The sequence below is a fragment of the Geotrypetes seraphini genome, chromosome 7, assembly GCF_902459505.1.
Source record: "Geotrypetes seraphini chromosome 7, aGeoSer1.1, whole genome shotgun sequence".
NCBI lineage: Eukaryota > Metazoa > Chordata > Amphibia > Gymnophiona > Dermophiidae > Geotrypetes > Geotrypetes seraphini.
This window is the reverse complement of record NC_047090.1, coordinates 151,280,937-151,425,115: the sequence shown is the minus strand read 5'-3', so window position 1 is coordinate 151,425,115 and position 144,179 is coordinate 151,280,937.

Here is a 144,179-nt window from a genome sequence, read left to right as displayed (position 1 = left end):
GAAGAGAGAGATAGAGGGTGGACACTGGATGGAAAGAGCACAGAGGGCAGTGAATGGAAGGGGCGAAATAGAGGGTGAACAGTAGATGGAAGGGGTAGAGAGAGGGAAATAGACACTGAATGGAAGTGAGGGGAGAGGAGGGACAGCTGCTGAATGGAAGTGTGAGGGAAAGGGGAAGTAGATGCTGGAAGGAAGTGGGGAGGAGAAAGAAAAAAAGGGCACATGCAGGATTGATGGAAGAGGATAGAGTTAGTTACTGGAAGGGGTGAGGGAAAGAGGTGGCAAGCTATAGGTAGACATAGTGAAAGAGGGAAATTGAGGACTGAATAGTAAAAAAGAATTTAGAAAGAGGCAGAAAATAAATTGAGAAGGAAGACCAGGGAAGAACAGGAGGAAGGGAGCAGAGAGAGAGATGCCAGAGCAGGGGGGAAGGAAAGGAGACAGATACCAGACCAATAGGGGTGAAAGGAGAAATGGAAGGGGGAGGCATACAGTTTCTGGAAGGGGCATAGAAGGAGAGAAGATGCTATATAGGGGCAGAGAGATGGCAGACAGTGGATGGAAGGAAGAGAGTAACAAGAAGATGAGGAAAGCAGAAACCAGAGAAGACAAAGGTAAAACAAAAATTTTCTATTTATTTGTTGCTTTAGGAGACATGTGTCACTGTTTCTGTGGTGTTGCATTATATGCAGAGTCCAGCTTCTTGCTGGTTCAATTTAACCTTTGTCTATGTATTTCTATTTTATCCCACTTTTACAAAACTTTGGAGCATTTTTTAGCGCCAACCGTGGTGGTAGCAGCATTGATGCTCAGAATTCTATGAGCGTCAGAGCTGTTATCTCCATGGCTAAAATCCACACTACAGTTTTGTAAAAGGGGGATGGGTTAGTTTGTGATGACATATTCCATACTAGGTGAAGTTGTTTTCTGTGTTCTGTGTGTTCGAAAGACATGGTTTTCTGTTAGGATTGACTGCAGGATTGATCTGTACTAGTCTGGCTTGTTTAGTTTTACAATGGGTGTATTGCTGTTGTACTGCTCACTGCAGTATGTAAGATGCTGCCTTTTCCTAGGTACTCATGTGTGACGTGTGGCTTGTTACTAAAAATCATGTTTTTCATACAGATGGGGGGTGCCAAAAAATTATGGGCCCCGGGTGTCATACATGCTAGGTACGCCACTGGTCAGCAATGATGTTAATGAAAGCAAGAGGCCAGGAGAACCTAGTATTAGAGATAAGGCATAAGAAGGATTGATTTGACAAATATAGGACTAACCAAATTAACATTGACCCAGTAACCCCAAGTGAAGAGAGAATTTTAACAAAAAGCTGACCAGGGAGAAGTGCAGTCAAGCAGGCCCTGCACTGCTGGCCTAACAGATTTACTGAACCAGCTCCTCAGAATCCAACTTGGAACAGCAGCAAAAAAATATGAACTGCTGCTGAATTAAATATGCTAACAGCTGGGTCTGGTTCTTTATGAGCTACAAACAAGGCTGCTTTCTTGGTTCCAAATAACAATTGTAACAAATTCTTTTAAGAACATAAGCCGTGCCTGAGGTCCATCATGCCCAGCAGTCCACTCAAGCGGCGGCCCATCAGGTCCAGGACCTGTATATTAGCCCTCTCTTTATACCCTTCTATCCCCTTTTCCTTCAGAAAATTGTCCAATCCCTTCTTGAACTCCAATACCGTACCCTGTCCTATCACTCCCTCTGGAAGCACGTTCCAGGTGTTCACCACCAGTGAAGAAGAACTTCCTAGCATTGGTTCTGAATCGGTCTCCTTTTAATTTTTCGGAATGCCCTCTCGTTCTTGTAGTTGTCAAAAGTTTGAAGAATCTGTCCCTCCCCACTTTCTCTATGCCCTTCGTGATCTTATAAGTCTCTATCATATCCCCTCTAAGTCTCTGCTTCTCCAGCGAAAAAAGTCCCAGTCTCTCTAATCTTTCAGCGTATGAAAGGTTTTCCATACCGTTTATCAAACGCGTCGCTCTCTACTGAACCCTCTCGAGTATCGCCATATCCTTCTTTAGGTACGGTGATCAATATTGGACGCAGAACTACAGATGCGGACACACCATCGCCCGATACAACGGCTGGATAACTTCTTTCATTCTGCTGGTAATACCCTTCTTGATTATTCCTAGCATTCTATTTGCTTTCTTAGCAGCCGCTGCGCATTGTGCCGATGGCTTCATTGTCATATCCACTATTACCCCCAAGTCCCTTTCTTGGGAACTCTCAGTCAATAACAGCCCTCCCATTGTGTAGCTGTACTTCGGGTTTCTGTTTCCTACGTGTAAGACTTTGCATTTCTCTACATTGAACTTCATCTGCCATCTCGTCGCCCACTCCTCTAGTTTGTTTACGTCCTTTTGTAAATCTTCGCAGTCCTCTATAGTCCTAGCCATTACATTAAGCTCGTGTTTATAGGGGCTGATAGTCAGTGTGGTTTAAGCAAGTAAGACAGACTCCTGTCCACTTAAACCATGCTGAGTGGACTTTTCACCTATATTCAGTAGCGCTTAATTGGGTGATGCCATTACATATTGGCTTAGACTGCCCTGGCACAATCCAGATAGTGCTGGGGTTGTTGCAGGAGTGAAGTCAGGCATAAAAAACATAAGAACATAGTAATAGCTTTACTGGGTCAGACCAATGGTCCATCTAGCCCAGTAGCCCGTCTTCATGGTAGCCAGTCCAGGTCACTAGCACCTGGCAAAACCTCAAAGAGTAGCAACATTCCATGCTACTAATCCAGGGCAAGCAGTGGCTTCCACCACGTCTGTCTCAATAACGGACTATGGATTTTTCCTCCAGGAACTTGTTCAAGCCTTTCTTAAAACCTACTGGGTTCACCAGTCCGATCTATGCCCAGCTAGGTATACAGGTACCAGCACTGATTACCAGTCTGCAGCTGCATAACTTCCTAATCTGCCAATACATAAGAACATAAAAATTGTCGCTGCTGGGTCAGATCAATAGTACATCATGCCCAGCAGTCCGCTCACACAGCGGCCCTCTGGTCAAAGACCATCGCTCTAACTGAGACTAAGCCTACCCGTTTGCATTCTGGTTCAGCAGGAACTTGTCTAACTTTGTCTTGAATCCCTGGAGGGTGTTTTCCCCTATGACAGACTCTGGAAGAGCTTTTCAGTTTTCTACCCCTATTTATGGGGATTTATTATGTTTATCGAGAGCCTCTATACTGCTACTAATGACTGGGGAGTCAATTCAGAGTGGTTTACATGAGCTTCTGCCGAGTTGTTACCATACAGAGTTACAATACATGGGCTCTATTCTGAAATACATGGAGCTCTGTTATTAATTCCGGCATAATTTTGCCATAATCAATCATCCTACTTATGATACTGGCACATTTATCATCATAGCTCCTCTGCAAGTAAGTTCCAGAGCAGGGGGGCTACTCCTGAGAAAGCTTGTTGACAGTTATCACATTGTATAATTTCCTGTCTTGATTGAGCATCCCCTCTCCCTATAAATAGTAATGTAAGCTGCTTAGACATTTTTATTCGGTAAGCGGAATAATAAGTCCCGAATAAACTTAGAACAGATAGTGATGCTCCTTGAGAGGACCTCAGAGGTCTCAAAGGTATGTAGAGGGATAACTTATTCTTTAAGTACCGTATTCTGGCCCATTTGTCTGAGGGCCTTGAAAATCCAACAGTTTTAAATTTAGCCCTGTAAGGTACTGGTAGCCAGTGTAGTATTTGCAGGAGTGTGATGGGGGCCTCTATCGGTCATGCAGCAGCAGTGGCATAGCAAAGGGTAGAAGGCGCCTGGGGCGGTGGCACCCCTACCACCATACCACACTCATGCCCTCTCTTCCCCCTGTACCTCTTTAAATCTTCACCAATGCAAGCAGCTTCTCTGACCTGCTGCTCATGCCGGCATTGGCTTTCCCTCTGATGTCACTTCCTGGCCCCATGACCAGGAAGTAATTTCAGAGGGGAGTAGGGTTTCCAGATTTCCTCTTTAAAAAAAAAAGGACACTTGGCCCCACCCCAGCCATGCCCTTTCTACCCCGACCCTGCCTCATTCCACCCCGATTCCACCCTGTTCTGCCCCAGCTCCGCCCCATTCCGCTCTTGGTCTTGCCCCCATACGAACTTCGTGTTTCCTTCCCCAAGCACTAGGTCAGGCTCATACGCATCACGTCAACATCTGCACATGCGTGGAGGCCCTCCAGATGCAGACCCGAGCTCGGGGCCTTCCAAAACCCGGACAACTGGCAACAAATATCTTCCTACTTGGGTCAATGACACCAATAACACTTCACAACATTCATTCCTGCCAGAATACCTGGCCCTGGTTACACGTGCAGAACACAGATAAACCCAATGCAAATACAGGACAACACACTAAAAATCCTAATATGCACAAACAAAACCCTAAGATGCCAGGCTCTGCATGCAGTACAACACCAGAAAAATAGAAAGAAATACGTTTCTTCCTGTACAGTGCAAAATATAGACAGCAGATGTAATTCTGAAAACTGACACATTTCAATCACTAAATTGAAAATAAAATCACTTTTCCTACCTTTTGTTGTCTAGACATTTTATTTTTCTATTCATCTTTTCCCAGTTTCTGGTTGCACTTCCTTCTGTCTGTGCTCTTAACTATGTTTCCACTGGGGCCTTCTTATCCATTTGCTGTTTTTCTCTCATTCTTCATTTTGTGCCCTACATCTATCTTAGGCATTAACTTGTAACATTCAACTTTCTTCCATTTTTCTGCTTCCTCCTCAAATCTATTTACTTTTCCATATCTTCCCTTGCCATCTATCCATCTTCTCCCTCTTTCTTCTCCCCTATTCCCATCTATCCATAAACAGCATTTCTTCCATTTTCTTACCTTCCCCACTCCTCCCATCCCTATGCATTATCTCTTCCCTTGCTCTCCTCTTCTCCTTCCCCACCCCTCCATCCCTGTGTACCATCTCTTCCCTCTTTTTTGCTCTCCTGTGGTCTGATATCTGTCTTCCTTCTTTCCCCCTCCTATGATCTGGGATCTTTCTCCTCTCCTTCCCACAGTCTGGCATCTCTCTCCCCTCCTTCCTTCCTCTTTTGTGGTCTGACATTTCTCTTTCCCTTCCCCTCCCCCGCCTTAGTCAGGAATCCCTCCCTCCTCCTTCCTTTCCCTGGTCTGACATCTCTTTCTTATTCGCCACCCCTCCCCCCTTCCCCACCCAGTGGTATGACATCTCTCTCCTTCCCTTCCCCTCCTTCTGTGGTCTGGTATCTCTATTTGCCCCTTCCCTTTCTTCCCCTGAAGGTCTAGGGCATCTTTCCTTCCCATCCCCGCAGTCCAGCATCTTTCTAACTCCCCTCCCCATCCCCTCCCCCCCCAAAAAAAAATAATCTGGTGCTTGCTTATTCGATGCTGCTATAAACTCATCATGCCATCGGCAGCATGAGTGAACTAAACAAAGAGAAAGCTTCCGGGTTGACTAAGGCAGTGTGTTTAGTTCACTTACGCTGCCAACAACACGAAGAGTTACAGCAGTGCCGGCTGAGCAAGCACAGGATCCAGCAGGGTGGGGAGGTGAAGGAGGAGGACTCCAGATAGGTGCGCGGTTGGGAGGGGGTGGACAACTCCAGATAGGTATACGAGTGTAGGATTACAAGATGTCCGATTTCCCCAGACAAAAGTTGTAAATTTTAAAAGCTGTCTGGACTGCTGACAGAGTCCTCAAAAAGAGGACAAGTCTGGGGAAATCCAGGCATCTGGTAACCCTAGAGGGGAGCCAGGCTTGTGCGAGCAGCCGGCTTGAGAAGTTGATTGTGCTGGAAAAGATTTAAAGAGATACAGGGAGGGGGGAGGGAAGGCGCTAGCATGGCATAGGGGCGGAGAGGTGCGCTTGAGATGGTCTGCCCCACCTGCCCCCCTCCTTACTACGCCACTGTGCAGCAGCATTCTGAATTAGTTGTAGCTGACCTAGATATTCAATAATAGTGCCCAGACATCGGCCATGATTGAATATCCAAGTCTTATTTGGCTGGCAGTAGTCTGCACTTAAAGAAACACTGACTGCCACCAGCTATTGGCCTGATAGGAATCATTTTTAACAGGCCATCAAAATTTAAGCAGCAGGACGAGGTGCGCTAAGCGTGAATTCTGTGCACACCTGCATTATACTGTACATAGAATACTAACCTAAGAATTGTCATACTGGGACAGACTTTTGCTGTAGGAAATTAGCCAAACCTTTTTTAAACCCTGCTAAGCTAACAGATTTCACCACATTCTCTGGCAATGAATTCCGGAATTTAATTATACGTTGAGTGAAGAAACATTTTCTCTGGTTTGTTTTAAATCTTCTACTTGGTAGCTTCATCGCATAAGTATGCAATGAATTTATGCGCATAACTTTAAGCACAAGCACATATGTTAGCTTATTGGCTGTTGTAAATAGATCCATCTAACTGTACGCAGTTAGGCGTGTATATGCTAGTATTCTATAACCCCCAACCAAATATCAAAGGAGGAATGGAGGATCGGAGTACACGCTTTCAATGAATGCAAATTACAACTTCTATGCTTCGGTGCTTCAAAATGTACAGTATACTCAATCACAACCATCATCGGCATTCTTCTTTTAGTGTGTAAATATTTTACTCTTTTACAATTTATCTGCATCTTTTAATACTGTAAAGGAGAAACGGGTTAAATAGAGCCTATGGCAGTTGCTTGTTTTATGTAAAAGGGCAAACTTGTAGGGCTCACTCAGAACCCTGAGGCTTTTTCCTTCTTTTTCTTCTCTTGATACATACATACATTGATATATTTTCAAGCATTGAAGCATAGAAGCAGTTGATCGCCAGAGAGTAATTTGCATTCGTTGAAAGAGTATTCTATAACCTCTGACCCTCCTATGTCCCTCCTACGTCCACACCCTCTTGAAGTTTGAGCACTCTGGAATTTGATGGTGCAACCTATAGAACAGTAACCAAGGGCAGTTACACTCATAACTGCTAATTGGTGCCAACTAGTGCCAATTAAGGCCAATTATGTTTAAACCTATTGCTCCTTAACACCAGTTAAGAACATAAGAACATAAGAAGTGCCTCTGCTGGGTCAGACCAGAGGTCCATCGTGCCCAGCAGTCCGCTCGCGCGGTGGCCCATCAGGTCTAGGACCTGTGTAGTAGTCCTCTATCTGTACCCCTCTATCCCTTCAATCCTTTTTTTTTTTAATTATTATTATCCTACCTTATCTATATCCTTCTAACTGTACCCTTTTTCATCCTATATCTTCCCTATCTATATCCTTCAATAACTTCTTCTTTCAAGAATTTATCCAATTTCTCTTTGAAACCCTGTCCTATCATACCCTCCGGAAGCGCATTCCAGGTATCCACCACCCTCTGAGTAAAGAAGTACTTCCTGGCATTGGTTCTAAACCTGTCCCCTTTTAGTTTCTCCGAGTGCCCCCTTGTTCTTGTAGTTCCCCGTAGGCTGAAGAATCTGTCCCTCTCCACATTCTCAATGCCCTTCATGATCTTTTATATCTCTATCATGTCTCCTCTGAGTCTCCGCTTTTCCAGGGAGAAGAGCCCCAGTTTCTCTAGTCTGTCTGAGTATGAATGGTTTTTCCATACCCTTTATCATATGTGTAGCTCTTCTCTGGACCCTCTCAAGTATCGCCATATCCTTCTTCAGGAACGGCGACCAGTACTGAACACAGTAAGAACATAAGAACATAAGTAGTCGCCTCCGCCGGGGCAGACTAGAGGTCCATCCCGCCCAGTGGTCCGCTCACGCGGCGGCCCATCAGGCATATTGCCTGAGCAGCGGTCCCTGACTAATTTTATACCTACCTCTACACTTATCTCTAAACCTTCCACTGCTCTTATCTGTACCCCTCAATCCCTTTGTCCTCCAGGAACCTATCCAGGTCTTCCTTGAAACCCTTTACTGTGCTATTTCCTATCACGGCCTCCGGAAGGGTATTCCATGTGTCCACCACCCTCTGTGTGAAAAAGAATTTCCTTGCGTTTGTTCTAAACCTGTCCCCCTTCAATTTCATCGAGTGTCCCCTTGTTCTTGTGGTTTCTTTTAAATTGAAAAATCTGTCCTTGTCAACCTTTTCGATGCCCCTCAGGATCTTGAAGGTCTCTATCATATCTCCTCTGAGTGTCCGCTTTTCCAGGGAGAACAGCCCCAGCTTCTTCAGTCTGTCAGTGTATGTAAGGTTTTCCTTAATCAGTTTAGTTGCTCTTCTCTGGACTCCCTCAAGCATTGCCATGTCCTTTTTGAGGTACGGTGACCAGTACTGTACACAGTATTCCAGATGCGGGCGCACCATAGCCCGGTACAGTGGCAGGATGACTTCCTTCGTTCTGGTCGAGATACCCTTCTTAATGATACCTAACATTTGGTTTGCTTTCCTCGAGGCTGTGGCGCACTGCCGACGCCTTCAATGTCGTGTCTACCATCACTCCCAGGTCTCTTTCCAGCTTACTGACCCCTAGCATTGATCCCCCCATTTTGTAAGTGAACATCAGGTTCCTTCTCCCTATATGCATGACCTTGCATTTCCCTACATTGAAGCTCATTTGCCACTTTTTCGCCCATTCTTCCAGTGTCGTAAGATCCCTTTGGAGATCCTCGCAATCTACCGTGGTTTCAACCTTGCTGAATAGTTTGGTGTCATCTGCGAATTTGATAACCTCACATTTTGTTCCCGCCTCCAGGTCGTCAATGAATATGTTAAACAGGAGCGGTCCCAGCACTGACCCTTGAGGAACCCCGCTCGTGACCCCTTGCCAGTCCGAGTAGTGGCCCTTTACACCAACCCTCTGCTTCCTGTCTGCCAGCCAGTTTTTGATCCATCGGTGGACCTCCCCTCGCACCCCGTGATTCCATAGCTTCCTGAGCAACCGCTCATGTGGTACCTTATCGAAGGCTTTCTGGAAGTCTAGGTAAATTATGTCTATGGGTTCACCTTTGTCCACCTGGCTATTTACCCCCTCAAAGAAGTACAACAAGTTTGTGAGGCACGACCTACCCTTGCAGAACTCATGCTGGCTCAACCTTAGCTGTCCATTTTTTTTTATATGATCACAGATGCTGTCCTTAATCAGCGCTTCCATCATCTTTCCTGGGACCGATGTGAGGCTCACCGGCCTATAGTTTCCTGGGTCGCCCCTTGAACCCTTCTTGAAGATGGGTGTGACATTAGCTATTTTCCAGTCCTCCGGGATCTCTCCAGTTTTTTAGGGATAGGTTGCATATTTGCTGAAGTGTCTCTGCTATTTCATTCCTTAATTCCTTGAGCACCCTTGGGTGAATGCCGTCCGGACCTGGCGACTTGCCGCTCTTTAGCTTGTCTATCTGCCTGAGGACATCCTCCTGGCTCACCTCTAGTTGGACCAGCTTGCTATCTTGATCTCCATTTTCTATTGCCTCTGGTTCCAGAAAGTACTCCAGATGCGGTCGCACCATCGCTCGATACAGCGGTAAGATAACTTCCTTCGTTCTGGTTGCAATACCCTTCTTGATGATACCCAATATTCTGTTTGCTTTCCTTGAGGCTGCTGCACATTGTGCCGATGGCTTCATTGTGGTGTCCACCAGCACTCCCAAGTTACCAGCTCAATATTAAATTAAGTTTCATGCTCATCCATAGGCAGCGGAACGCTGTTTTGTTTGTGGGTGCCCAGGGGCTCCGACCTAGGCCCCAGCAGAATCCTGCGTCACAACCTCTCACCAGCTCCTGACTCCCCCACCCACCTCCTCCTCATGGCGTTGTACTTTTAAATCTTTGGGCAGCGGCCGTACAGTGTCAACGAACAGGCCTGCCCCGGAAGTAGAATGAAGGTTTCTGCTGACCAACATTGAATATCTAGGGTTTTCTTGGCCAGTGCTAACTTAACTGGCTAAGTGAATATTTGACACTGACCAGTTAAGCTAATAGTGGGAAAAGTTAGGCCTGTTATTCAGTGGTGTCGTAAGGGGGTCGGGGGGGGGGTGGACCGCCCCGTGCACCATCTTGGTAGAGGCGCCGGCACCTCTCTATCCCCCACGCCATGCTCATGTCCCCCCTCCCCCCCCCCCGGTACTTCTTTAAATCTTCTCCAGTGTGAGCATTCTCAGGTCTGCTGCTCGTGCCAGCCTGGCACACCTCTGAAATAACTTCTGGATCATGGGGTCAGGAAGTGACATCAGAGGGAAAAGCCAACCCCGGCACATGCAGCAGGCAAAAGAATCTGCTCCCACTGGTGAAGATTTAAAGAGGTACGGGGGAAGGGAGGGCCCGAATATAGCATGAAGGGTGGGGAAGGAGCAGGTGAGCAGAAAGGAGAGCGCGGTGGGGTGCCACCTCCCACCCACCCACCCTCGCTACGCCACTGCTGCTATTTATGCAGTCTGATTTGCCTGCTAAACGTAGTCGGTCAGCACTGAATACTGACAGTTATCACGTGAGATAGCTGGTTAACTTTTCGGAGGTGGCCATGAATATTCAGTGGAGATAACTGGTTATCTCATGCTGAACATTTATGGTTAGGAGCTGAAGTACTATTTAATCGCTCAGTGGCCGTTTCTAGAAGGTTCATTAGCTTTGAATGCTTAGGGCACTGTGTACTACAAAAAGAAACCAATGTGAAATCTGAGTTAAACAAGAAAATAGAAAGGGAAAACATTATAAATTACAAAACTGCTCTCCGAATGCTTGCCTTTCCAGGTAGGTCTATTAAGGTCGCTCAGGGCTGTGAGGAGCGTGCAATAAAGATGCCTTTTAGGTATCTGCCACACGAAGAAAAAAAATATGTGCTACAGTTAGATGTGTATATTAAAGGCCATACGTTCAGGGGTGGTAATTATGTCCCTTCTCACAGGGTATATTTTTAAACTGGCAAAATTACAGCTTTAAGGCAGCTTCACAGAGGCAGCTCTTTCATTTGTGCTTCTCCACATAATGGATTCCAGCTGCAGCTGGAAAAGAGCATCCATTCAGAGCTCTCCCCTGAACCGTGCATGGCAGGGAAGCATTTCTGTTGCTGATTTCGAGCATATGTGCGCTCCTAGGCTGGAGTGACCACAGCACATCAGTTAGCTTAAAGTCAATTACTCTGGGCCTGTAATATGAGATACAGTGGGAACCTGATTGCCTTGCAAGGCCAGGGATCTGAAACCTTGGGTCAGTGCCCAAATATTGCAAATTCGACCGAAACAATATCAGATCTTAGACGTAAAAAAAAGGAGCTCATGCTAGTGACGTCTGGGCAACATATTGTATTAGCAAGCGCCTGTGTTTTCAAACCTTGTTAAGCATAATAAAGCCAGATCCATCTATATTCTGTGGGGGGGGAAAAAAACAGGTACTTTGCTTAAAAGACAGCCTGTGATTATTGCCTAAAATCGTAAGTACGAGCTGTCATATTAGTGTAATAGTTTCCTATGTCAGTTCCAAGGGGAGCTTTGCTTTTGCCGCTTTCAAATAAATAAATAATCGAGACGCAAAACCTGTACATACCCAGATTTAGAAAAGGGAGCAAAAAGAACCAAACAAAGGACCCGGCATGGATAACAAAGGAAGTCAAGAAGGTGATAGGAGACAAGAAAAAAAATCATTCAAGAAGTGGAAAAAGGATAAAACCGAGGAAAACTGGAAAGAGCACAGGAAGCATCAAAAAGAATGTCACCGTATGGTCAGAACAGCGAAAAAAGAGTATGAGGAGAGACTTGCCAAGGAGGCACGGAATTTTAAACCATTCTTTCGATATGTGAAAGGTAAACAACCGGCGACAGAGGAAGTGGGACCCCTGGATGAGGGAGGCAAGAAAGGAGTGGTAAAGGATGAAAAGGAGGTGGCAGATAGATTAAACACGTTCTTCTCGTCAGTCTTCACGAAAGAGGACACATCCAACGTGCCGAAACCGGAAAAAACCTTCAAGGGGGATCAGGAGGAGAAATTATTATCAATAGAGGTGAGCCTCGAAGACGTACTCAAACAGATAAATAGATTAAAAACTGACAAATCGCCGGGACCAGATGGAATCCACCTGAGAATACTGAAGGAGCTCAGAGACGAAATAGCGGAGTTACTACAGAAGATTTGCAACCTATCCTTGAAAACAGGGGTAATCCCGGAGGACTGGAGGATAGCAAATGTTACACCTATCTTCAAAAAGGGATCCGGAGGCGACCCGGGGAACTACAGACCAGTGAGCTTAACCTCAGTTCCGGGGAAGATGGCCGAATCAATAATCAAGGAATGCAACAATGAGCATATAGAAAGAAATAATCTGATGAGAACCGGCCAGCATGGTTTCTGTAAAGGAAGATCTTGCCAAACGAACCGACTGCACTTCTTCGAGGGGATAAACGAACAATTGGACAAAGGTGACCCCATAGACATCATATATCTGGACTTCCAAAAAGCCTTTGACAAGGTACCCCATGAGCGCCTGCTAAGGAAACTGTGGAACCACGGGGTGGAAGGGGACATGCACAGATGGATCTGTAATTGGCTGGCAGACAGGAAGCAGAGGGTGGGAGTAAAGGGACACTATGACTGGGAAGCAGTCACGAGCGGTGTCCTGCAGGGGTCAGTACTGGGACCACTGCTGTTCAATATATTCATTAATTACTCTCCAGTAGGGTTAGAACTATTTTCATGCAAACATCTGACTGTGTACTGGGAAAAGGTTTGGTATATAATAAGCTCAATATTGCATGTTCAAGAGCCACTATCCTTTAATTTCATTATTTTGAACTCATGCGGTATTCCCTCTTCTCTTGACCCTTCTGAATGTAAACTGTTGTCTATCATGTTATCTCTAGCTATTCAAAATGTGCTATGTTGTTGGAAAGACTTATCTAAAATTGATTACCACACATGGTGGAATAATTTATGTCTGATTAGCAAATATGAAAGAGCACTGGCTGAACGCTCTACTTCCCTTTGCAAATACAACATTGTTTGGTCTCCTTTAATTAGATATTGCTCTGAGTCCGAAGTATTGACTAAATTGTAGTAGTATCTATATTGTTACTTAAGTTTCATGGTACTGTATGCCTATTTCTATATACCTACTGGTAGTCATATGTTTATTGATGAAGCATCACACATGTTCTGTTACTCTCATGAACATACTGTTTAAAAAAAGTGTATCTTTTCTGTTTTCTTTTGTTACTTTCCTTATAAAATTTAATAAAAAATATTTGAACTAAAAAAAAAAAAAGAACTGTTGAGGAATGTAAGGAACTACAAAAGGACCTGAACAAACTGAGTGAATGGGCAAATAAATGGCAAATGTGCTTCAATGTAGAGAAATGCAAAGTCTTGCACATAGGGAAAGGAAACCCAATGTACAACTACAAGATGGGGGGGAATAGTATTGGGGAAAAGCAACCTAGAAAGGGACCTGGGGGTTTTGGTGGACCAAACAATGAAGCCATGGCACAATGCACAGCGGCCTCAAAGAAGACGAACAGAATGTTGGGCATTATCAAAAAAGGAATCACTACCAGAACCAAAGAAGTTATCCTGCCACTATATCAGGCGATGGTGCGCCCGCATCTGGAATACTGCGTTCAATACTGGTCGCCATACCTTAAGAAGGATATGGCGACACTCGAGAGAGTCCAGAGAAGAGCAACAAAGATGATAAAGGGCATGGAAAATGTGCCATATGCTGAGAGGCTGGAGAAACTGGGGCTCTTTTCCCTGGAAAAACGGAGACTTAGAGGGGACATGATAGACACCTAAAAGATCATAAAGGGTATAGAGAAGGTAGAGAGGGACAGATTCTTCAGACTGGTGGGGGAAACAAGAACAAGAGGGCACTCAAGAAAATTGAAGGGAGACAGATTCAGAACAAATGCTAGAAAGTTCTTCTTCACTCAGTGGGTGGTGGATACCTGGAACGCGCTTCCAGAGAAGGTGGTAGAGCACAGTACAATTTTGGGTTTCAAAAAGGGGTTGGATAAGTTCCTGAAGGAAAAGGGGATTGAAGGGTATAGTTAGAGGGGTACTTTACAGGACAAAATGTCTTAAGTAAAGGATCACCTACAGGTCCCTGACCTGGGGGGCCGCCGCGGGAGCGGACTGCTGGGCGCGATGGACCTATGGTCTGACTCGGCAGAGGCGATGCTTATGTTCTTATGTTAACCTACAAAGTAAATTGTAGGAAAACTAAGATGCAAATCAGCGACACCAAAAAGGCAGAAAATCTAGGGGTTAATTAATTAATTAATGCAGTCCTATTCCTGTGCCAACAGTCCTATGCCTGTGCCATTAAAAAAGAAAAAGAAGAAGCATACGGGATGGGGGGGGAATGCTGAAAACTTCTCAGCTCAACCAAGAAGAGAATGACGTGGATATAGTTCAATAATAACTGGAAATCTAGGGGCTCCTTTTACTAAGGTGCACTAGCATTTTTGGCAGGGGCTAACCCCCGCGCTACATGTAAAAACTAATGCCAGCTCAATGGTGGCATTAACGTCTAGCGCACGCGGCAATTTAGCGCACGATAAAACCGCTAGCGCAGCTTCGTAAAAGGAGCCCTATGTGTCTCTTACTTTCACCCCCTCTTTTACAAAGGCGCGCTAAGCGTTTTAGCGCGCACTAAACGCTAACACGTCCACAGGATATAACGGATGTGTTAGCGTTTAGTGCGCGCTAAATCAGCTACCGCACCTTAGTGAAAGGACCCGTTAGTGTCTCTAAATACTGAAATTCTAGTTTTCCCAGTCTTACTTGCCAGCTTATTTCCAGGAAGTTTGTGTTCAGATGCTTTGGACTCCTTCCCCCAAAGAGGTCTCAGATAGTTATCATTTTCCGGGTCATTAACATACTCATTAGCATTCTGGAAAAGGGAGCAGTGAGTGAATTGATCAAAAATATTCAAAGTAAAAACACGAGCAGACTGTGAGGAGCTGCAGGAAGACCCTGCCAGACTGAAGAAATGGGCAAGCAAACGGCAGACGACATTTAATAGCACCACTGTATGTGGAAAGCACTGTTCGGTGGTGACAGATACTCAGGTGCAGTATGTCCCCACCCTAAAAAAAGCTTACGGACGCTCTGCCAGATTCTGTATAACTCGCCCAAGTGGATTCCAGATCTGTGTATAAACTAATTTGTCAATTAGGTGCTAATAATCAATATTTGATGTTATTGAGGATTTGCCCTGATTCTATAAATGACACCTAAACCCCCCTCCCCCCTTTTACAAACCATGAAAGCGTTTTTTAGCGTAGGTCATAGGACTCAACTCGCAACGTGTTTCGGCTAAAACGCCTGCATCAGCATATCCTGATAAAAAAAAAAAAAAAAACAAGCCAATTATGAGTATAAATTTCGTAAGGATGAAGGTATAGAAGGAACAAGAGGTGCGTTGAAACTTCTAGGTTTACCTTCATCTTTATGGAACTGATTCTCATAACTGTCTTGTTTTTTTTATCAGGCTATGAATGGACTCCTGATGCACTAAGGGTTGGATTTATTAATTGGTACAGGAAAAAAACTGGAGCTAAGAGTGATTCCTGCGCCCTATTTTAAGCGCCATAATTACGCCTGCTGAAACCAGGCATAAACGCTGGTTCCCAAGTTAGATGCACAGAGGCAATATTCTATAACTACATGTGCAACTTTTTGGAACACTTTTGGCATGCCTATAGCCACACCCCCTTTTGAGTTACATGCTAGCAGAGTTTGGTGCCATGCCTTGTAGAATAGTGTGTAGCCAGATGCACGTGAAAATTTTAATGAGAGTCAATTAATTTCAATAATTAGTTGTTAGTAGAGAATGACACAGGGACAAATTTTTCCCCATCCCCAGGGGAACTCGTTTTCCTATCCCTGCCCCATTCCTGCAAGCTCCGTCCTCATCTGCACAAGCCTTAAGCACTTTAAAATCATAAGTAGCAACATTCTAGAGCTCAGACTGTGATGTCATAATGCCTCATTCCACCAATGCCTAAGCTCTGTCCTCATCTGCACAAGCCTTAAGCACTTTAAAAACATAAGTAGCAACATTCTAGAGCTCAGACTGTGATGTCATAATGCCTCATTCCACCAATGCCTAAGCTCCGTCCTCATCTGCACAAGCCTCAAACACTTTAAAATCATAAGTAGCAACATTCTAGAGCTCAGACTGTGTCGTCATAATGCCTCATTCCACCAATGCCGAAGCTCTGTCCTCATCTGCACAAGCCTCAAACACTTTAAAATCATAAGTAGCAACATTCTAGAGCTCAGACTGTGATGTCATAATGCCTCATTCCACCAATGCCGAAGCTCTGTCCTCATCTGCACAAGCCTTAAGCACTTTAAAATCATAAGTAGCAACATTCTAGAGCTCAGACTGTGATGTCATAATGCCTCATTCCACCAATGCCTAAGCTCTGTCCTCATCTGCACAAGCCTTAAGCACTTTAAAATCATAAGTAGCAACATTCTAGAGCTCAGACTGTGATGTCATAATGCCTCATTCCACCAATGCCTAAGCTCCGTCCTCATCTGCACAAGCCTCAAACACTTTAAAATCATAAGTAGCAACATTCTAGAGCTCAGACTGTGTCGTCATAATGCCTCATTCCACCAATGCCTAAGCTCTGTCCTCATCTGCACAAGCCTCAAACACTTTAAAATCATAAGTAGCAACATTCTAGAGCTCAGACTGTGATGTCATAATGCCTCATTCCACCAATGCTGAAGCTCTGTCCTCATCTGCACAAGCCTCAAACACTTTAAAATCATAAGTGTTCAAGGCTTGTGCAGTTAAGACAGAGCTTACAGGAACGGGCCAAGGACAACGACAAAACTTATGGGGACGGGACAGGGAAATTGAGTTCCTGCAGGGACGGGGAAAATTTGTCCCTGTGTCATTCTCTACTTGTTAGCACCTAATTATTGATCATTAAGGGCTCATTCATTTGCATATGCATCTTGGGCACATGCACAAATGTTGGCGCGTACCTCTGGGTGCCATATTTAGAATCCAGGGGTAAGCAACTTTGGTGCACACATTATAGATTCACATGTAGCACATACCTGTATAAATACAAATTATCCACTACAATCCAATACAATCAAGCACTAGGCACAGCTTGTAGAACCATGCCTAGCGGTGTCTAAGTGGACTTAGGCTTCACTAGGTGCCATTGAGGTAGGCGCTGGTACATTAGGCCAGGTTTTACCAGTCCTAATCTACCAGCGCCTATCTCATACGCCTAGAGATGCTTAGGTTTGCCATGCCTCTTCCCCGCCCCTAACCATGCCTCCTTTTCATTGGGCATCAGAGGGCGCCTGGACTTAGACGTCGCTAGGCACCAATCTGAGTTCCATGTAGTTAATTTTTTTAAAAAATTTATGTCGATTAACTTCAATGGCACGGTCGATGACCATTTAAGCTGATTAACATAATTTGGGGTTGTGTGCAGATGTTAGGGCTCCTTTTGCAAAGCCGCGCTAGGGCCTTAACGCGCGGAATGGCGCGCGCCAACCTGCCGCACGCGCTCGCCGCTACCGCCTCGTTTTGAGCAGGTGGTAGATTCCCGGCTAGCGTGCACTGTAGTGCACGCTAATACGGTGCGTGCAATGAAACCGCTAGCGCGGCTTTGTAAAAGGAGCCCTTAGTTAAGGCATCGCTAGGCCTCTGCAATCAGGGCACCTAACAATACCTAATGTAGGTGCCGTTTATAGAATTTAGCCTCTGGGGCCTTATTCTATATATGATACCTCAAAAAATTGGTGCCCAAAAGAACAGCGCTTAGCGTGGTTTCATAAAATGCCTCTGCAATTTGGTGCAGTTTATAGAATCATGAGTAGTATTCATACTTGTGACTATCATTTAGGTGCACTCATTCAGGCCAATGAAAATAGGCCCAAATGTCTGCACCTAAGTTCTGTGCGGATCGAGCATATTCTAAAACAGTGCTCCTAACTTTTAGGAATACCCATGCTCCTCCCGAGACCACACCCCCTTATAGAACACGCTTAGAAAGTTGTGCAAGTAAATCCTAATTAGTGCCAATTATTTCTTGTTAATTGCCAGCTATTACCACTGATTTAGCTAGTTAAATAATTAAGTCACGTGTACAAATCGGCAATGTGTACAGATTTGCGCAAGCAGCTTTGGTTGCACTGTACAGAATCAGGCCCTTGACACCTAACATTAGCCCCAAATGACAGCTGCCCCTCGTGGAAACGACGCAGTTGTATTGCTTTTTTAAGGGCCAACAAAACAGATGCTGTGTATGCGCTTTTTGAGACCACACAGGCAGGGCAGAATTAATTCGTTGAGGGCCCCTAGGCACACAAGTACACTGGGCCCCCTGCCCCGCCCCACCCTACCATGCGCCCAGGCGGAAACAGGAAGCTGCATCAGAGGGAAGCTTTGGGCAAGCAGCACCGCTTGCACAATTACAGTTCCCGTTGCCTTTCTTACCTGCGTTGCTTGCTTGGCTTACTTTCCGTCGATGGGGGGGCTGCGTTGCCGATCGGGGTGGGGCCCACGTTGCTGATCGGGGGGGGGGACCCGCATTGCCGATCAATTCTGGAGGGGCCCATTGCTGTTTGGAAAAAACAGTGTTGATGCCCTCCTTCATCGGGCCCTCCTGACCATTTCGGGCCCTAGGCACGTGCCTACTTGGCCTGTTGGTTAATCCTGCCCTGCACACAGGTCCCATCTGGAACTGCACTTATTGGTAGAACGGCTGCCAAATAAATGTGGTTGTAAAAACTGATTCCCAGAGCTACAGTTCCATTAAGGGTGAAATGAGGGTTACCATATTTTTCTCTGGGAAACCCCGGACACATGACCCTGCCCCGTTCTGCCTCCAGCCCCGCCCACACAAAGCTCTCTTCTTCCAGACGAGCTCCTGCCGCGTCTGGAGGGCCTGTAGCTTGCGCGGATGTGTGTTATGGAGCTGGTTGGGGCTTTCCAAAACCCAAACGCCGAGTTTTGAAAAGTCCGTCCAGGGGCCCGGACATCTAAAAAGAGGACATGTCCAGGTTTTCTCCGACGTATGGTAACCCTAGGTGAAATGTAATTGTATTCCCTGTGATGCACACCCTGCAATGTGCAAGAGAACATGGTGCAATGCTGTTAGCAAGTGGTTTGCAATGTATGGACCTGATGAACCAGAGCCAGGACAGCTGAATTCCAATCGGCTATACAGAAGTGCTGTGAGCAGCTGCTGTTGGAAAACACTTAAGTGCTATTCAGTAATAACAAGCGACAAGGTGTATTTTTATGTCCCTCGCTACCATTTAAAGCAGTACTTAGTTCATCAGTTCAAAGGTTAGCTAGGCTGAAGTGCTCCATGTGGCTATATGTGACTTAATCTCATGCAACAGACCATTAGGAGAAGTTAAAAACATGTTTAACGAAAGATTATTTACTTTATAATTGCAAGGATTTTTTTCCGATGGCTATGCTCTCAGGTGCCCTGAAACTCCCAGCTGGGTTTTAAAAGGATGTGCTCCAGGAGTGTCAGGCTTCCATGTAAGCAAAATAAAGGGACATCCAAGGACTCAGGGAAGGGTGAAACAAGAGCCACAAAGAGGGAATCAAACAATTCCTAGGATATGCCAAAGTCATGAATTATGGAGAAAATCCCTTCCCCCTTATTATGAGTATACACTGGAAATTGTTTGTGGTTAAATCAGTTAGCTTAGCGGGGTTTAAAAAAGGTTTGGATCATTTCCTAGAAGAGAAGTCCATAGGCCATTATTGAGATGACTTGGTGAAATCCACTGCTTATTCCTTGGACATGCAGCATAAAATCGGTTTTACAACTTGGGTTTTAGCTAGGTACTTGCTGGGTTACTTACTTGGGTTGGCCACTATTGGAAACAGGATACTGAGCTTGATGGACCTTCGGTCTGTCCCAGTATGGCAATACTTATGTTCTTAAGACAATTTTCAAAACTATGTACTTAAATAAATAGCCATTGTCCTGGTCAAAATGTTTGCAAATTACCTTCCTCTTCCCAGGTAAAAGTGCATGCAGGCTTCCAAAGCACACATGGGGATCTTTTATTAAAGTGTGTAAAGTTTGCACTTACCACACCTTATTAGCAAACCTTAATGTGCAGTAAGTGGAAAGGCAGCATAGCAGCCATTGGAGGGGTTCCCAAGAGAACCAAAAACAAAGAACAAATTCCACATAACGCACAAGAAACAGAAACAACCGTGGATATGACAAAAGATTTAAAGAGTAGTAGGAATTCACAAATTCTTTATTGGGATCTTCTCGGAGCCAACATGGACCGCGTTTCGGCTAAAGTGTCGGAACGTTGTTCAAGACGCCAAGTATTTAATGAACAAACATAGATATAATCATAAACATAATCAAAAAACAGTTTGCATCCACAAAGATTGGTGAACCAGGTTCTTTCACTGCAGTTCTGTTGGACTTTTCGCATGTGCTTGCCTCTCGGCTATAGTGTCTGCATCGCAGGTCTTGATCTTGAATCGTCCAGATGGAATCTACAGGGAACACCTAACAGCCAATTGTAAGGGGCTCCTTTTACGAAGGCGCGTTAGGGCCTTAACGTGCGGAATAGCGTGCGCTAAAATGCCGCGCACACTAGTCGCTACCGCTTACTCTTGAGCAGGCGGTAGTTTGTCGGCTAGCGCGCGCTAATCTGGTGCGTGCGCTAAAAACGCTAGCGCACCTTTGTAAAAGGAGCCCTAAATGAGCACAGTCCTCTCAGGAATACTTATCACATAAATAGCTGAACCTCCAGAGCAGATCCCACTGCTAAGGATCAAAGCATCTGAAAAAAGGATTCTTTGCATAGGTTAAAGCATTTGTATTAATTTTAAAAAAATAAGGTTTAATGTTCATTAGAACTTTTTAACTTGCATAAATTGACTTCCGGCAGACTAATTCACAGGTTAGCATGTGTTCAAATGATTTTGCATACACTAAGAGGGCAATTCATCCAGCAGCATTAGGATTTAATGCACCTTTTATCCACCATAAGGGAATTAGCGTGTGCTAAATTTTAAATCCCATTTTAATCTATAGGCTTTTAGGGCCTGATTCAATAAATGGTGCCTAGCGGCACCCAGATCCAGGTGTAGCAAGGGTAGGAGGTGCTCAGGGCGGTGGCCCCTCTCCCCCCCCCCCCCGTACTCTTCGGCTCCCTACTCCTTCTGCAACAAACCCTCCACGCCCTCTTCTCTGCCCCCCCTCCTTCCGTGTTACACTCGTATCCTCCCTTTCCACCCCATACCTCTTCTCCGGCCTGCTGCTCACAGTGGCTTTCCCTCTGATGTCACTTCCCAGTCCCGCAACACAGAAGTAGTACCTGAAGATTGGAGGGTGGCCAATAATATGCCAGTTTTTAAAAAGGGTTCCAGGAGAGATCTGGGAAATTACAGATCGGTAAGCCTGACTACAGTGCCAGGCAAAATGATGGAAACAATTATAAAAAATAAAATTGTGGAACACGTAGATAAACATGATTTAATGAGACGGAGTCAGCATGGATTCGCCGAGAGAGATCTTGCCTCACCAATTTGCTTGACTTCTTTGAAGTGAATAATAGACATGTGGATAAAGGTGAGTCAATTGATGTAGTGTATCTAGATTTTCAGAAAGCTTTTGATAAAGTTCCTCATGAGAGGCTCCTGAAAAAAATAGAGTCATGGGATAGGTGGCAAAGTTCAGTTGTGGATTAGGAATTGGTTATCGGATAGAAAACAAAGGGTAGGGTTAAATGGTCATTTTTTTCAATGTAGAAGAGTAAACAGTGGAGTGCCACAGGGATCTTTACTGGTACTGGTGCTATTTAACTATTTATAAATGATTTGGAAATTGGAACGATGAGTGAGGTGATTAAATTTGCAGATGACACTGAACTGTTCAAAGTTGTTACAATGCATATAGATTGTGAAAAATTGCAGGCAGACCTTAGGAAATTGGAAGACTGGGCATCCAAGTGGCCTAAAAGTCAACCATGCCTATTCTCCGCCCCTACACATGCCTACTTTTCAAGTAGGTGTCATTAGACATCAGAAGGCACCTCCACTTAGGTGTCGCCAGGCATCCTATAAGTTTGGTAGATGAAATTTAATGCGGACAAATGCACAGTGATGCACATTAGGAAGAATAATCCAAATCACAGTTACCTTTGGGGTCCACCTTTGGGGTTAACACCCAAGAAAAAGATCTGGTTTCATCGTATTGTCATTGTAGACAATACGATGAAACCTTACGCCGAATGTGCGGCAGCAGCCAAGAAAGCAAACAAGATGCTAGGAATTATTTTAAAAGGAATGGTTAACAAGGCTAAGAATGTTATAATGCCCCTGTGTCGCTCCATGGTGCGACCTCATCTTGAGTATTGCGTTCAATTCTGGTCTCCTTATCTCAAGAAAGATATAGTGGCACTAGAAAAGGTTAAAAGAAGAGCGACAAAGATGGTAAAGAGGATGGAACTCCTCTCATATGAGGAAAGACTAAAAAGGTTAGGGCTCTTCAGCTTGGAAAAGAAACGGCTGAGGGGAGATATAATCGAAGTCTACAAAATCCTGAGTGGAGTAGAACGGGTACAAGTGGATCGACTTTTCACTCCTTCAAAAATTAGAAGACTAGGAGACATTCGATGAAGTTACAGGGAAATACTTTTAAAACCAATAGGAGGAAATATTTTTTTCACTCAGAGAACAGTTAAGCTCTGGATTGCAATGCCTTAGGTTGTGGCAAAAGCGGATAGTGTAGCTGGTTTTAAGAAAAGTTTGGACATTTTCCTGGAGGAAACGTCCATAGTCTGTTATTTAAAAAGACATGGGGGAAGCCACTGCTTGCCCTGGATCGGTAGCATGGAATGTTGCTACTATTTGGGTTTTTTGCCAGGTACTAGTGACCTGGATTGACCACCGTGCAAACGGACTACTGGACTTGATGGACCATTGGTCTGGGCCAGTAAGGCTATTCTTATGTTCTTGTATTCACATTTTGGTCCTTTACATGAAAAAGGTTGGAGGCCACTGGTTTAGAGTACACGTCGTGCCACTGGGGCTTGTGTTCATCTGAGAAGCTGAAAGCTATGCCATCGCTTGTTTCACTACCAGCAGCACCTCCCAAGGTGGACGGGTTTCAGCGGAGATGTCAGACTAACGATGTACCACCCATCTGGGCAGCAGCAGATGGGCAGCGTTGGAGGCGGAGGATCGCGTTCAGTGTGACAACGGTGACAACATTGAATTTATACTGCGCAGAAAGGCCTGACATGAAAGCTTGATTATGTTCCTCAAGTTCCTAGGACTCGAACACCAGTCAATTGTAACTAACAAATAATTTTTTTAAAAACCCACAAAAGTAGCTAAGGCATTTGTACATTGGCTATTGCTGTGCACTAAACAGTGTGTTAACTGCCTAAGACACTTTGGTAAAAAGGCTGCTAAATTGTTTAAGGCTTGTTACTAAATCAAATGGACTCCATTTTGTGCACATCCCTAGCCCTCCCTATTCATTTTTCTGTCTGGCTCTACTGTTCTGAAATCAAGCCAATGACTGGAATATAACTGGCTGCTGGTTAGTTTTCCATGTGAGAAGTCAAATTAAATTTGAACCTAAAATGATTATTTCTAATTTTATTACATATTGTAGAGTTGAACGAATTCCAAATGGCTGAGTCCAGCAAGCAAAACAGACGTTGGATCTGACACCAGTCTTTAGATAGGGTACGGTTTTACGTAAAACAACTTTTGGACGTAGTCCTCAGATGAGAGGGACTAGCCCATGCTTCCGAAAGCTCCCAGATACGAAGGGCGCTGTGTTCTATCAGCCAACGTATCTTTTATAAGAGCGAGCTTGCTTTGGGGAAGCATTCATGCACGGGGAATCCAACTTTTCAATCGGCTGCTCTTGCATGACCGCGAGAGGGAACAGAGGCCCTTGTATCTGAAACATGCAATGCGCCGCTGATCAGACAAGGTACGGTGATTCATGCTTTAACCCTTTCAGGACCATAAGGATCGTAGGCCAATTTTTGTGGTTTTGACGACATTTTTATGGTAAAAAGGGCTTGCAGATGCCAAAAAATTGATTTTTTTTGTGAAATATCATTATTTTTATTTTAAAAAAATCACACTTCTGGCTTATGGACAGTGTGGCAAGTGAATCTTCTCGTCAATCTGGCAACGACGCTAATGAATGAATGTCGGAACCAGTTTGTTTACATAAAGGCAGTATCATATGGAATCCGTACATATCAAATTTAGAACTGTAGACTATCCCAATCAAAATTTATAGGACTTTAAAGTTATGGGACAAATATGTCCCTTGGTCCTGAAAGGGCTACTCAGATCAGTCGAGCGTGCAGGGAAGGAGCCTTTTCTCCACATTAGCATTTGCAGATTGCCATCGGCCAGTGAAGCAGTGTGAATGAGAATTCCGAAGGATATGACGACATCCTTCTCTTCTATCACAGTGAAGCCTTAGCCTGGCCCGTACTCCACAAAATAGGAAAAAAACGCCAGTAAGGTGCTATCGGTCAAGTCAAGGAGCTCCTGCCATCTCAGCTGACTGTAGTGAGATGCTCTATATTTATTTATTCACTTTTCTATACCGTTCTCCCACGGGAGCTCAGATCAGTTTACACGAATTTATTCAAGTACTCAAGCATTTTCCCCTGTCTGTCCCGGCCGGCTCACAATCTACCTAATGTACCTGCGGCAATGGAGGGATTAAGTGACTTGCAAAGGGTCACAAGGAGCAGCATGGGTTTGAACCCACAACCTCAGGGTGCTTAGGCTGTAGCTTTAACCACTGAGCCACACTCGCTTTATTTCATACAATTTTTTTTAAAAGGCCCCTCCCCAAAGAATCCCTCCCCCCCAACAGATCACCCAAAAATATTTTGGCCAGATCAGTTTATACTACATCTCAGTAACTGCAAAAACAAACATGAGTGATATTTTCTACCGCAGTCTTAAAGAGTCATTCGGTCTGATATTGAAAAGAAGACGTACATTCATTATGGGCCAGAGTCTTCCAATGTCGCCTAAACATGCCCACATTGTAGGTGCCACTGAGCACAGTTGTCAATCAACCGTTAGGCTCCGCTTATAGAATCCAGCTTAGTGGTGCCTAGGCGTGCTTAAGCGTCACTAGGCATCCTAGAGGTAGGCACCTGTATATTAGGCCAGGTTTTACCGGGCCAAATTTACCAGCACCTAACTCGGACACCTAGCAAGGCCTAAGTCAACCATACCTATTCTCCGCCCCTACACATGCCTGCTTTTCAAGTAGGTGTCATTAGACATCGGAGAGCACCGCCACTTAGGTATCGCTAGGCATCTTAAAAGTTTGGTGCCGAACTCTTAATTGGCAATTTTTTTTTGATTGGCTGAAAACTGGCGTAGTCAATTACCACACCGATTAAGCCAATTTTAAAAAAACGTTGTGCATGAATCCCATAGTTAGACGTCGCTAGGCGGACGTGATTAGGGTGCCTAGTGACATCTAACATATTTATTTCGAAGCTCAGGACGGATTACATAAGGACATTCATAATGAAGACATTTCACAAAAACTAAGGATATGACTGGTTATAAGGTAATGGGGTACAAAGGGGGAGATAATTGCTGAAATTTCACAAAGGCTACTACTACTTATCACTTATATAGTGATGAAAGGCGTACGCAACGCTGTACATTTTGACATTTATAGACAATCCCTGCTCAAAAGAGCTTACAATGTAATGTGGACAGACAGACATGACATAGATGGTAGGGGATGCAGAACCCAAGATGAGAGAAGTTAGGAATCAAAAGAGGAGGGCTTTTAAACGGGCCTTGAACACTGCCAGAGAAGGAGCCTGCTGTAGGAATTCCCAAGCATACGGTGCAGCAAGGCAGAAGGAACGGAGTCTGGAGTTGGCAATTGAAGAGAAGGGCACAGATAGGAGGAATTTACCAGTTGAGCGGAGCTCACGGGGGGGGGGGGGGGGGGGGGGGGGAATCATAGGAGGAGATAAGTAAAGAGAGATAGTGAGGGGCAGCTGAGTGAGTGTTTTTGTAGGTCAGTATGAGGAGTGTAAATCTGCCCATTATGTGTATTGTTAAAACTTATAAGGATAAAATGAGCTGAACATCTGATTGATTAGCCCAATAATTCATATAAGAAGATTCTGTTTCCGAAATTACTTGGATCAGTATTCAGCTGCGTAGCAGCCACCTAAACAGATAGTATCATTGATTATCTATAATAATAAAACGCTAAGCGCGCATGCGTACTCTCACTACGTGCTTCCCTGATCCCTGTTTTGTCGCGCTGTGCTGGCAAGAGTGCGCATGCGCGCCAGACAAACCTCCCTGCTCTCCACCTTGCGCCGCTGCAGTAACGGACCCACAGTTGTGACTGCCTTCGTTCCAGAGCCAGCAAAGAGCTCTCCCCAATCAGAAAAGCTACAGCATAGATCGGAAGGGAGGCTGCGGCGGCCTTCCTATTTCAGTGGCCGCATATGGCGTACGCCATTACCCAGCCGTCCTGGATCGCCATCTCGGAGGCAGCGGCATGGATGGAGGAGCGAGCAAGGCTGGGGAGGTAGAGGGAGTGGCAAACGGAAGGTTCAAATCCGCCCCTTCGCCTCTGAAGTTGATTTCCAGCTGGGGAGGGGGAGGGGATGGTTGGGGCCCTGGCTGTTTGGTCCGTGCGTGGGAAAGGAGATGCCTCTGAAGATGATTTCCACAGGGGGAGGAGAAACGGATGGTCGGGACGGAGGAGAAACAGATGGGCGAACTCCTCCAGGTCCCACATGCCGCTCCACACCGGGCACCGACAGATGGGAATCCCTCCACCTGCACCGGCTGCTTCAACACCCGGCGAAAATTTTTCTCTCTCTCTTGGCGCCTGCAGGCTGCGGAGGCTGTCAGTGCCTGCATGCCGCAGCGCCTTGAGGCGGCTATCGGCGGATAAACGGAGTTAACGGTTGCTGGGTGTGAGAGAAACTGATACCTAGGCACAATGATTGATTGTTCTTTCATCTAGGCAGAAGTTTATGTAGATGAGAAATTGCTCAGGAATTAAAAACAAACAAACATGGTTCTGTGAATGTTAATACAAACGGACTTGGACTCTGGGCAAATACCTAACAAATTCTGGAGAATACTTAGACAAATGCTCAGGTTCTCCGCTGGGACCGGGAAGAGGTGCTGATGGACATGGGGGGGGGGGGAAGAAAAAGGAAGGGAGGCCTACTGCTGGACAGGGGGAGCAAGAAAGTGGGCATGGGGGGAGGTCTACTGCAGGACTGGGGGAGCAGGAAATAGGTGCTGCTGAACAGGGAAAGAGGTGCTGATGGACAGGGGGGAATAAAAAGGAAGGGAGGCCTACTGCTGGACAGGGGGAGCAGAAAAGAGGTGCTGCTGGACAGGGGAAGAGGTGCTGATGGACATGGGGGGGAAGAAAAAGGAAGGGAGGCCTACTGCTGGACAGGGGGAGCAGGAAAGAGGCACTGCTCGACAGGGGGGAGGTAAAACAAAGGGAGAAGGGTTGCTGCAGGATAAGGGGAGCAGTGAAGGGGTGGTGGTGGAGATAAAAGGAAGGGGGAGATAAAAAGGAAGGAAGAATGGACAGGGAGAGCAGGCAAGGGGTGGTGGTGGACAGCCGAGGAAAAAGAAAGACAGAAATACAGAAAGCGGCTAAGGTGAGAGAGAGAGAAAGAAATAAAGACAGACACACGCACATATATTCTAGCACACGTAACGGGCTATAAGACTAGTACTGTACATATAAATCTAAGTGCCTCTGCTAGCAACGAAATTAATAAGGTGACCGAATACCGACCCCTTAGTGTATTAAATAGAGAGGATGGGACTTGTATACTGCTTTTTCTGTGTGGATTACACATCACAGTTGTTTACATATTTTAGACAGAGGCAACAAAGTGTTAAGTGACTTGCCCAGAGTCACAAGGAGCTGCAGAGGGAATCAAACCCACAACTTCAGGGTGCTGAGGCATCTGCTCTAGCCACTAGACCACGCCTCCACTCTGCAGATAAAGATAACGGGCCTGATATTCATGCCTTACGAGTTAGCCAGGTTGGCTCATGCAGTCTGCAGTGAGCCCGGATATTCAATGCTGGGCAATTTCCAGCGGCCAACATTGAATATTCGGTCTAAACTAAAACTAAACTAAACCTTAAGCTTATATACCGCATCTTCTCTATAAGAATAGAGCTCGACACGGTTTACAATAAAATTAATAAAGCATAAGGGAAAGAAAAAATAAACAGTGAAATTCGTAGAGGAAAAGAGGTTTTACAGTTTTGAAAATAACCAAGGGCTCTTTTTACAAAGCCACGCTAGCGGTTTTAACGCACTCACCGAATTAGCGCGCGCTAGCCGAAAATCTACTGCCTGCTCAAAATGGAAGCGGTAGCGGCAGTGGCTAGCATGCATGGCAATTTAGCACACGTTAAGGCCCTAGCGCAGCTTTGTAAAAGGAGCCCCAAGTCTTCAGATGTTTACTGAATAATTGAAAAGTCCCGCAACTGTAAAGGGAAATTATTCCATAGATCAGTTACTTTGAAACATAAAGATTTCCCTAATTTACCAATGAAAGTGATGCCTTTCAGTGAGGGGAAAGATCATTTGAGTTTTTGTGTAGATATAGTTGTGCCAGATCTTTTAGAATTCCATGACAAAGAGATTAGTGAAGGAAAAATGCCATAGAACAGGGATAGGGAACTCCGGTCCTTGAGAGCTGTATTCCAGTCGGGTTTTCAGGATTTCCCCAATGACTATGCATGAGATCTATTTGCATGCACTGCTTTCAATGCATATTCATTGGGGAAATCCTGAAAACCCGACTGGAATACGGCTCTCGAGGACCGGAGTTCCCTACCCCTGCCATAGAAGATCTTAAATGTTAAACAGGCCCATTTGAAGTGTACCCTGGAAATTACTGGAAGCCAATGAAGTTTTAACAAAAGCGGAGATATGTGCTCAAATTTGCTTTTAGTGAAAATTAACCTGGCCATGGTATTTTGGATCAACTGAAGTCTTTGAAGACTTTTTGTGGTCAGGCTTAGGTAGATCGAATTACAGTAGTCCAACTGCGAAAGAATGATCGATTGTACAAGAACAGCAAAATGTTGTTGATGGAAACAAGATCTAACTTTTCTCAGCATGTGAAGGCTGAAGAAGCATTTCTTTTTTTTTTTTTTTTACCAAGGAATTGATATGTTCATTGAATGAAAGTGAAGAATCTATAATAAAGCCCAAAACTTTACTTGAAAACTCAATCTGCAAAGATATCCCTGACAGCAATACAATAGACGAAGGAAGATGATCTTACTTTGGACCAAGCCATAACAATTTTGTTTTGGTCTCCTTTAACTTCATTTGCACGGAAAGGGCCCAAGATTGACGTTTCATTATGCATTCTATTATGTTTGCAGAGAGGTTGGAAATATTCAAATCAACTTCAAGGAGAACGAAGATGTCATCAGCGTAAGTATACAGAGATTCGAGAGGAGATAAGTTTGAAAAGTCTATTTTTGGCGACTAAAATTTAGACAGCTAAATTGATATTAAGGGGGGAAGAGACTTGTATACTGCCTTTTTGTGGTTATATATTCAAGGTGGCACTGGGGCACTGGAGGATTAAGTGACTTACCCAGGGTCACAAGGAGCAGCGCAAGGATTTGATCCCACAGCCTCAAGGTGCTGAGACAGCACTGGGCTACTCTTCACTAGCACTGACTGCCTACGTTTATAGTGGACAGAGACAAACCAGCTATTAAAATGACCCAATTTGGCCGCTAAAATTAGCCAGCTAGTGCTTTAAATTTCACAGATAGCTGGCTAAGGCATAACATTCAGTGAACATCTTGCGCTGGATATTAGCGCTTAGCCAGCTTAGCACTATTTAATTGGCTTTAAACTTGTATCCATCAGCTGTGTAACAGGTCTTTTCAAAGAACTATATATAAATAGAACTTCTCTGGCAATCAATGTTGATTGGAAAAACCTTAATAATCATTATAGTTTGGAGTTTCTGTGTTTTCAGACAGACTTTTTGGGTCACCAGGCCGCCCAGTGGTACAAAGTGTTAAGTGGATTTAATAAAAATAAATTAAAAAATGGTTTAAGAAATATTTGGAGCATTGAGATTAAGCATGAAATTACTGCATCTCAATGGCCACGAATTTGGTCTTGGAGGATGAAATGTACGGTGTCAGCATCTATGAGACAAACTTGGTTTTTTCTGTTGCATAGAGCGTTGTGGACCCCTGTTAGATTACAAAAATTAGATAGTTCTTTGTCTAATAGATGTTGGCATTGTCATTTGGAAGCAGGAACTTTAGATCATTTACTGTTTCATTGCCCATTTATTATGAATTTTTGGAAATCAATTTGGGACCAAATTAATAATTTGTTAGATAATCCGGTGGCATTATCCTATGATACTGTGATATTTGGCATGGAAATGAGAGCAAAAAGTCAGATTTCTGCGAATAATAATAAGTTATTACTTATAATGACTGGTGTTGCCATTCAGCAAATCACATATAATTGGAAGGATTGGAGAAGATTAAATTACAACTTTTGGTGGAACTCTCTATGCCATATATATAAAATGGAAAGATTTATTGCATTACAAAAGAGTTATTTCAAGAAATTTCAGGATGTATGGAAACCATTAACAAAATATTGCATGGAATAGTTAGATTTGTTTCCCTTAATTTTATTAGTATTAATTGGGTAGGGAGGGGATATTTTATTAATACATATTATATTATACTGGATTATATGGTAGGGAGGGAGGGAAGGGGAAGGGATAAGATTTTAAGTAATGTGCAAATGATAGTCTGTAAGTGATATATGTATTGTTAATGTGATTGAATCTATGTAACACTTAATGTAATTTTAAAAATGAATAAAGAGCATTAAAAAAAAAAGAAAATAGGGTACAGCACATACAATTCTCTCCCTTCCCCCCAACCCCCCCCCCTCCAATAATGATGACATTTTGAGCCAGAGCTCAACAATGGGACATGGCCATGTGCTGTTGCAAAATTTCATTTTTTCTTTTTTTTTTTTAGAAAAACTTCTTTCTTTCAAAGAGAGCACATTGGCATTCTCCCCAATTACTCCAGGGCAGCAGAACCAACACTGTGCCAAATATCTAAGTGCTTTTAAAAAATATTGGGCTCCTTATGCATCATCCTATTCACAAATAGATTACTAATGTATGAATCCAAGATTCTACAGCTGGAACCGATGGAACCGATTTCTACAGCTATTCATTAACTGTTAATGTCCCCTTTTCTCGGCACCTGTCTAAATGTTTAAGGCAGAGGAGACACTTCAAGGGATCAAGGTGCGGTGATGTCATTGCAGCAATCACCACATTAAGCCAGAGAACAAAAAGGTTTATGCTTCAGAGAAGGTAAACAAGACATAGCACTGATAAATAGTAGGGCTACCTTTATTCTCTCCCTCATATGACTTCAAAACAACCTCAATAGTTTGCTGGAATAACCTCAAGCTGAGTAAGGGCCATTCATGAAAAAAAAAAAAAAAAACCTCAGAGCTATAAAAAAAACTATTTACAAACTAAAGGCTCCTTTTACAAAGCCACAGCAGTGATTCCCGATGCGGCAAATGTGAGAAAGCCCGTAGGAATTGAGAGGGTTTCATTGAATGTGCCGCACGAGAATCACAACCGGGGCTTTGTAAGAGATGCCCTAATTTCCCAGGTACCAAAGTTACCTGAGTGAACTGGTGACCTGCAAATATAGCGGACTTTTTAGTAAGTTTAAAAAAAAAATGATCTTAGCGCATCTTTACCCAGCTGGAAAATGGCCGGTTTTCCATTTTCTGATTTAAAGGCCATGTGCTAATATTGTCATTAGTGTGCAACCATTAACAGATGTAATTCCCTGGAGAGGGGCACACAAAATATTTATTTGATTGAGGACAAAAGCTGGGACCAACTTATCAGCTGGAATCCCGCAGCAAGCATGCACCAGATGCTCCTTTTACTCCTCCAAATAAGATAGACCACACCAGGATTTAATAATAATAATAATAATTTATTCTTGTATACCGCCATACCCAGCGAGTTCTAGGCGGTTCACATCAATTATTTAAGATCCGCGATGGCACGCGGATTTACAACATTTTATCAGAATTGCAAGTAGCGATGAGGGAGAGAGATCAAGAAGGAAGGAGAAGAGCAGTATGAGGGGGGGGGAGAGGTTTTATTGACTTGTCCACACTCCAAACTTTACAAGTATAGAGAAGGCGGCAAAAATGGTAAAAGGGATGGGATGACTTCCCCATGAGGAAAAGCTAAAGCCTGTAGAAGAGATGGCTCAGGGGTGATTTGATAGAGGTCTATAAAATAATGAGTGGAGTGGAAAAAAAAAATTATCTCTCATCCCTACTCTTGGCCCTGCACTTAGCCAGTTTAATCTAAGTTCCCCTGCTACTCCCTCCTCTACCTCTTTCCCCCCCTGCTGCAGACTCTCACACATCAACCTCCCTGTCCTAATTCTCCACCATGAACCCTTCCTTCTGGATCCTTCTCCTCCTACTCTGCTCACCTCTCTATACCTCCCTCTGTCTGAAACCTCCCTCTCCCAACCTACTCGACCCCGCTCACTCCAATAACATCTGCCCTGGACTCAAAATCCCCACACTGATTCGCACCAGAATTCCCCCTCTCAAGAAAAACCCTCGAAAAGTCAACCAAGATTCTCTAAAACCCCTGCCCCCTGCCAATCTTCCCAACACTGCCTCAGACTCTCTCACCCCAGTCCCGACACTTTATTGCAATGCCAGATCCGTGTGCAATAAGACCCAAATCTTGAAAGACCTTCTAGACGAGCTCGACCCTGGATTCCTATGCATCACTGAATCATGGATCGCCAAAGACGATCTATTCACACAAAACGAACTCCTTCCCCACGGTTACCAAGGCCTCTTCTCCCCCAGACCCAATCGAAAAGGAGGTGGTCTAGCACTCCTCTACAAATCTTTCTTTGACGTCCAGCTCCTTGAGACGGGCACTCACGCTTCCCTAGAATATTTGCTTGCCTCAGTCAATGACGAACTCCGCACCCACCCATTGGGCATCCTGTTACTATACCGCCCACCCACCCCTTGGACCAAATCCTCCAATCTCGTCTTTGAGACCATAACAAATGCCTTCCTTAAATTTCAAAGACTTCTGATCGTTGGTGATATTAATCTCCACCTTGACGACACCAACAGCAAGGACACGACTGAATTCAACAACTTCCTTACCTCTCTAGGCTTCCCCTCACCCACCCCATCTCCAACCCACGAAAAAGGGCACACTCTAGACCTCACCATTTTCCTTGACCTTACCGCCTTCAAAACTTCAACCGACGACACTCGCTGGTAACAAGTCCCTTGGTCCGATCACTTCTTAGGGACTACCTGCCTCCCCATCTTCATGTCCCATCTTGACTCCCCACCCCACCCCTCTCATTCCATAACCTTTCGCAAAAAAACCTCGAGCAATCTATTCTGGTCCAAATTCCTCAACCAACTCTCCTCCAACCCTAGACCTACAGACCCCGAATCCCATTGGCGCAACTGGACCGCCCTCTCCGAGTCCACCTACCACTCCCTTGCTCCAATATCCACTAAAACCATCTCCTACCCCTGAAAGGCCCCCTGGTACTTACCTCTTCACAGAGAACTGAAACAGAAATGTCGCACTCTAGAGCGCAAATGGAAAAAATCTAAATCCCCCTCTGATAGACATACCTGGAGGGTCAATATTAAACTTTACAATTCTACACTAAAAAAAGCCAGGAAGAACTTCTTCGGAGACAAGATCTCTAGATCCAACAATCAGATCAGTGCGCTGTTCAACATCTGGCACTCCCTAACTACAAAAAAAGACCCATCCGTGCTCCCACCGTCTCTATCAGCCGATGCCCTCGCAAATTTCTTTAATGAAAAGGTTACCACCCTAAGATCCTCCTTCCCACCCACAGTCTCCTACAATTCCCTGACCTCTACTGACCTCAACCCTACCTTACCTATATCCACCCCCATTCCCGCCGACAGATCTTGGACCGTCTTCGAGTCTGTTTCCAAATCGCAAGTCTCCAAACTCTGCCTCAAACTAAAAACCTGCAAGTGCACTCTGGATCCTTTCCCCTCCTATCTATTCGAGAATATCCCTACACAGGCCATCGCTTCCCTCACCGAACTCATAAACTCTGCCCTAACATCGGGCCTTTTCTCCCCCAACATGGGACACATTTCATTGACTCCTCTACTGAAAAAGGCCGAACTTGACCCCTCCATGCCATCAAACTACCGCCCTATAGCAAATATCCCTCTCCTAACCAAGTTATTAGAATCCATCATATCCACCCAACTCTCATCCTACCTAGAAAGATTCTCTATTCTCCTACCCCACCAATTCGGCTTCAGACCCAACTTTAGCACCAAATCCCTCTTGGCCTCACTAATCTCTAAGGTGCAACATCTCCATTCTCGCAACAAATTTGCTGTTCTCCTACAATTCGACCTCTCCGCAGCCTTCGATGTCGTCCACCAAGACATCCTAATCTTCCAACTCTCCGAAATAGGCATAAGCTCCACAGTCCTAGATTGGTTCTCGAAATTCTTACGCTTCCGCTCCTACACCGTTAACACAAACGGTACCTCTTCCCCCCCCTGGAAGCCGAAATGTGGAGTCCCGCAAGGCTCACCCCTCTCCCCTATCCTTTTCAACATCTACATGTCCTCTTTGAAACTCCTCCATCTATCCCCCCTAGAAACTCTCTACTCCTACGCTGATGATATCCTCATCCTCCTCGAGACCGACTCGAACCTCTCGAACCTTGCTGATAACATATCCACATGTATAACGAATCTCCAATCCTGGGCCCAATCTGTACAAATGAAACTGAATGAGTCCAAAACAAAACTACTTTGGCTCGGCCCAATTTTAGATCATTTACCCACCTCCATCCCACTACCATCCGGCCCCACTCTTCAGCTTGAGTTTTCAAGCAAAGTCCTAGGCATCGTCATAGACTCCTCTCTCTCCTTCAATGATCACCTCAACTCCTTGGTAAAAAAATGCTTCTTTAGCCTTCATATGCTGAGGAGAGTGAGATCCTGCTTTCATCATTCTCACTTCGCCGTCCTCATTCAATCTATCATCCTCTCTAGACTGGACTACTGTACCTCCATCTACATAAGCCTAACTAAGAAAAACCTCCATAGACTTCAGCTAATTCAGAATGCCGCGGCCAAGCTCATTTTCACAAAAGGCAAGTTCGATCACGTCTCCCCACTCCTCTCCAAGCTTCACTGGCTCCCAGTATACTCCAGAGTCCTCTATAAATGTGCCTGCTTAGCCTTCAAGATCCTACATGGCATCCTCCCTCCCGTTATCCCACTCTTTTGGAACTCCTCAAACCCACACCCCACTAGACCCTCACAAAAACTGAAACTGTCTTTCCCCTCTATAAAAGGTATATCCCGCACAGGAAAACTTGGAACATCCCTCCCCTTTAGAACCACAGAACTCTGGAACAACCTCTCACCCCCGCTCAGAAATTCAAGCTCCTTCCAATCCTTCCGCAAACACTTGAAAACTTGGCTCTTTTCAAAAATCTAATTACCTCCCGTTCTCTAGCATCCGGTCCCTCTCTATCCTTTTAGTCCCTCTCCTTTATCCCTTCATTGTAGTTCCTTTCCTCTTAACTTCTGTAAACCGTGCCGAGCTCTGCGCTTGCGGAGATGGCGCGGTATACAAACCTAAGATTTAGTTTAGTTTAGTTTAGTGGAAAGGGTAGATGTGAATCGCTTGTTCACTCTTTCCAATAATACTAGGACTAGGGGACATGCGATGAAGCTACTAAGTAGAAGATTTAAAACAAACAGGAGAAAATATTTCTTCACATAACATGTAATTAAATTCTAGAATTCATTGCTGGAGAATGTGGTGAAATCAGTTAGCTTAGCGGGGTTTAAAAAAGGTTTGGATTAATTTCCTAAAAGAGAAGGCCATAGGCCATTATTGAAATAGCTTGGAGAAATCCACTGCTTATTCCTAGGATAAGCAGCAGTAAATCTGTTGTACTACTTGGGATCTAACTAGATACCTGGGACCTGGGTTGGCCACTGTTGGAAACAGGATACTAGGCTTGATGGACCTTCAGTCTATCCCAGTATGGCAATTTTTATGTTCTTATGTACTCTTCCAATAGATGTGAAGAAGCATTTTCTTAAACAGTTAACCAACTTTGCTTTATTAACTACAGTATATACAGTCTTTCCCCTTACAACTTCAGTTATGCAGTCCAAGTTTGTAAGCTCTTGTATAAGAATCCTCCGTGCTGGATGGATTTTGATTAGATGGGTGGAGATCACCAAAAGACAAACTTGGCACCATTTTACAGCCTTTAAATCTCTTCTGGAGGTAGGGCTACTTTCAATTAGCCCTCCCCCATCAGAGATTCAAGCACTGGGGCTGGCTTCTTTCCTTCCTGGCTTCTAGAAACTGCTGGAACCCATAAGCTGGGTCTCCAACCGTACTCTGGAGCCAGCAAGTTTGTACACCCTCTGAACTTCTGTTGGCCTTCCTATCCATGCAGGTACAGATATGGTTCCTCAAACAGGTTGATTAGGCTAAGTACTACAGTGAAGGAAAACATCTCAGAACACCACGCTAAGGACCAAGAATTTATCAATGCTTATTTTAACTCTCTTAGACATCCACTTTTATGAAATCTGGCATTTACTACTACTACTATTAATTATTTCTATAGCTGAGTCACAAAGAAGACATTCCCTGCTCGAAGGAGCTTACAATCTAAACAGAAAAACAGGATGTCATGGATACAGTTAAGGAGAACAGTTAATCTGCTGGCTGGGTTGGTGGGTAGAGAGGAGTACAGGACAATCAAGCCATTGTGACATCACCGATGAGGTTGGCTCTTAGGCATTGATAGAATGAGGCATTATGACATCAAAATCTCAGCTCTGCTTCCCAAAGACTGAAACTCTTCATACTACTACTACTACTATGAATTATTTCTATAGTGCTACTAGACTTACGCAGTACTGTATAGAGTCACAAAGAGCTTGCAATCTAAACAGACAAGACAAACAGGATGTCATGGATACAATTAAGGGGAACAGTTGATCTGCTGACTGGATTGGTGAGCAGTGGGGAGTAGGGTTATGAATTGAAAGCTATATCAACAAGGTTGATTTTCAGTCTGCTTTTAAACAAGGAAAGGGAAGGGACTTGGTAGACAAACTCAGGTAATTTATTCCTGGCATAGGGGGCAGCTAGATGAAAGGAACGAAGTCTGGAATGGGCAGTGGAGGAGACGGGTACAGCTAAGAGCAGCTTATCTAAGGAACGGAGTTCTCTGGGCGGTGTATAAGGAGAAAAAAACTTTAACTGTTTGCAATGGCGGATAGGGAGCCAGTGTAAGTAGAGGCATTCACATGCATAAGCTGCAAAATATTTGCTTATATATCTACTGTATGTTCTAACACTTACACAGTGCTGACCCCGAACCAACTGTTCCTCCGGCATCTCCTCTCCATTCTTCAGGCCCAGTTAAAGCAAAGTGTCACAATAAAGTTCTTGCATTTCCTCCTGTCACTAACATATCTAAAAAAAAATAAATAAATAAAATTGTCTTGTGTCCCCATTTTACTGTAGTGGCTATTTTAAATTCCATTTGCATCTTTGCTTTCCTGACTACTTCACCAGCTTCCCTTGGCTTTTCCAAATATAGTTGCTCGTCTTCCTCTTTCTGCAATCTGTTATAATTTAAGTAGTAAAACATGCCCAAAAAAGGCATTTTAGCCTGTCATATAATGGGTGCACTAGATACACTTTATTTTCAGTGATGCCTAATCTTTAAATAAAAGATAAAATGAAATGTTACATGATATATATATATAGATACATATATAATTTGAAAAGTTCAGTATAAAAACAAGTTAAACAAATATTTTTTTTTAATTTGACAAAACCTATTTTTCCAATAGGATGGAGACTTGGGGCTCCTTTTACTAAGGTGCACTAGCGTTTGTAGCGCACGCAGGAAATTACCGCATGCTACGCTTCTAGAATTAATGCCAGCTAATCCGCGCGTTAAAGCCCTAACGCAGTTTAGTAAAAGGAGCCCTTGGACACTCACTGGACTAAGTGTTTAGGCTGCGATGGAGACTATGTTGAGAAATATAACTAGTTTTTAAAAAATATATATTTTCTACTGAACTTTTCAAACCACCCTGTTATTGTTAAGTGCCGTCGACTTGTGCTCGAGTCCTAGCGACTTGATGAATTGTAGATCTAAAAAGAAATCGGTTTTGCGCTAGTCCGGCAAGGTCCTCCAGCGTCATCCCCATGGTTGTTTTCAACAGGTCCAGCCATATGATTGCAGGTCACCCTCTTCGCCTGGTTCCTTCAATCTTTCCAAACATAATGTATACACATACATAATATATATAAGAGTATATATAAATACTAGTCTTTAAGCCCGTTACATTAACGGGTGCTAGAATATATGTCTGTCTGTCTTTCTTTCTTTCTCTCTCTCTCTCTCTCTCTCTCCCGCTGTCTCTCTCTCTCTTGGCTCCCTTTCTCTGTCTGACTTTCTGTCCCTCTCCCTGCCCCTGTGTCTTCCTTTCTGTCTGTCTGTCTCCCTCCCTCCTGATGTCTGTCTGCTCCCTCCTGCTGTCTTTCCCTTCATTTCCCTGTGCAGCAGCATTTCCACCCCACTTCCCTGTGGAGCAGCAACAGCATTTCCCTTCCCCCCCCCCCACTTCCCTGTGCAGCAGCAGCGGTATTTGCCTTCCCCTCCAGGTCCCTGTGCAGCAGTAGCAGCATTTCCTCCTACCCCCCACCCCTTCCCTTCTCTTACCGCGTTCTGGCCTGCTCCGTTCGGACCCTCCCCTGCGTTCTGGCCTGCTGCGATCTGACTGCTCTGTTCGGCTCCTCTCCCTTCCCTTCCTGCGGTCTAGCCTGCTCTATGGCCCCTTCCCTTCCCTTATAGCGTTCCCCATAGGCAGGCAGGCCCAGCTTCTTCCTTGCAGCTCACGGCTAGAGTCCTCTTCTTTGTCGGCCCCCTCTTCCCTTCCCTTCCCGCAGTTTTGTCTGCTCGTGGCAAATTTTTTTTTAAGTTTAAAGGTGCCGCGGCAGCTCTTCTCACAATCAGAGTAGAACCCTTCTCCGACGCTGGTGCAGCTTGTGAGAGGAGGCGACGCCGCGGCTTTTAAACCCTGCAATTGGCACAGCACAGGTGCAGAAGACAGTCCTGGAGACTCGCACATGCGCACTCTGCCGACCACGGACCCTACAGATCAGAGATCAGGGAACACGCCGGTAAGAGTGCGCATGCGTGCTTAGCATTTTATTATAGTAGATACCTGTATTTAGCTTTTACTGGGAAGGAGAAAAGAAGAATTTGCATCATCTGTCAAGGATCAAATACAGTATTTGGGTTGCAAGGCAAAGGAATAGGCTTCCCCAGTGCTTCTTGATTATTAAAATGACACAGTGAAGAAAATGCTCTTTCTTGTGCTCCTCCTCCTCATTTTCTCCTGTCAACAGCAAAGAGAAAGCACTGAGAAAACCAAGAGAGGTTAATTCTCTTCATACAGCTGTCTCCCCACCACTCCAAAGTAAGGAAGCACACTGCTAGATCAATCGTTCTGTATTCTTGCAAATGAGAACTTGCCGAGTGCTTCCACTTTGTAAGAACAAGCCTGCTTTCAAAAGGAAGCACTGCGATTGAAGCTCATGGATATGGTTTATGGCCCAGTCATAGAGTAAAGATTTATTTCTCTGTCTTCCGTTCAGCCCTGAGAATATTCTTAAATAAGTGCCCTCTGTTCAGCGGGCTGCCTGAGGAATACATCGTGTTAACATGCATAGAAGTCACTCTTCACCGTGACATTAAGAGCAGATTACTCTCTGTCATACAGGGAAAAGAGCACATTCCATGTGATACGGTTTGAGAGCAGAATAATCAGATTTTCCTTTCTGTCTCTATATTACATTATTCATTTATCAGCCTCAATATTTGATCTAAGTAATATGCTTTATTTGTATTCTATTTTTACTTTTCATCTCTCTTCTCCACCCCACCCCCATCCACATACAAATTCATTTTCCCAAAATGAATTATTTGCTTATTTCTAGAATATTCCCTGAAGAAGTGTGAATTAAGGTTAATTTTTAAAAGACTTGAAAATTGCTATGGAGGATGGCAACTTAGAGTGGATTGACATATTAAAAGCCTTCAGCTTGTAAACACTGCTATGTAATTTGAGAAGAAAAACATCTCACAGAGGACGAGAAATCACTTCTGCGATATTACACCTGCAAACAGGGTTACAAGGCCGGGGAGTATAAGTGGCTTTTCAATGTCGGCTCGTAACTACCGGCGCCTAAGTTAAGTAACAAACTTGTTTAAAACAGCAAAAAAAAAAAAAAACCAACCATCATTAAAGCGCATATGTAAGCGCTTTAGGCTGCCAAACGCCACTATGGGCAAGGCTAACACCTGAAGTGGTATTAGGCAGCCTAAAATGCCTAAGCAGGTACGATTCACGGCATAGACAGGTGTAGAAAATATAGGCCCGGAAAACCCTGACCGACATTTCCGGCGCCTACCTTTCCTGAGGCGTGATTCTATATAGGGCGCCATCACATGATTGACATGCGATTGGCGGTCCATATTTATTTATTTAAAATTATTTATAACCCGCCTATCCGCAAATCTAATACGGGCCTTTATGCCTTTCTTTGAACATACAGTACTGTTTACTTATATGTTGATTTAATTTAGAATAAGTAAGTATTTATGTTCTACTGTTACCCGTACATTGTACAAAATATATTGTACATTTTTAAAGACATAAATAAATAAATCCATATATCTGGGTATTTTAAGACTTTTCACGATAATAAGCAGTCTTCACCTATTGGTTGTATATATACGAAATTAACCTCCAAATTCTACAAATGCTGCCCAAAATTAGTCATGCAATTTGGCATGGTTTTAAAATAGGGTCAGTTCTGTGTATCACCTAAATGGTAGAAAAGGTAAGAGAAAAACTAGAAAGATGCTTGGGTGCATAGGGAGGGGTATGGCCAGTACGAAAAAGGAGGTATTAATGTCCCTGTATAAGACTCTGGCGAGACCTCATTTAGAATATTGTGAACAAATTGTGATCATACCTTCAAAAGATATAAACAGGATGGAGTCAGTCCAGAGGACGGCTACTAAAATGGTCTGTGGCCTTTGTCACAAAACTTATAGGGACAGTCCTCAAGATCTCGTTATGTATACTTTGGAGGAAAAATGGAAGAGGGGGCGATATGATAGAGATGTTTTAATATAAATACACATGATCCAAAAAGAGGGGTGAGGGGAAGAGACAGCCCAACGGGGACAACCTACCAAAATTTTGGGGGGTAAATGGGAAGTTCTCAGTCTCACAGCCTGCAGTGGAACAAGCCCTAATGCACCAACTGTCACAGTCATACACCCAGAAGGGTATTATCTGTGAAATATCCCCAGGCTAATCCAAGTGTAAATTTAACGTGAAAAACTAGTGCACAAACCTGTGTTCTAAAAGTAGAAATGAATTAAATAAATAGAACACATCAATAGGTAAGTTAAGCTGATCTCTCCCCTCCCCCCACCTAATCCAAGGGTACAGCAACGTCCAAAGTCAGCCAAGCCAGAACGGTCACAAGCTGAACATGAGATATATAGGTACTTAGCTTCTCCGTAGAAATCTGGAGTAAGTAAATGAATAGCCCCGTTGGGCTGTCTCTTCCCCTCACTCCTCTTTTTAGGTCAGGGGAGACTTGTTCTCTTGATATATTTTCAGTACTCCTCTTCTGGGGGGGTTTTTTTTGTTGATAAATATGCAAGAGGCAAGTCTCTTTCAATTGAAAGGAAACTCTAGAACAGGGATCTCAAAGTCCCTCCTTGAGGGCCGCAATCCAGTCGGGTTTTCAGGATTTCCCCAATGAATATGCATTGAAAGCAGTGCATGCACATAGATCTCATGTATGTTTATTGGGGAAATCCTGAAAACCCGACTGGATTGCAGCCCTCAAGGAGGGACTTTGAGACCCCCTGCTCTAGAATGAGGAGGCATAGGATGAAAGTGAAATGGGATAGTCTAAAAATTAATCTCAGAAAATTAAAATGTGTGCAAAGGCCTTCCGATGAGGGCAGATTGAATGAAGATGGTGATATATCTGGCCCATTGTTTCTCAGACTACGTCAGCCATTTTGTCTGCATTTCCAGAAAGATATTAATATTCATTTTGGTACTTAAAATGGAAACCAAGTGCATACAAAAAGATTATGCCTGCTGGAAATCTGCTGTGTTCTACATACTCAAACTTTTTCTTCCAGCAATGCAAATTCAGGATTGTTCACACAGCTTACATCTCCCCCTGAGTTTAGCTGCCTCCAAATCTAGCTAATGAAAGTTGACAGCTGTATTATATTAATTCCCTTTAGCAAATGAGGAGATTCTTTCATGCTTTTCATGCAAGCCATAAAGCAGGGCTTCGAGTGGTGGTGGGGTAGAAATTGCTAGTTTTGAAAACAAAATAAGAACATAACAATTGCCATATTGGAACAGACCGAAGGTTCATCAAGCCCAGTATCCTGTTTCCAGCAATGGCCAACCCAGGTCCCAAGTGTCCATCGAGTGCATGTGCAGTTACTCATCCTATTGCCAGCTAGAAAACTAATGAGGTGAAGAGAAATTCAAAATACAGAATACTGTAAGTAACATGAGTCTCTACCACACTGAGATGAATGTAACCTACACTAGATCTATGGCTGACATAAGGGTGAATCTCTAAGGGGGGAATTCATCAAAGGGTGTTAATCGACTTAGCACGTGCTGTTTAGCTTGCGCTAAACTCTAAGGGCTAGATTCACTAAGCAAACCAATCGTGTACCGATCGGTTTGCGACCCCTTTGCGACTCGATGTCCCTCTGACCCGATTCACTAACCTGTGTCCCAATCATCCTCCGATCCGTGCATGCAAATGAGGGGGGACGGCATTCAAACGATGGCAGGCAGCGATTCACTAACAAAAAACCTGCACCACCGACTGCGCTGGCCGATCACAAACAAGCAACTGCTGAGGGCCAGTCGCTCAGGTTCTTTCTGACTGCCCTGCCTTCTGCCGCCCTACTCTCTGCCCTGTTTTTCTGCTCTCTGCCCCGAACTCCTGCTCTCAGCCCCGATCTCCTGCCTGTCCCGAACTCCCCACCCTTCCCTTCAGTACAAGCCCGTGGTTTTAACCCGCGGGCTTAAAGCAGGTTAAAACCACAGGCTTGGGAAGAAAAAAAAAAAAAATTCCGGTTCTGCTGAGCACAGAGAAGACTGGACGGGTGTATCAATGGCAGAGCTATTTAGAGAACAGGAATTATTAAAGAAAAAGCTTTCCTTGATCACAACATCCAAGTAGAAGCAGCAGCAAAGGACCATTGTATAGATATGTCGGAAACTAGGATAAATAGAATAGATATAAAAGTTTCCTGTTAAACAGAGTATTAACATAAGAATAACATTTCCCTCACAAAGACAAAATTATCCCTCCTGTTGTCAAGGTTTAAAACCAGAGTTGCTTGATGGAGTTGGCAAAGGGGAAGAGGCTGCTGCCACCGGGGATCGCCCTTCCCTGGGACAGCAGGAGAGTCGGGACCCGAAAAAAAACCCCACAACAAAAACACGGACACAAAACGCATGTGCAGACAATCTGCAGGGAAAATAGATGGTCTGACATGCGTCAGGATCGCACACTAGCAATACATGCGGTCGGAGGGGGGGGGGCATTCCTCCGATCGCCCTCATTTTAATTTTTTTGTTTTGTGAATTGGTCGGGCCTGAACGGATCGGGCACGGAAAGGAGGTTAGTGAATCTAGCCCTAAGATGCCCATTATAATTCCTATGGGTGTCTTACATGTGTAGTACACATTAATCGTTAGCATACACTAAATCAGTTTGAGTCCTTTGATGAATTCCCCCTTAAGGATTCACAGGTATTATAGATTAGACTCCTACCTTGGAGGCACCCCATTATAGAACTGCCCTCATAGGGCCTTAATTTATAATTTCCACTGAGACTCTGTATCTACTGTACCTTACATTAACAGCCAAAGTTAAAGCTCATTGAGAGTAAATTTATAACGAATCTTTTCATGTGTAAACCGTTTTTCTGTGCACGAAAGGCCTCTTACAAAATTACCCAATGGATTATGCTAGCCATCATATGCACAGTGAGAAAAAGGTTCTGACTTTTCCAAAACTCATGTGTAGGTTCGTTTAGTAGCCTCGTTTGAGTGGGGCATGGGCAGAGTCACAAAATACACTCGTAAGGGGTCAATATTCAAAAGGCTCCTGCCTGGTTAAACCCTAATGAGCAGGCAGGTTGTCAAAACAGTGTTCCCCCATGAATTCTCGGTTCACAAATCACAGACTCAGTAATTCATAGAATGCTCCGACTGCTTCTTCCTGTACTAAAGTCAAAGCAGCTCCTGATTGGTGTAGCCTGACTTTAGTAACAGGAAGAGGCGGTCGGAGCATACCAGGCATGATTTAGTGCATCCGCCGGCACCCCAGCTGCTCTTTCCTGCTTCTTGACATACTCAAAACTGCATTTGCGGTTTTTCAAAATTTGCAGGGATTCCTAAAACGGAACCCCCGTAAATTTCGGGGGAGTACTTTATTCAGTAGCACTTAACCGGGTAGTGCCTCTGAATATCTCTGCTAACCAGTGGTGCAGTAAGGAGGGGGACAAGGGGGGCAGTCCAGCCTGGGTGCCATGTTCGTGGGGGGCACCGGCATGCCTCCTCCTCTCTGCCCCCGCCTCTTCCCATTCCTCGCCTCCATTCCCCCATTCCTCTAGTTGAAGTTGTTGGTGGCGGTCAACAACATGCTCTTTGTGACCCCATCAGTTCTCCCACTGATGTCATTTTTGGGTGCCGCACCTAGGAAGTGACGTCAGAAGGAGAGCCGATGGGGTCACAAGGAGCATGTTGTTGACCACTGCAAGCAACAACTTCAACTAGAGCAGGGATCTCTAAGTCCTTCCTTGAGGGCTGCAATCCAGTTGGATTTTCAGGATTTCCCCAATGAATATGCATTGAAAGCAGTGCATGCACATAGATCTCATGCATATTCATTGGGGAAATCCTGAAAACCCGACTGGATTATGGCCCTCAAGGAGGGACTTTGAGACCCCTGAACTAGAGGTATAAGAGCAGGGGGTATGCGCGACAGGCAGGATTGGAGATAGAATGGGGGGGGAGCCCACACAGCAGGCAGGAGTGGGGAAGGAGTGGGGGGGTGCATAGATGAGGGTGGGAGAGAGACACCACTGCCTCGGGCGCCTCTCACCCTCACTATGCTACTGCTGATAACCAGTTTACAATTAAAATACACCAGTGGCAATCTTAAGATCCCGTTATATAAAAGAAGTGGTATGATCTTCTGCTAACCAGCCATTCCATAACTGGTTAGACTGGAGATGGTCTAGGAATGGAATTTGGGCAGAGCCACAACTTAGCCAGTTAGCGGTGATATTCAGTTCATGAACTGACTAAGCAAGTGCATAAAGTTAGGCTGTCTTAACTTTATGTATCAACTTAACTGGGTTCTGGCCCTAATATTGACCAATGCCTGGTTAACTTCCAGGTCAGTGCACATACCCAGATATTCATTGTGGGGAGTCACACATACCCCAGTATTGAATATCTGGAGTTAGTTCAGGAGCAGCATTCAAATCATTTACTGCCGGGGGCTGAATATTACCTAGATACATACTTCATCCATGTCCATTTGAACCTGCATTATTGCCGTGATTATATAGGTTTTCTGAAGCCTGCTCATAACACAAAGTTGGAACTAAAATTGGCATAAACCTTTAACAAAAACACTGACTTCTTCCAACCAATCACATGCTGCCACATCATACGTATCAATTGCTTGATTCCAACCCAAAGGCTCAACAGAATTTAGATGATGCATCCAGCGTTGGTCATTTCTTCCACTGTCACTGTCACTGCCTCGTTGACCAAGAACAATTTGGTCTATCACAAATGCTGCAAATATTTCAAATCCATGGCCCGCTGTAGCATAATGTGACACCAAAGGAGATCCTAGTTTCATATTTAGGACAGCTGACCTATGCTTATTACAGGATCTATATATTTCATACACCACATAAGAATTGCCGCTGCTGGGTCAGACCAATGGTCCATCCTGCCCAACAGTCCACTCACGCGGTGGCCCCAAGGTCAAGACCAGTGCTCCAATTGAGTCCAGTCTCACCAGTTTAGTAGGAACTTGTCCAACTTTTTCTTGAATCCCTGGAGGGTGTCTTCATCTATAACAGATTCCGGAAGAGCATTCTAGATTTCTACCACTCTCTGAGTGAAGAAGAACTTCCTTACGTTTGTACGGAATCTATCCCCTTTTAACTTTATAGAGAATGCCCTCTCGTTTTCTCTACCTTGGAGAGGGTGAACAGTTTGACTTTCTGTACTGTCTATTCCCTTCAGTATTTTGAATGTTACTTTACAGCAAATGAAGCAATTTGCAATTAAAATACATAAAAATTTTTAAAGAACTCCATAATACATACAGTTTATTACAATGACATTTCAAAATATATACCACATTATCCCCCTTTATTATCAAGATGCGCCTCCTATTCTATTCTTATGGGTGGCTCGATATGTAGTTTGCACTGCATAGCAGCGCAGCTTGATAAAAGTGTGTGTGGGGGGGTATATGACCTACATGAGGTGAAATTTTTTTTATTTTAAACTTTTGTTGGCCACATGATTTATAAACATCTCACATTCCACCATCATTGTACAGGATTTGCCTGATCCCCACCTAAGATGTCCACTATTACTCTCCTGTAAATCCAGTGGTGATGAGGGCAAAACCATGGGACACGATAATTCTTTAAAATTTTTGTTTCCCATGAAAAAGCTACCCTCAGATTCTGATTCTGAAAAACGGGGTGTATTTTCATTACATCCCAATTGCTAATGGTAAAAGTGGATAGCGTAACTGGTTTTAAGAAAGATTTGGACAAATTCCTGGAGGAAATGTCTATAGCCTGTTATTAAGACATGAGGGAAGCCTCTTCTTGCCCTGGATCGGTAGCTTGGAATGTTACTACTATTTGGGGTTCCGGAATCTTGCGTACTCTGAGATAATGGAATGTTGCTACTCTTTGGGTTTTGGCCAGGTACTAGTGACCTGGATTGGCCACCATGAGAACGGGCTACTGGGCTTGATGAACCATTGGTCTGACCCAGTATGGCTATTCTTATGTGAGCAAAACAAGAAAGGACTTGTAGGCACTCAGTAGAAAGAACTGTAGCCCTCAGATACCTGTGCTGCACAGCGGTCAGATGACTCACTGGAAAGGCAGTTTGCAGGTTTGCACGTTTTCTTTCATCGGGCATACAGATACTAATGATGTTATACTTTATGTTATTTTTTAAGCTTTTTTTATACATGCATTAGTGAAAACAGCAAACAGCATTACAAGAACAAGTGGTGAAACGTGACACTTATCTTATATATTGGCTGGCTGTTTGCTGAACGTTACTTGATATTAGTAACTTAAGCTTGAATAGATGGCCAAATGTGAGCCGAATATAGGACAATCAAGCCATTGTAACATTACTGATGAGGTTGGCTTTGAGGCACTGTGGAATGAAAAATTATGACATCACAGTCTCGGCTCTGAAATGTTGCTCTCATTGGGGTTCCAGAATCTTGCTATTCTTTGAGATACTGGAATGTTACTACTCTTTGGGTTTTGGCCAGGTACTATGGACCTGGATTGGCCATCGTGAGAATGGGCTACTGGGCTTGATGGATCATTGGTCTAACCCAGTATGGCTATTCTTATGTTCTTACGTGAGCCAAGTATAGAACAATCAAGCCATTGTAACATCACTGATGAGGTTGGCTCTGAGGCACTGTGGAATGAGACATTATGACATCACAGTCTCAGCTCTGGAATGTTGCTCTCATTGGGGTTCCAGAATCTTGCTATTCTTTGAGATACTGGAATGTTCCTACTCTTTGGGTTTTGGCCAGGTACTAGGGACCTGGATTGGCCACTGTGAGAACAGGCTACTGGACTTGATGAACCATTGGTCTGACCCAGTAAGGCTATTCTTATGTTCTTTTCACACATACAGGGCTGAGAAACATCATTACGTACTTTCTCATGTAATTCAAATGAAGCATAAAACAGAACAACTTAAGCAAATGAGCAAAAGTCAATGTACAATTATACAATGTTTTTCCATATCTATTCCCCCATTATCCCCTCACCTTCTTTTCAGTGCTGCAAGTAACTCTCTGGATTCCATGAAACTCCCCAAAAGACCTTAAAAAAATCATTGGAGCTAATAATTTTAAAATCCAGCCCCACGCGCAATGTGACACACATTAGTTGTTTAACACTCTGCGGGGCCCTTTTACTAAAGCTTAGCGTGTGCTAATGGATTTTAGAGTGTGCTAAGTGCCATGTGGCCCATCAATATAAAATAGGATGTAATAACTATTTTTTGAGTCTTGCTAACATGTGTGCACCTAACTTTTCCTTCATGGCAGTGAGGAGTCCTCCGTATCAAACAGTATGTAGTACCTATGGCCTAGTTCAGGGGTACAGTGGTGGCCTCGGAGGACTGGGAGGACTGGGTCCCCCCTTTTTGCGCTCAAGCCCCTCTGCTTTAATAACTGTTGGGAATGCCCAAGCTGAAGAGATCTTCTGTGCGAGTCCCCACCCATGGTATCTGAGTAGCGCTTAAGTCATCTGGTGCGTATCAGCCAACGATGCCAGCATTCTCGCACATGCTCAGTTCAACAACTTGAGGAATGCTCTGGCTGGACATGCAGGAGTTTTATTTAAGTTTGCTTGTATTTGTTATAAATCAATCTTTGGCTTGTCACCTGGATACCTTGTTTTGAACCACTCAAACAAGTTCACACGTAGAGTTTGCTTGTTTACATTTCCTTCTGTTAAATTATGTTGTTTTAAAAGATTTTTTGAGAGAACTCTCTCTTTTCAGGCTGCTAAAAGGAATGGTTGGTTTGGAAAAATTATGCTAGGAGCTTCTTCCTATCTTGATTTCAGAAAATTATTGAAGACCCAATTATTTGATAAATTTGTATCCTAATGGTATTCTGTCCTCTTTTTAAAATTTTATGCATTTCTTATGTTTTATTATATGTTAGTATTTCTATTTTAAATTGTATTCTTCTCTGTTTGATCAGTTTTCGTTTGTTGTGAACCGCCTAGAACCATTCCTGGTTAGGCGGCATATAAAAAATATAATTATTATTATTATTATTAGCTCTTCAGCCGCCACTGCTTGGGCATCCCCACCAGCAAAGGTACGTTTCAATGCAGGAAGTAGTGAGGGGGTGAGAATGCACGGCCCCCCTCAGTCCGCCTCCGCCCCTCCCCCTCAAATTGACTTCTGGCAATGGGGCTCAGTTTCAAAGCACTTAGACACAATACTTTTGAAAACGAGCCTCTATATCACTTGCGTAGTCTTGAATGCCAAAAACCAAAAGGTGAGGCCATATAAAAGCAGCACAAGACTGTAAGTCTAGCTGTGTGTTAAAGCACATCCTATAATTGCATTTTTATTTCAGTGGCATTCTGAGTGAGCTCTATCTCCTCCCTTCCTTTTAGGCCTTACCAGCCAGCACCCTTCCTGATGCCTTTTACAGCTTAAACACTAGTTTGATGTCACCTAATTATACTGATCCATCTTCTATTTCTCTCCATAACAATAATTCTTCGGGAACACTGTTATTTGATCTCGAACATGCCTAGTCTTTGCTTACTAGTCCTTTTGCATAGTCAGGTTCCTACATTATAAATAGAGAGAATTATTTCCCAAAGTGTTTCAGTCTATAATTTTACGTGAAAGTTCAACCAAAAGTAAATGGGTTAAAAGTGAAAGGAAAAAAGTTCCATTGAAAGAAAAATTAAGGCTTCGCTACAATGATGTGTCAATGCTGATACTTAGGTGTACTACTTGACTCTGCCTTATCACAAGTCAAAGCGGTGGTGTTAGGTGGTTTGTTTGGTTTTTACCGGCTACGAGTACAGTGAGAGATTAGAGAAACTGGGCCTCTTCTCCTTTGAAAAGAGGAGACTGAGAGGGGACATGATCGAAACATTCAAGAGACTGAAGGGACTTAGTAGATAAAGGCAGATTGTTCACCCTCTCCAAGGTAGGGAGAACAAGAGGACATTCCCTAAATCTGAAAAGGGATAGATTCCGTACAAACATAAAGAAGTTCTTCTTCACCCAGAGAGTGGTGGAAAACTGGAACACTCTTCCGGAGTCTGTCATAGGGGAAAACACCCTCCAGGGAATCAAGACAAAGTTGGACGAGTTCCTGTTGAATCGGAACGTAAGCAGGTAGGGCTGGTCTCAGGGCACTGGTCTTTGACCTGGGGGCCACCGCAGGAGCGGACTGCTGGGCACGATGGACCACTGGTTTGACCCAGCAGCGACAAATTCTTATGTTCTTATAGATTGAGAGATTATCTGTCCAAGGATAATTTTAAAACCACAGCAGTAATGGTGGTGAATCCTGCTTTTGATTATTGTGATGCCTTGGATTTGGGCCTGCCACCATGTGTTTTAAGGCCCATGCAGCTTGCTCAGAACACCGCTGTGCGCATAGTGGCATGTGTGCCTCGGCTTGACACCAATTTTAAAGGAGCCGCACAGGCTGTCCATCAGTGCTCGTATCGAATTTAAGACACTCTGTCTGATATTTAAATTATGTGTAGTCTTTGGTGCACATTTATCAGCCGTCACGGAGTTTACGCTCTAAGGATAAGTCATGTTCTTGATGTGGTTAAACGTTCGAGTTTGCACAAGGTGATGTTTTCCGTGCAAGGCCCCACATGTTGGAATGAGCTTGCTTTGGAGCTCAGGCAAGCCTCTGCGGTGTTACAGTTTAGAAAAAAAAATCTTAAAACTGTTTTGTTTATGTGCACCTTTCCAAATTGAAGCAGTGAGTGATGTGCTAACAGTTGGGTTTTTTTTTCTCAGTCTAGCAAGAGCAGGGCGAGAGAGGTTTTAGGGTGGTTTTCTTTTCTCCTATATTGTTTTATATAACATGATCATTATGTTCATGTTGTAATTTGTAATTTGTATCTTTTACTCGGTGGATGTTTTATTGAACTCCCCATAGGATTGCCAGATATGCGGAATATAAATGTTTAAATAAAATAAATCTGTGAAACCCAATTTGGCATCAATGGTCTAGGTAGGAAAAGGGGCATTCAGGTTAGAGTATTTAAGGTCTGCAGAAGATTTTACACCAGAGTCTTACTTTTTCTTACTGGCCATACATCTCCCTATGCAATCTAGCATCCTTCTAGCTTTCGCCATCACCTTTTCAAGCTGTTTGTCCACCTTAAGATCATCACATACTATTACAGTCCCGCTCTTCTGTTGTGCCCATAAGTTGTTCATCCTCTAAACTGTACCGTTCCTTGGGGTTTTGCAACCCAAATGCATGACCTTGCATTTCTTAGCATTATATTTTAGCTGCCAAATTTCAGACCATTCTTCAAGCTTTACTAGATCTTTCCTCATGTCATTCACACCATCCAGGGTGTCTACTCTATTGCAGATTTTGGTATCATCTGCAAAGAGGCAAATCTTACCTAACAGCCCTTGAGCAATATCGCTTACAAAAATGTTAAAAAGAACAGCCCCAAAAGCAGAACTTTGAGGCACACCATTGGTAACATCCCTTTTCGCAGAGTGATCTCCATTGATCACTGCCCTCTGTCGCCTTCCATTCAACCAGTTCCTGACCCAGCCTGTCACTTTGGGACCCATCCCAAGGGCACTCAGTTTATTTATTAGCTGTCTCTGTGGTATACTGTCAAAGGCTTTGCTAAAATCTAAATACACACCCTCTACCCAATTCTCTGGTCACCCAGTCACAAAAATTGATCAGATTTGTCTGAGAAGACCTACCTCTAGTGAATCCATGTTGCCTCTGGTCCTGTAATCCACAAGATTCCAAAAACTTCACCATTCTCTGTTTTAAAAGCGTTTCCATTAATTTGCTTACCACAGAAGTCAGACTTACTGGCCTGTAATTCCCTACTTCTTCCTTAATTTTTGTATAGAGGGGCCAAATCCTCCCTTCCTCAGTACAGTTAATCAGTTATATTGTTGATAACCAGTAATATTCAGTGCTGACCGGCTAAATTTAGTAGTCAAATCAAACCATGGAAATAGCAGGCCTATTTTTGGCCGCTATTAAATTAACCGGCCAGCGCTGGGTATTGATGTAGCCAATTGAATTAGCACTGGCTAAAAAAAGACATGGATATTCAATGGCAATCACAGGAAATGGCCCAGTGTTGAATATCTGTGGTCAACCCCGACCTCAGGGATTATCTGGGCTGCTTCCCGGTGGCTGAGTATCAGGCTCAATATGACCAGAACTAACCTAATTTATTTTATTCAGAGAACGAGAAATTAAAACATATTTGAAGCTATGATATGGAGAGGTGTCCTAGTGCAGTGGTTCCCAACCCTGTCCTGGAGGACCACCAGGCCAATCGGGTTTTCAGGATAGCCCTAATGCAGTGGTTCCCAACCCTATCCTGGAGGACCACTAGGCCAATCGGGTTTTCAGGCTAGCCCTAATGAATATGCATGAGAGAGATTTGCATATAATGGAAGTGAGAGGCATGCAAATCTGCTTCATGCATGTTCATTAGGGCTATCCTGAAAACCCGATTGGCCTGGTGGTCCTCCAGGACAGGGTTGGGAACCACTGCCCTAATGAATATGCATGGAGCAGATTTGCATGCTTGTCACTTCCATTATATGCAAATCTCTCTCATGCATATAATGAAAATCCAATTGGCCTGGTGGTCCTCCAGGACAGGGTTGGGAACCACTGTCCTAGTGGGTGCAGTTCTGTGTAGAAGACCAGGGACACCAAATCCCACGTGGCCCACTAGGGAAGGGCTACCATTTGAAACAAATGGCGTTCCCCAGTAGGTGGGCTATATACCATGTATCTAGCATACCCCCTAATTCAATAAATTGCGCCCAAAATTTCCTGTTTACCCCGGATTCTTTGTGTAGCGCCTACAGTTGCGTGCTTAACTTTGGGTATGCTTCCAAGATGCACTCGCAATTGGATCATGAGCTCTGAACCATCAATAATTGGTTGCAAGCCACCAGTTATTGAGGTTAAAAATTACATGCGCACCTGGATGTCGGTTATTCTATAAAGCAGGGCTGCCCAAGTCCGGTCCTCGAGATCTACTGGCAGGCCAGGATTTCAGGATATCCACAATGAATATGCATGAGAGAGATTTGCCTGCACTGCCTTCTTGGTATGCAAATCTCTCTCTCATGCATATTTATTGTGGATATCCTGAAAACCTGGCCTGCCAGTAGATCTCGAGGACCAGACTTGGGCAGTCCTGCTATAAAGCATGGCGCCTAACTCTCATGGCACGTACCTCAGAAAGGGGCACGGTCAGGGTATTCCATAAAGTTGCTCGCAGACTCACAGAATATTGCCTAATCGTGCCTAACTTGGGTGCCGGCATTTACACCAAGTTTTAGCAGGTGTATATTGGGTGGTTTAGGATGATTTAGCAGAGCCGATTCAGCGAGGCCAATTAAGCATGGCCATTTCATCTCAGGCAGTTCAGCATGATTGGTTCAGCTTACCAAGGGTTACCTAACATCTGGATTTCCCCAGACAAGTCCTTCTTTTGAGGACATATCCGGGAGTCCGGACCGCTTTTCAAAACCCGGCATTTTGTCCGGGTTTTGAAAAGCCTCATCAAATCACGTCGGGCAGGAAGGAAGGCTGCACATGCTCGGTCTTCCTCCCTGCCCGACAAGTACAGGCAGTGGGGGGCATGGCTAGGGCGGGACTGGGGGTGGAATTAGGACAGGGATGAGCGTAACTAGGCAGGCCTGGGGTGAGTCTAGGGGGTCCGGATTTTCCAATTGGAAAATCTGGCAATCCTAAGCGTACCTAGTTCACCATGGTGGTTAATCACTGCTGTTTCAGCATGTTGGAATATGCAATGCCGCAGTAGTTTCTCTCTCTCCCTGCCACAAGCATAGAAAAGTCTCGATGGCAGCCAGGGGAGGGGGGAATCAAAGCCCCCCACATGAAACATTCAAGTTGTACAATGCCACAATCGTTTCTCCAGGTCTTCATCTCTCTCTCTCTCACTGGTGAGATTCCAGATGTGTCCTGGAGCCGCTGTACTTGGTTTAGTGTGCCACAACTTTGCAACGTTTCTGAGACACTGGTATGAGCCTTGCTACTAGTGGTTCTTTGGCTTCCCAAGACTTTCTTTTTCTCTCAGCCGAGCTTGATTCCTTTGTCTACCTTCTATGATCTCCTCGGTAACCTGGTGTCAGGTTCTGTCCCCTATTGGTCAATTCACCTCACCTCCCTGGCCTTGTGGGTGTTCCTTCTGACACGCTCCTTATCGCAGAAGTACTTGTTCTTCCCTACCTCCCCTAGAACCAAACTTGTCTTTTTACCACACATGCACACCTATAGCACACATATGCACTACTCAGCATTTCAGCTCTGGAACTACTTTAATCTACCTGATGGCTTCCCAGCCTCTACTATAAAACTTCTGTCTCTTCAAAATTCTCATCTTCATTGACTACTCTCTTGTCTTAGGGCAACAAGCTTCTGATAATCTACAAATTGTGAGTAAATTAACCACATTTATTCAACATGGTTTAAGTGGGCAGGAGACCAAAACTAGAGAAAGTCAAAATGCAAGCCAAGAGATAAAACAATTTATGATATGCCCCAAATACCATTCATAAAATAAGGACTGTATTGATCTTTTTTCCAGGAAACCCATCCCAGAGGCTGGATCTTGGCAGGTTTAGGGTCTTTTAAGTTTCTGTGAAATGCTTTTTGCTTTCTCTCAGTGTTCAGTAACTGCTGACAGCAGAAACGACACAGGAGACAACAGATGTTGACAACTGCATTTACAAAGTGACGCCTGGGGAGTTCTATGCTCAGGCTTTGTTCTTTGGTACCGAGATTCACAAAATCAGAGAGCAAGCACTTTATAGTTCTGGTTTAGCTTAGAAAAGAACTGCAGATAGTCATGAAAATGGATCAAGCAGCTTTCTGTACACTAAAGTACGCCTTTCTTTTTCTTCTCCAGACAGGCACTTTTGATGTGTCGCACTGTTGGCCGGTGTTAATGTCATCACCGGCACAAAGGAAGTCTGTATTTCTGATGTAAGTAGTTTACCTTATTCACAAATAGGTTGGAATGAAGTGTAAGTTTGATAGCAATCTTGACAAATTAAAGTTACCCGACCCATCCTAATCTCAGCCCCTTAAAAGTCATTTCAAATAATGAGCGAGGGAAAATAAAACAAAAAATCATTCCCCTTATTTATGTCAGCAATTCAGCTAATGAGGTCTTTATTACAAATTCTGCTTACACATTCTCTGCATTGTATGAAGGGGGAGAATCAAAAACAGATTGCTCCGTTTACAAATGGTCCACCGATCCAGAACAGCTGATCATGGTTGGCATCGTGGTAGCAATCTCCAGACAATATCAATAATGGGAAACCATTAAGGGGCATGTCAATTAACCTATGCTTACTGGTTCTATGGTGGCCTACTGGTTCTACGGTGGCCTTACTGGTTCTATGGTTCTGTGGGGTTGCCATATTTGGAGCCTCACAAACCCAGACGCATGGCCCTGCCCTGTTCTGCGTCCATCCCTGCTTGTTCTGCCTCCAGCCCTGCCCAGTTCTACCTCAAGTCCTGCCCAATTCTGCCCCTAGCCCCACCCCTCAAAGCCTCGTCTTCTTCCCCGACGAGCTACAGCCACATCTGGAGGGCCTCGAGCATATGCGGATGCATGTGACGTCATCCGCACATGCTCAGAGACCCTCCAGATGCGTCTGGAGCTCATCGGGGCTTTCCAAAACCAGGACAAACTGACAGGTTATGGAAAGTCCAGAGGATATGTATGGTTGTTCCCAGACATCTGGTAATCCTACCTTACTGCCTACTTCCTGTTGCCTAGGAAACCTCTGCAAGGCCTAATACCAGTGCAGGACCTGTGAGGGAACACCAGCTCACAGGCCCTGCACTGATTTTCCCTACAGTCGCAGTCACTTCCACTGTCACCAGAAGATCACCGTGAGGATAGCAGGCTGCGTTATGCCTTTCCACACACATTACCTTTACTGATCCATCTTATATTTCTCTGCATAGCAATAATTCTACAGAAACCCTATAATTTGATCTCCCAGCTTTGCACGGTTGTCTTTTTGGTTTCTGTATTATTAAGAGAGAAGACAATTTCCCATTGTATTTCAGCCTATAATTTAAAGTTCAACCAAAGATAATGAGTTAAAAAGAATGAGGAAGAAAAGTTCCACTTAAAAAAAATTTAAGGCTTAATTGGAGATCTAGAAGACAATGTACATGGTATCAGGACACCACAATCTGCCTTCCTATGTAGTAAGAAGAGGAACATTCTGGATCCCTGCTTTAGATTAAAACCAATCAAAATGAAAGACCCAGGGGAAGAATCTGAATCTGTGTCAGCCTTTTCAACAGCAATAAAGTTTGTTTTTATGATGTCACAAGCAGATCTTTTGAAAAATGTCAGTTCAAGTTTCCTGCCTTTCAGACGCTGCCCAGCTCAGCGTGACCAGTAGAAGATAGTGGAATACTATTGTCTGAATGTGTCAGCCTTTTCAACAGCAATAAAGTTTGTTTTTGTTTTTATGATGTCACAAGCAGGTCTGCTGCATGCCCAGAAAGTTGGTTTTCATTATAGACACTTGGACGTCCCTACTAATAGGACGTCCAAGTGCCAACTTAGGCTGATTTAGGCTGATTTATGGACGTTTAAAACTTTTGATTATGAGCCCATTAGTCTTTAAAATTCTTACTCTTACCTTTAAAGTATTTAGGATTTGTCTTTCTCTTTACTTATCATCTCCTTCAATCCCATATTCCCCAGATCTCTCACTCTGTTTTATAAATGACCATCGTCTGGTCTTACTTGGCCCTAAACCATCACAATTAGAATCTACCAGATACCATGCTTTCTTTTTTGTTGTTACTTCCCTGTGGAACTCCTTCCTATTAGAGCTGAATTATCTTTTAAAATATTTGTCTGCTCCAAAAACCTGGCTCTTTCACCAAGTATTTGATGCTGTGCAGGCTTTTTCCAGTTCTTACCACTGTTATTTCTTGCCCTATCCCTTTCCCTTCCCCTATTCCCTAAATAAAATTAACTACAGTAAAACCTTGGTTTGCGAGCATAATTCGTTCCAGAAGCATGCTTGTAATCCAAAGCACTTGTATATCAAAGCAGATTTCTCCCTAGGAAATAATGGAACCTCAGACGATTCGTTCCACAACTCAAAAACTTTAATACAAAATACTATACGTACTTGTATTGCAAGACTTTGCTTGTATATCAAGTTAAAATTTAATAAAATGTTTTGCTTGTCTTGCAAAACACTTGCAAACCAAGTTACTAGCAATCCAAGATTTTGCTGTATTTTCCTTTCTTTTTCCTTTGAACTTGAATGAATGTTTTCTTTCCTGTCAAAATTTTATAGTCCCTTTCTTATTATAATTTTAGAATGGTAAACCACTTTGATCTACATGCTAGCAAAGGCGCTATAGCAAATTTTAATAAACAATAAACTATAAACTATTGATTGAAGCAAACATTTTGCACGGGTTGAAACCTCATAACACCATCATTCCTGGTGATTTTAACCTGCATATATATCATTTTGAAGACAACTTAGTTATTTCTGACTTCTTACAGATTTTGTGAGCTCCAGGCTGAACTCAAATGATATCGGATTCAACACATATTCATGGTCATATTTTAGATCTAAATTGTTGAAAATGGAAAATTTATGAGCAATCTACATGAGGTGCCTTGGACTGATCGTAAACTGATGAAATGTTGTCTAGATATTAATAAGAGTAAAACTGATGTTAAAACAGAAAATATACAACTTATAAATTGGACAAACAAAAAAAGAACCAGTTTACTTCAGTTGATTAAGCTTAGCTCATATCCTGTTTCGGAAGCAACTGAGCTACGGCACTCTGCTTCATCTTCTACCCTTGATCAGATTGCTCCGTTTACAAATTCCCTGATCCGAAGGAATTAAAATTAGAAAAGGACACCAAAAAGTTCAAGGAAGGAATAAAGATGATACTCTTCACAGAACACTTTAGCAAATAAAGAAACATTTAGGGGGAATAGCAACATGAAGGAACTCCCCCCAACTTGGAATACAAAAGGGTGAACTCACAAATAATACAAAGAAAGATGAGTATATGACAATACAGAAACAATAATTATAGATGGTATAAATAGGTAAGATTCACACTACTGAAGCTCATGTATTGTAACACCATTACAGAAGCTCATGCAAACTGCTCAGAATTGACTCCCCAGTCATTAGTAGCGGTATAGTCTTGAATGAAGCTTCCCAAAAAACAAGAATTGAAGCTTCCAAAAAAACAATAAACATTAGTAACAAAGTTCCACGGCACTCTGTGAAATTACATAGCCCAAAGGTTGCTGTACATATCTTAGAGAGAAAGTGGTATAAAAATCTTAGCACTGAATCCAATCTTAGCACTGAAAACCCATTTGTCAGCTTTGGAGGATTATCATAATGCAACTAGTTTGTCAAAAAAAAGAATTCTCTGACAAAAAAATTGAATTGTTTCCTCTAAATCGAAGCAATTGTATCAAAATTGACTTCACCCCATTTTTCTTCCTATGAAAAATGGCCCACCTGTCAACAATTTGCTGTCAGATTTCGACAAAATATGGCTGAGATTGTCGCTACAATACACTCTCTTGCTCTGTCAATTATTGGCTCTGTGTGTGAAGGAACTGACCTACAGGAGAACTTTGCCGAAGGGATATAGAATTAATCAAAGACATAGAGAATATCACTTTGCAAGGGGACACAGTATTGTTAGGGGACTTCAATATGCCTGATGCAGATTGGAACAAACTTTCCGCCACGACCAGCGGCAGCAGAAGGCTATTAACCTCCATAAAGGGAGCGCGCCTCAAACAAATGGTTTTGGAGCCCACTAGGGATCAGGCGATACTGGACCTGGTACTCACCAATGGAGAAAGTGTCACAGAGGTTTCGGTAGGCGATACGTTGGCCTCCAGTGACCACAACACGGTATGGTTCAACCTCAGGAAAGGTTTCACTAGATCAAACACATCAACAAAGGTCCTCAACTTCAAGGGCACTAATTTCAAAAGCATGGGAGATTTTATCCATTGGGCGCTACAAAATCAAGCCGCAACAGATAATGTAGAGGTAATGTGGTCAACTTTGAAATCTACCCTACACGAAGCAACCAATCGCTATATAAAAACAGTAAGTAAACAGCGGAGAAACAATAAACCTCAGTGGTTCTCTGCGGAGATCTTGGACCTTGTAAAAAAGAAGAAAAGAGCATTTATCTCCTGCAAACAATCAGGAAAACGAGAGACTAAGGAGGAATATCTGGCCAAGTCTAAAGCTGTCAAAACAGCAGTCAGAGAGGCCAAACTCCGAATGGAAGAGAATCTTGCAAAGAACATTAAGAAGGGGGATAAATCCTTTTTCAGGTACATTAGTGACAGAAAAAGAAACACAGATGGGATAGTATGGCTTAGGAAACCAGACGGGAATTATGTAGAATCGGATCCTGATAAAGCTGAACTACTAAATGAATACTTCTGCTCAGTCTTTACCTGCGAGGCGCTGGGGTCCGGTCCACAGTTGCAGGCAAGGGAAAGCTCAGAAAACCCATTTTGAAATTTCGAGTTTACGCCCAGCAGCATCTACTTTGAACTATCTAAACTCAAAGTGAACAAAGCCATGGGACTAGACAATCTACACCCAGGGTGCTTAGGGAATTGAGTGATGTACTGGCGGAACCGTTATCCGCGCTCTTCAATCTCTCCCTAAGTACAGGAAGAGTCCCGTTGGACTGGAAAACAGCTAACGTCATTCCACTCCACAAAAAGGGATTCAGGACGGATGCTGAGAATTATAGACTGGTGAGTCTCAACTCGATAGTGAGTAAACTTATGGAAACATTAATCAAACACAAGTTAGATACGATCCTGAACGAGGAGAATCTGCGAGATCCTCATCAATATGGATTTACAAGGGTAAGGTCCTGCCAATCCAATCTAATCAGCTTTTTTGATTGGGTAACAAGAAAGCTGGATATAGGGGGGAGTCCCTGGACGTCGTGTACTTGGACTTCAGTAAAGCTTTTGATAGCGTTCCACACCGCAGGTTATTGAGCAAGATGAGTTTGATGGGATTAGGTGAAACATTAACTGCATGGGTTAAAGACTGGTTTGGAGGTAGACTTCAGAGGGTGGTGGTGAATGGTACCCTCTCCGAAACGTTGGAGGTGATCAGTGAAGTGCCACAGGGCTCAGTCTTGGGCCCGATCCTATTTAACATCTTCGTAAGCGACCTGGCTCAGGGGCTTCGAGGTAAAATTACATTATTCGCCGATGATACCAAACTATGCAACATAGTGGGCGAAAGCACAGTGCCAGATAGTATGACACATAGAAACATAGAAACATAGAAGATGACGGCAGAAAAGGGCTACAGCCCATCAAGTCTGCCCACTCTGCTTACCCACCCCCTGTCTATGCCCTAATGACCCAATTTCCTTATCTAGACCCTTGTAGGGATCCCACATGGGTATCCCATTTATTCTTAAAGTCTGGCACGCTGTCTGCCTCGATCACCTGCACTGGAAGCTTGTTCCAATGATCAACCACTCTCTCTGTGAAGAAATACTTTCTGGTGTCGACATGAAATTTTCCGCCCCTGAGTTTGAGCGGGTGCCCTCCGAGGGTCCCTTGAGAAAGAAAATATCATCTTCCACTTTGACACGTCCCGTGAGGTACTTAAATGTTTCGATCATGTCTCCCCTCTCCCTACGTTCCTCAAGAGTGTAAAGCTGCAATTTGTTCAGTCTCTCTTTGTATGAGAGACCCTTGAGCCCCGAGATCATCCTGGTGGCCGTCCGTTGAACCGATTCAATTCTGCGCACATCTTTACTGTAATGTGGCCTCCAGATGAGGTCTCACCATGGCCCTGTACAATGGCATTATGACTTCAGGCTTTCGGCTGACGAAACTTCTATTGATACAACCCAATATCTGCCTTGCCTTAGATGAAGCCTTCTCCACTTGATTGGCAGTTTTCATGTCTGCACTGATGATTACTCCTAAATCTCGTTCTGCAGGACCTACTCTTACTGGAACATTGGTCCACGACTTGGCAACTAAGTTTCAATGCCAAAAAGTGTAAGGTCATGTACCTTGGCAGCAGAAATCCATGCAGATCTTACACCCTAAATGGTGAGACCTTAGCAAGGACTACAGCAGAATGAGACTTGGGGGTAATCATTAGTGAAGACGGCCAATCAAGTGGAGAAAGCTTCATCCAAGGCTAGACAAATGATGGGCTATATCCGTACAAGTTTCGTCAGCCGGAAGTCATAATGCCATTGTACAGATCCATGGTGAGACCTCATCTGGAATATTGTGTACAGTTCTGGAGGCCACATTATCAAAAAGTTGTGCTGAGAGTTGAGTCGGTTCAGTGAATGGCAACCAGGATGGTCTCAGGACTCAAGAATCTTCCGTATGAGGAACGGCTGGGTAAGTTGCAGCTATACTCACTCGAGGAGCGCAGAGAGAGGGGAGACATGATTGAGACGTTCAAATATGTCACGGGCCATATCAAGGTGGAAGAAGATATCTTTTTTTCTTAAAGGTCCCACGGCAACAAGAGGGCATCCGTTGAAAATTAGGGGTGGGGAAACTTCATGGCGACACCAGGAAGTATTTCTTCACCAAAAGGGTGGTTGATCATTGGGATGATCTTCCACTGCAGGTAATCGAGACCAGCAGCATGCCAGATTTTAAGAAAAAATGGGATAAGGATGTGGGATCTCTTCATGGAAGAAATTAGAGGGGTGGGTCATTAGAGTGGGCAGACTTGGTGGGCCGTGGCCCTTTTCTGCTGTCATTTTCTATGTTTCTATGTTTCTCTTGTTAACAAACTCTCAGAAGTTATTTGTTCACTGAAACATTCTTCCAAGCCAGTGTCTCTCAAACTATGTGCCAAGACACAGTGGTGTACCACAAGAGATTCCTGAATTTTACCTTCATTTTAAAAATTCCCTTCATAAGTGGAATAGATGACATATACGTTGCATACGCAAGAGTCTGTTGATGTTATGAGTGTCTATGTGCATAAGGATACAACTGTCCAGACAAGCATCATTCTTTGACTTGATTGGTCTTTGAAATGGAAAGTAATTTTATTTTTACTTTTATTTTTTATGCAGCAGTTATCTTAACTTGAGCAACAAAGCAATCGGGGCTTTGTTATTGTTTGGATCTTCTTATCTGTGCGAACTCAGATTTTGTTGAGCTCTGACAGAAATTAAATTTAAAAAAAGAGAACTGCAGATGGTGGATGATGAAATGTGTGTTTGCTTGTCGACTACTGAGCCACGTTTTGAGTTAATTTGCACTCTAAAACAAGCACATCCATAGCAATTCTATTCTATCTACTTTTGTTTCACCATTGTTAGATTTACCCATACATAGCTTAAAGAACTTTAAATAACTCTCAAAATGTAATTTTTTGTTGGTTTTGTAATTTTATAATTTCAATTATAATGTGCCACAAAAAACATTTGCTCCATTTAGTGTGCCAGAGCTAAAAAAAAGTTTGAGACACAATTCTAGTCCATTAAACATTTGTTCAACTGCTATTATGAAATCTCTGTATAAAGATATAACTCCCTCTATCACTTTTATTGTGAAGGAATCTTTTCAAGAAGGAGTTGTTTCAGTGTCATTAAAACAAGCAGTAATTTAACCTTTATTTTTTAAAAAGCTCTAAACTGGATCCTTCTATCTGGCCAATTTCCTCATTAAACTTTTTGGTCTAAGTTTTGGAAAAACTAGCCTTCAAGCAATTGTAAAATCTAAATCAACTTGAATTTGGAATCTAGATTTATTTATTTATTTTATTTATTTATTTAAAAAATTATATACCACATAAATACTCGATTCATTGGGGTTTTGTAGGTAGATTTATGGGTATAACTAAATAGTGCTACATAAATAAGTCACGTACATATCTCGTATCTAGGATACACCATAAATACATCCACGGGTTCGGTATTTTGACAGTTTATACTAAGACAGAGACCAAAGCTATATGAAATATTTTATTATAGATATAAAAAATATAATTCACAAGCCAGCAGTTAATAATAACTAATTATTTGTACATAATATATCTGAATACATACATATATCTCAGCACATAATTATCACATAGTATTTACTAAGTAAATGAGTAAATATAACTAATTCTTACACACTAGGTGATTCCTTATAATAATAAGTCCTGATTATAGCAGCAATCTAAAATAGCTTATCACAAAGGGACCTTAACTCTCCTCTCCCGAAACGAATAGAATTTTATCTAGCCCAGCTAATAAAGTAGAAAATTCCTTTTCTCACTCTTTAAGGTTATGCCTCCTTTGATCAGGTAGATGTAATTTGCCCGTTTTCCTCAGCGTAGCAGATGAGAAAATTCCTTAGAGTAAGATAAGGTAGTTTGTCACTGGAGTGAGCTGTAAGATATATCTGCTAAAGTTCCTTATGCGATAGAAACCAGATCTGTTTAACAAGGCAGTTCTGTGTTCTTCACTCTCAGCCGAGTCAGTCACAAGGGGTACTTATCAGTTCTTAATTATTATAGTGGTGTGTAGAGAAACCTACGCGGAGATCCAAGCTTCCTTACATCCCAGCATAGACTAATTATTATTAGACACCTTTCTCCTTAGTTCTCGTCAGATGACCCCTCTAGGACCAGTCGAAAAACAGAACCTGAATCAATAGCTTTTCTGTGTATATTCTTGTACAGGCCTTGAAAGGCGCCTTCCAAAGATAAGAAAAGAAACACACACATCATAGCAGCTCCTACCTCCTCCAGATTTCTCAGGAGCTGAGCCAGTATCCAAGTAGGATGTCCTTGACCAGAAACACATAGTTCTTGTAAACATACCCAGAATGCATCCAGCAGTCAGCAGAGAAGATATCATGCAGAAGATGGTTCATGCTTCTTAACATCAGTGAGAGAGGCCTAACCTTAAGTGTGAGGAAGGAATCACTCCTACAGTTTAACCAATGAATAGAGTTCATGATGGCTACTTTAGATATAAGTGCTGCTTTTGACACTTAGACCTAGATTCTCAAAACTTTTTATTCAAATTTCAAGTTTATTAGGATTTTATATACTGCCTATCAAGGTTATCTAAGCGGTTTTAAAAAGCCCACATAAAGTGCAACAGATTATCAAACAATTAGCACATTAAACAGCACTTAATACAATCAAATGACATAATAAGTACAATCTCCCCGCCCATCACGCCCTCCCACCCACCCACCCTTCCTGGATGTGTGAAACATCTTCTACAGAAATCAAAGGGTAATACTAATGATCAAGTTAAACAAAATTTTGTTAATGGATCCCAAATTTCTTTGAAATTATTATAGTGTCCTAATTGTAGCAAATTCATACGTTCAAACTTATAATGGCACAAGGATTCCCACCAAAAGTTATAGTTTATCCTGTCCCAATTTTTCTAGTTTTTCGTAATAAGCTGCATAGCAGCTCCTTCGTGATAAGCAGTAATCTATTATTATTTGTAGTTATTGGACTTTTGGGCATTAATAATGCTCCAAACAACGCTACATCATATGACAATGAGACTTCCAATATCATATTAATTTGACCCCATATGGATCTCCAAAATTTAAGTATCAAGGGACAATAGAATAGCATATGGTCCAGTGTCCCTATATCAAGATGACAGTGCCAGCATCTATTAGATTTAGAACTATCTAACTTCTGCAAATGAACAGGGGTCCAAAAAATTCTATAGAACAGAAAAAAAAAGGCTGTCTCATAGATGCTGATGCTGTGCATCTCATCCTCCAAGTCCAAATCCGTGGCCATTGAGTAGTAGAAATCTGCTGCTTAGTCTCAATGCTCCAAATGTCTCTTAGACTAGTTTTAGGTTTCTTGTTCAAATATTCAGATATTAATTTATACCACTTGGCTGCCTGATGCCCTAGCAAATCTGTCTGGAAGCATAGGCCCGGCAAGCTTTACTAATTATTTAAATTTCGCCAATCAGGGAACCCCTTCTGAATGGCTTGCTTCAACTGCAACCCTTATATGCTTGAGACTTTTCAGTGCCAAATGATTGTTGCAGTTGTGAAAAATCAAGCATTTTCCCATTTGATAACACATCATCTAAAGTACGTATACCTACCTGCCTGCAACCAATGCTTCTAGAGGATCTTAGACTCGCCAATTTGAATCTTGGAGTTCAACCATAAGGACTGACACGTGGATTGATGAATCTGAATAGGTGTTAGGTTACTGACAAATTTTAATGTATGCCATGTAGAGAATAAAATTCTAGTCCTTATAAATCCGAGGTAACTTGATAATCAAAACATGACACAATCGCAATCGGGACAGGAGTTGCCATTCTAAACTAAGCCAGTCCAGAAGATGCTCCAGGACTTCAGGAAGGATCCAATACATACACTGCCGCATAATAAATGCTTGATGGTATCTATAGAAATCTGGGAAATTTACCCTACCCGCCGCAATTGGTTTTTGCAAAGATACTAAAGCTATTCTAGCAGTTGTACCCAGACAAATACATTTAGGGTTCCTTTTACGAAGCCGCGTTAGCGGTTTAATACGCGTAATAGCGTGCGCTAATTTGCCGGCCGCACTAGCCACTACCATCTTCTTTTGAGCAGGTGGTAGTTTTTCGGCTAGTGCGGGGGTTAACAGGCGCTAAAAATGTGCGTGCGCTTAAGCCGCTAACGCGGCTTCATAAAAGGAACCCTTAGTGAGAATTCCATTCAATTTTTTATAGAAGGACCCTTGAAAATAAACAAGCAACATACTCATTTGGTAACAAACTACAGGTAAAATCATCATTTTTACAGTTTGAGCTCTCCCCCCACCAAGAAAGATGTAATGGGTTCCAATGCTCACACATTTCTTTAACGTTCAGCAATAAAGATTTTTCATTTACTGTCATTGTGTCTTCCAATGTTTTTTGAATCTTGATACCTAAATATTTTATACCCTCTTCCTTCCAAAGAAAAGGGAATGGATCAAATAATCCTTTTACACAATTAACATTTAACGGAAGAACCTCCGATTTGCTCCAATTTATTTTGCATCCAGAACATTTGCCAAATCTATCAATCAATTGCAGTAAATGCGGTATGGTAGATTCAGGATTCTTCAAAATGAAACAAAATATCATCTGCATAAACAAAGATCTTATATTCCCGACCTGCATAAGGAATCCCCTGTATCTCCAAAAAGCAAAGCAGATAAGTGGCACCCTTGTCTAACTCCCCTCTTCAGACAGAAATGCTCAGAAAATGTATTATTAATATATAGCCTGGCAGAAGGGGAACTATACAAGGTTTGAATCATTTGAATAAAACCAGAACCAATTCCAAACCAATCCATTGCATGATACATAAAAGTCCATTCTACACGATCGAAGGCCTTCTCTGCATCCAAAGAAACAGAGAAGGCTAGATCACCCATTGTTTTTGCTAAATTTAACATATATAAAGCCAATCTAGTATTATTTGAAGAATGTCTTTGAGCTCATCAATATTTAAACGAGCACTCCAGGTGATTCTTCATCGTTGATGAGTAATTCTCCAAGTGCAGCGTCAGCATATGGTGACCAAGAATCAACGATTGGTCCAGGGGTGCCGGTTCCGTGCCTACACCGTGAAAAGCGCATCTCTGGTGTGTGTTTTGACTGTGGCTCATGGGGAAAAAAAAAATCAAAATTACAAGATTCACATAAATTATAGTCTTTTTGGGGGGAGGGGGGGCACAAAAGCCCACTTCTTGAACGTGTATACTTCCACAGGAGCCAAAAGTCAGCATGAAAGGGAAACTGCTGTGAAAGTGATGGGTTTTTATCTGTTTTGTACATGAGCGCCCAACTGCTACAGCCGCATGTGCTGTACGGCTATGAGTTGTGCATATATTATGCTCCAATAAGGCACGCAAATATGCGTGCTTACGGGGTTGCTTTTCCCTGCACATGCACACATTTGTGCCTCTTTCCTGGTGTATTCTGCGCATGTGTCTTTCACTATCACCAGCGACTCATCTCATATAAATTTAGAGAGCCTCTGCTAATCTCCGCCAACCTCATTTGCATGCATTTTTTTTTTTTTTTTTTTTTTTAGAATGGCTCACCTTTTTTAAATCGTTACAATAACAGCTGGGACAGCGGCCCTTCGGTTTTTACCGCCAAGTTTTGAGAATCTAGGCCTTAATCACAACCTTCTTTTGATGAGAGTGAGTAATTAGGTCCTTCTAGACCAGGGATAGGCAATTCTAGTCCTCGAGAGCCCTAGGCAGGTCAGGTTTTCAGAATATCCACAATGAATATGTATGAGATGGATTTGCATGCACTGCATCCTTGAGATGCAATTCTATCTCATGCATATTTATTGTGGATATCCTGAAAACCTGACCTGCCTGTGGCTCTCGAGGACCGGAATTGTCTACCCCTGGTTCTAGACAAGTGTTGAGTGGGTTTATCTCATTCTAACATGGTCAGCTTTGCAAATTAGAACAGATTCATATTCTTATTTTTGGGCTTCTATACAATCAGGAGTTCCTCAAGGTTCATTCTGTTCTTCTATATTATTTAATATATACAGTATATTGTTCCAAGGCGTGCAGAAAGAGGTCAAACAGGGTATGAGAAGGGTCTTGAAACCTGGAGCAAGTTATTAATATTTTCTAAACAGAGTGAAGGCAATTATCAGGACACTTATGGATAGTATAATTGTGTACTACTGTAATTTTAGTGACATGTTTCTAGTTTAGTACTGTTAGCTAATCGTGTCAAATGTAGTTGTTAGTAGTTACTAGCGGACATTTGGTTTAGGAAGGGGGTGTGAGCATTTTATTGATCCACTAAAGGGGTGTGGGAACCAAAAACAATCCTTGCTTTATACGACACTGATGTAACCAGATACTGTTCCCTCTGAGTGGGAGTCCTCCATCATTGCTGCCAGTGGGAGGCGATGCCTCAATATTGTGTTTTCAATTGCTAGGGACAGGTAGGTTCCCTAAAAACTGCTTGCCTGTCGCTCAATTTTGGAAATATGATAGCAAAATAGCACACACACACTCACCCCGCTGACAGAACTATAGCTGGAGGACTCCTGCTCAGATTAGAGGCAACAGTGTAATCAGGTATATACACAAAGGTTCGGACAATTTCCTGGATCAAGTTGTTAAAACGCATGCGGATTGTGAAAAATTGCAGGCCGACCTTAGGAAATTGGAAGACTGAGCGTCCAAATGGCAGATGAAATTGAATGTGCACAAATGCAAAGTGATGAACATTGGGAAGAATAACCTGAATCACAGTTACCGGTTGCTAGGGTCCACCAATTTGAATTTTGGCGGGAAAGTCAGTTGGTCAGAAATTTGAGTTTTGTTGTGAAAGTCCATAGAATGGAAAAAGTCTCTGGTAGGTTTAAAGATGTTCTCCCCGTGGAGCTGGGTTAGAGGTTCTCTCAGGGTTTCCACAGTTCGCATTGTGCTTGTTGCAGGTTTAAGGGTCTCGCTGCGTCTTTGTCAGGTAGAAACCAACATTTCAGCCCACCATGCTGTGGCTTTCTTCGGGGTGGGCTCTGAAGTCTGCAGAGCAACTTTGTAAATAGTGGGTTCACTGACCTGATTGGGAACAGTGCAGTCCATCAATTTGAATTTTGTTGTGAAAGTCAGTTGCTCAGAAATTTGAGTTTTGTTGTGAGAGTTTCCGGGTCTCGCTGCATCTTTGTCAGGTAGTAACGTAAGTTTCTACCAGACAAAAATGCAACGAGACCCGGAAACATGCAACAAGCAGTGTATGTACTTTGCTCATCTAATCAAGGGGGGGAGGGGTTGGATTGTATTTTTAAAAGACACATAGGCACCTTCTGGCCCTCTCAATCTTTTTATAAACTTCTGCTCATCGTACGTGGTCATTAGGTGATGCCCATAGACAACAAGAATAAGATTACAATGAGTGGTAGTGACTAAAGCAGAATTTGAACTGTCATTTGGCTTCCCGTTTGCTATTTTAACAAAAAAAAAAGACCACTCACTTCCTTTTGCAGGACTGAGACAGCTTACAAAATGAGAATCTAAAAATTTAGAAAGTCAGAAGCAATATCCCTTGATGTTTAAATTTAGTATTAGCAAGCAGGATCTAGAGGTGGTTTATTTTTTTACATAAATATATAAAAGCAGACAGTGACTATAATTTGTAGCAAAAATGTAACCCAGATTGCACTACTTTTGGCTGCTCTTGTGAATCAGTTGCTGAATTTAAAATCCTGCCCACTTCTTTCAGGCTTGGCATAGAATGCAAAGCAGGGTCGCACAGCAAAGCTTGCAAGCAGTCACGTACAGAATCGCACAGGCTGCAGCTGGCTGGGAGAGACCCCCGTTTTCTGTATTGTAAAGCAACAAGCAAGAAAAAAAATTGGGAATGCAGACAGGGTGCTGGTGTAATCCCAGCCCCCCAGACACACGGCTTGAGAGAGAAAAGGGAGACCTGTGGCTCAGCATTTGAAACGCTACATCATTTATTCAAGAACTTTATAGAAAAATCCAGTGTTCTCCCATGGAATTTTATTGTGGCGCAAAATAAATTTGGAATTTTTGGTGTGATGCACTCGTGGGGGGGAATTCTATGAATGACACTCAAAATCAGCACCCCCAAAAAAATCAGCATGCCTCCTTTATAGAGCCGCGCTTAGGCCTGGATTCTGTAACTGGCGGCTGCCAATTGCGTGTCAATCACGCGACGGCGATGGGTACAGAGACGCGCCTCTGGCAAAGGTAGGTGCCAGAAATGTAGGCCAGGAAAACCTCCCTAGGCGTTTTAAGCTGTCTAATGCCATTTCCAGTGTTAGCTGAGCCCGAAAGCACCTATAGAGGTGCGATTCTGGCGCCAAATTTTTACGCACCAGTAGATACCTTGAAACTCAGTTAAAAACAACATTTCAATGACATTTTTTACTGAGTTTAAACCAGCTAAAATGAAGACAAGAAAAAGGAAATCTAACAAGTCTGCAGTAAAGATGCGAAGAACCAAAGACAAAGAGAAGTACCGCAGACAGATGCACGGGATATAGGCAACGTTTATTTTGAACAGATTGTTGCATAGAAATAGACCACTTTGTACACAATATGGGACCCAACACAGTCCGTGTTTCAATCAACACGTCTTCTCCAGGGCTCCCATAAAATGGTGTATCCAAGTTATGCATGGAAATTGGCCCTAAGGCCCGAATTCTCTCTAGGGCGCTGGTTTTTAGGCAAAGAACCAAGGACAAAGAGAAGTACCGCAGACAGATGCACAGGATATAGGAAAAGTTTATTTTGAACAGATTGTTGCGTACAAATAGACCACTTTGTATACAATATGGGACCCAACACAGTCCGTGTTTCGATCAACACGTCTTCTCCAGGGCTCCCATAAAATGGTGGTATTCAACGGACACGCAACAATAATGCCTGATCTGTAAGCTGTTTATTTTAAGCGATGAAAATGTACTGACCTAGTCCCTTCAGTAGTACATTTTCATCGCTTAAAATAAACAGCTTACAGATCAGGCATTATTGTTGCGTGTCCGTTGAATACCACCATTTTATGGGAGCCCTGGAGAAGACGTGTTGATCGAAACACGGACTGTGTTGGGTCCCATATTGTATACAAAGTGGTCTATTTGTACGCAACAATCTGTTCAAAATAAACTTTGCCTGTATCATGTGCATCTGTCTGCGGTACTTCTCTTTGTCCTTGGTTCTTTGCCTAAAAACCAGCGCCATAGAGAGAATTCGGGCCTTAGTGCCAATTTCCATGCATAACTTTGGCCTGCTGAAACCTGGTATAAATTCTGGATCCAAGTTAGGCACTTAGGCCCTGGTTCTATAAACGGCACCTAGCTCCTAGGTGCGATTGAGCATGGGTGTCAATCACCTGCTAAGCGCCATTTATAGAATCGGACCTAGCGGAGCTGGTAGACATTAAAACCTTAGGCGCACTGCCATTTACACCAGGGTTTTCTTGACCTAAGTGAGTGCGCCTAAGTGAAACCATGCCCAAAATCTTCCTCGAATCTGCCTCCTACCTACACCTATTTGCCGATAGACAACTTGGTAGAAACGCTGCTTCGAAGTGGTACCACCAGCTAAATTAATTTGTTTTGTTTTTTACACTTCCCCCTCCCCATTCGCGGTTTCGGCAATCATGATTTCACATATTCTCTATTTTTGGGGGAGGAGGAAAAAAAGAAAGACTACGGGAACTCACGGCAGCTATTTCCCATTGGCGATCTGCACGGGGCAGGAGCATAGGAAGATCGCTTCTGCCCCAAAAGCCCGCTAGACCACCAGGTAAGGCCGGGATGCCGGGGGGAAGGCGGGAGAAAGGCGGGGGTGGGTCAGAGCCGGACCAGAAGATATTTGCGATATTTCACCATTCGCGGTCCGGCTCTGCACCTATCCCCCGCGAATCCGGAGGGAGAAGTGTAATTGGTTTTTAATGGTGTTTTCAATTATCAGCGCTGGTTAAGCCAATTTAATAAAATTAAGTTAGGCACCTAGATCAGCTAGGCGCGTCGATCTAGGCGCCTAACTTTAGGTATCTTTTATAGAATCAGGGCCATTGAGGCAGTATTCTGTATCTAGGCATTCCAACACAAAGAAAGGGATATACAAATACACAAACAGAACTGGGACCAGAAATTCTTTATTTGATCAACACCTGACACTTAAAGTGTTTTGGCCCACAGCCTAAGCTTAGACGAACACCAGAGGCGAGTACTGGTATCATTTTATATTGGGACAATGTGTTCTAGAAAGATATTGTGCAACAGATAATTCTAAAAGACCCCTGATGCAGATCTTGGGCCGAAACACTGCAGTGTTGGGTCTTGATCAAATAAAGAATGTCTGGTCCCAGTTCTGTAGGCTTGTACACTCTGTTTGTGGTATCTAGGCATACAACAAGAAAATTGATCCTGGTTCCTCCACCGTGTTGGGTCCATATGTTTCCCAGAGATTCAAGCCGTAGACATTTTTATGTGGATTATTTATTTGATTAAATAAAGCCTTCATCTTGGACATCGACTCTCCAGGATTTATTTGTTTCTCCGTATCTAGGCCTGCAACATTTTGGGACACCATTGACATGCCGATAGCCACAACTTCCTTTTGAGTTAAATGCTGGTAGAGTTAGGCACCATGCCCTATAGAACAGCACCCAGCTAAATGCGTGCAATTTTTACGAATCAACAATTTTATTGATGACCTCAAAGACAGTACAACCAAGGAAATAGAAGTACAAAGATATAAAAGGAACAAAGGGTCATCCCAGGTCATAGTACTCCCCCTCAGACACAAGAAAAGGAAACAACCAAGGCAACCAATCATTTATAGCTAATACATGATCATAAACATCTACAAACTCTACAATATTAAGAGAGAAGAAAGGAAATAATGACCACAAAAAAGAAAGATCGCCAATAACACTAAGAGCAAACACCCCTTAAATGTGTGCAAATTTTAATAGATGCAAATTTAACTTCAATAATTGGTTGTTAGCCCTCAAACATTGATGTTAATTGGCTCATTAGTCAACTAGCACACATATCTCGGGAGTGCCCCCCAAATTTTGGCATGCAAATCTAGGCACTATATATAGAATCCAGCAAGTCCATCTCCCTATATTTAACTATGTTCAGAAGTCTTTTTTTCAGAAAACATTGACATTTATAGACGAATCATCTATGCAAAATGATTGACAGACAATGTGTTTAAGCTTCAATTTTTGTACTGCACTATCTGTCTAATGGTTTGTAACTCAAAATGCAAAATCAGATTACATAATCAAAATATGTGCGACGTGTATTCATCAAGAGAAGCAGCACAAAGTGTGAGAACCACAAGTGTATATGTAATCAACTCTATGCAGACAATAAGAGCATCTGTTTCAGCCTTTATGCTGAGAGCAAGTGAATAATTAAATGCACTCGCCAGAATACTTGCAAGCTTTGAGCGAAGCAGAAACCTGCAGTAGCTACTGGTCACAAAACACCTGCTAGATACAGGTGGCTATGCATAATGAAGCAATTCTTGCAGTTATACAGAGGAAAGAAAGTGTACTTTAGAGTAGTGTCTCTCAAATTGTGTGCCACGGCACAGTGGAATGCCCCGAAGAGATTCTGGGTGTGCCACGAGAGATTCCGGAATTTTACTTTATTTTATAAAAATTCCCTTCTGATTGCTCTGAAATGCATTTTGTTGAAATGGCTGGAGGTCGAAGCTCCGGATTATTCCCTGTGGAGATGCCGCATGATTTCTCTCCTGATGTGGGAGAGGAGGGATGTGAAAGATCTATCTTCTCGCCAGGGCCGCTTTTTTCAGAGTACTTGGGAACCTTTTTGGACTACCTTGACCCCTCTGGCTCATAGCCGGATACTTAACTGCTGATTCTTGTTTTGTAACTTTCTTTTTGCTTTATTTAGTGTATTAATTCTCTTTTAATCCTTCGCTACTGTGTATTTGGAAGGAGGACCCGGGGGTGGGAATGTGGGGGGCAGGGGGTTTGGGGGGGGTTCTTTTGGGGACATTTCAAAATTTGTTGAGCTGATTTTGTACTTTGTTGTGTTGTACTGTTGCCTTCTTATTTTCTCAATAAAATATATTTGACTATAAAAATTCCCTTCTAGAATAGATGGCATGCACGTCAAGTACACAAGAATCTGTCAATGTTATGAGCGTCTGTGTGCGTAAGGATACAACCGCCCAGACAAACATCATTCTTTGACGTGATTGGTCTTTGAAAACTAATGGCAAGTGATTTTATTTTTACTTTCATTGCAGTAGTTATCCTAACTGGAGCAACAAAGCAATCAAGACTTTGTTACCATTTAGACCAGGGGTGTCCAACCTTTTGGCTTCCCTGGGCCGCATTGGCCCAAAAAATGTTTCTGGGGCCGCACAAATGCTGCAGCAAGACAGAGGAGGGAGCCGGCAAGATGGTAAACACCCGGGGGCAGCAGAGGAAAACACTGCATCGCCCTCGACCGGGGCCGCACAAAATGCTTCACGGGGCCGCAGGTTGGACACCCCTGATTTAGACCTTCTTATCTTTGTGAACTTGGATTTTCACCTGTCATAGAAATTAAATCGAAAAAAGGAGAACGGCTGCAGATGGAAGATGATGAAATGCGTGTTTGCTTGGCTATTGAGCCGTGTTTTGAGTTAATTTGCACTCGAAAACAAGCACATCCATCGCATTGATTAGCAAGTCTATTCTATCTACTATAGTTTCACCATTGTCACAATGACCCTTACAGATTTATTTAAAGTTTTTTTAAGTTAACTCTCAAATTTAATTTTTTTGTTGTTTTTGCAATTTTATCATTTCAGTTATCGTGCTGCGATGAGCAATTGCTCTGTTTAGTGTGCCAGAGCTTTAAAAGTTTGAGACGCACTGCTGTAGAGAGAAATCTGAAAAATGTTTGCTTCCATCACTGTCAATATCCATTGGGATGCATCATGGTAAGTTTCTGTCGGGAGAAAAAAATGCTTGCATACTCTATCAACAGCACTCATGATGCCAATGTCATTTACCCCTTAGGGGTAAAAATAGAACTTTCAAGAGATTCAGCCACTCTTTCATTTTCAAACTAACTGAGCTCTGGAATGAGTTACTGCTTTCACTTAGAAGTCTAGGCCCCTTCATTTTATTTCAGAAAGCTCGGAAAATTTTCTTGTTTACTAAACACTTTGGAAACTAGCCATTCTAGATTACATTACATTATTATAAACTGAGTCGAGCATCTTTTGGTTGAAGACCCAGTCTATAAAATTAAGTTTTAGGTTTTTTTTTTAGTTTAGATCAAGGTGAACTCAGAGAACTTGGGGACCACAATTCTAAGATACTGTAGTCAAATAACACAGCTAAAGTGCACAGTCTGGGGTAATTTTTATAAATCTTTCTAAACCTATTCTGCCTGTTGTATGTGGAAAAGAGCATTCATGAAATTGCACAATTGTATATACATATAAAAAGTAGACACAAGGGGCTAGATTCAGTAAATGGCACTCAGAAATTGGTGCTGAAAAAATGGCATTGAATGCTAATTTTATAATGGGAATTGATTAGCACTGAGGCCTGGGGAAAAAAGATATTGATGCCCCTGTATAAGACTTTGGTGAGATCTCATGTAGAATATTGTGTACAATTCTGGAGGCCGCACCTTCAACAAGATATAAAAAGGTTGGAGTCGGTCCAGAGGAAGGCTACTAAAATGGTGTATGGTCTTCATCATAAGGCGTATGGGGACAGACTTAAAAATCTCAATCTGTATACTTTGGAGGAAAGGCAGGAAAGGGGAGATATGATGGAGATGTTTAAATCCCAAAATTTAACTACAAAATATTACTCACCAGAGATGGGTTACACTCCCCCGATAACCATTTCACAAACCACTGGAGAAAAAGCCTCAAAACTTTCAATGCAGCAGTAAATAACTTCAATACTGTTTAAAGTCCAAGCTGCTTATGTACTATCACTGGCAAAAAAAAACTCCACCACCACTGAAATGTAATTATCAAAAGGGTAATATACCCATCACTGTGCACAGGAAAAGCAAAAAAAGTTTTACTTAGCTTAGGACCATGGTCTGAAACGCTGTGCGGTGCTGGTAGAAAATGTCTGGCCAGACTGTAGATGAAAACACCACGGCACCATTTAGATGTACAATCCAGAATCCATGCCCAATCCTCCAACAAGTGCCTTGTTTCGCCTTGTTTAAATACCTACGTGATGTAAATGTGCATGAGTCAAGTCTTTTTCATTTGAAAGGAAGCTCTGGAATGAGAGGGCATAGGATCAAGTTAAGAGATGATAGGCTCTGGAGTAATCTAAGGAAATACTTTTTTACAGAAAGTGTGGTAGATGCATGGAACAGTCTCCCAGTAGAGGTGGTGGAGACAGAGTCTGTGTCTGAATTCAAGAAAATCTGCGATAGGCACGTGGGATCTCTCAGAGAGAGGAAGAGATCATGGTTGGGCAGACTGGGTGGGCCATTTGGCCTTTATCTGCCATCATGTTTCTATGTAACAGAGAGACAATACTAGATACAAACGGAAAGTAGGTTGAAATGTTACCATTTTAAATTTATTTTAAAAAAAGGGAAAAGGAAACCTGATGTCTCTGGTTGTCTGCTCACTGCTCTAACCATTGGGCTACTCTTAATAATACAAAATAATATACTATTTCCACTTTTACGACCTTCACCTTATAAAACAGCCTGTTAAAAAAGAAAAAATAAAAAAGGAATCAAGGAATAAACAGCTGAAGTGCTCTGCAGTTTTTAGAATGATCAAGAATCCCTCAGTGGCTCTGCATCAAAGCAAATGCACTCAAAATTAGAAACAAGGAGAAAGTTTGGCAGAATGCAGTCAAACGGAAAATAGTTTCATGTACAGTATTTTTATATCTGTTGCATATGTTTCTATGTCCTATTCTCTAATTACTATCTAATTAGGGGAGAGGCATTCACTAAAGGTCACCCAAAGCTGGGTGTGCAAATTTAGATGCAAATCACAGATCCATGTGTAAACTAATTTACTAATTAGGTATCAACAATCAATCATTTGTATTAACAATCACTTAATTGGCAGGAATTAGGAGTTATGCGCGGATCTGTCCTACACCCCATTCTATAATATGTGCCTAAATTTGTAGCATGCAACTCCAATGGGAGCGTAGCCATTAGAAGGGCATGGGCGGGTCAGAGGTGCTCCTAGAATTTAGGCACAATATCTGCACCTAACTGCGATTAGTTGGGCGTAAAAATTTACATCAGCATTAGACCAGCATAAGTGCTCACGTCCAAAGTTAGGCACTCAGAAACCTCAATTCTCTAAAAGGTAGGCACCTTGCCCGAAGTGCCGACTCTGAAAGTGGGCAAGGTTAGCGGGCGAATCTTGGGCGTGTTTTCGAGCCTCTAAGGCAGGGGTAGGGAACTCCGGTCCTCGAGAGCCGTACTCCAGTCGGGTTTCCAGGATTTCCCCAATGAATATGGATTGAAAGCAGTGCATGCAAATAGATCTCATGCATATTCATTGGGGAAATCCTGAAAACCCGACTGGAATACGGCTCTCGAGGACCGGAGTTCCCTACCCCTGCTCTAAGGGCTCCTTTTACTAAGAAGCGCTAGCGTTTTTAGCGCACGTAGGAAATTACCGCACGCTACACTTCTAGAACTAACGCCAGCTCAGTGCTGGCGTTAAGGTCTAATGCACGTCATTCCTCACGTTAAAGCCCTAACGTGGCGTAGTAAAAGGAGCCCTAAGTGAGTTGGGTGCCTTAAGCTCTAATATCGGGGGCCTAACTTTAGGCAAAGAAAACCGTGGCACAGAGAGAGTGGTTGATCATTGGAACAAGCTTCCAGTGCAGGTGATTGAGGCAGACAGCGTGCCAGACTTTAAGAATAAATGGGATACCCATGTGGGATCCCTTCGAGGGTCAAGATAAGGAAATTGGGTCATTAGGGCATAGACAGGGGGTGGGTAAGCAGAGTGGGCAGACTTGATGGGCTGTAGCCCTTTTCTGCCGTCATCTTCTATGTTTCTATGTTTCTACATGATCTCCACATGTACCTGTTTTCTTTTGCTTAGTATGATTAGGTCCTTCTCCTTTTCTCTGCTTTCTCCCCCTCCCCCTTCCCCCCCTTTATGCCCCCAAACACCCTTTTCCCACTGTAAGTCACCCTGAGCCTGTTTAGGTTTACGCGACATACAAATATTAGATTAGATAAATATGGCATAGGACACTGAGCGCCGCCTAAGCATGGTTCTAGGACGGGTGCCTAAGTTTTGTAAAATCGGTGCCGATATTGGCACCCAACTTTGAGCAGACTTTATAGAATCGAGGGGGACATGTGTTTCTCACAGCTTTAGATGTCTTTGTAATGACAGGGGTTGCCACACAACTTATTTTGAAGAATTGGAAGAACTGGGATAGGTTAAATTACACTTTCTGGTGGGAATCCCCTTTGTTATACTTTTAAAATGGAACGTCTGATGGCTATACAGCAGGGAAGGTACAGGAAATTTATGGATGTTTGGGAGCCGTTGACTAAATTTTATAAAGAATAATAACTGACTATTTTACTGACCTTAAACATACACATCCAGGGTGGGAGGGAGGGATTTGTACTGGAATTATTTTGGGGAATTTTTAGATAGTTTCTTGTGGGTATTTATTTTCTTGATTAATAGGTGAGAGGTTGGGGGAAAATAATTGCTTATTACTATATGTAAGTTTATTGTGCTTTTCTTGTAATATTATATGTACATGAATTATTTGTAATTAGTATATAGGCTTATAACTAAAGTATAATTGTAGAAGAATGTGTACTATGACAACCTAAAGAGAGGGTTTCACTATAACCCTCCCCACGAAATCTTCTATATCCAAACTGCTCAATAAGCTTCCTTCAGGCCCTCAGAGGTGCCACCAGATGCTCAATAATATCTCATAGCAACTGGCTTTACGCCCCCTATCATCATCGGGTCATTAATTTTTAGATTTTTTTGTGCAATGCTATAGTTTGCTCGTGTGTTCATTCAATAAATAGTTAGTAAAATTTGTTACACTTATCTTGGGTGGTTCAGCCAAGAGGGACAGAGTACTGCCAACATGTTTCACCCTATCCGGGTTTCCTCAGGGCACAATCCCTACAATAAAGCATAACTTAAATTAGATACTTCTAAAACCCATTACATCAACCACAAACAACTAATAGTGCAGCTTACCTCAAAACTGTGTAACTCTATACGACGTGGCCACCCGAATAATTGATCCAAGATGGCCGCGGCGTGTACCTCTGAGGGCCTGAAGGAAGCTTATTGAGCAGTTTGGATATAGAAGATTTCGTGGGGAGGGTTATAGTGAAACCCTCTCTTTAGGTTGTCATGAATTATTTGTATGCACAATTGTAGTTGGAAAATTTAATAAAGATTTTAAAAAAGATGTATTTTTCAAAAAGCTCCATATTCAGTGAGCCACTTGTATAATACTCAGCAAATTGTGAATATTTAGGCTAGGATGTCCCTTAGCCAACCTAAAGGACCTATGTAAAATAGCTATGCTCAGCAGCCTGGTTATACTAGCATGCTATCAAAGAAATGATATGCTTAAAACCACTTTGTTATACTACCAGTACTTATCTACTGTTTGTTATAAACACACTTTATTTTGCTACAAGAAGCCTTGTACGTAAAAAGCTGTTAATTAAATTTGATTAACAACTGTTAACATAATACTTCAACAATTAAATCTATTGAAGAAGTGATAATAGTGTCTAATCACAGCTCTGAGTACAATCTGTTCATTCCAATTACTTTTCACCGAATTAAGTCTTTTGGTAATAACTTTCCACCAAATTAACTATTTTAGTAATAAACTCGATATAGAGAGATTTGCAAATAAGGTTATCAGAAGTAGCATAAGAAGTGAATTTTCAGCCTCTGGGCAATGCTTACTGATCCATCAGCATTTTGTATCTGCATGCATAAAGCTGATTTTTCCACGGTTTGTCCACTGAAAATTGCACGTTGCTCTGCCCCATGAACCGTAATTTGCAGATGCACAATATGTGGGGTAGAGAAGGGTGAAGAACACATTGGGAAATCAAAATAAAATCCACTCATATAATCTTTCAGGGACCTGTACCGGCTGCACTTGATGTCACTGGCAGGAAAGACTAGGCCATACAGCCCAGCAGACAAATGGCAGGCTGTGTCCAGGCTTACTTTGGGTGTTAGTAGGTAAACAGGCCAGTGGCTCAAGGAGTGGGATCAGATATGCTGGTTGGACCATGATACTAATGCAATGCCAGGAAAGTTCTAAGGAGGCATACTGTTGGACTGGGAGGGGCAGCATATAAGGTTATCATATTTTGTATTATAAAAGCCCAGATAGATAGATGGCCATGCCCTGTTCTACCCCCATCCCCGCCTTGTTCCATCCCAGCCCATTCTGTCTCCAGTCTTGCTCTGTTCCACCCCCAGCAAGCCTCATCTCTTTAATTCCTGACCTCTGGGCCGTGTCCGAGGGCCTCCGAGCATGCGCGGATGTGTGTGATGTCATCCACGCATGCTCAGAGGCCCTCCAGACACGGCTGGAGCGTTACATAGTAACATAGTAGATGACGGCAGATAAAGACCCGAATGGTCCATCCAGTCTGCCCAACCTGATTCATTTTAAATTTTTTTATTTTTTCTTCTTAGCTATTTCTGGGCAAGAATCCAAAGCTTTACCCTGTACTGTGCTTGGATTCCAACTGCCGAAATCTCTGTTAAGACTTTCTCCAGCCCATCTGCACCCTCCCAGCCATTGAAGCCCTCCCAGACAAACTGCTGGGTTTTGGAAAGTCTGTCCAGGTGCCCGGACAGTCCTCTAAGAAGAGGACGTGGCCTGTTTTTTCTGGACATCTGGTAAGCCTAGCGGCCTGATTCCAGCATGCTATGCAAAGTGATTTACAGGGCCGCCTCAACCTATGGACCAGATGAGGCCCTGGCCCAGAGCACCAGAATCCCAGTCTGGCCATCTCTCCCTCTCTCTTCCCTCCCCCCCTGCAGATGGAAAGGGAGAGATGCCAACTTGAGAGTCAGGATTTTGGCACCCTTTATCACCAGCATTAGGGAGAGGAACCTGGAAAGAAAGAGGAGCTACTAGATAATGGGGGGGGGGGGGACGCCAATGCAAAAGTTAGCTGGCCCTCGTGATATGGGGAAAAGAACCTCAACTTCCTGTGGTGTATACACAGAATCAGGGCCAGCTTTTTCAGCATTACACCCTCTGTCTGTGCTGCTTTGCCCCTCATTTTTGTATTGACGTGTATACCAAGGTAAGTCAGTCAGAATTTTTTGTAGCCTGGTCCAACTTGATGATCTAATTGAAGGTCGGTTTTACTTATAGGCCCTCCCTTGCACAGGCCTCAAAGCCACTTGTGCCTGATGTCCAAGGTAAATGCACAATTGCTTGTTAATTTTGCAATTATCGGCATGGATTAGCTTATTAACTAATTAAGTTGTGCATGCAAATCAGCAGTGTGCACAGATTTGTCCATGCAACCTTAACTACAGAATATAGAATCCAGGGGATAACTTATAACATACTGTAAGTTATGTGTTAAAGTGCAACATTTAAGCAGTTCCATTTACGCTTGCTTTTTTACATGATGTAAATGAGGCACCTAAATGTTGGCATGCAAATGTCGACTTATTTATTTTAATGAAATCTGGGTGCCCAGATGTTGTGATTTAATTCACACTCAGTGCCCCAAATTTAAGAGCCCAAATTTGGGTGACCTTTATAGAATGGTTCCACATACCTACAAACCGTAACCTCACACCTCAGAGTAATAAATAGGCAGTTATTTCTCACGGGCTGATTTGGAGCATAATAGGAAAGCGATTTTATTTAATGGGCTGAGTCCACAGGCCAAAAAGATAATGATAGTAGAGAAAAATCCAGAAGAAAGCCATGATTTTGACAGAAATGTTTTCAAACCACAAATTACTTCGGCAGACTTATTTCTGTCAAAATATCAAATTTAAGGTTGTAAATATAGGTTATATTTCTAAATCAAACTGATGGAATGAGTAAACCCTTATTTTAAAATGAGTCAACTGAAAGAGATTCACCAGTTCAAGTGCGAGCTACGGATAGCCTAAGTGAATGAGTCGCTAGTACTGGCCTAGTTCCAAAAGCTACCACTAAATTATTTATTTATTTGAACAATTTGTATCTCACTGTGATAGCATGGACAGCAACAAGGCACAGAGCCTTCAACTACACACAGGGGAGGGGGGCGGGGGAGCAGTCTGCCCGGGCACCATTTTGGTGAGGGGGCAGGCACCTGTCCTCCTCTCCACCCCTCCTCCCCCACTACCGAATGTAGATGCCACTTTCCTTCCCCTGTACCTCTATAACTTTCTTGGTGAGAGCAGCAACCCCCTAGCGTCGTCTCTTCCTCTGACATCACTTCCTGAAGTGACATTAAAGGAAGAGCCGACTCTGGTGCAACAGCAGCTTGGGGGTTTCTGCTCGCCAGGAACGTTACAGAGGTAGTATGGAAGGCAAGTGGCAGGAGAGGGCGGGGAAGAAGCATATGGAGGTGGGGGTGGAGAAGAGGGTGGGGGTAGGGGAGGGGCACCTCTCACCCTCACTATGCCACTGCCTACACAGCCTTTCATTTTAGCATTGTAAACCGGCCAGGTGCACGGTATATTAAAATTAATTAAACTTAAACTTGAAAGCAAAATTCTTTATTGTCAAATGGAATGTGCCAAGGGTCTGTTCTTATTACAGATCTGGTTTTAAATCAAAATTAAAAACATTCCTATTTAGAGATGCCTTCAATCTCTTATCAAATCGTCCTTCAAACCCCTCTTACAGACTGGTATCTTCCTATTGTACTACCCTTTATTGGCTTCCTGTCTTTTTTTGAAATGTAGTTCTTCCCCTCTTCCCCTTTCGTACCAGTACATCAATGTGTCACAGTCTACGGTATCCCTGATTTTATATTTTTAATGTACACCACATGCGCCTACAAAAAAGGAAGCCATAATTGTGTCTACAATCTGCAAGAGTAGACACCCTTGATGGTAATAATAGCATGAGGAAGGATCTAGAAAAGCTTGAAGAAAGGTCTGAAATGTGGCAGCTAAAATAAACCCTAAGAAATGCAAAGTCATGCATTTGGGCTGCAAAAACTCGAAGGAACAGTACAGTTTAGGGGGTGAAGAACTTATGTGCACGACAGAAGATCGGGACTTGGGTGTGATTGTATGTGATGATTTTAATGTGGCCAAGCAGGTTGAAAAGGTGACAGCAAAAGCTAGAAGGATGCGAGGGTGCAAAGGAAGAGGTAAGGCCAGTAGGAAAAAAGAGGTATTGATGCCCCTGTATAAGACTGGTGAAACCTCATTTATTGTGTACAATTCTAGAGATCGCATCTTCAAAAAGATATATAAAGGATGGAGTTTGTCCAGAGGAAGGCTACTAAAATGGTGCGTGAACTTCGACATAAGGCGTATGGGGACAAACTTAAAGATCTCAATATGTATGCTTTGGAGGAAAGGCGGGAAAGGAGAGATATGATAGAGACTTTTAAATATCTACATGGCATAAATGCACATGAGTCGAGTGTCTTTCATTTGAAAGGAAACTCTGGAATGAGAGGGCATAGGATGAAGTTAAGAGGTGATAGGCTCAGGAGTAATCTAAGAAAATACTTTTTTACAGAAAAAGTGGTGGATGCATGGAATAGTCTCCTGGTAGAGACAAAGACTGTGTCTGAATTCAAGAAAGCTTAGGACAGGCACCTAGGATCTCTAATCAAATCGTGAGAGGAGGAGATAGTGGATGAGCAGTCTGGATGGGCCATTTGGCCTTTATCTGCCATCATGTTTCTATGTTTCTATGGTTTAGGCTGGAAATGACCCTAGGAGCTGCTAGGCGCTTCTTTAGATGTGATTCTCATGAAACATAGGTGCTAGTAATATAGGCCTGCAAAACCCTGGCCTACTTTGCTGGCACGTATCTTCACAAGAATCACACTTACATAGGTGCTTTAAGCCACCTAATGCCATTTCCGGCATTGGCCACGCCTACTTAGGCATTCGGCAGCCTAAAGCACCTATGTAGGCGTGATTCCAATGCCAATTTTTTAAGTGCTGGTATGCACGACGAGTGCCTAGAAAATCGGTACCAGTGCAAGTATCTGGGCCTTTATGTCTAATTTTGGAAAACATCCTCAAAATCCAAGTCTTAGCAATTAAAGTCAATGCTTTAGCAGAATCCTTGTTAGATAATTCCAAAACAGATGAAATATCTTGAGATATAGTATCCTGACTGGCTTGCTGTTGGTTCTGCAGAACTTTCATTGGTAAATTATACACTTGCGAAAATGGAGGGATAGAATCTTCAGGAACACAAAGGATTTCCTTAAAATACCATTTAAGTGTTTCCTTAGATGTTATACTGTGAGCATAATTTTCCAAAGACCCAATTTTCCTTCTCAGGTTTGTAACATCTTTCACCACTGTGTCCTAAGCCCTCCAAGTCTCAACCAAATCTTTTTCGATATTCACTACTCGAGTATTCAGAGTCTCAATTTCAGTTTTCATGACTCAAGTTTCTCTTCACAATTTTTTATTCTAAGATCCACAGTCTGAATTTGTGGGCCCAAGGATTTTCCAAGATTAGCAATTAACATCCACAAAGAATCTAGCGTTACCTCAGATGGCTTGACAAGAAGAAAATCAGGCAAAAGTAGAGCTGGACTTTGTTCCGAGGTCAAAACTTCCTCTGCACTCCTAGAAGCACCTTCCTTCTCCTCCATCATTGATAGAATCTGCGCAGACCTAGCCATCAACAGGGTCTCCTTTAAATCAACCGAATGGTGAACACAAGCCTCGGGTAAAGCAACGTCCACTTGCAATGACATTGCTAACACCCCTAACAGGGAGTTGCTATTCTGTGACTGTGGGGGAGGTGCTCTTACATCTTATCCAGCCCAGGGAATCTTGCTGAATCTCCACTCTGTTCCGGCGGTTCCAGGGGGTTACTCTCCAATGATTTAACAGCTCCTGTCCTCCATACAAAATTGTCAATCAGGCCTACCATGGCTGGCTTTGAATACTGTGAGGCTCTAGCAACATTCTTCCCCCATTACTTTGGCATATTGAAGAAACTGAAAGGTGATAAAATGCCAAGGAATAAGGAGACAAACCAGGTGTCAGGTAAGTGCTCCTTTCTGTATTCTTTTGCTTTTTCTGCTGTAGCCCCACTAGTTTGTAATGGTTGTAATTTTTATGAACATTCAATAAAAAAGTATAAAAATATATTGCCTACATTGCTAGTGGGTAAGTTGAAATTTCCTAGTGTAATGTATCTTTGGTTGCAAATAAAAGAAGTTACATTTTTTTTAAGAAAAGGTGAAGCATCGATGCCAAAATACCAGGTGGGCAATGTACAACCAAGACATGGATTGTAGGTGACTTCAGCAACATCAGATCAAATGAGTTAGTCAAATCCATATCAACAAAAGAGAAGTTGCCAACATTCCTGTAAAATCACAACCCAGCTCCTGCACATCGCATTGTTGAGTTGTGAAAGAACATACTGAAGAAGCCAGGAGCTCCGCCAATTGCAAACATTTCAAACCAAATAGAATTCGTACGACGTAATAAGTCCAGAAGCAGGTATGAGTTATTTCCAGATTCAGACTGTGCAACAGAGGCCCTGTTTTAGTCATTTTTACTCAGGCATTCCAAAAAAAACATTGCTTTGGCTGTGATAGATCCTTCAAAACCATTTGGATATTATTTGGTATTTTATTAAAGACTGCAGTTAAAATCTGGCCTCCATCCCATAAACTGAAGTTAACATCTGTTAGAGAAAAGTATTTATTATTTTTCCTACTGTATCATGCCTCCGTTATAGATGACAGGCTCACAAGAGGCCTCCAGTTCCCTACCAGTGTAACAAACACCTTATTCAGAACACCCTCAAAGCACAAAGACCAGAGGATCATCTCGAGCAGACGTACAACATACAAATATGTACTGAAGGTCACGGGTAGAGTTTAACTGCCCTGTGCATAGGAACAAAGGGGGAAATTCTAAAAACGGTGCTAAAACGTAGGCGCTGGTAGACACCCTACTGGCGGGTTAATTGAGAAACGCAGTTGCAAATGGCAAAAAAAAACCCATTAAAGTTAAAGCACCTAATCGCGCCTACATAAAAGGTGTCGGAATCGTGCCTATGCAGGCGCCGTGCAATAATGCTACTATGGATGGGGCTAACACCGGAAATGGCGTTACACGGGCACGATTCACAACAAAGATAGGCACCGGAAATGTAGGCCTGGAAAACCCTGGCCTACATTTCCAGCGCCTACAAGGCACCGTCGTGTGACTGACACGCAATCGGCAGCTGTTTATAGGCATGCGCCAATATCGGTGCCCTATAGAGAATCCAGGCCAAAATCTATAAAATCCATCACTAGGATGTTCAGCTGGGGCTTCACACTTTTCAAAAAAAATAAAAAGCTGAGCTGCAACACCCCCCCCCCCCTCCTTGAACTGCTTTACTGTCCTGTAGATTTACTCAGTAAACAAAGAAAAGAACTATCCGTGAAGTTTTTAGCAAGAGATACCAAGTGCAAAATTCTGTCTGCGGTCTGAGCTTAGGTCACAGGTTGGTTCCAAATGCAAGATTGAATTTCATGTGATTGAGGGAATGGGGGTATTTGAATGAGCAAACTGTGGGGAAGAAAGACAAAGAGCATGATGAAATCGGCACAATTTGCATCTGGAGCCTGCAATTTTTCTACCTTAACTTCAAAGAACTGTACAGCTGGGAATCACTTTTAAGTCATCATCTTTGTTTCTGCTGACAAGGCTCCCTTTTGTGGACAAAATGACATGAATAGGTCTGAGTATGAAAGGGAAGTTTCCATTCAGGCACCTTGACGTAAACTGTACTTTTTTTTTTTTTTTTTTTTTAAAGCTGCAGCACTTTGTTCCAGTTAATAAATCAGTTTATGCGTCACAGCTGAAGGGACCTTTATGGGCCTGAAAGCTTATACGAGGGGGTGCTGGGCTGAAAAGTTCTCAGCCCAGCTAACCAACTTCCTAAATTCTGAGCGTTATTTGGCCACTGTAGCTGAAAAGGAGTGTTATCTTATTTTGTTAAGTGCCAATTTACAGAAATGAAATTCTGTGCTGGTATCTTAATGCATTCTGCTTCATATTTTCAATTAAGTTCCTTATGTTCAACTTGATGCATTTTATCTGTTCCATGTATTACTTCCTTCCCTGCCATGCCGGTATTTTCTGCATTATAAATGCTTTCCGTCTTTATCGGTTTTTAAGTCCATTATTCTAATTTGTATTTTATCTGTATCCCATGTATTAGCTCACCTTGTTGTGAACCGCCTAGAACTGTTATGGTATGGTGGTATATAAGGATAAAATTATTATTATGTTTTGACATTGTTTCAGATCATTGATTGAACCATATCTACGTCATTCTCGTCCTGGTTGGGCATAGAACATTTCAGGACCCCCCTCATAAGTTACAAAATCTTGGGGATAGTCTCATGCAAAAGAATGCAAAAAAGTATTGAAATACGTCCAAGTTAGAAGAAATTGAATGCCACTGCCCCAGGCGCCTCCTACCGTTACTACACCACTGAGTGGTGGTAAGGGCTCATGTGATAATAGCCACAAGCTAACGGGGAAATTAGCACATAGCTATTAATAGGAAAAATGGAAAATTGGACCATTTTATCACTACCCTAAATGTGACCTTAGCACATGGGAAAGGGCATAGCACTGCTTGGTGAAAAAGCCCTAAAATGATCTCACCACCCCCACACCCCTCCACAAACCTGCTCATTCCACAATTAAATTTGCACACACAATTTTGAGCACCATATATAGAATTAGGTGGAGAAGTATATACAGTATATACTCGAATATAAGATGGAATTATGGGGCCAAAAATATGGTCCCAAAATGGTGATCTTGTCTTATATTCGATTCAGCGTCCACCCACTCCCCCTCCCAAACTTGTTGTAGGCCTCCGCCAGCCTGGTAGGCTGGGACAGGAGGGATCCCTCCTGTCTCCTGTCCCAGTTGACTAACAATTTTTTTTTTTTACCTGCCTCTTGCCTTCCCCCCACCCCCACATACCTTTTTGAATCCCTGGTGGTCCAGCGATGTATCGGGCAGGAGCGAGCTTTCTGCACTCCTGCCCCGCGCTGAGCCCCTCCTTCCCTGAATAGCTGCCCGAGTTCTCGCAGCCCAGTGGTGTACCGGGCAGGAGCGAGCTTTTTGCGCTCCTGCCCGGCCCCGAGCTGCTCCCTGAATGGCTGCCACCAGTTCAGCAGTGAAATGTAGCCACTGAATGAGTAAGATATCTGTGCAAGTGCCAAAGACGAAATAGCAGGTGTATAACTAATAGAATAACAATCCATTTAGGAGGTGATTCTATAGCTCTGCACCTATATTTAGACTCCTGATTGGTACATATTCAATAAAGAAAAGAGTCTACTTTCCCTTATAGAATACTAGCATAGCTGTGTATACACTATGCCTACATGGAAGTATTCAGAAAAATCTCCTCCTAATATCCGTATTATGCACAAGCAGCAGGATTTCATATTCCTGTATTCTTTATTAGTACAGGAAGCTGTGTTTTTCCCTCCAGGAATTTTCCTAATTTGCTTTTAGAGTCTAATAACAGGATCAGACAGAGCGCTGTCCCTTGCCAATTCTTTTGAACAGCTTAAAGCATGAAGTTAATAAAAGAAAAAAAGTCATCATTTCTAGCAATTTATTCTTAAACTTGTTCAGATGTGCAAAGGATCCAACTTTAGAAGAAGACTGGGGACTGAACTCAATACAACGTGCCTACCTGCCCTCCTCCAACAATAACAACACAAAAAAGTCATATTAATCCATTGCTTAGCTATTGAGGAGGTAAGGAAGGAAAGAAACCTTGTAGGGAGGATGGGAAGATGCTGGACGCCATGGGAGAAGGATGAGGAGATGCTAATTGACAGTAATTTGTAGTTAAGCAAAAGCACTTATGCCAGCCATAGAGTGCTATGTGTATATGCCTATATTCCAAAGATACACCCATAACTTGTATAGGGTTGTAGAAATTACACCTGTAACTTTGCATCTCAGCCACACTCTGCCCAGGCCCTGCCCATGTGAACACCCACCTGCAAACTATGCCCTGTGTAAGATATGCACATAGTTATACAAGCTGACACAGAAAGCAAGATCTCCCTAACCAACAAAGATTTTAAAAATTGATAGTTGGAAAAAATTATCCCATTCGAGGGGCCACTGTAAAGTTCTCAGTCCAACCAAGAAGAGAATTGTGTGGAACCGTGAAACAAGTTATTCCACACTTCTCTTGACATTTTTCATTTCAATGAGGCAAATGCATCTAGCAAAGGGGCACAAATATAAAGAAACCAAGCCATTGTGACATCACCGATGAGGTTGGCTCTTAGGCATTGGTGGAATGAGGCATTATGACATCACAATATGAGGGGCCACTGAAAGGTTCTCAGCCCAACCAAGAAGAGAATGATGTGGAGCCACGAAACTTACACGTTATTCTACTTTTCTTGACACTTTTCCTTTCATTTCATATCATTGAAAGAAAAAATGGCAAGAAAAGTGTGGAATAACTTGTAAGTTTCATGGCTCCACATCATTCTCTTCTTGATTGGGATGAGAACTTTCCAGCAACCCCTCTTATGTGCTATATGTTTATAAGAATTTTTTTGACTGTCAGAAGACTTGCCCTGATTAATTTTTTCCTCATTAAGCAACTACCATAATTCCTCCAAGGTCTGATCTATATAATGTTTTACTTAAAGGTTTACATGTTTTCAGTGCTGGCACTTAAAGAGATAATGCTGCTGAAAATACTATGGGGTAATCTTCCACTGCCCCAGGTACATTAGACAGATTGTGAGCCCACAGGGAAAATGCTTGAAGTGCCTTACGTAAACCATTTTGAGTGTGGTTGTAAAACTACAAAAAAGACAGTTTGAAAGTCCCAATCCCTTTCCCTAATATTCAGCCAGCAACGATGAGCATTGGTTTAAATGCTGGCTACTGTTGGCCTCATTGTATCTGGAAATTCAGTGCCGACACCTACCCAAATACCAGCAGTGACCCTCAAATTCTATAAAGTGCGCATAACGTTAGACACATAGCTAATGTAGGTGCCTAACTTAATTGAACAATAGCCTAAATCGTCACCGATAATTGGCACTCAACACATCTTAAATGGGGCTAATTGAAGTTAACTGAAAGGCACATACTGTAACTTGGTAGACGTGCCAAGTGCAAAGCGGCATTATTAAAATTGGGCATAATTAGGGGGCAGATTGTGTGTGTGGGGGGGGGTATTTATTTATTTATTTAAAAGATTTCTTAACCGTCTATAACTAGGCAGTTTTACAAAAAAAAAAAACAATCGTATAAAAAAATAAGAATCACACAGCACATATTATACATCAATAACAATTCCTTCATATCAGCCATATTTTATGGCACTCGACAGCATATCAATACAGAAACATTCATAGCCCAGAAAAAAAACATTTGTTGAAATGCTTCTACAAATAATGTAGTCTTCAGAAGTTTCTTAACCTTCTAAAAATCTACAAGAGCTCTTAGTGTTCAAGTCAACTTATTCCACAGCGTTACTCCCATGAAAGAGATAACGGAGGACCTAGTACTCTCATAGCGCGCTGCTGAGAACCCTGCCAGCGACAATCGTATTGCCCCCTTAGATCGCAATGCTCTGAGTGGCCCATAAAGTGCCATAGCCCTTGACAAATAACATGGGATTCCTTGGTGAATGACCTTGAACACCAATACTATTGTCTTAAAAATACTACGTGATCATACAGGCAGCCAATTAAGTTTTTTCAACCACAGTGTTATATGGTCGAATTTCCTCAGACCACAAATCAACCGCGCAGCAACATTTTGAATCATCTGCAGAGCTTTACATTGTATGGTCGTAATCCCGAGATAAAGGCACCTGTTTTTGAGGTAGGAGCCGCTGGGCACCTAACTTGGGCGTAAGCATTTAGGCCAAGGAAACCCTGGCATAACTAGTGTGCACCTAAATGTTGAAAGCTTACTCCTGCCTAAGCACGCTTAGGCGGTGCTAAGCGTGATTCTGCATAATGGTCACCTAACTTTTAAAGAATTGCTCATGTTGACTATTGTAATTCCTTGCTAATGGGTCTTCCAATGAAATATTTGGGATCTTAACAGACTGCTTAAAACTCTGTGGCCAGGTTAATAACTGGAACTTCTAGATCTGAACACACCGCTCCTGTTCTTAAAGAACTGCACTGGTTGCCAATTGAGTATCGTATTTGTTATAAATGATTGCTACTTGTTTCTAAAACATTGGTTGGCAGGAAATCTCCAGTTTTGATAGACTCCCTTTGTATTTATCGACCAACATGGAACATACGTTCTTTGAACAATAATGTCCTAGTGGTCCATCTGTGAAATTCACCACGAGGAATATATATCCTACATGCGCGGAACAGTTACAAAACCAATTACCTGAGCAACTGCGAGGGCTTGGTGATGTTGACTGTTTCAAGATTCTGTTGAAAACGTTTTTGTGTAGAGAGGTATATCAAGGCTGATTTTCTAGGTGGTTTTTTAAAGTGTTTTGAAGTTGATTAAGTAATTGCTGTTTTAATGTATTTGTCTGTTATAAATGACTTATGTTGGTTGGAATCCGCCTAGAAAAGTTGATAGAGCGGAATATAAATTTTTTAGATAAATAAATGTTGCCACATTAATCGACGCTGATTCCCTACTGGGAATTGTTATGGCACCACTGACATTCAACGGTGGTTTCCAGATAGTTTCCTTTATCTCAGCACAGGCTACTTGCTGTCCCGTGTTAACTGGTTAGTTATTAGGATACCACCAGTGCATGGGTAATGCCTGATGCCACCCTAACTCTACTTTAGCAATAACCAGATAGTGCCAGGGTGATCTTCCTGGATTTTCAATGGCACCAGTCACTAATCTCACACTGAATATCATCGCCTACAAGTTGACATGAATAATACAGGTTTAAATCGCATACTGGCTTCCACAATGTGGTTTCACTCTATCAGCTTCCTCTACTTGGTCTTGGCTTCCTTTAAGTTTCCTCTCCAGCTCCTCATTCTGTCTCTTTTAAAATGTATTTTCTGTTTTCCTTTCTTTAGAATTTATTTTCTTATTCCTCCATGTATGTACACCGGTGTAACTGCATCCTCACATATCTCCCACCAAACTATCTCTCTCCCTTTCAATCTGTTCAAAATTCAATTCAAGTTATCTTCCATTGATTGCTCTTTACATATCACTTCACTGACTTCCCATCCACATTTCTTACTCATCTACAACTGAATTCATTCTGCTACTCCTCATTATCTCTCCCTTCTTGGGTAAGTTCCTCCTCCATCGCCAGCTTAAGATTCCATTTCTTCCACCTTGTTACACTATAAGCCAGCGGCGTACCTCTAAGGTATTTTTGAGTGGGCCAATAGGCGGGCATTTCCTCTCTGCCCAATTCTCCCTGCCCCCTACTCCCCTCCCCCCCTCCATTACCACCAGACTTTAAAAAATGAATACCTTGACTGGTGGAGATCCTCAAGCCCACCAGCTAAAGGCATCCTCAGCCTGAACCCTGACACTGTCGGAAAACCAGGTCAGTCATTGTTAGTGCTTCCAGCTGTTGAGGCCAGCACCCTGTGCCTGCTCAGTTCTCAAGCATGAACTTAGCCTGTGTGGGATGCTAGTTTCTTTGGCTGGGAGCACCACCACTGACTGCCACAGTGTTTTGAGGGTCTGGGGGCTCGGGCTGTGGATGCCTCCAGCTGGCAAAGCTTGGGGATCCCTACCAGCTACATCAGTGGTTCACCCTACTGCTGGATAGGCCTGAGCCAAAAGGGGGGCATCAATGCCTACCTATATCTACCCAGGCTATGTTCCTCTTATAAGCCCAGAAGGCTGTTATTAAATCTTAAGCTCTTGTTCTGTTCATACTCATGCTGTTTTTACCCATATTCCACAGTTCAAATTTATTCAGTTTACTGCAAATAAAAGTAATTTGAGAAGCAGTATACATACAAAGTAAATTGGGGGGGGAGGAACTAGAATGCTAATACCCCATAACACTTCCCGACCACTCCGATCATCCTCCCAAAATCTCCTATCTATCCCCTCTTTGAAAATAGTAGGCACGAGAATACCTGATATGTTCTCCATAATGGGCCTCCAATGGTGGAACTCAGTACCACAATACATTAAAGATAAAAAGGATCTTATCTCTTTTAAAAAATCCTTAAAATCTTATCTTTTTAAAGACGCTTTTAACCTTTAGATTTCAGATAAGATCAATGTTCTCAGGTTTTTTATCTTTTCTGTTCCCCATTGTTTTTTCCTTTTTTTGTTTACTTCCTTTAAGAAAAATGCCTTTCCATCCTAACTCATGTTAGTCTTATTATCAAGAATTATGTTATTTGGTTTGTCTGTTTTGTAACTTACTTCTTTTTTTTAAATTTTGTACAGCGCTTAGTAAATCGAATAAGCGATTCATCAAATATTATTAATAAACTTGAGAAATACATATGGAAGCCTAGTTTACAATATTTGCATTAAAAACAATGAAAGATCTACAATAAAATCATAAAAATGAAAATTTCAAATAATGAATTATACTAAGACATAACAGCAGTGGAGGAGGTAATGGTCATGGAATGCTCTACCTTCCGAGATTCAAGAACTGCAAACATCAAGGGGCTCATTCTCAAAAGAGAAAACCATCCAAAAAATGACATAACGGAGCAGATGGATGGTTTCCTTGCCAAACCCTTCCAATTCACTATTTTCAAAACCTATTGCCTAGATCAGTGGTTCCCAACCTAGGCCAGTTGGGTTTTCAGGATAGCCCTAATGAATATGCATGAGAGAGATCTGCATATAATGAAGGTGCCAGGCATGCAAATCTTCGCCATGCACATTCATTAGGGCGATCCTGAAAACCCGACTGGCCTGGGGATCCTCCAGGACAGGGTTGGGAACCACTGGTCTAGATTGTTATCTATGCTTTTGATCAGTAGTTCAACTAAATCTCAAGGGAGCATTATAGAGGCAGGATGTGAGCAGGATGAGGGTGTCCTTATAACTTGGATGTTTTACTGCCATAATCAAACATTTAAGAATACGTCCAGGGCACAAGTTAGACGTCTGTCACTAGACCTGTTTTAATCACAAGTGTCAAAAAAAATAGCCAAACGGACCAGATAACCCAGTGTATCACAAACTGTCTGCCTCCTGAGATTTCTGGTGTGCCACGGTACACTGGGGAAGAGACATGGTGCCGGCACCGGATGACTGTCTACAGGACGCACCTCTCGAGAAGAGAGGCACATCCTGTAAGCAATCTCCCGACGCCGGCACCTCTTCTCTCTGCTGGCCTTTCTCTCCAGCGCAGGTCTTTCTGTCGACGCAAGGCCCGTTTAAAGTGCCTTTTTGCACTTGCGCTGACGGCGGCGCGCTGATATCACGCATGTGCATGGCATCATCACGCCGATGCCAGCGCACCTCCAGGTGTCTCGAGCCGGGGACATTAGGTGTAGTGTGCCCCGGCTCGAAAAAGTTTGCAGGACACCGAGATAACCACTGGAAGGATTTATGCACGACCTCCCCATACTCCTTTAGTGCTTATTGAAAAAGAGTGCTGAATTTTGACTGCGTCAGCCCAAACTGGAAGAAGAAAAACAATTTCAGTCATCCCGTGCACGTTTGTGAGTCTGTATGGCATTGCTTGATTTTAGTTGCTAGGTTTAGCCTTACCAAGAAGTGTTTTGGGCACTTGGCCCCTGCTTTTCAACCCTTATTCAAATGAGGTCTCACGTGGTGTCACATCTCCCACAATCCCCTCTGCTGGTAGCACTATCCTATAGATCAGGGGTGTCAAAGTCCCTCCTCGATGGCCGCAATCCAGTCAGGTTTTCAGGATTTCCCCAATGAATATGCATGAAATCTATTAGCATACAATGAAAGCAGTGCATACAAATAGATCTCATGCAAATTCATTGGGGAAATCCTGAAAACCCGACTGGATTGCGGCCCTAAAGGAGGGACTTTGACATCCCTGCTATAGATATAGAATGAAAATAGCAGTAGTTTCTTAATAGCTAACTTACTTTTTCACTTGCTTTTTGCCTACTAATGCAAGATATAGAACCAGCAGAGCAGAGTGTTCCCATGGGGGGGGGGGGGGGGGGGTTTGGACAAAAAGACCTTTATGCCCAGGCTGTCTCTATAAAGATATTTCAGGGCTTTGAAAAGGATAAAATACACAGTACATCTGGACCTTGAAAAGATGTTCTCTGAAATGGAAAATCCTTGTAATGTGAGTTCTATTTTTAACATAATACGCCATGCTTGTGCTGCCGATATTATAAGTAACAGGGTGGCATATAGTGGCGTGATAATGAACTTACTATCTTCACTACTAGCTAAGAAGCATCAACCACTAAGGGGTCCTTTTATAAAGCCCCGCTAGCGGGTTTACCGCACGCACCGGATTAGCGCACGCTAGCCGGAAATCTACCGCCTGCTCAAAAGGAGGCGGTAGCGGCTAGCGCGTGCGGAAATTTAGCGCACGCTATTCCGCGCGTTAAGGCCCTAGCGCGGCTTTGTAAAAGGAGCCCTAAGTTACCCTGTTACACCTTCTGTAGGAAATTCTGGTACAAAGTTACTTACCACAAAGTGAAAAAGCAAAATAACAACAGAGGACTTAATGGGTAGGTTGTGTCCATCTGCCTGTCCTCTTCTGACTGCGTTTCAGTGGTTAAATAGGAGGTGCTGTTTCAACCTTTGGACTAGAGAATGACACGGTGACAAAATTCATCACCGTTCCCGTCCCCGCGGATAACCGCGGGAAACCATCTTCATGTCATTCTTTAAGGAGAGAAGGAAGAATCAGAGTATGAATGGCCACAACCACTGCCCCGCAAACTTTGCTTTGAAGAATGCTGGTGTAGAAGGACTGAGGTTGAGATAGACACTACAGAATGGTATCCAGAGCAGATATTGTGATGTCATAATGCCTCATTCCACCAGTGCCTAAGAGCCAATCACATCAGTGATGTTATAATGGCTTCATTATCCTTGGCTCACATAAGAATCAGAGTATGAATGGCCACAGCCACTGACTTGCAAGCTTTGCTTTGAAGAATGCTGGTGTAGAAGGACTGAGGTTGAAATAGACACTAGAAAATGACATGGGATTATCTCCCACGGTTATCCATGGGGGCGGGAACGGTGATGAATTTTGTCACCGTGTCATTCTCTACTTTGGACTTTATGAACTCTTTTCTCACTCAGTTTGATTTTCCTCCATTCTGAGATCATCTCCCAGTGGCTGTAGGGAAAACATAAAACCAACAGTGTGAGATCAGAGGTGGTAGCCAGGGATAGCAGCTAGGGCCGGTCTGAGACATGCTGGGGCCCAGGGCAGAAATGAAGGAGGGGGCCCCCAGTTCCTCTTCTCCCTTTCCCTCCCCCCCCCCCAATTTCCCCACCCACCAAATGGTTTATGGTTATTTATAATCTGCCTTATACACAGGGCAGGATTAATTTGTCGAGGGCCCCTAGGCACCCAAGTACACTGGGCCCCCTGCCCCGCCCCACCCCACCATGCGCCCAGGCGGAAACAGGAAGCTGCGTCAGAGGGAAGCTTTGGGCAAGCAGCACCACTTACACAATTACAGTTCCCATTGCCTTTCTTACCTGCGTTGCTTGCTTGTCTTACTTTCTGTTGATGGGGGGGGGGGCCGCGTTGTCGATCGATGCTGGAGGGGCCCATCGCCATTTGGAAAAAACAATGTTGATGCTCTCCTTCATCGGGCCCCCCTGACCATTTTGGGCCCTAGGCACATGCCTACTTCGCCTATTGGTTAATCCTGCCCTGCTTATACAAGGCGAAGTACAACAGCACACACATAACAGTACTTCACAGACATTTCAGACAAAACAAACCAAAAAACAACAAAATACATCATATTCAGCATAAAATCAAAATAAAATACCAGCCTGACAATAATAGCAATACCAGTCACTTTTCCTATACCAAGAATCAATCTCAAGCAACCTAACAGAACTCAGATTTTCACCTGCCAACATCTCATACTGTGTACTTCATACAAAAAACCAGATGTCTTTTCAACAGTTTCTTAAAGGCATCCAATTTTTTTTTTTTTATGTTTAACGTAAGACGGGCATCTATTGCACTCTTCTGGACCACAACATGAAAATGCCCCCACTCTCACCGCCTGCAGGCTCAGCTCTTTTCATGATGGAATCACCAGGTCATGTTGTGTTGCCAAGCGCAGCTTTTCGAACCCAATGTACAACTACATGATGGGAGGGATCTTATTAAATGAGAGTACCCAAGAAAGGGACTTGGGGGTAATGGTGGACATGACAATGAAGCCGACGGCACAGTGTGCAGCGGCCGCTAAGAGAGCGAATAGAATGCTAGGTATAATCAATGCTAGGTATTACTACCAGAACGAAAGAAGTTATCCTGCCGTTGTATCGGGCAATGGTGCGTCTGCATCTGGAGTACTGCGTCCAATATTGGTCGCCGTACCTTAAGAAGGATATGGCGTTACTTGAGAGGGTTCAGAGGAGAGCGACACGTCTGATAAAAGGGATGGAAAACTTTTCATACGCTGAGAGATTGGAGAAACTGGGACTCTTTTCCCTGGAGAAGAGGAGACTTAGGGGGGATATGATAGAGACTTACAAGATCATGACGGGCAAAGAGAGAGTAGAGAGGGACAGATTATTCAAACTTTCAAATAATAAAAGAACAAGAGGGCATTCGGAAAAGTTGAAAGGGGACAGATTCAAAACGAATGCTAGGAAGTTCTTCTTTACCCAACGTGTGGTGGACACCTGGAATGCGCTTCCAGAGGGCGTAATAGGGCAGAGTACGGTACTGGGGTTCAAGAAAGGATTGGACAATTTCCTGCTGGAAAAGGGGATAGAGGGGTATAGATAGAGGATTACTTCACAGGTCCTGGACCTGTTGGGCCGCCGCGTGAGCGGACTGCTGGGCACGATGGACCTCAGGTCTGACCCAGCGGAGGCATTGCTTATGTTCTTATGTAAAATACTCTGTCCATAAGATATCGCGGGGCACGCCCTTGTATAAGGTAAACCAGTAGTAGTAATTTATGCCCTCTCATGCAGCATCTCTCCCTTCCTCCTCCTTCCTTCCCTCCCTCTCCCGTCCCCAGGTCCACCACATGACTTCCCATCCAGCATACCTCCCTTTACTTAAAAATCAGCTGTTCCAGGGGACCCCTGTGGGCCAGAGTGTCTATCCCTTCATTCTACTCCATTCCAAAGCCCCCCTCATGTTTTAAAATGGAAAGGGTCACTGGCGGCTGACCAAAGCGACCTTTCATATCAAGTTCTGCTTTCTTCTAATTATCTACCCAGCCTATCCTGATCTCTGGCATATTTCTCGAACATGTCCCCTAGTATTTCCAGTAAATAATCACATTTCCTAATCTACGTACCAAAGATACAATATGCACAAACTCACTGACTAATTTCTATAACCTGATAAAACTAAAATTGTTGCATCTTGAAATCAAACTACCCCCCTTTTTTTTTTTTTTTTTTTACAAAATCGTAGCATGGTTTTTAGCACCAGCCGTGGCAGTAACAGCTCCGACGTTCATAGGAATACTATGAGCGTCGGATGTGTTACCACCGCGGTCAGTGCTAAAAACCGTGCACCAGACAGACAGCACTCATGCCCCAACAAGCTACTAGATTGCCAGGGGATGTATGATAGGCCCAGGGGAGCCTATGAGTGGGTCCAAGATAAGAGCTCATTCTGTTCAAGGGTAAGAGGGAGGGAGTAGGGGAGAGAAGAAATAGAGGCTTATTCTTTGCATGGGAAGGAAGGAAGGTGTGTGGGCTTGCTCCATGTTGGCTATGCTGGGCCCTAACAGGCAGTTTTAGTTTTGGCCAAAACCAAACAGCAAATTTCAGCCACGGGTTCAATTTTGGCTATAACTGAAGAAGCCAGTTTTGGTCACTGGCTATTGATAATAGTTCTGCTTCTCAATAGCCAGATCTCTAAATCATTTATTCTAGTGAAATGTGCCGCGAATTCAGAGGCCTTATCATGTACCCCGAAAGGATTAAAATTCTAGCTCTAAGCTGAATGAAATGACACCTGGAGTGGAAGAGGAGGGAAGAATCCCCTCTAAAAATGCAGTCTTTTTCTTCCCCACTACATCATAGATTGCATTCCATCAGATAAGTAGTTTCTCTTGCAACATCCACAGTTTCAAAAATAGCCACAGATGTTGTGCCTGATTTGACTAACAAACCATCCAAACAAGGAAACAAAAAAGGACCAGAGACTCCTATCTAAAAGGGAGAGAGAAAAATCTCAGTGTTGCACGAACGTTTATAGAGGATAATTTTCAACCGCTACTTGTGACAACTCACTTCTGATACATCTATTGTCAGAAGGAGAAAAACACATCACTGGTTAAAAAACAATCCCTTTCTGTTGTCTTTAAATTCAAATAGTTCATAGCATAATCATTAATCACTCTGTTATTATCAAGGAGTGAAGTGTAAATATAAATCCACTTCTCTTAAAGAGACAGGAGTCTTTAATCACATTGTTGTGGCAGAAAAAATGTCTGCAATGGATCCAAACTCTTCAATATGTTTAGAATATCAGACAGGATAGCTGAATGTTGAAGAAAGACATGGGGGAAGCCTCTGCTTGCCCTGGATCAGTAGCATGGAATATTGCTACTCTTTGGGTTTGGGCCAAGTACTAGTGACCTGGATTGGCCACCGTGAGAATGGGCTACTGGGCTTGATGGATCATTGGTCTGACCCAGTATGGCTATTCTTATGTTCTTACGAGAGTCAAGTATAGAACAATCAAGCCATTGTAACATCACTGATGAGGTTGGCTCTGAGGTACTGTGGAATGAGACATTATGACATCACAATCTCAGCTCTGGAATGTTGCTCTCATTGGGGTTCCAGAATGTTGCTATTCTTTGAGATGCTGGAATGTTGCTACTCTTTGGGTTTTGGCCAGGTACTAGGGACCTGGATTGGCCACCGTGAGAATGGGCTACTGGGCTTGATGGATCATTGGTCTGACCCAGTATGGCTATTCTTATGTTCTTACGAGAGTCAAGTATAGAACAATCAAGCCATTGTAACATCACTGATGAGGTTGGCTCTGAGGCACTGTGGAATGAGACATTATGACATCACACTCTCAGCTCTGTAACGTTGCTCTCATTGGGGTTCCAGAATGTTGCTATTCTTTGAGATGCTGGAATGTTGCTACTCTTTGGGTTTTGGCCAGGTACTAGGGACCTGGATTGGTCATCGTGGAAACGGGATACTGGGCTTAATGGACCATTGGTCTGACCCAGTGAGGCTATTCTTATGTTCTTATGTTATGTCTTTAAGAGAAGTGGATTTATACTTCTACTTTAGTTCTTGATAACAGAGTGATTAATGATTATGCTATGAACTATTTGAATTTAAAGACAACAGAAAGGGATTGTTTTTTAACCAGTAATGTGTTTGCTCCTTCTGACAATAGAGGTATCAGAAGTGAGTTGTCACAAGTAGCGGTTGAAAATGATCCTCTATAAACGTTTGTGTAACATTGAGGGGGGGATTTCTTCCTTTTAGATAGGTTTCTTTGTTTCGATGGTTTTTTAGGTAATTTTGACATTTTGACCTCTTTTTGTGTTAAGTGCACCTGATTTAACTGCAGGCTGAATTCATGCAGACAAGTATTTTCAAATCTCCATGCACAGCTCCCCTCCTCTGACTTCAGTACCTTGTGAAAGCTGCTAAATTTAGCCGGGTGTGGAGAAAGATTTTCAGCCCCTACGGCTTTACTCTGGTGAGTCCCTGGTCAGCCATGGATGTAAATTCTCTCTTTATGCAGCAAGCACAAATATTTTGCAGACAGGATAAAGTTCAGTTTGAGAATACTGAGGTTTACATGATGTCACAATTTTGGATCCAATTTACCCAGCACTTTCTTCCATTCTGTGGTTGTGGGAAAACTCTTTCACAAATCTGGCCCTTTGCCCTGTAGTGGGAAACACAGCAAGCACTCACTATGTTTAGGCTAGAAAGAATTCATTTACAAACAGGAAACCAAGGAGAAAAGCTTCTGATGGGGCAAGAGAGCAATTAGCAGGGCCTGGTGCGGCATTTACGATGACTGCAGCCTAACAGGGCTTTGGATCCGTCCAGCTCTTCGGCGGTGCTAATGGACAGAATCAGGGCCAGATTCTGTAACTGGCGCCTACAGTTAGGTGCCAATTGCAGGTCAATCACACTGAGCAGCTTCTAACTTAAAACTTAGGTGCCTGTAACGTAGGCCGGGGTTTCTAAAGGCCTACATTATAGGCATCTTAGTCCTTTAGAACACTGTTTCTCGATTCGTTCCTGGAGTACCCCCTTGCCAGTCAGGTTTTCAGGATATCCACAACGAATATGCATGAAGGTGGAGAGAGACAGATTCTTTAGACTAGCGGGGACAACAAAAACAAGAGGTCATCCAGAAAAATTGAGAAGAGACAGATTCAAAACGAATGCTAGAAGGTTCTTCTTCACTCAGAGGGTGGTGGACACCTGGAATGCACTTCCAGGAGAGGTGATAGGACAAAGTACATTATTGGGGTTCAAAAAGGGACTGGATGGCTTCCTGGAAGAGAAGGGAATAGCAGAGTACAGATAGAGGGTTACTTACAGGACATTAAGTAAATAGGGTATAAACATCTTAGGTAAGGAGCACTTACAGGTCTTGGACCTGGGGGGCCGCCGCGGGAGCGGACTGCTGGGCGCGATGGACCCTTGGACTGACCCGGAAGGGTCAATGCTTATGTTCTTATGAAAGAAATTTGCATATAATGGAGGCAGCGTATGCAAATCAAGTTTATGCAAATTCAATGTTTATATCCTGAAATCCTGACTGGCGAGGGGGTACTCCAGGACCGAGTTGAGAAGCACTGCTTTAGAGAATCGTGCCTAGTCTTTCTCCACCCCCTAAACACGCCTACTTTGGTGTTAGGCACCAATAAGTGCAACGGAATAGGTGCCTATCTTTTGTAGAATCGCGCCTAAGAAGTTAGGTGCCCATCTCCCAATTAAATTTTTACTTTTTTCAATTATGAGCTTATTAAAGTTTATTACCGAATCCAATTTACTAATTAAGTTAAGTTTCAAGTTTATAAAAAAAAATTTAACCCACTTAATCGGGTTTCTAAGCGGTGTACAATATAAAAATTACATAAAAACAGATTAAAAGTTAGGGATACTAAACAATACCAGAATAGGTTAGTGAAACACATTAGACATATGGACCTACTTCAAACAATAGGAAAGAAAGGGAAGAACTACAATCGTGAAAAAAAATAGCACAACAAAAAGGGAAAAGAACAATAGGTTAGGGTAAAAAGTGATAAAACTTGTTTGTTTTTGTCCTTAAGAGGACAGTTATTGTCCAAAGGCATCCTGGAACAAAAATGTTTTTAATTTTGATTTGAATTGTTTTATTACGGATTCACTGCGCAAACGATTGGGCAATAAGTTCCAGAGAGAAGGGGCAGTGACAGCAAAATTATTGGAACGCAACGTGTGGATTCATTTTAATGATGGTATGACAAGAAGATTTTGTGACATTGAACAAAGCGATTTTGAAGGATTATAAGGAATTAAAAGTCTGTCAATGAACTCTGGTTGATTATTTAAACATGTTGTAAAAGTTAAAAGGAAGATTTTATAACTAATTCTATGTTCAACGGGTAACCAATGTGCGCTGACTTTAGAGACGCCTATTTATTTAAGCACCTTTTATGGAATTTCCCCCTCAGTGCAAGAAAGACCTTTCTTTTTGCCAAAGATACTGAATGAACTGACTCCTTGCAAACTGACCCTTTCGAAAACTACTACAGTGGTGCCTCGCATAAAGAACGCCTCGCACAGCGAACGCTGCACACAACGAACTTCATGTCATGATTCATACAACGAACTTCGTTTCACACAACGAAGTCGCCCGAGCTTCCACGATCGCTGCCGATGTATTGCATCCTTCCGCGCAGGCACTGCAAGCAGTCGTTAGTCACTGCGCTTAATGCGTTTCACATAACGAACTTTTCGCATAACAAACTTGCTCCTGGAACGAATTAAGTTCGTTGTGTGAGGCACCACTGTATCTGGATCCTCTCGTCCCTCTATAGTTAGGAAACTTTCTCCTTGTGTGCTTCTATCGGTATCCTCGCTTCCTTTTTCAGTTCTTATGTCCTCTCTTCCTACACTGTGAACGTCCTTATGTAACCCGTTCTGAGCTGTTTGGGAGGACGGGACAGAAATCTAAAGAAAGAAAGAAAAGCAGTCCATAAAGACACTGGATAAGTCTTCAGTATAATCTAGGAGTGTTTGTGGGAGCTGATTGCAAACGGTGGCAGCAGAAAGACCAAGGTAGAGTGAAGCGGGCCTCAATCTGTTTACCAGGCCGGCACACAGTTCGGAGATAATCAGAGAGCTGCCTTATCCAATCTTATCAGCTTCCTCTCTAGGAAAAGCATGGAACTGGTAAATTTGAAAGGAAATGAAAAAGGACAATTAGCTTTGATGAATTTGAAAGATAGGCATAGAGAAGCGCCACAATCAGTGAAAGTCGAGATGGTTTAAACAGGTGCCTTTCAGATGGAATTATCCTAAGCTCAATGAACAGCTCAATGAGGTAAGGCGGGGGAAATGGCATTATTTATTTGTTTTGTTTATTTCTTGGGATTTATTAACTGCCCTTATGAAGGGATCCACATATACAGAACAAGCAAACCAGATATTAAAATAGTCGTGAAGAACAACTACGACAAAAGACCTCTACACTCAATGACACATAAAAACTGTGGAGAAAAAGAGGCCTCAGAAATCATTCACCCCTTATCTTCAGTTCAACATATGTCCTGAGCAGGGGCTATATTTCTTCACATACATCCGTTATGGTACTCACTAGAAATATTAGCTCCCCGATCCTCAGAGGTTCCACCTCGGAAGAAAATATTTTCACTGTCCTTGGATTTATGCACCATCTCCTCTCTGGATCTTAATTACTATCCCTGAGAGAAAGACCACACAGCTAAGTACTTTTAGTACATATTATGTTAAGGGCTCCTTTTACGAAGGCGTGTTAGTGGTTTAACGCCCGTAATAGCGCATGCTAAACTGCCGGCCGCGCAAGCCGCTACCACCTTCTCTTGAGCAGGCGGTAGTTTTCCGGCTAGTGTGGGGGTTATCGCATGATGAAAAGTCACATGTGTTAAACCCACTAACGCGCCTTCGTAAAAGGAGCCCTAAGTTATGTTAAGTATATACTAAGGGCTCCTTTTTACAAAGCTGCGCTAGCGGTTTTAGCGCGCGCACCTGCTCAAAAAGAGATGGTAGCAGCTATTCCGCGCATTAAGGCCTTAGCGCGGCTTTGTAAAAGGAGCCCTAAGATTAAATAATGAAGACCCAGTGAGGAAGTGGTACATAAATCCTAGGACGGTGAAAGTATTTGAGTCCGAGGTGGTAAATCTGAGGATGGGGGAGCTAATATTTGTTGAGAGGATGTACACTTCCCCCTCGGTATTCGTGGGGAATAGGGGCAGAGCCGGACCATGAATGGAGAAAAACCGTGAATAATTTCTGGTCCGGCTTTGACCCACCCCGCCTCCCTCCCGCCTTCCCCCCAGCATCCCAGCCTTACCTGGTGGTCTAGCAGGCTTTCGGGGCAGGAGAGATCTTCCTACGCTCCTGCCCCGGGCAGATCGCCAACAGGAAATGACTGCTGTGAGTTCCCGTAGTCTCTTGAGACTACGGCAAGAGCTCAATCAGCCATTTCCTATTAGCGATCTGCACGGGGCAGGAGCGTAGGAAGATCACTCCTGCCCCGAAAGCCTGCTAGACCACCAGGTAAGGCTGGGATGCCAGGAGGAAGGCTGGAGAGAGGTGGGAACGTGGTAAACTATGGGTTTCCCCCCCAAAAAAATAAAAATTGTGAATATGTTAAACCATGAATGTGGAAACCGCGAATGGGAATGCCCAGCAGCGGCAACTCTTATGTTCTTATGTTCTTCCTCCTTTCACTAATATACCTGAAAAAAATCTTGGCTCCCCCCTTTACATTTCTAGCCATTTGCTCTTCCACTTGTGCTTTCATCCAGGGTTATTTTATTTTTTATTTTATTTCATAAATGCCAACTCTTTTACCTTTATTTTCTCAGCCACTTGTTTGGAGAACCATATTGGTACTCTTGTTTTTATTTATTTTCCTCATGTAAAGGTCAGTAGCCATTTTTATAGCTCCTATCGAGCTCACATGTCTTCTCATCCTATCAGAGGACGCCCCAATTTTATTAAAGTCAGAATGCTTGAAATCCAGGACTTTTGAGTTTTGTGTGGCTGCCCTCCACTTCCAGCTTATATATCAAACCAAACTGTTTGATGATTGCTACTGCCCAAGTGGCCACCCACTCGGACATCAGACTCACTTTCCCCATTGGTGAGCACCAGATCCAATCACTCCCTCCCTCGTGAATTCTGTCACCATTTGTCTGAGCAGAGCACTTTGAAGGGCATCCACGATCTCTGTCCTTCTTTCTGATTCCGCAGCTGGAACTTTCCAATCTGTATCCAGCATGTTGGAATCGCCCAACAACAGCACCTCCCCTTTCTTTCCCAACTTTTGACTATCTACAACCAGATATTTGTTCATTTGCTCTGATTGTGTTGGAGGTCTGTAGACAGAGTGTCCATCTTCTCTTTTCAAGGTGATCCATATCATTTCTTCCTTTCCCCAGGCCCCCCTGTGTTTCAGTTGCTTGGATATTGTTCCTCACATACAGAGCTACTCCTTCGCCTTTTGGGACCATCTTTTAGCCTTCCTAAAAAGATTATAGCCCAGTATGTTTATTTTTCGTCCATGGGAATCACTGAACCATGTCTCTGTGAAAGCAACACTATCTAAGCCTGCCTCTAACATCAGGGCTTGCAGATCATGAACTTTATTGCTTAGACAGCGAGTGTTTGTGGTCAGAGCTTTCCAGCTGCGTTTCTATGGCAGTCTCATTTTCTGTATTTGTTTAGTCTCACAGCCCACTGTGTGACCAAGAGGTAAATCGCTAAGAGTGTTGTTAATATTGCTTTTTTTTTACACTACTGTCACATCTTGTCTTTTGCTGGAGGTGACCACTGGAAGTGATCTGCATCCATATGCCACCCCCACCTTCTACTTTCAATGCCTGGACACATAGACTCATAATAAAAACTTTGAAACGTCCAAAAACCATCCCAAGTCAGCACTTGGACGTCCTAATAGCCGAGTTTACATTCAGGTACTGAAGCATTTTTCCCTTTCTTTCCCAGTGAACTTACATTCTATTTAATGTACCAGGGGCAATGGGGGATTAAGTGATTTGTCCAGGGTCACAAGGAGCAGCATGGGATTTGAACCCATAACCTCAATTGTGATTATGAGCCAATCAGAGCCTTAAGCCCCTCCCACTGCATCCCAAGATGCATTGGGAGAGGGAAGGCCCGTCATTCTGAGCACGTGGTCCTATAGCAGTGTATCACAAACTGTGTACCGTGGCATTCGAGTGTGCTGCGATGAGGAGAGGCACCGGCGCCAGCTGAGCAGATGCTGATGTGATGACATCATGCATGCACATGACATCATCACATCGACATCCACACGTTTCCAGGTGCCCTCCAGCTGTAGCCTGGAATTTACTGTGCCACCGAGTATATGAACATAAGAATAGCCTTACTGGGTCAGACCAATGGTTCATCAAACCCAGTAGCCCATTCTCATGGTGGCCAATCCAGGTCTCTAGTATCTGGCCAAAACACAAGGAGTAGCAACATTCCATGTTCCTGATCGAGGGCAAGCAGCGTCTTCCCCCACATCTTTCTCAATAAATGTAAATGTTTGCGGGACACTGTCCCATAGGCGGGAGAGAGTGGGCTTTCCTCCTGTCAATTTGTCATCTGAAGGTATGGGATTGTCGGGGATGTTGGGGGGTCAAGGAATGTGGGGAGAATGGAGGGGGGGTCTGGGGATGTCAGGGGGTCCGGGGATATTGGGGGGAGGGGTATAGGTCTTACCAGCTCTTTTATATGTGGTTATTTTGGAGGTTTACTGGAGGGGATGGGTGACTGGGAGGGAGGGAGGGAGAAATCTCCCTGCCAGTTCAGCTGATCCTGGCAGGGGGAATCCCCATCAGCTAAGCCGGCAGGAATCCCCGAAACCGGCTCAGCTGAAGGGGATTCCTCTGCCAAGATCAGACAAGGTGGTTGGGTACATTTGCAAAACTTGTTTTTGTGTGTTTTTCATGTGGACGTTTTTATTTTTGAAAATGGCCAAGAAAGATAGACGTACTAAGGACCAAAACGTCTACATAGGTCATTTTCAAAAATAAAAGATAGATGTCTGGTTGTTTTGAAAATGGACATTTTATCTACTGGATTTCTGGAACTTTTTTTTTCTAAAACGTCCAAATTAGACAGACATCCTATCGAAAATGCCCCTCTACATTGTCTGAATTTCTCATCAAGGATTCTTTTTCCTGACATAGTGAAATTCAGTTTATTGTTTCTCCATGTATTGCTCCATCCTCCTTTGTACCTAAAACCTTTACAAAACATTTTTAGCTCTCTGTGCTACAAGTGGAGTATAATTGGTCAGGTCATTTGTTCCCAGATGAATAACAACTTCAGTGCTAGAATCCTTAGTATTTGCCTGGTACTTGAGGATCCCGAAAGGTATTTCACAACCCTTTCCTGGTAGCTGAGGATCCCGAAAGGTATTTCACTACCCTTTCCACCCCTTTATTAGACCAGATATCTGCCTGGCAATCTAAAAGACCTGTTGTGCCAGGCAGATATCTGGTCTAGTAAAGGGGTGGAAAAGGTGGGCTTATTTCGTTGTAACAACTGTACTGTTTGTCCTTTGATCAGTGAAGGAGATCTAGTTCTGATCCCATGGAGAAAACCTTGGAAAATGACAAGTTTGGTTACTTGTGAAACTATGGGTGTAGTATTTGCAATAGTGTGCCCATGTGATCTTTGCTATATAAGGCACACTATGAGAGGTTTAAAAACTAGATTGTTTGAACACCGGTCAAATATTACCCAAAGAAGACAATATGATGTGCTGACTTTTCATTGTGCTGAAAAGGAACACTCGTTTGAGGACTTCAAATGTTTTGTACTTGATCATATTCCATTAACAACACGTAGAGGAGATATAAAAACCAAATTATACCAGAGTGAGCAAAGATCAATTTACTTTTTTAATACAATTTGGCCCAATGGTTTAAATCAAAAAAATAGAATGGTATGCTTTCTATTAAGTTATGAGTCTTTACAGTTTTGTTTTTTCAATAAAGTTCTTTTTGTTGAGTTTCTGGAGGAAGTGACGTCATGATATTGGGAGCTACAAGTCAGGCACCATTGTGGAGCCAGATTGTGGACGGAATAGGAGGGAATTCCCTGAAGCAGCCATTCATTGGTGAAACAAGTGCCTTGTTGGATCTGGACATCGGTTCCTTGTCTTCACTTCAATGCCGGAAATGTGACTGCAGTAAGATTGTTGCGTCTTTGAATCGCGATCCTGGCTTACATCAACAGCTGTGAAGATAAGTGTTACCTTCCTGAAGGTTCTTTTTCCTGTTCCCTGTGCACAGTGGTGAAATATTTTCCTATTTTGAAAGATTTCATTTAGAGGAGTAGTGGAGTTTTTTTTGCCTATGATACAGAATAAGAACGGCTAAAAACTCATATAAATTTAGTTAAGGCTTTTTTCTCCACTTTACTTAAATGGTTTTTCAAAGGATAGTTCCACCACTTGGCTTATAACATTTTTGCAACAATTTTTTTTGCTGCAGTAATTTATTGAAGATTGTTATTGTTAGTATTGTTTCTAGAGAGATGTTCAAATACCTACATGGCAAAAATGTGCATGAGTTGAGTCTCTTTCAATTGAAAGGAAGTTCTGGAATGAGAGGACATAGGATAAAGTTAAGAGGTGATAGGCTCAGGAGTAATCTAAGGAAATACTTTTTTACGGAAAGAGTGATAGATGCGTGGAATAGTCTCCCGGAAGAGGTGGTAGAGACAGAGACTGTATCTGAATTCAAGAAGGCGTAGGATCTCTTAGAGAGAGGAAGAGATAATGGATGGGCAGACCGGATTGGCCATTTGGCCTTTATCTGCCATCATGTTTCTGTGTAACCCTAACCCAGGATCAAATCCCACGGTGTTCCTTGTGGCCTTGGACATGACACTTAACCCTCCATTGGGATGGCCAGGGGTGATGCTACAACTTCACTCCAGATAGGGCCTACCATTAAAACCATCACCTTTGAGGTAGCCCTGTGAATTGCAAGGACAAGAAAGACAGAGGGAGGGAATATTTATTTATTTATTTATTTATTCAAATTTTCTATACCGTTCTCCCAGGGAGCTCAGAACAGTTTACATGAATTTATTCAGATACTCAAGCATTTTTCCCTGTCTGTCCTGGTGGGCTCACAATCAATCTAATGAACCTGGGGCAATGGGATGATTAAGTGACTTGCCCAGGGTCACAAGGGGCAGTATGGGTTTGAACCCACAACCACAGGGTGCTGAGGCTGTAGCTTTAACCACCAGTACACAGCCTTGTTTTGATAATGACCACCAACTTATTAAGACTGAGACACTTAAGTCAGACTGACCTTTTTGTTTTTTAAACAAAAAAAACCCCAACATGTTGTTGCAGAAATGTAAATCATCTCTTATTCAGCCTTTTTAAATAGGTTTCTGAACAAGGAGAGTGAGCAGAAAGAATTGAACTTTTCATCAGGCCTTCTATAATTTATATAGCTCCTTAAAACCTCCTTGTGCACACAAGATTTGTCTCTCTCACAGATCAATGCTTCTGTTCTTCTTAGAGACATTTGCCAACTGTTTTATAATTCCTCTATTATCTGATGCCAGGACTCAATGACCTTTCTAGACTTTAATTAGAGCTGCTTTCATTTTAAACCATCCTCATCATATTCTGCCTTCTTGTGACTTTTTTTCTATTGTTCTGACTACTGAGGGATATAGGGCAGAGACCAAAAAAGTTCTCAATTATTTTTTTTATTTTATTGCACTGATGAATTCATCCCTCACTGCGCTCGAAAAGGGACAAAATGTCTCAAAGTTGACATAGATGGCAGAGTTTTCATTTGTCATTTGCAGTGATACAGCGGTTCATTCTTCCATTAGAGAATGCAGCATGCAAAAGACAGGGAATGCAATATGCAAAGTTCTACTTGACAAACAAGTGATTTTTCATCAAGAAAGCATCTTCATCACACCCCTGTCAAGCAGGGCTCCCTGTAAGGATTGGGCGAGTGCGTGCAGGAAGAGAGAAAGAAAGAAAGGGGGGCAGGGAGAGAAAAAGAAAGAAAGAAAGGATGCACAGTCAGAAGGAAGTACAACCAGAGACTCATGAAATCACCAGACAACAAAAGTAGGAAAAATGATTTTATTTTCAATTTAGTGATCAAAATGTGTCAGTTTTGAGAATTTATATCTGTAGTCTTGGGAGTTCTGATCGACAAGTCAATGAATCCGTCCACACAATGTGCTGCGGTGGTGAAAAGGGCAAACAGAATGCTAGGAATGATAAAGAAGGGGATCGCGAACAGATCAGAGAAGGTCATCATGCCACTGTACCGGGCCATGGTGCGCCCTCACCTGGAGTACTGAATCCAGCACTGGTCACCGTACATGAAGAAGGACATGGTACTGCTTGAAAGGGTCCAGAGAAGAGCGACTAAGATGGTTAAGGGACTGGAGGAGTTGCCGTACAGTGAAAGATTAGAGAAACTGGGCCTCTTCTCCCTCGAACAAAGGAGATTGAGAGGGGACATGATCAAAACATTCAAGGTACTGAAGGGAATAGACTTAGTAGATAAGGACAGGTTGTTCACCCTCTCCAAGGTAGGGAGAACAAGAGGGCACTCTTTAAAGTTGAAAGGGGATAGATTCTATACAAAAATGAAGAAAATTGGAACGCTCTTCCGGAGTCTGTCATAGGGGAAAACACCCTCCAGGGATTCAAGACAAAGTTAGACAAGTTCCTACTGAATCAGAATGTACGCAGGTAGGGCTAGTCTCAGTTAGGGCGCTGGTATTTGACCAGAAGGTTGCCGCGTGAGCGGACTGCTGGGCACGATGGACCACTGGTCTGACTCAGCACTGGTAATTCTTATGTTCTTAGACTATATTTTGCATTATATTTAAAGGGTTCCGGGTTTTTCCAGGGGAGGATCGTGGGGGGAGGGGAAGATCTGGGGGGGTCCGGGGGAGGGTCCAGGAGGAGGGTCCTGTCCTGTTTTGAGGGAAAAAATAAATGGTCACATTAAGCATGCCAGAAGGAGAGGGCTGTGGTGATCGACAGTGCTGCTCATGCTCTGAATCCCTGCAGCCCAGAATGAGGTGCTGCCGTTCCCCGACTTGGCCTCCTCAAGGAGCTGTGAGATGAGCTGTCCTCTCCTCACTGTCTACTGCTGCTGCTACTACCACTACTATTTAACACTTCTATAGCGTTGAAGGTTGAATGTGGCGCTGTACATTTTGACATTAAATAGACAGTCCCTGCTCGGAAGAGCTTACAATCTAACTTGGACAGACAGACAGAGAGTTGGGGATGCAGAACCCAAGGTGAGAAGAGTAAGGATTGGAAAGCAGTCTCAAAGAGGGGAGCTTTTAACTTGGACTTGAACACTGCCAGAGACGGAGCCTGCCGTAGGGATTCGGGCAGTTTGTTCAGATGCTGCTGCTGCATTTTTAACTTCCTAGTTAGCAAAGTAAGATGACTGTTCCAAGGCCACTTTAGAGGGTGCTTGCTGCTTTCTCCCTCCACTCCAGGCAGAGGCCTAGATTGTCTAGTAGGATGGCCGACCTTGGTTGCTTTATTACACTGACTGGCGATTTTGAGGTCATTTGTTACTCCTAGACCTCTTTCATGCTTGATAGTTACTACTTCTTGATCTTCTAATTTATTTATTTATTTTAAGCATTTATATACTGCCTATCAAGGTTATCTAAGCAGTAACAATCAGGTGCTCAAGCATTTTTCCTATCTGCCTCAGTTGGCTCACAATCTATCTATTGTAGCTGGGGCAATGGAGGATTGAGTGGCTTGCCCATGGTCACAAGGAGCAGCATGGGATTTGAACCCACAACCTCAGGGTGCTGAGGCTGTTGCTCTAATCACTATGAAAAGCTTGATGTGATACTTTCTCACACTGAAGCTTATTTCCCAATATTGAATATTTTCCCAGTTTTTCATTTTTCTTTCATTCTACCACTTGTGGTATGTCTGCTCCGTTACAGATTTTATTTGCCAACCAGCCTAGTTTTCCCTTGAGTTCCTTGGCAATATTGCAAATAAAGTTATTGAAAAGCAGCAGAGCCAGTACAAAGCCATGAGGCACCCCACAACAACAATTTATTATTTCTATAGCGCTACCAGGCACACATAGTGCTATACATTGTACCAGCAAGAGACGGTCCCTGCTCAGAAGAGCTTACAATCTAATTACGACAGACACACAGAGGGGGCTAAAAGATGGTACTGTTAATGGAATAACAGACAGATGTATTGGTTTAGTTATTATTTAAATACAGCTTCAAATATGTGGGTTTTTAGACTGACTTTGAATACCGCCTGAGACAGAGCCTGACGTAGCGAGCCAGGCAGGTTGTTCCAAGCATGTGGCGCAGTAAGACAGAAGGGACAGAGACGGGAGTTGGCAGTGGAGGAAAAGGGTACAGAGAGGAGGGACTTGTCTGACGAGCGGAGTTCCCAGAGGGGAGTACAGGGAGTAACAAGAGAGGAGAGATACTGAGGAGCCACAGAGCGAGTACATTTGACCGCCAGTAAGAGGAGTTTGAATCGTATGCGGAGACAGACTGGGAGCCAGTGAAGCAACCTGAGGAGAGGAATAATGTGGGCAGAACAACCCTGGTGGAATATGAGGCCGCGCAGCAGCGTTCTGAACAGATTGAAGTGGAGAGAGATGGCGTAGCGGCAGACCAGTGAGAAGCGCATTGCAGCAATCCAGACGAGAGGTGACGAGGGCGTGGATGAGGGTTTCGACCGCATGTTCAGAAAGAAACGGCAAGTTTTGGCAGTTTGTTGGATATGAGAGGAGAAGGAGCTCGACGAGTCAAAAATGACCCCGAGGTTGCGAGCCGACGAGACAGGGAGGATGTGTCACTGATAATTTTGCTTTCAGCAGCATAGACTCCGTTTACCACCGTTCTCTGTGTCCTGCTGCTCCCTCAGTTTACAACTTTCTGGCTAGCGTCCTCCTCACTTGCCAATCTTCACCCACGCTTTCTTGCCAGCCAGTAAATGCATGCATCCATCTTCAGGTGATAAACCATGGCAGACAGTGACATAGAAACCAGCCTAGCAGCCCTGATGAAAGGAGATTGCCAGGATATTGCTTGTCATAGGTCATCAGGTTCTTTGATTACACTCTAATAGGAAGAAAGCAACATGAAAGGTATTTACTGATTGTAGAGCATAAGTAGAACATTTCTATACAATACGATATATCAGTTCAAATGTAAAAGGCCATTTTTAAATGATTATTTCTAAAGCACAATGGAGTCTTTTTCTTTCGTCGTAGCGGGTCTGGTTTTATGCAAACTGGTGTGAGATGTTCAAAGATGCTTTGGGGGAGAGTGTGGTGCAATGGTTAAAGCTACAGCCTAAACACCCTTGTGACCTTGGCAAGTCACCTATTCCCTCCCTGCCCCAGATACATTAGGTAGGTTGTGAGCCTAGCAGGACAGATAGGGAAAAATGCTTCAATACCTGAATAAATTCATGTAAACCATTCTGAGCTCCCTTGGGAAAACAGCATAGAAAATTGAATAAATAGTGTGAAAAGTTTCAACCTCTGATAACCAGAACTGGTATTGTGACATCATAATGCCTCATTCCACCAATGCCTAAGAGCCACCCTCATCAGTGATGTCACAATGGCTTGATTGTCCTGTACTTGGCTCACTTTTACTACATTTTGATTTCTAGAGTGCAGTGGTTAAAGCTACAGCCTCAGCACCCTGAGGTTGTGGTTCAAACCCACACTGCCCCTTGTGACCCTGGGCAAGTCACTTAATCCCCCATTGCCCCAGGTACATTAGATAGGTTGTGAGCCCACCAGGACAGATAGGAAAAAATGCTTGAGTACCTGAATAAATTCATGTAAACTGTTCTGAGCTCCCCTGGGAGAACAGCATAGAAAATTGAATAAATTTAGTGACTGTGTCTCTAAATGGCACACTCTGGCTATGTGAAATATAAAATAATGTGAGATGCAATTGTGCATGGCACAAATTTATATAATTACTGTTCACTCTAAACTGCATTGCTGCCATGGGGGTTTGGGGGCTCCTATATTGCATTTTCAATTGCTAGGGACAGGCAGGTTCCCTGGGGTCCTGCAGAGCTGGCCTGTCCCTCACTATTGAAAAAGTGATATTGAAACAGCACCCCCCACTGGCAGGGCTTAGGTGGAGGACTCCCGCTCAACTTAGAGGGAAGAGTGCTCTCAATTTGATACTGTACCTGAGCTACAACTGAAAAAGGTACAAGTCATAAATAAATAACCAGACTGTAAATGGACTGACAGTTCTGCAGCCAAATCAGGTTGGGACACTTATCTTGAATCTTGATTATAATCCTTCCTGTGGGTTTGATGGCATTTCTTTCCATCTAATGTGGTCTGTAAACTGTCTTGTCATGTGACTCAGGAAAGGCCTTTGGCATAGGATTACCAGATTTTCCGTTTGGAAAATCCAGACCTCCCCCTAGACCCGCCCCCAGGCCCACCTAGTTCCACCCATTCCTGCCCCGTCATGCCCCAGTCCCGCCCCCAATCCTGCCTCAGTCCCGCCCCACACTGCCTGCTCTCATCAGGCAGGAGGATATCCGTGAATGCGACGCGATGATGGTATGCATACGCGTGACATCATCGCGTGGATTCCATGCATTTGCAGAAAGCTTTTCAAAACCTGGTCAAAGTGCCGTGTTTTGAAAAGCCATCCAGACCCCCGGACATGTCCTCAAAAGGACGTCTGGTAACCCTACTTGGGACTGACCATTGGGTGCCGAAAGATTAGGAGCTCACCACGCAGTAACAGGGCACCTAAAAGGAAGTGCCCACTTAAAGACTTACTACTTTAATGGTTCTTTAGGTGAATTAAACTCCATAACCCAACTCTCAACTTTCCAATGACAGTCCACTCTCCAAGCCCCAGTAACATCAGTAGAACCCCTCTCCCCCTCCCAACCCTCAGTAACAGCTCCCCTTCCAGACCCTGCCTCCTACCCCCCCCCCCCCCCTTCTCCAAGACAACTACTTCGGCAACAGCCCACCAGAATCCCTGCATCAGTCTAGGGTTACCAGATTTCCTCATAAAAAAACAGGACATGTGGCACCCCATCCAGTTCTGTCCCCCAGTCTCGCTCCAGCCCTGCCCTCTTTTATCCCCAGCCCCAACCTTCCACGAGATTCGGGCGGCGTCTGGAGGGTGCTGGGTTTTGGAAATCCATCCGAGCACCCGGACAATCCTATAAAAAAAGGACATGTCCAGATTTTCCCAGACATCTGGTAACCTACACCAGTCCCCCCTCCTCTAAACCTGCTGAATTAGCAACAGACCATCCTGACCGCTGCATCAGCCCCCTTTCTCCCAGCCCTCTGTATTATGAACAGCTCCCCATGCCTCCCTCCCAGTTCCTCGCATAATCAACAACCTCCCTCCTTTTCCCAACCCTGCATCAAATGACCCCTTTGCCTAATACAGCAGCAGGTAACATAGTAACAGCATAAGAACATAAGAATAGCCTTAATGGGTCAGACCAATGGTCCATCAAGCCCAGTAGCCCGTTCTCACAGTGGCTAATCCAGATCACTAGTACCTGGCCATAACCCAAGGTGTAGCAATATTCCATGCTACTGATACAAGGCAAGCAATGGCTTCCCCCGTGTCTTTCTCAATAACAATGAACTTTTCCTCCAGGAACTTGTCCAAACCTTTCTTAAAACCAGCTACGCTATCCGCTCTTACCACAACCTCTGGCAACGTGTTCCAGAGCTTAACTATTCTCTGTGTGAAAAAAAAATTTCCTCCTATTGGTTTTAAAAGTATTCCCCTGTAACTCCATTGAGTGTCGCCTAGTCTTTCTAATTTTTGACAGAGTGAAAAATCGATCCACTTGTACCCGTTCTACTCCACTCAGGATTTTGTAGACTTCAATCATATCTCACCTCAGCCGTCTCTTTTCCAAGCTGAAGAGCCCTAACCTTTATCGTCTTTCCTCATACAAGAGCAGTTCCATCCCCTTTACCATCTTGGTAACTCTTCTTTGAACCTTTTCTAGCACCACTATATCTTTCTTGCGATAAGGAGACCAGAATTGAACGCAGTACCTCAGATGACGGCAGATAAAGACCCGAATGGTCCATCCAGTCTGCTCAACCCTACTTGCTCCCTAATCAATCATTTAATTTAAATGGTCCTTTTTCTTAGATATTTCTGGGCCAGAAACCCAGAGCTCTGCCCAGTAGTGTGCTTAAGTTCTATCTACTGGATACTCCGTCAAAGCTCACTCCAGCCCATCTTAACCAACCCAGCCATCGAAGCCCTCCCCAACCCGTCCTCAATTGAATGTTACTCCCATCACTCTCAGGGGAAGATTCTCAAAAATAAATGTGCCTTTAGCATGCTCGCCAAACCGGTTCCATCCAGTTTAGGGTGCGTGTATTTTAGTGGCTGATTATTAAAACGGCTTTACCACGGCCTTTTCTGAGTTTTCTGGCAGTCTCCGGTACTGCCAGGCAAACAAGGTCATTAATATTAAAATGATCACTCTGAGCAATTCTCTATAATCGCCGAGTGATTCCCTAACCTCGTTGTGCCACATTTGCGGCCAAAATCTGCCGACAGGTCTGAGCTGTCGTAGCCTTACTTTCTGATCAGTGCCTGAGCGCTGATTGGCTGGTGTAAAAAGACTGAGGTTGAGATAGATTAAGCGCAAATCCCCCCCCCCCCCCAACTCTACAATCCTGTGCACATCTTTAGTGAATGCCCTGACGTCCACTCATACTTCTCCCATGACCACACTCCCTTTTCATTTGTGTGCTGAAAGATTTACACACACTTCTGGAGTCTGTCACAGGGGAAAACACCCTCCAGGGATTCAAGACAAAGTTAGACAAGTTCCTGCTGAACAAGAACGTGCGCTGGTAGGCAGGGTAGTATTAATTCTTCGAGGGCCCCTAGGCACACAAGTACACTGGGCCACCCTGGCCCTGCCCCTCCCATGCCCCACCCCCATTTATCTGTTTTCTTATTTATTTCTTTATTTCCACTTGTATTTCTTTCTTTTTTTAAATTCAAAACAAAGATTAGTATACCAGTGCACAGTTTTTCTTCTATGCAACCCCAAAACACTCTGAACAATCCTTCCTTCCTTCCTTCCTTTCCCACCTACTTACCCAGGACTTTAACTCTGAACCCTTTCCATACATATATCGTCAAATATATTTTATTGAGCACCAAGAAAAGCAACAAGAATAAACAAGTACAGAGAAAACCAATAGCTCCAAATTTTAGACAAAAATCCAACAATCCAACAAACTCCACCCCACCAACCCAACCCACAACCCAACCCCCTCCCCCTCCCCACTCTCACTGATGCCAAACAAAAATAAAGAAAACAAAGAAAAAGACAAATCTCAGGGACTTCAACAGTTCAAAATCCGGCTGCGAGCCACCGGAGACAATGTGGTCCAAAAAGGCTCCCAAATTCGTTGAAAGGCCCTTCCAGGCAAGGAAGAAATGTCCTGGACTCCTCTCCGTTCCCAAGAAATAAGGAATAGTCAGGAGCCTCAGATTCCATCCACTTAAGCAAAATACATTTGATAGCTATCACTGCAATCCAACGAAGGAATGTGGAGGCTCTAGGCCGACGGGGATGGAAATGTAAGGAGGCTCCAAATAACACCAAGGCTGATCTCCGAACAGTAATGTTCCAGATATCATCTACAAAAAGGAAAACAGCGTCCCAAAAGGTCTGTATAGATGAACAAGACCAAAACATATGGCCAAGACCTGCATCTGAAGTTCCACAACGCCGGCAGTCAGCAGTTAGGCAGAGCCCCGCCAAAAAAGCTCTCCGAGGAGAAACATATAGACGGAGAGTCAATTTGTAATGTTGTTCCCACATATATAAAAGTGTTCAAATATATTGTAAAGCAGTAATACTATCCAAAATAATGCATAAGTCTATATTAATAACCAAGTTTACAACGCCTCTCAACTGCTTCACTCTACGTCAACCAACTGTAACCCATATGTCTAGATAAACAACCAAATCTGTAACTCCTCTAGTATGTTTCATTGCATGTATGTTAACTTGTAATGAAACAACAAGGCAAGCAGTCCACCAAAGAATCTAACATGAAACAAAAGAAGATCGGCAGAAAATAAGGAGATTCAAATCAGGTTTATTCAAGGTGCTCCCAAGAACCATACTTGATGCATTTCGCCAAATAAGGCTAGTCAATGCTAACAGAAAACCATGTCTTTCATAAACACAGAAACAGATACACCCTCACCCAGTATGGAATAAGTAATCACAAACTAAAAATAGAAATATGTAGATAAAGGTTAAACTGAACCGCCAAGAAGCCAAACTGCAAACAGTGAAACACCACAGAAACAATGACAAATAGCCCCCTAATACTCTGCAAAATATAAATATAGCAGATGTAAATTTGAAGAAACTGACAATCACCACTTTACAAATTAACAAATAGAAATAACACAAAAATTAAAAATAAGAATATACCATTTTATTTGACTAATCCATTTTTCAAAATTAACTTTTAGAGGCCATAGCCTCCTTCAGGTCAATATAGTATACTGCTATTACATTATACTGTCCTGACCTGAGAAAGGGGGTTTTGGTCTCTAAAAGTTAGTAAAAAAAAAATGTATTAAAATTAGTCCAATAAAAATATTACCTTATTTCCTGTTTTAAAAGTTTTATCAATACAACTTCAATACTATTTTATACTAAAGCAACAAAAAAATCTTTTTCTACCTTTTGTCGTTTCTGCTTTAATCATCTTGTCTTCACTCTCTTCTTTCTAGCCAACATCTATCCTCTCCCTGTCTTCCATGCAGCATCAGCCCCTTCCATCCACTGTCTGCCCTCTCTCTCTGCCCCTTTCATCCACTGTCTGCCCTCTCCCCATTCCATATGGTATCTTCCCTGTTTCTATGCTCCTTCCATAAACTGTCTATCCTGTGCCCCTTCTCTCCTTTATACATGATTCATTTCAGCTTCATCCCCTCTCCATTTTTCTGTCTCCACCCTCTCCCCTATGCAATGGCATCTCTCTCTTCTCCTTTCCTTCCTTCCCACTGAACCTCTTGGTCTGGCATCTCTATCTCCTTCCCTTCCCTCCCCCCATGCCCTGGCATCTCTCTACTCTCCTCTTCTTCCAACTCCCCCTCCATTATCTGGCATCTCCTCTCCTTCTTTTCTCTCCCTCACTCCTTCCTTCCTTTCTCCTGGTCTGGCATCTCTCCCTCCCCATGCATGGTCTGGTATCTCCTTTTCTTTCCCTCACTGCCTCGGACTTGGCATCTCTCATTCCTCTCCCTCTTCCTTCTCCCTCCTACCCTCTCTCTCCTCAGTTGGGTGCAGCAGCAGCATTTCTATCCCCCACTTCCCTGTGCAGCAGTAGTATTTCTCCTCCCTCCCTGTGCAGCAGCAGCAGCATTTCTTCCCCTTGCCACTTTCAGTAGCATTTCTCCCCCCTCTCGCTGCAGCAGCAGCATTTCTCCCCCTTCCCCCCTTCCCTGTGCAGCAGCATTAGCATTTCTTCTGTGCCTCCCTCTGGCACGTGCTTTGTTTCTGGCCAGCTCCCTTGCTGCCTGTTCAAAGCCGCAGGTGTCGGCTCCTCTTGCGATCCGCAGCTGCGTCGGAATCCTTCTCTCTGACGTCATGACATCAGAGGGAATGCTTCCGACGCAGCCATAGATCGCAAGAAGAGCCGACGCCCACGGCTTTCAACAGGCAGCAAGGGAGCCGGCCAGAAACGATGCACACGCTGGAGAGAGGCACAGAAGAAAGGAAGGGAGAAGGCCGTGTTTGAGGGAGCACAAGCTGGGCCGCGGGTTGGACACTTGATTTAAAGATTTGCTGCCGCTGCTGCTAGTTAAAAAAAGCAGCAGCACCAGAACAGGGAGGGTGGTTCCGGCGGCAGGCCCCCTGACCATTTCAGACTCTAGGCCCGTGCCTACTTGGCCTACCCTTTAATCCGGCCCTGGTGGTAGGGCAGTTAGGGCACTGGTCTTTGACCAGAGGGCGCCGCATGAGCGGACTGCTGGGCACGATGGACCACTGGTCTGAGCCAGCAGCGGCAATTCGTATGTTCTTATGTTCTCCATAGAACAGCACTTAGCAAGATATGTGTGTAAATCCAAATTGTTGCTAATTAACACCAATGATTGATTAGTGCTCAGTTATTGCTACTTAATGACTCATTCAATTAAACGGCACATGCAAATTGGGCACCATTTCTAGACTGTGGGGGATGATATCTTGTATGCTATGTGGTCAGGCTTTAGATGTTATACTGTAGCACTGAAGCTTTGCTGGCAGCATTGATGTACGAGAAGAATATTTCTGGATGATGGCAGGAAGCCAATATTGGTGTAACTAGACTTCTTGGCTGTATTTGATCTCCCAGATTATGAAATATAATTATTGAGATTCAGCAAATTGGGTCTTACAGGGACTATTTTGTACTGATTTAGGGAAGTTTTGTTTAGTGGGCCAATTAGGGTAAAGATCAATTAAACCAATCATGGACACCAAGATGAAAGGGAGTCTCAGGGCTCCCTGCTCTCTCTGATGCTATTCAGTGTGTTTCTTCGTTCAATCAGAGAGGTTCTGAAGGAACTAAATGCTTTATTTCATTCATACAAGTCTATTGGTTTGGCAATTTATTCTCTGATTGGTTCAAAGAAGAGCGACCAAGATGATAAAAGGGGATGGAACTCCTCTCGTATGAGGAAAAACTATAAAGGGTAAAGCTCTTCAGGTTGGAAAAGAGAAGGCTGAAGGGAGATAGGATTGAAGTCTACAAAATCCTGAGTGGAGTAGAACGGGTACAAGTGGATCAATTGTCCACTCTGTCAAAAATTACAAAGACTAGGGAGCACCTGATGAAACTACAGGGAAATACTTTTAAAACCAATAGGAGGAAATGTTTTTTCACTAAGGGAATAGTTAAACTCTGGAACACGTTGCCAGAGGTTGTGGTAAAAGTGGATAGCATAGCTGGTTTTAAGAAAGGTTTGGACAAATTCCTAAAGGAAAAGTCCATAGTCTTATTAAGACATGGTGGAAGCCATTGCTTGTCCTGGAGCGGTAGCATGAAATGTTCCTACTCCTTAGGATTTGGCCAGGTACTAATGACCTGGATTGGCCACCGTGAGAACGGGCTACTGGGCTTGATGGACCTTTGGGATGACCCAGTAAGGCTATTCTTATGTTCTTATTATAAAAATAGGCAATCTTCCTTAGTTTAGATAGTTTCAATATTCATTTATCACTATTCAGGATCATCGGAGTCTGGCGCAGAAGTCCTTCATTGATTTTTTAAGAAGTATTGCTCAAATCGTCATTGATCCTTTTATTTATTTATATATACTTTTCATAATGTTAATATAAATAATTTTTTTCTTTTACTTTTATTATACTTTAAAACTTTTAAACACTTAGGGGTCCTTTTACTAAGGTGCGGTAGCCGATTTAGCACACGCTAAATACTAATGCGTCCATAGGATATAATGGATGCGTTATCATGCGTTAGCACATATTAGCATTTAATATGAACTAAAAAGGCTAGCACGCCTTAGTAAAAGGACCCCTAACCCCCTCTTCTACGAAACTGCGCTAGTAGTTTCTAGTGCGGGGAGCTGCGCTGAATGACCACACTGCTCCCGACGCTCATAGAGTGCCTATGAGCGTCGGGAGCAGCATGGGTCATTCAGCGCGGCTCTCTGCGCTAGAAATTGCTAGTGCAGTTTCGTAGAAGAGGGGGATAAGTGTTTAAAAGTTTTAAAGTACTGTATAATAAAAGTAAAAGCAAAAAAGTATTTATATTAACATTATGAAAAGTATAAATAAATAAAAGGATCGATGATGATTTGAGTAATATTTCTAAAAAACTCAATGAAGGACTACTGCGCCAGACTCCGATGATCCTGAATAGTGATAAATAAATATTGAAACTATTCTAAACTAAGGAAGATAGCCTATCTAATATAATAAAATCCTAAGCTGCGCATGCGCACTCCCACGTGCGTGCTCCCGTTTTCTGTGAGCTGTAGGGCATCGCAGGTAGGAGTGCGCATGCGTGAGAATCTCTCTCTCTTTCTCTCTTCCCCCCAAGACGGATGTCTGCCACGGCGGCTGTCGGCGGCTGCAGGCCGCGGCAGCTGTAGGCTGCAGTGGCTGTCGGCGGCTGCAGGCCATGGCAGCTGGCGGCGGCTGAGGCTGCGGTGGCCGAGCATGGAGCACGGAGCCACCAGCAGCGGGTGACGGGCAGCCCAAAAAAACCCTGACTTACAGGCCGGGCCGAAGTTTAAAGTACTGAGTGTAGGAGGGGCAGGAGAAGCTAGACTGAGAGAAAAAATGATGATGCACAGGGAAATGGAGAGAGAGGGAATGCTGCGGCTGCTGCACAGGAAAGTAGGGAAGGAGATAGGAAGAAAGACACAGGGACAGGGGCAGGGAGAGAGACAGAAAGACAGACAGACAAAGGGGGCCAGGGAGGGAGAGAGACAGAAAGTAAGACAGTGGGAGGAAGAGAGACAGAAAGAAAAAGACAGGGATAGGGAGAGAAACAGAAAGAAAGACAGACATATATTCTAGCACCAGCGGGAGGAAGGGAGACAGAAAGAAAAGAACAAAGACACAGGGACAGGGAGAGACACAGAAAGACAGACAGAAAGAAAGAGACAGACAGAAAGAAAGACAGCGGGACAGAGAGAGAGACAGAAATAAAGACAGACAGACATATATTCTAGCACCCGTTAATGTAACGGGCTAAAATACTAGTTTTTATGATATTTGTGTTTCATTTCATTCATATACCATAGTGATAGTTTCTTTCCAGAGTTTATTATAGCAGACTTATGTTTTGTTGGGGAAACCTTTCTTTTTTATATATATATTCTTTAATAATTTTCAGAACTACAACAGTGCAATATAACCAATGCAATCTCATAGTAATACAATAAAAGCACATTCATCTTTCTCATGTTCATAATTATCCATTTCCCTCACCCATCCACCCAAACAATTATTATTCCACATAACACAAACATATATTATCATAAATATCCTATCTATTCTGAATATCTTCACACCCATTTCAATTATAAATATTCAAAAGTCAATTTATGACATAAAAAATCCCTCCCCCCCTACCCTGGATATGTACCATAGTAAAGAACAAACTGATTCACAGTCAACAAACAATTACAATGAGGTAACATAAGCTGCCAATGGGCCCCATATTAATCTCAATATATTTCCATGTCCTAAATTTTCAGCATGTATTCTTTCAAATCTATAACTAGAGCAAAGACTTGCCCACAGAACAAAAAATTTAAACAATCGCATTTCTTCCAATTTCGGGGAAATCTTTCTTATTAGTAGAATGTTTACTAGTGCAGTGTACTATTGCAAAGTTGCTTCACAAAAGTATGTTTTGCACAAGCAATAATGCAAAATGCCTGCATTTTGGGGTTTTGGAGGCATTTTGCACTATTTTTCATACAAAGTGCAAATCCCTTTGCATGTCACAACACAGGGCCCAAAGGGTTGTAAGTAGAATCCGATCTGCTCCTCTTCTGCATTCATTGCTTGCTGGAACTTGTAGAGACAAATGTTCAACAGCAGAATATTCACTTGAAGATAACTGGAAAAGTTATCTGATTAACTTCAGGACAGATATTTTTCCAGCTAGGCTAAACCAGTTCATTTTTATTGGACAATGAGGAATACCAGTATTATCTAGTTAAATTAGAACCATTGCTCCCCAAACACACCTTCAATCCACCCAACTCACTATCTGAGCTAAAATTTAAGTGGGCTTTAAAAGTTTCAGATCCTAGGATTATTTGTCCAAAATTACAAGGACAAATCTTTTGAATTGCAATATCCTAATGAATATACATATGAGAGATTTCCATACCTACTACATCCACAGTATGCAAATCTACCTCGTATGTATTCATTAGGGAAAACCTACCCTATTGTCTCCAAGCCCCAGCAACATCTTCTTCTGACATCACTTCCTGGACCCGCACCCAGGAAGTGATATCAGAGGGAAAGCCCACGCAGGCATGACAGCAGGTTGGGGGTTGTTTCTCACACCAGGAATGTTGCAGAAATACAGAGGAAGGGAAGCAGAGCACGTGGCAGTGAGAAGGGTGGGAAAGGAGCATGTGTTGAAGGAGACAAGATGGCGACGGGAGTGGATGCGTGAGTCCAAGCTCCCGCTCTGGCAGTAAACTTTACCTTCGGTAACGATTTCCCCAACAGTTTTTGGATGCTTAAGAGGAGGGGACGGCAGAGGGATATCCCTCATTCCTTGGCCGCGACTTCGACACCGCGTCAAACTGCGATAACATCATTCGCAGTGCCGATGGCGTTGGGCGGATCCGCAGCTGAGTTCCAGGAGCAGCTCAGCATGGACGGCGATGCGTCGCTGAGCCCCTTGGGACCTGATCCTCCTCCTCCCCCGAGCAGCGCAACGGAGCTCTTACTTCCTGTTGAAGGACTTCGGCAGCAGCCGACTCAGGAGATGACCCTGTTGCAGACAAACTCGGAGAAAAGACCAGGAGAGGGAGGAGGAACACTGCAGGCAAGCGGTGGTGAGAGTGGGGGAGGTGAAACCCGGGAAGGAGTGTGGGAACCTGGGTTACCTCAGCTCAAGCCGCTTGTGAAACCGGCGGTGGTTACACTGGACTCACTGTGGGGAGCAATTGAAAATCTACAAACTGTATGTATTGGATTTATTTCCTTGATGGCTGAAGTTTCTACTAAAGTTAATAAATTGGAAATTGTTTCTTGTGATCAAGCAAAACAAGTAGGAGATATTGAAAAATCTATAACTGAGATTAAATCTTTAAATAACCAGAATGCAAAGGACAAAGCTTTTCTTCTTCGCAAAATTGAAAACTTGGAAAATCAAAATAGGAGTTTAAATTTGAGGATTTAAAATTTTCCTATGTCTAAACTTAAAACTCCTAGGGAATTGTTTAAGGATTTCCTGGTTTCCATATTGAAAATTACGGAAATGAATATTCCACCTTTGCAGAAGATTTACTATTTAAAAAGGACAATAAAAGAGTCTGATACAACTACTGAACAAGATTTAACAACTTTCTTGGAATCATCAAATCTCGAATTGTCCGGACGAGCTACACTGATAGTATCCCTGGTATTTTATCAGGATAAAGAAATGATTTTGAAATTGTATTATGGTTTAAAACAAGTTTCTTTTTTGGGAGAAAGAATATATATATATCCGGATGTTTCAAAATGGACCCAGATTAGAAGGAAAGAATTTCTTACATACAGGGACAAAGTTGTATCATTAGGAGCTTCTTTTCAGTTAAGATTCCCTTGTAAATGTTTTGTTGTATATCAAAACAATAGATACATTTTCTATGATTCTCAGCAGTTACGTTTCTTTTTAGAGGGAAAAGGTGTTTCATTTGCACCACAGTGATTTTCGGTATAACTCAAGTCTATTTTTATTAAGCCATCGGTTTTCACTTAATTTCCTGTAAAACTTTAAGTTGTGATCTTTCCTGGAAGAATTTCTCTTTCTTAGTCTCCTTTCTCCCTTATTGAGGACTATGTTTGAATAAAAAGTATGGTTTACTTCTTTTTGTTAAATATATTGATCCAATAATGAAAATGGATTTATTTTGTATCAAGTTTTTGAAATATCATGACTACTAATATTGGATGTATTAATATCGTATATTGCCTGTTATGCACAATTGTTGTTTATTTGAAAATTTAAATAAAGATTAAAAAAAAAAAAAAAAAAAGAAAGGAGCATGTTAGGGTGGGGGGGTGGAGAAGAGGGCTTCCTATAGCACACCGTATTCTATTCAAGATATGTCTACTTACATTTAAAACTCTCCTTTTTCAAACTCCGGCTTTCATCCATAGAGTCTTAATTCCATATTCCACTATTAGAACATTGAGATCACAGGACCAACATTTATTAACCATTCCTTCTTTAAAAATCATCAATACTAGACGTCTTACTATCTTCTCGGTGACAGCTCCTCAATCCTGGAATGATCTTCCAACATATATAAGAGAAGAAAAGAATCTAGATAAATTCAAGAGTAAGCTTAAAAGTTTCCTTTTTAATGATGCTTTTAGCGATTAACGATCTTTTAATATCATATTTTTAATAATTTTCCTCCCCCTATGTTATTACCTTCTTTTTTTTTTTTTTTTTTTTTATTTTGAATTTAATATGCATTGTAACCATTAATGAACTTTCCTTTTGTTTCTAACAATGTCCAATAATCTATTTTTATTTTAATATTGTGATTTGTGTTTGTAACAGTATTTATTTATATAATATTTTACCCATGTTTTATAACTATGTGTTTTATTTTGTACATCGCCTTGAATTTTGATATGGCGATTAATCAAACTATTTAATAAACTTGGAAACTTGGAAACTTGGGACCATCGTCCTGGGTGCCTCTCACCCTCGCTATGCCACTGAAGGCAACACCAGTAATTGAGAAGCAAAGTCAGTACTGGGCAGATTTTTATTTATTTATTTATTTATTTAATTTATTTATTTATTCACTTTTTTATACCGTTCTCCCAGGGGAGCTCAGAATTGTTTACATGAATTTATTCAGGTACTCAAGCATTTCTCCCTGTCTGTCCCAGCAGGCTCACAATCTATCTAATGTACCTGGGGCAATGGGGGGATTAAGTGACTTGCCCAGGGTCACAAGGAACAGCGTAGGTTTGAACCCACAATCCCAGGGTGCTGAGGCTGTAGCTTTAACCACTGTGCCACACACTCCCCTTATATGGCCTGTGCTCTGATCGTGGCTGGACATATTTGGATGGGTGGACAAGTTCAGTAGTTGGAGAACAAGGCCCATGCCAGGCAGACTTGTACATATCAAGATCAAGTATGCAAATGTAGTATTACATCATACTTTATTCTATGAGATTATCTCATTGGGCAGAATGAATGGACAGTACAGGTTTTTATGTGCCATCTTCTACTAAGTTAGGTTACTATGTAAGATTTACCTCCCCAATTAACTCTAATGGAAACAAAATAAACATAATTATGTGTTAACTATGTATTTTGCTTTGTATGATTTTAATGTTTAAATATTGTAGAACAAATTGGGCTCATTTTAGAACTGCTGCATTTAAGAGATGAATATAAATTAATCAAATTAATTAATCAAGTTAATTACATTAAGTTAATTAATTAAAATGCAGAAAAAATAAAATAGACTGAGATGCAAATTTTATGTGTAAATCCGTTTCTCAATTCTCATGCCTAAAAAGGATGCGATCCTTTCATTGATAAAAGAACCCATTTTCTTCCTTCAAAATCATTTAATCAGATTGAGATACAATAACACATACTGGGAAATTAAGCAGTTCCGTACTGTATACTGTAAAGCTGCACGATGCACTTTTAGAAGAGAAGAGCTTTCAAAGTGCCTCAAATCAACTAGCTTTCCCTCTAGAACAGTATTCTTCAACCACTGGTCCATGGACCGGTGCCGGTCCGCAGGGCTAGCAAGTGCATCGGGCATTATCTTCTGGCCAGCTCTCTCTTCCGTACTGCCGCAGTGCACAAAGTGACAGGCAACGGCTCCTCTGTGAGTTCTGAACCAGAAGCCTTCTCTCTGACATCGCAATGTCAGAGGGAAGGCTTCCAGATGAGGCGCAGGACGTGCAAGGAGCCGCTTGCCTGTGGCTTTCTGTACTGCGTCAGTCATGAAGAGAAAGCCGGCCCGAAGATAACACCAGGGGCGGCATAAAACAGCCAGGCGGGAGCAGGCCAGAAGATAAAGCACAGCATTGAGGGAGCGAGACAACAAAGGTAGGGGGAATGATTTTATTTTTGAATTTAGTGATTCAATTGTGTCAATTTTGAGAATTTTCATCTGCTTTCTGTATTTTGCACTATTCAGGAATAAATGCATTTGTTTCTTTTTCTCTGAGGTTGTCCTGCATGCAGAGTCTTGCATTTTAGGGTTTCGTTTGTACTTTTAGTTTTTGATCTCGTGTTTGCATAGGGGTTATCTGTGTTCTAGTAGGAATGAAGGTTGAGAAGCATACAGTCTGCTTTGTGTAGTTTAATTTTGTGGTTAACCATTATGGGCTCCTTTTACGAAGCCACATTAGCGGTTTAATGCGCATAATAGCGCACGCTAATTTGCCCGCCGCACTAACCGCTACTGCCTCCTCTTGAGCAGGCGGTAGTTTTTTGGCTAGTGCGGGGGTTAGCGTGTGACAAAAAATTGCGTGCAATAAAGCCGCTAAAGCGGCTTCGTAAAAGGAGCCCTATGTGTTGTTAATAAAATTATATTGTGTGTGTATATATATATATATATATATATATATGAAAACTGAATGGAAAAAATAGCATTAAATTAGTACTATTATGGGGGCAGAGATGGGTGGGGTTTGGCCCACGACTTAGCCCTGTGTTCTTCAACCGCCGGTCCACAAAATAATTCTTTTATTTCCGCCGGTCCATAGGTGTAAAAAGGTTGAATAACAGTGCTCTAGAATAATAAAAGGCTGTAAATAGCGAGGAATGACAAACAACAATGAGTCTCAGTCTGGGGCTACGGCATCTCATTCCTGTTGCTAAAGATGTCTCACCAGGGGGAAATGGGTCACAAGCCAATATAAAAATATATATAAATAAATAAAAACGGGCAGCATCAACTTGTTTGTTTTTCTTGGTTCCATAGCTGGTTCTTAGAGGTGCTTTTACTAAGACACGTAAACTGATTTAGCGCACGCTAATCGATTTAGAATATAATGGGCACCTTAGCATTTATCACGCGCTAACCGTTGGCACACGCTAAATCGGTTAGCATGCACTAAATCGGTTAACGCACCTTAGTAAAAGGACCCCTTAGAGAATTGCGCAGGGACAGAAATCCCACCCATCCCCGCCCGGATCCTCTCCGTCCCCACCCATCCCCGCAAGGAATTACTTCCATCCCCACCCGTCCCCATAAAAAGCAGCAATTACTTCTGACAGGATCATCAATTCCACAGTTTCTTTTGTGTTTGCGCTGCTGTTTTCCTTGTGGAATCTCTTTGGTGGAACCTTTTTTTGTTTTCTGTTCAGGTAATTAACTTATAAACCCCCCTCTTTTACTAAGGCTGACGTGTCCATTATATTATATGGACGAACCCTGCTTCCAAAGCCTTCCATCCCTGTGGGAGTCCCATTGGCTAGAGGGGGTCCCCGTTGGAGTCCCGTGGGTTAGGGGGAATTCCCGCAGGACCCCCGCGGGACCCGCGGGATTCCCACAATCCCCGTTCCCATGCAGACCTCTACCCTTAGTTTCCAGTGGTATTACCAGGGAAAGTACATTTATTTGGATTGGCATTTCCCTCTTAGTTGGTTTTTTTTTTTAAAGTTTAAGTATGTTTTTAATTTCTTTTATGATTTGGTTTTAATTTTCAATTAGGCACCTCTCAATACAGCAACTTCCTATAACAACAAATTACTTTTCATCATGACAGGAGTTGCCATACAACTCATTCGGAAAAATTGGGACAGCTTAAATTATAGCTTTTGGTGGGAATCCTTGTGCCAAATATATAAATTTGAACGTATGAGAGCAATACAATTGGGATATTATGAGAAATTTAAGGATGTTTGGGACCCATTGACAAAATTTTGTAAAGATTGATTATTGGTTTTAGCCCTTTAGTATACACATCCAGGATGGGTGGGTATGTAATTAATTTATTCTTTGATTCCAAGGTTGATTATTTTGAACATTTGCATTATATTAAGGGCTCCTTTTATGAAGGTGCGCTAGTGAGCTTAGCACACGCTACAATGGTGTGCACGCTAGATGCTAATGCCTCCATAGATTTGGCATTAGTATTTTCCGTGTAGTGCGGGGTTAGCACGTGCAGTATTGCAGTGTGCGTAAAAGGAGCCCTAAGTGTTTTTAGGAAGGTGGGTGGGGATGGGGACGAGATTATGTATTTATTGTATCATTTGAAGGAAGTGAGTGCTGTCTATAGTGTTAATTGCTTGATAATATGTTGCACTTTGTGCTGGTTTAAAAATGAATAAAGATTTTTTTTTTAATTAATTAATTTATTTATTTTCTCTTTCTTTTTCTTCTTATCCTTGTATCATGATGATTTGGCGTCCCTTTCTTTTTCTTTTTTTTAATTAATGTGCACCGCACTGATGTTTGAATCGACGAGCGGGACCTCCTTTTCTCTAACGTCTGAAAGTTCACCACGGCTTTGAACTGCAATCGGGAAAGGCAATGGAAAAGTGAGCACTGCAGATTTGCAACTGGAATGCATCTTGGATGGCTGGAGCTTTCCCGGTTTGGAGGCGGGAGACAAGATCAAACTCCTTTTGTTATTAGCCGTAGATGTCGCAGAAATGTTTCGTTCCAGCTTGAAAATCAGATTTGGGCTTTTTAGCTAAATATGAGCTGATTAGCAGAATTTTGAAGCACAACCCGCCCCCCCCCCCCCCCTCTGCGGAGGCACAATGTCTGACACTGTATCCCTTGTTTCTCAACTGTATTTTTTGCAATATGATCTAATTCACAGTTCTTCAACCGCCGGTCCGCAGGAAATTTGTGCCGGTCCGCGCAGGGCCGGCAAGATTGACATAAGAACATAAGAACATAAGAACTGCCTTCTCCGGATCAGACCTTCGGTCCATCAAGTCCGGCGATCCGCACACGCGGAGGCCCTGCCAGGTGTACACCTGGCGTAATTTATATTCCACCATATCCTTATATGCCTCTCTTAAGGAGATATGCATCTAGTTTGCTCTTGAAGCCTAGGACGGTAGATTCCGCAATAATCTCCTCTGGGAGAGCATTCCAGGTGTCAACCACTCTCTGAGTGAAGCAGAACTTCCTGACATTAGTCCTGAACCTGTCCCCCCTTAGCTTCATTACATGTCCTCTAGTCCGTGTCAAATTGGACAATGTAAATAATCTTCTCTGCTCTATTTTGTCGATTCCTTTCAGTATTTTGAAGGTCTCGATCATATCCCCACGCAGTCTCCTTTTCTCAAGGGAGAACAATCCTAGTGTTATAAGTCTGTCCTCGTATTCCAGTTTCTCCATACCCTTCACCAGTTTTGTTGCTCGTCTCTGCACCCTCTCCAGCAGTTTTATATCCTTCTTTAGGTAGGGAGACCAATGTTGGACGCAGTATTCCAAGTGTGGTCTGACCATTGCCCTATAAAGCGGCATTATAACTTTCTCCGATCTACTCGAGATTCCTTTCTTTATCATGCCCAACATTCTATTTGCCTTCTTTGCCGCTGCCGCGCATTGTGCCGACGGCTTCAGGGTTCTGTCTATCAGCACACCCAGGTCCTTTTCTTGTTCACTCTTCCCCAGAGTTGCACCTGACATTGTATACTCGTATTCCTTATTTTTATTGCCTAAATGCATTACCTTGCATTTCTCCACATTGAATTTCATCTGCCATTTCTCCGCCCATGTTTCTAACTGACACAAGTCGCTCTGGAGTTTCTCGCTATCATCCTGCGATCTGATTGCCCGGCATAGTTTTGTATCGTCTGCAAACTTGATGATCTCACTGGATGTTCCTTCCTCTAGGTCATTGATATAAATATTAAAAAGGATCGGCCCAAGTACCGAGCCCTGGGGCACACCACTAGTCACTTTCTCCCAGTCGGAGAACTTCCCATTTATGCCCACTCTCTGCTTTCGGTTTTCCAGCCATTTGCCTATCCATCTTTGTATATCCCCCTCTATGCCATGGCTATGTAGTTTCCTGAGAAGTCTTTCGTGTGGAACTTTGTCAAACGCTTTCTGGAAGTCCAAATATATTATGTCCACTGGCTTCCCACTATCGATTTGCTCGTTCACGGTCTCAAAAAATTGGAGTAAATTAGTCAAACATGATTTCCCTTTCCTGAATCCATGTTGACTGGGTTTCATTAAGTCATATGCGTCCAACTTACTTCAACTTCCTGCCGGTCCGCGCAGGGCCGGCAAGACCAACATCTGAAGTCTGCGCTAGAGAGCTGAACGGGGATGACGGGCATCCCACGGGTTCCCCCTTCGGGTCACGGGGATCCCGTGGGGATGCCCCCTAGGGTCGCAGGGATCCCGTGGGGACGCCTCCGAGGGTCGCAGGGTTCCTGCGGGGCTGGATGTACTCAGTCGCGCGGTTCTTCTCCCTACCTGCTCTGCTTGCAGCACAGAGTCGAACGGAAGTCTTCCCACGTCAGCGCTAACGTCGGAGGGGAGGGAGGGCTTAAACAAAGCCCTCCCTCCCTCCGATGTCAGCGCTGACGTCGGGAGGACTTCCGTTCAGCTCTGTGCTGCAGGCAGGGCAGGAAAGGAGAAGAAGAGTAGCCTCGCGGCTCGAGTGGCGTACCAAGGGAGGGGGGCGGTCCACCCCGCCCCAGGTGCAGCACAGCCGGCCAGGTCCCCTTACTTTTGTGGCGCTTCCCCAACCGACAACAGCCCCGGTCCGACAAACCTCCCTGCTCTGTAGTCGCGAATCTAAATTACCTTCTTACAGCAGCTGTAAGAAGGTAATTTAGATCCGCGGCTACAGGGCAGGGAGGTTTGTCCGACCGGGCCTGTTCTGTTGTTGGTTGGGTGGGGAAGCGCCACAAAGGTAAGGGGTAGGGAGGGAGAAAGGGAGGAAAGGTGGAGTGGAGAAGAAAAGACGCTTAAGGGAAATGGGTAAAACTGAGGGGGGAGAAGGACCCTGAAAGCACTGGGGAAGACAGGGGGGAGAAGGACACTGAAAGCACATGTGGAAGACAGAGGGGGGAGAAGGACACTGACAGGACATGGGGAAGATGGGGGGGGGGAGAAGGACGCTGAAAGGAAATGGGGAAGAGAGAGTGGGGAGAAGACGCTGGCAGGGAAGAAGACAGAGATGCCAGACTATGGGGGGAGCGGAGGGAAGAAGATGGGTGCCAGACCAATTTGGAAGGGGGGAGAAAGGGAGGCACAGTAACAGAGCAAATGGAAGACGCAGAGGGAAGAGAGACAGTGGACGGAAGGAATTGAATGAGAACATGAGGAAAGCAGAAACCAGGCAACAAAGGTAGGAAAAGAATTCTATTTCTTTTTTTTTTTTTTTTTTTTTTTTTGCTTCAGGATAAAGTAGTATATTAGTTGTATTGATAAAAATGTATAAACATTAGAGGCTATGGTAGAAACCCGTTTACAAAGTATGTATTCTTCCCAATTAATATTTCCAAATTAATAGTCTTTTTGCATATTTGTAAATGGATTTCTACCAGAGCCTTTAATTCAGTAGCATAATTAAATGAAATAACTATTTCTGAAGTTTATAGGGACGGAGGGGATTCCTCACGGGGATGGGCGGGGACGGAGGGGATTCCTCGCGGGGACGGGTGGGGACGGAGGGATTCCTCACGGAGACGGGTGGGATTCCGCACGGGGACGGGTGGGGACGGGTGGGATTTCTGTCCCCGTGCAACTCTCTAGTCTGCGCTGGGCCGGAGAGATCTTGGGGAGCCTCCGAAAGTGGCTTTCTCCCCTCTCTGCAGCTCCCCTTTACTTCCCAGTGCAGCGCTTCATGAAGGCAGCCTCGGGGCTTTTGCTGAGTCGCGGCTGCCTCTGATGATGCAACTTCCTCTTTCCTCAGAGGCGGCGCGACCCAACAAAGGACCTGAGGCTGCCTTCCTGAATTGCTGCGCTGGGAAGTAAGAAGAGCTGCTGGGAGGGGAGAAAGCCACTATCAGAAGCTGCTGGGCAAGGGAAAAAAAGGGCTGCTACTGGAGAGGGAGAAGGAGAAGAAGAGATGCTTCTGGGAGGGGAGGAGAGAAAGGAATCTGGGAAGCTGCTGGGCAAGGAAAAAAAAGGGACAGCTGCTACTGGAGAGGGAGAAGGAGAGATGCTGCTGGGAGGGGAGGAGGGAAAGGAATCTGGGAAGCTGCTGGGCAAGGGAAAAAAAGGGACAGCTGTTACTGGAGAGGGAGAAAGAGAGATGTTTCTGGGAGGGGAGGAAGGAAATGAATCTGGGAAGCTTCTGGGCAAGGGAAAAAAGGGACAGCTGCTACTGGAGAGGGAGAAGGAGTGATTCTGCTGGGAGGGGAGGAGGGAAATGAATCTGGGAAGCTGCTGGGCAAGGGAAAAAAGGGACAGCTGCTACTGGAGAGGGAGAAGGAGAGATGCTGCTGGGAGGGGAGGAAGGGAAGAGAGTTACTGCTGGACAGGAGGAGGAGGGAAGGGAGAATGAAAAAAGGAAGGAAACAGCTGGCAGAGAGATTAGAGGAGAGGAAGGGGAGACACAGGCATGAGAAAGTAGAGAGATTGATGATAGGAAGGGGTCAGTAGAAAAATAAGCAGAGAGGGACAACGATGATAGATCTGGTGTAGGAGAGATAAAAATGAAGAGAGCAATGAAGCTGGAATGAATCATGTAAAAAGGAGAGAGAGGTACAAGTTGGATGAAAAGGGGAGAGGGGCATAGAAAGAAGACAGATACCATATGGAAGGGGGAGAGGACTGACAGTGGATGGAAGGGGAAGATGCTGGATTGAAGAGACAGAGAGGGCAGATGCTGGAAGGAACGTCATAGCCTAAAACTGAATGGCAGCAGGTTCAGGACAAATGTCAGGAAGTTCTGTTTCACACAGAGAGTGATGGGCGCTTGGAATGCTCTCCCGGAGGAGGTGGTGGCAGAAAATACTGTGCTGGGTTTCAAACGCAAGTTGGATGCACACCTTCTTGCAGATCATATTGAGGGATACGGGAAATATGGGTCTCCAAAAAGGAGCACCTAAATGGGCCTCCGCGGGTGCGGATCACCGGACTAGATGGACCTCAGTCTGATCCGGTGAAGGCGTTTCTTATGTTCTTATGTTAAGAGAGTGAAAAGAAGATTGAAAGCAGAAACCAGAGACGACAAAAGGTAGAAAAAAATAATTTTATTTCTATTTTGTGATTAGAATATATCAGATTTGAAATATATATCCTGCTAGAGCTGGTGTTAGACATAACTGGGGACTGCAAAACCCAGGCAGTGCTTCTTTAGCTTCCAGCTGGCTTAGGGCGCTCTCTGACCAGGGGGCAGTTGCCCTACTTGCACTCCCCTAAAACTATTCCTGTCATGTGTGACTGCAGTATTCTGTTAGCATGATATTTCTGTGTAGCATTCTGTAATAATTTGGCTTATTCAGTTTTCTTGATAGTAGAGGGGATATATGTGAAGGGGAGGGGAGACAGGGGTTTTGTTGATCCTTGCTCTGAATTATTTGTATTTATAAAATGACAATTGTACAGAATATTGTTTCTTTTTATACTTTAATAAAATACATTCAATATAAAATCATAACTGAGGCTTGTGTGGATGGGATCAGATGATTTGTGGGGACCGAACTCGCGGATGTGGGGCGGAAACGGGGTTTTTAAATTTTAGTCCTAGTAGTTTGCCGGTCCACAAAATAATTATTTTTTTTTCTGCCGGTCCACGGGTGTAAAAAGGTTGAAGAACACTGATCTAATTCCTCACGACAGCAATTCCTCTTTCCAGGTCGTTCTTCTTGTAACTCCAAACGGAATGTTGGTGCCATAGGCAAGACTGGCAGAGGAGGTGGGCAAGAAGGAATAGCATCTTGGGCGCCAGACCCAGGGCAGAAGGGTGGACTTCTGCCCTTTCGGGTCAGTCTGTGAGCCTGTGAACATGGAAGCCTGAAAGAGAAAGGGGAGGGAGCACTGAGAGCAAGCCCTGTCCAGCGACTGCCCTGACCACACCAGTAACATCAAAGTGACATTTGTGCTCTGCCAAACAATTTCAGGACTAATACTTCTACTTATGCTAATTCCATACCTGGTAATATCATCTTTTAATGAGTAGGCATATTCCTGCTATCTGTTGTATGCTCATAAGTCACCATAATCAATGCTTTACTGTCACAAAAGAAATTAAAGGCTCCTTTGTACAAGGAGCCCTAAGTCTTGATTGAATTAAACTAATGGCAGAAATGTGTTCTTTATCATGGCAGCTTCCAGCCTTAATTGAAGATGCATTTCTAGTAACAGACACATTGTTCCAGTGACTTGCTCTGCTTCTCTTCTTTGGCTCAAAAGAAGGTTTTGTCTTGTATCCAGGAAACATTGTTGGCTGTGGGTCCAAAGGGGAGGAGTGTGTGGCGCAGTGGTTGGATCTACAGCCTCAGCACCCTGGGGTTGTGGGTTCAAACCCCGCGCTGCTCCTTGTGACCCTGGGCAAGTCACTCAGTCCGCTATAGCCCCAGGTACGTTAGATAGATTGTGAGCCCACCGGGACAGATAGGGAAAATGCTTGAGTACATGATTGTAAAAACCGCTTAGATAACCTTGATAGGCGGTATATAAAATCCTAATAATAAACTTGAAACTTGTCACCTGCCTGACCCTGAGAAAACATAAATACATGTAATAGCTGTCCAATCTTAGGGCCGTGCGTACCAAAAGGCTTTTGCCATTTGGGAGCCGATTTTCAAGGGAGCCCAGAGTAGGCTGAGAAATGTATCCTACATCAAAATTGGCACTCGGCACTTGTTGCCTCCCACCCAACTCTTAGTACCTTGCAAGTATTACACAGACACGCTGTTCTTGGACAATATGTGGATTTATTAATGGCCCTACTACAACATCATCTGCCGACAGCAAATACCAACATACCAAAACTTTAACCATGCACAATTTAGATACCAATGCATAATGTCATCATATTGATTCACCTGAACATTTTACATATATACCATAGGCACAACATTACAGTAGTGATTTCTATTCCGCCATTACCTTGCGGTTCAAGGCGGATTACATCCAAACTAAAACAAGAATTACATTCAAAATTTGAAGGAATAGAATAAGTGATGACATAGAATTTTTAAGGTAATAAACGTTGGGTAAAGAGTTACCAAAGGGAAGTGGAGGTCTTTAGGAGATAAGAATAGGGTGAAATTATGGGTTTTAGATAACGTTTGGTAGATAAAAGAGTATTAGAGAGATCTAAGGGTAAATAGAGTGTTGGATATTGGGTTGGATATTGCTCAACCTGTCACATCTTCCCTACTGTACTTCCCTTTCATGTGCTTTTTCTTAATAAATTGTAGTTCCTCCCTTTTTTTCCTGTTGTTCTCATGTCTCAATCCAATCAAGTATGTCTGTCTTAGAAGGTCTATGTTTATTATTTGTTGTTTGTTCCCTATTTATATTTAAATTTTTAATGTACAACGCTTCGTATTCCAGGAGAAGCGTTTTATCAAATTTTAATAAACTATGAAATTACGAAACATTCAGAAATGTAAAACATCATATTGCTGCATATCAGTCCTTACACCCATCAGTCCAACCCCCTCTCTGGCTGGGCCACCGTTCTCGTGGGAGAGCCGTTCAAGCTGCCCCGCCTTCTCCCCCTCCCGTTCAAGGAGGGGCCATTCACCTGTCGGTTGTTGAAGTCATATCACACGGCCTCCCCGCCATCCAAGCCGGGAGACAAGCAAGCTTCTGAGTGCTTACCTCACTTGCTTCTGCAAGGCTATAATGCCGCCACATCGTTTGCCATCAACAACTGTAACGCAGTGTTCTTTTTTATCTGTATGCTGTGCCTATGACCCCACTATGATTTCTTCCGCCCATTATTGCATCTATGGCTGCGATTCGTTTCCCTTGAGGCGGAAGGGAGGGAATGCCGCGACGCTCTCATGGCGAGGGCTGAACTGGCGCTTCCGCTCCAGTTGTTTGCCTCACCCTCACTTACTCGCCCTCTATGCCTACATCCCTGACCCTCATTGGCCCCCCTCCTGATCCTATTACCCTGGGATTTCCCTCCCCCTACCTACTTCCCTTTTCTGTTCTCCCCCCCCCCAGGCAACGGCCTCAGCTGCCCCCTATAGGTTTATCCTCAAGCTAAAATTAGCAAGTTTGACACAGATCAGCCTTTTTTGTTCTTCACTCAGATTACCACTGAAAAAGTGCATAAAGTTAAATGGACTTCTTTTTCATTGTAATTTTGTACATAATTTTCTGCTGTGCTATCCGTTTCAGTTAGCAGACTGAAAAGCCACACCTGTGCTATTTGTGTAGCACTATTTAAAAAGGATAGCATTGTATCAAATGGCTTTGACAAGGGCTTCCTGTTTGATTTGCTTTTGGAATCATGCTGATCTTAAAATAAACCATTATGGCAGGAAATGGCACATGGTTGAAACGCTTAAAGTATCCTTAATTTCATGATCCAGTAGTTGAGTCTTCTGTAGGATTCCACAAATAGTACCTAACCCAATTTTTCTAGCTTGCACTAGGCAGAAATTATTTTGGTCACTGGAAGACTATAACACACAGATTCTAATTCCGAAAACTATGTTAGCATGATAAATTGTGTACATTGTGCCAAAGATATCTAAAGGAATATATGCTACGAAGGGGTGCTGAAAAGTTTTCAGCCCGACCAACCAACTTTCTAAATTCTGAGCGTTATTTTGCTGCTATAGCTGAAAAGAGTGCTATCTTTGTTAAGTGCCAATTTGCAGAAATGAAATTCTATGTTTTTTTGAGATTGTTTCAGATCATTGATTGAACCAGATGCATGTCATTCTCTTCTTGGCTGGACTGAGATAACTTTTCATCACCCCCCCCCCCTTGTAAAGCTAAATGAAAAATACTAACGCAAGCTCTATGGAGGAGTTAGCGTTTAGCGCGCATGGCATTGTAGTGCGCGCTAAAACCGCTAGCGCACCTTAGTGAAAGGAGCCCTAAGCGTTGTTTAGAAGGTACAAAATGTGGAGTGGAGGAGTGGCCTAGTGCAGGCCTGTACAACTTCGGCCCTCGCCAGGCCAGGTTTTCAGGATTTCCCCAATGAATATGCATGAGATCTATTTGCATGCAACTGCTTTCAATTCATATTCATTGGGGAAATCCTGACATCCCGACTGGATTCGGCCCTCGAGGACCGGAGTTGTGCAGGCCTGGCCTAGTGGTTAGGGCTGCAGGCTCAAGCCCAGGGCTGTTCCTTGTGATCCTGGGCAAGTCACTCAACATTCCATTGCCCCAAGAACCCACCAGGCCAGATAGGGAAAAATACTTGAGTACCTGAATGTAAACCACTGGTGTTAGGTGCCATTGACTTGTGTTTGAGTCCTAGCGACTTGATGAATTACAGATCTAAAAAGAGATCAGTTTTGTGCTAGTGCCATAAGGTCCTCCAGTGTCAGCCCCATGATTGTTTTCAATATGTCCAGCCATCCGATTGCAAGCCGCCCTCTTCGCCTGGTTCCTTTGATCTTCCCAAACATGATGTCCTTCTCCAATGATCTTTGTCTTGTGACAATGTGACCAAAATAAGACAGTCGTGACTTCATCATTTGGGCTTCGAGTGATATAGCCGGTTTGATCTCTTCCAGAATCGATTTGTTAGTTCTTCTGGTGGTTCACGGCACACATAAAATCTTCCTCCAGCACCAAATGAGTCAATCTTCTTTCTGTCTTATTTTCGTACTGTCCAGCTTTCGCATCCATAATTGACCACTGAGAAAATGAGTGCGTGGACAAGTCTGATCTATGGAGTATTATTTCCTTCCCTTTGAATACTTTGTCAAGAGCCTTCTGCTTCTTTGGGCTTCCATCTTAGTCAGAAGCAGGGCTGGGATCTGGACTCATGAACTTTCAAGTTCAACCCCCCCTTGGGCTCTTCATTGAAGAGTGACCCAGTTTCTTCCCCGCTAGTTGCTTCTTTGTTTACGAAAGAGCCCAGAAGATTGAAATCCTTTACAACTTCTATTCTATTGCCTTCAAGCTCAAAATCTTCATCATTTTCCACCCAATCTGTACATCTTTATACCAGGTTCTTGTTGACTTAAATGGTAATGCCTAAATTTTTGTGACAAGGCCTACATGGTTTACAGAATAATGCCAAGTGTGTTTCTTCTCTGTGCCAATTTTTCCAGCACAATATATAGAATCTAGCCCATATGATTAAAACAGACATCTAAAAAAAAACCAACAACCCTCAATTCACATCACTGGCAAAATTATTTGGATATGATGATCACAAGAAAGATTCTGCTTAAACAGTTGTCCTTTGGCTGATTTCTCTGAAAGCTTGCAGGATCTCTTCTCTGCTCCTGAAAAACATTTTCAACATGGAAGCACCCCAAACTCCTCCTTCTTCTTACTTCTTTAGGTTATTTGAAGCCCTTGGCGCACTACCCATATCATCCATACTTTTCTGGATCACGGAGATGCCAGGGCTAATAGAACACAACCCTAAAACTCTCTCTTCAGTGCTTCAATTGTTTCAGCAATTGCAGCCACTATTTTGTTCAGCACATTTAGGTATGAGATGTACGCGACTCACCATGACTCTGCCTGGTATGGAGGAAATTCTTTATATGGCACCGAACGTTAGAAACTACTTCTGTGCTGAATTTTTTATTATCTTATTTTAGAATTCAACATAATATTCAAGCATATACTTGAAAAAGAAATCAGAACAATACATAAATATACAGAAAATAAATATTTTTATTAGCATCATGCTAGTTTTAGTGATTATATTTGAAAGAATAGGATAGGATAGGATGCATGTATTATATTATGGTTTCTACTGTAACCTGCCTAGGTGATAAGCAGGGAAGAAATTTTTTAAATAAATAAATAAAAATATCATTCATTAGTCAAAAAATGTTGCTGGAGTCAAGCAGGAAACAGTGGTTAAAGCTTCAGCCTCAGCACCCTGGAGTTCTGGGTTCAAATCCACGCTGCTCCTTGAGACCCTGGGCAAGTCACTTAATCCCCCCATTGCCACAGGTACATTAGATAGATTATGAGCCTAGTAGGACAGATAGGGAAAAATGCTTGAGTACCTGAATAAATTCATGTAACTAGTTCTGAGCTCCCTTGGGAGAACGGTATAATAATAATAATATATTTTCTTGTATACTGCCCTGCCAGTAGTTCTGGGTGATTAACAGCAAGAGAAACTGAGACATTGTAGTGAAAAAAAATACAATACAGAAAACATATTACTACTTTAAATACAACATGAGTAAAAAAAAAACAATTCAATTAATATACAAATTCCTAGATAAAATGGACCATCGTTGATATGCTATTTAAAAAGTTAACATTTTTTGCTTATCAAATAGGTAAGTTTTCAATAATTTCCTAAATTTAAGGTACGAGTGGGATTGGGCAATAGAAAATTGAATAAATAAATAGTGTGAAAAATGTCAGCCTCTGATAACCAGAGCTGGTATTGTGACATCACAATGCCTCATTCCACCAATGCCTAAGAGCCAGCCTCATCAGTGATGTCACAATGTCCTATACTTGGCTCACTTTTACTCCATTTTTAATCAACTTTAAACACATATAAAACAGTTTCTTAAGAATTTAACACTGATTGCAATCAAAACAATTCTAGCTAATTGGAAAGACTTCTCTAAATTAGAATACAACATTTGGTGGAATATGGTTTGTCTGTATAGCAAATATGAAAAAAAATATATGCAATTAGGGGCTCCTTTTACAAAGGTGCGTTAGGGCCTTAACGTGTGGAATAGCGCGTGCTAAAATGCCACACGCTAGCCGCTACCTTCTCCTTTTAAGCAGGTGGTAATTTTTCAGCTAGCACACGCTATAGCATGCGTTAATCTTGTGCGCGCGCTAAAAACGCTAGCGCACCATAGTAAAAGGAGCCCTAAGTGTGGCAATATGAAAAACTTTTAAAAAATCTGGAACTGTTCATTGAATATGAAGGAGTAAAATCTGTAATTCTTTGTTTTATGTTACGACAACCGTGATACTTAATTTAGTTAGATTGTGTTAGTATTTTTTTTGTTACTTCATTGTATTTTTTTTTTTTTATCTTTATTCATTTTTAAACTTATAAGTGTGATAACAAATCCATACAAATAACCTAAATATATCACTTAATAATCAACAATGATAAATATAATATTCTCTTATCTCCCCCCCTCCCCACCCTTATCTATCATATAATCAATATTTATACAATCAATTTATTGTTACTTCATTGTACTGATTTATTTAAATTTAAATAAAATATTCTTGGGGGAAAAAAAGAATTAACAAGTCACCACCATTTCCGATTATTATTATTCAGATCTATGCCTTATGAACATTTTAGAAAATTGCTGAAAACCTTTTTCTTCTCTAAATTTCTGACCAATTAGATCCCTCTGTACTTTATATCATTCCTTATATTTCTTCATAGCATAATCTTTTGTTAACCGCATTGACTCATGGTTATGTGGTCTAGAAATCTGTTATTATGTTATGTTATATAAATTTTACATGACATATAACAGGAACTTATAATAAGTAAGATGTCCCCATCGCCAAGACCTTTGGGCACCTTGGGGTCACCAAACAAAGATCAGGAAAAAAGGCAAATATTAGAACCCAGAAATTATTCATATACATGTACATATATATCTGAAGTGATTACATAACCTCAAATTTCAGTCTAGTTCCAGGGCACAAGTTACTAAAAGGGTAGATCTAAAAACCCACCTTGGCCTGGATATCACCAGAAGTCTTCAGAAATACCTTCATATTATAATACAGGGGAGCCCCGTATCTCCGGATTCACTTATCTGCAGTATACCAGGGGCCCTCCTGTACTCTACTTCCCCCATGTACCTCCTCAAATCTTCACCTGCAGTGAGCAGCATCTCCTGTCTGCTGCTTGTGCTGGCCTGAGCTCCCTCCTGAGGTCACATCTAGGTCATAACCTAGTGAGTTGGCTAGTGAGCGATAGAGAGGAGGACCCAGGCCTATTAACCACTACATTTATGGTGAAAAGTATGAACCCACCAAAACCCTACCATACTACCATATGGGTGCCACCTACAGCCATAAGGGCTATTGGGATGATATAGTAGATGGGTGGGTATAGTAGGTTTTGGGGGAGTTTTGGAGGGTTCAACATAAATTAGAAAGATATTTGGGGATTCACTACTACGTTTTCAGAGGGGATCTTAGTAGTGCCTTCGGCCACTGCATGTGGATTACAAGGTGGACACACTAACCTTGTTCTAGCTTTAACAATCAAACCGTCTTTCTTTTGCTGACAGATGGACAAATAAAAGTCTTTTTAAAGACTATAAGAGAAGTGTCACATGTTTGTGAATCCCCAAATATCACTCTCCTCAATTCACAAAATCGGACTCCTGAGGCAGGCCTTTTTAGGCCGAAACACGATCGTGTCGGGTCAATGTCATATTATCTAATAAAGAGATCAAGCACTAACTACTCACGTTTTGTTTGTTTCTTTGCCTTCTACGATTTGGGAAGGAGGAATCTTCTGTTTTCTCTGAGCTGTCCTATGTAATGTACCATGAATGTCTAATATAACTGACTGTATGTTGTCAGTTTTGTTAGTGGCCCCCCCAATGTATGGTGGTAGGGGTTAAGTGAAAGGTGTACTGACAAACGCTGGTCCCAGGTTCAGTTCCCTCACAGATGACTCACCAGGAAGTAGAATAAAGAAGACATAGCCAGAGGTGATTGCATAAAGAATATATTATAGAAATAGTCTTGCAGAAAAGCAATATTTATAAGCATTACAATGAAGCATTTACAATTAAGTAGAGAGCAAAGCAGTTTCCCTGC